Raw genomic sequence first — 116,142 nt, forward strand, 5'->3', positions numbered from 1 at the left:
ACATAATCATTCAATGAAGCCCATCTATTGTGTCCAAAGGGTAACCTCACATCCCAAGGTAGCGAGCTCCGAGTCTACAGATAAAAACCAAGACCTGGTCACCTTGCGGTCAATCAGTTGATCAACAGACCGAGATCTGCGGAGAAAGACATGGCACATGTGCCTTAGATACGTAGAGTAGTTGAAACGAACTGCGAGTATAAAAAACAAGGCCAAGATCATTATAGACATATCTTTTTGACTTACTCGCCTTAGACCAAGAATACTCTCCTTCGAGTTGTGTTATCTTGTGCTTTGTTCTTTGTATTCATCATATTCATCTATCTTATTAAAACTCAAGCACAAATTAGTTTTGTTTGGAAACATGTATAGCAATTTTTCAAAAAAGTTTGTTTGGAAACATGGATTGTAGTTAAAAAAAAGTTTGTTTGGAAACATGGATTGCAGTTTTAAAAATGAGGTTTGCTTGCAAATATAGATTGTAGTTTTAAAAAATAGGTTTGTTTGGAAACATGGATAGCAGTATATTAAGAAGAAAACAAGTAATGGACTTATATTCTTAAGAAAATTTGGAAGTCCATTATATTATAAGAAACCATCTATATGGTACCTAATCGGGTTCGGTTCATGTATGTTTGGGTTTCGGGTTTCCGGGGTCAAAGATTTCATCATCATTCTAATATTTCTAAATTTCAGTTCGGGTTCGCTTCGGATTTTTGCGGGTTTGGTTCGAGTTCGGATAACCCATTTAAATTACTTTTAAAATTTTAAAATTCATTATATATTTATATACTTTAAATTTCTCAAAAACTATAAACAAAATAATGTATTAAATATAAATTTGGATAACATATGTCGGAATACCTAAACTTGACATATAAATTATTTTAGTTCAAATATTTATTAGATAATCAATAATGATTTTAAGTATTTTTGGTGTTTTAAGTATAGTTTTACTATTTTATATATTTACTATTTATTATTTGTATATATTTTAAAGTATTTAAACCAACTTAAAAGTATCATATATATTCTAGATGTATTTATATATATTAAATCTGAAAATAATTAATATATATAAGTATATCAATTTATTTTGGATACATTCGGGTACTCGGAGTACTTCGGTTCGGATCAGATTCGGTTTCGGTTTCGGTTCTCTAAAACCAAAATTTTGAATAATTCAGATATTTAATCAATTTTGGTTTGAGTTTGATACTACTTTTTCGGATCGAGATCGGTTCGGTTCTTCAGATTCGGGTATTTTGCCTAGCCGTTATATTATTGACATGAAAACAAATCCCCTATATATTATTTGAGAAGCATTGCAACATTTTTTGTAGCCACGTGTCATCACTAGAATGATTCTTAGAATCCTTAGAGAAATAGGTTGGTTCATCTAAATATATAATAAGTTTTTTATTAAACCAGAATAAATACATAATTAATGTGCTTCATTATTTTCTTAAATAAGATTACGGAATTGCCTAATGTGACTAAAGTATATATAACAGTTAATGATTTTGAATAATAAAGATTTGATAAAAATAAATGTGTATTATATGTATATTTGTTTCATTTTAAGCTATTAAAATAAATTAAACAATCATAGTAACCATATAATAAAAATTAAAAAAATTATTTATATATTATATTTTGAATTTTTAAAAACAAGTATAAATTACTAAAACTGTTAAAAGTTTCACATTCAAATTTTGTGATCTATGATTTAAAACTTTTGTTATGACATGATACAAATAACTAAAAAATAATATAAGTTGAAAGTCTCATTTAATAAGTATCAAAAATAAAAGATATATAAATATACGTATCATTTTAAATTAAATTATATGCCATATAAAAATACATAAATATCTTAATTTTGAAATTTACTTTGAACATTTTTTTGATAAAAAAATTGAAAAATATTGACAACTTAATTTTTTAAAATATTATAAATTATTTAAACCATTAATTCCACCGTGAAAATTTTGTTATCACTAATTAGACTTTTTGCTATAACATATACAAATGATAAAAAACAAATATGAGCAAAAAAACATCATCTAATAAATATTAATATTAAAATATGCCACATATATGTTATTATCATTTAAATTTAATTATATATCATATCAAATAGAAAAACATATTTTTTTCGATTTATAAAATTTATTTATATGTTCGCACTAATTTAATTATATAAGTAGTATATAATGACTTTTTAATTATTCAATATATATTTATTATTTCATAATATGTTATAAACATATAATATATAAAATAATTTATATATATAATGTTCATCCCGCGCGGATCTTAACCTAGTAGAAACATATTTTTGAAAAATATACTGCGCGGATGAAAATCTAGTTACCATTATGATCAAGTCTAGTTCGAGCAAACTATCTTAGAGATCTATTCATATAAACCTTTCCCTAAACCTTACTCTATTCACATTAAACTTATGTTTACGGGTTTTAGCTCCCACAAATTGGCTCCGACTGTAAGGATAGGATAAAAAAATCCGTCTCTAACTCAAGAGTCCAATCAAATATCAGCCAGACTGAAATGGATCCCAGAACCAGCGAATCCAACCGCAACGAACGCACCAATCCAAACCAACGATGTCATCCCGACTCGGTAGAGAAACATAGCCACCGGGGAACCCAACAGGCCAACACCACTCTAACCTATGATGGATCCCAGTCATCCACTCCAGATGACTCTTTGGCCTTGAGCAAGACGACTCTCCCGCGGTTTCTCCTTGAGCGCATCAGCGAGTTGCTTGTACTCTTTGGTGATGTGCCTCTTTTGCTTGTGATAGTTGCAGTATTTATTCTCGTCATAAGCTTAAGGACCTGATCCGTCTATCTACTAGTCCCAAACCTTCCAAGTTTTGTCGTTGTGATTGCAGGTGAAGCAATAGGTTTGGTCTTGACAACATATCAAACAATCAACTTCTTGTTATCTTGCTTAATCATATAGACATGGTTATCATCCTTCATAGTGATGACGTAGTTAGTATGATGGAGAGCATCTTCCAATGCGATGTTATTAGTGTACAGATCTTCTCTGAAGTGCGAATTTATCGGTGCGTTGCACAGATTCTCCACTGCTGTAGCGTCTGGATCGTGCACTTTGGAGACCAGTCCTTTGAATCTTTACCTGAAGCTCATGAGCCTTTTTTTTGCGCTATGTGTCATCTTCCATAGGTCAGTAGCTGAGGCTCATGTCGAAAAACATGGAGTAATGTTTAAGAAAGTCTATAGACGTTATGAAAACTGTCAATGGAGGAGTCCTTCTTGCGCCTTGAGAACCATGTCAAAGCCGTTCACTTTCAACGAACAATTGACAGTATCTCACTTTTTTTTTTTTCAGCTGTAAAATGTGCTCGTCTCATGGCTATGTTGAATACAGTCATATGACTGTTACGATCAAATTCACCTGAGAAAGACATGACTTTAAGCTTATATGAATGTTGAACTTGTATGTCGGTAATCTTTTCTGTAAATGATCAACCGCATAAATGATGAAATTATGTTTCCATTAATTAAATAAACATAACGCCATTGTATTACAATAGTTAAATGAAACACTGTGAAAATAATTGTTTGTCTTGAAATAAAGAAAATTCTAGGATATAAAAATAATCATTAGCAAATAATTTGAAAAAATAATCTTACCACGAGAATTGCGGAAAACCCCCTATTACCTATATAAATAACAAGTTTATAACTAGTGTCCAAGTTTTGAATTTTGTCGTGGACAATAATAAGAGCAAAATGTTAGTCAAAGAGAAAAAATCAAACGGTTGTGTTCCTAAACAAAACCTGAGTGATTCAACAAGAGTAAAAAACCCTACCTTTGGCTTATCATATATCATAAGATATGAAAACAGTGTCAACTGTCAAGTAACGGATCTGATATACATCATTATCACTCGTTTATTTTGTAGAAAGAAAATTCACTAGACCATACTGTTTTTTTTGGTCAAAACACTAGACCGTACTTTTATTGTCCTTTTTTTACAAGAAAATGTAAAAGAATTTAGGTTTAACACGTGAGGCTTACGTTACACAGATGTCAAAGGTTTACATAAACACACATACATAAAAGAATCAGACATATAGTTTATAGATCATTGGTTGGAAGCGAACCCATTAGAATAGTGGTTTCTGTGTCTTTTTTTGTCTTTCCAAATAAACCCGAGAGGAATCTCAGAGGCAAGACAGACGTGGAATCTGATTTCTTCTCCGAAACTTGCAGCTCTGCAGAGCTCTTGTTTGGGTTTAGTTGTGTTCCGCAATGGCAGTTTGACAGTCTCGAGAAACATCTCTTGTGGTAAACCAAACCGCACGTCCGGCATTTGTTAACCTCATCTTCCTGCTAATAATCATTTCATTCAGTATATGGAACAAACACATCAAGTAAGTGTGGAGTTACGATATGGTAATCAAACACAGCCAAAACTGAGAACAGGAGAATGTGTATTATATATCCATAGAAAGCTATCATTGTTCACCTGGAATGGAAATATTAAAGAGGATGTGTCGTCACAAGCTTGTCTGGCGTTACAGGGAACCCCCACATCGCAACAAACAAGGCACTGTTCTGTTATATGCTCCAGAATTTTCTTCCTAACGGTCTCCACGATTGCAGGAAGTGCTGCCAATTCAATCAAGGTTACTGTCTTTAAGTCTCTTGAAGAAAGTTACAATGCAAGGAAATAGATAAACTGTTAAAAATCAAGCAAGCCGCAGCGTGGAGTTGACTTGTAAATCAATTGCTAGAGAAATATGGAATCTGAATCTAACTTTATTATTTCTCAAGAACAATTCATCACCAGTAAAGACGATGTGTCAGGATGAGGGCAATTATGTATGAGTCAGCATGAGCGCAAGCACAGATGGAACTTCAAATCTTGTTGCAAGAAAAGAAATTTACCTGCAAATGGCCCTTTAGAAAGATCAATTAGATCTCTTAAAGCAAAAAAATCAGTGCTCTCAAGAAGGTGTCTCCGAGTGCTGAGTCCTTTGTTGAGTGTCTTGCGGAATGGGCAGTGTACATATGGAAGCATAATGGTAATTCTTTTCCGGATGCTCATAATATGGTTCAGTGCAGGGACCTTGGAGGACAGAAAAGGATTGACCGCACTTACACATAGCATAGGCTGCAAAACAAGATCGGTGGCCAAAAGTATTAGTTTATAAAAGCTTCGAACAGGGAGCCAGCTGATAAGTAGATGCAAAATCCAAACACACAGGTGACTTAAAGAACGTAAAAAGGAGACAAATGTAGTTAAAATTTCTTGCACGCTGTACAATGAACGAACTAGAGCTTATCGTTTCACAATTAAACATCTATATTTGTTGTTGTTATCGACACTCAAAATGAATCAATTTCTACATCATGGCTCAAGCGCTGACTTTTCCATGTATAAATGAATAAAGAAAGTACAATAAACCCAAATTACCTGCTCGTGTATGGAGTCCAGATATGATTTTGCCAGTTGAGAAACTGGATAAGGATTAAAATCCCAATGATGTAACACTCTCGCTGGCAGGACAGCCATGTCATTTGTATGGCAGGAAGAACAAAACAATTGACCAGTATACTCGCAAAGCCGAGGCTTGCCCCATCCAAGAGCTTTAACAAAGTCCCGCACAAGAGTGGCTCCATCATCGAAGTATCTGTGGCATCCAGCGCAAATGTAATGCTGAGCTTCTAGCAACTGCTTCACTGATTTGTGAGGTCGAATATCAACAATGAGCGAGATGGTGTTTCCATAGGAAGAACTGGTCGCAGCAAAAGTGTCGCTAGCAGAGCCTGTTGGAGACATTATAGAATCCGACCCAGCAGAACTTGCATCTTGAGGGGACAAAAACCGAAGTAAAGCATTTGGAAGTGTGGGAAAGAAACGGGACTGAAGAAGTGAATTTAAACAATCTTGAATAAGGACTGTCCTTTCAGCAACTGCGTTGGGCGATGTTCCAAATATTTTCCTGGATTCTCTTTCCACAGAGGCCCAAGGTGTAGGAAGCGTCCAGCCTTGATCAGCAAATAAAGATGTCAACCGACGGTAGAGACTATAAAAATCACGGTATCTTCTTTCAATTTCCCACTTGTCCTTCCCACTCCAAACCCTTATGACATACACTGTGTATTCCTTCACCCCAACCAACCTCTCACTCAGCGAGACATCACCTTTCTTTTGCTTCACCCCGACAACTTCTACCCTATCAATCCTAAATCTCTGGGAGACTATTGGAGATGAATCCTCTAGACCAGAGGTTGTAGCAGTTTGTCCCCCATCCCTGTTAGGAAGCGAGAGCTGTAGCTGGAACATCTTGTCACTCTTAGAATACCTTGCCCCAGATGATTCCCCGGAGTCGAGCAGTATATCTTCCATATCATGAACAAAATCATCATAGAAGTCGTTAAGTTCTGTGTTCTCCTTCTGCAACATGAGTAAGACGAAACCAGAAAACTTCATTCAAATAATAATAAAAAATCGATTCAAAAGGAGATTCAGTAGAATCCATGAAGTTTACAGACTGCACAGGCTTTCCTTAATGAATAACTAACTTAAAATGGGGAGAGTAACACAGCAGTAGTAAAACGACATCCCGTTAAATTCTCAGATTCACACTATTTAACTTTAAATGTGAGAAAAAAAAAAAAAAAAAAAAAAACTCTGATAGCAGTGCTGGTAATTATGCATTTTTTCATTCAAAAAAAAAAAAAAAAACTTTAAATGTGAGAGGAGTATTATACACTGAAATGCACAATTTCCCTAGAAACAGAGCAGGACATTACCAAAGACATTCTACCAATACCTTAGGTTGTGCATTGGTGACCTGTAAGGCATTTATTACAGGATGAGAAACTGTAGATGATGGCTTATCAGAGTTCGAAGATGCCAACAAAGGTTCTGAGGTGCACTCTCCAAATGGAACTGACTGGTTTGCATTCCCAAATGATTCGTGAAGTAGTCCAAAAGAAACATTGTCATCAAGATGGCCAATCCCACACGAAAAATCTTCGTTTCCTAACTGAACTGGTGTGATATCCAGGACATCATCAGAATCACAAGATTGAAGGTAGTTCATGGCTACAGGTCTATCTTCAGTTCGATTGTTGCTAAGGTCTTGAATAGATTCTTCTTTGACCAGCGATTGAGGAGGAACCACCAAGGTTTTTATATCAACGCTCAGGTCTGAAGAACCTCTGACAGTTATGCTGTCTCTTGCTACACCACCTTGCTCCCTTTGGTTCAGGACGGTTAGGTTTGTATGTTCTATCCCTTTTCCTGGAAGATTAGTGGACATCCCTTCAGTTTCAGCACACCTTTCATCAAATGGAGAGTCATTAAGTTGTGTGGCTTCAAGCTCAGACTCATCCCAATCATTAGTACCAAAGGCAGTGGAAGAATTGATGAGAAAAGGGTTATCAATAGACTCCTCTTTATGCTGTAGAAAACATAAATTTTGACGAGAATGATCTGGAAGTGAATCATCATCATCATCATCATCATCATCATTAAACTGATCCATGGAGTCTCTTTCTTGGATAATGTTGGTGTTGTGGGGGGCAAATCCTCCATCAGAGAGCTTTAGAGTTGGTCCCAAGGTAAAATTGTGAAAATCAGAATCCAAGGAATCGTGAAAGGGGCCAGAGGAGCCGCAGACACTAGGCGTTCCCAAAGCCGAGTTCGCACTGCAATACCGATCGAACTCAGATTCGCCACAGGAGGAGTAATGTAACGATGAACACGGAGAGGCATCCATGCCGCCGCCGCTTTCTTCCACTCTCGAGGAGGATTCCTCTCCGTTGTTCATCTCTCTGAAACCACCGATCAAATTCAAAAACCCAACCAGATCGATCCAGGAGTAGAGTACAAACGAATTCACCAATTGAAGCAGATCCAAGCACCAAGTTTGTAGTTGAAAGCAACTTTTGTGGGAACTGAGATTTAGGGTTGGATTCGAGCTCTGAGGATTAGTTTCCTTTTGTTTCTGCCTCGATTTTCAGAACCCAAACGAGACCAGGCATGCTTGATTGGCAACGAACCTGACAGTTTCCACAAATTTTTTTTTTTAATTAATTTAAAGCTAATTTAGCAAATAACCAAAATATATTATTATTATTATTATTATTATTATTATTTTTGACGTCAAACGGCTATTTTATTAATCAAACTTGAGGTGACCTGTATTTTTTTTTTTTTTGCAGCAAACGATTATTCTATAACTCAAATTTGAGGTGGTCTGGGAAGCCAAACTGAAATAGAACAACCAATAAAACATAAAGGTCTATGAAAAGAACGTGCATTTCTAACTAACGAATATGCAATCTCATTCTGTGTCCTTGGAAAGTAGTTGATCTTGAAGTCCGAAAAACACAACCGAAGAGTTTGAATGATTTCCAGCTCAGTTGAGAAGTTAGGCCAAGCCGAAAAACACAACCGAATAGTTTGAATGATTTCCAGCTCAGTTGAGAAGTTAGGCCAAGCTTGTGGTTGTTCTATCATTGCAATCAGATCATTGCAGTCTGTCCCAAACCTCTGACAGGTCGAGTATTGTAACATACTCTTCATTGCCCATTGTAGCGCTTCCAGTTTCGAGTGTAAAGCTGTCTCCCTCCTTCTCAAGTTCCTTGACCCCATGAGTTGGATCTTCCCCATGGTATCCTTCCAAACCCATCCTATTCCACTAAACTGAGCTGTGAAGGTCCATGAACCATCCACTATACAAATATTACTCAAGCTTAAGGCATGCGTTTCTTCAGCAGTTTGTACATGTGGTGGAGCCGGTACAGTGTCTCTTGCATTGTACCAAGCTTGACACTCACTCTCTGCATACCTGACTAGTTCCATGGATCCCTGTCTAACTTATCGTTCCTAGCTTTCCAGATGTACCAAATTATCCAAGGATAAAGATCTCTATCCTCTTCTGGCTCCTTCATAATATTCTTTCTCCAAAAAAATAGTCCATATTAGCATAAATACTTGGTACAGGGAAGATTTGAGAGCTCGACGGTGTTGATGATAGTTCTCATGCTTGTAAGGTCGGTGGACACTCAAAGATAGCATGAGTAACAGTCTCTTCTGGCGCTCCACATCTCAGGCAATAATTATCACAACGCATATTACAGCGTACCAGATTCCTTGTTACTGCTACCTGTCCTGATAATAGTTGCTATATAAAATAACAGATCTTTTGTGGTGCATTCACCTTCCAAGCAAAGGCTTGAAGTTTTGTAATCATGGTTTGTAGAACTTCTATATCTTCCTCATCTCTCATCAAGTTTGTAGCAACCCAATATCCTGACTTAATTGTATATTATCCGTTCTTTGTGTAACTCCAGCAAAATGTATCTCGTCGATGGGTAGGGCTTATGGCCAAACTCAGAATCACCGGGATATCCTCTTGAGCTACATATTGGGGATGATTGGTTGGGCTTTATCTCCTTACTTTAGGTTTTTATTTTTAAATCACTAAATTTTACCAATCATGTTGTAGCTTTACTTTTAAAAATTAAAGTCTACATCAAGCTTTTATTTAGTTTTACCAATCACGCTTTAGCTTTATTTTTTATGCTACAGCAAAAACATTAAAGCAAAACTTTTTCTTATGTATTTTAGGCAAAAATGCTACATCATCTTTTTATAGGCTGTAGAATCTGTAAAATGAAAAAAATATCTATAATATCAAATAAATTATATAATCATAATAAAAACTTTTATAAATATTTTAATTTTGAATTTGAGTATTTTTTAATTATTAAGATATTTAAATAATATAAATATTATTTACATATCACATTTTAAATTTCAATAAATTTTTATAATTTATAAAAAAATTAATATAAATTATTTTAATTCATATAAAATAATAATTTTATATATACAACACATATTTCATATATATTTTTTTAAATATCTACAGCATGTAACTTACAGCTACAACAAATTTAACTACATCAAAAGTCTCAGCAGAAAAAGTCTACAGTAACAACTTTACAGCTACAACCAATTTATCTACAACTAAACATCTACAGCTAAAATTTTAAAGCCACAGTCGAACCAATCATCACCATTGTTCCAGTAATCGAACATCCCACTCCTTTGAAACATGATTGATAAGACTGCTTACGGTCATCTTTGGGTTTACTGCTGGGGCCCGGGCACGAGCCGGTCTAGCTGGCATCAAAGGGATCCAACGATCCTCCCACACATTAATTTCATACCCTGAATGCACTTTGCTTCTGATGGCCAGAAGTAATAGCTTCCTCGCGGCAATAATACTCGTCCATACATACGATGGGGTATCTGCTGTGCCAATTCGCAACGGCGAACTCAGACGGTAATATCTTCTCCGAAGCACTCTCACTACTAGTGAATCCGAAAATTGAACAAGACACCAAAGCTGTTTAGCTAGAAGAGCTAGATTAAATTTATGGATCATACGGAAACCAATTCCTCCCTCCTCTCGAGGTGCACACATTTTCTCCCATTTTGCCTAATGGATTCCTCTTTTCAGAGGATTCGAGCTCCACCAGAATTGTGCAATGACACTCGCTAGGTTCTCACATATCTCCAAAGGAAGCAGAAATCTGGACATGACATAGGTCGGAAGAGCTAACAATATCGATTTAATTAAAACCTCCTTTCCTTCCTTAGATAACCATCTACCTGTCCAGCCATTCACTCTATGTAGGAGCTTCTCTTTTAAGAAAGCAAATAATTTACACTTTGATCCACTGATGTCCTCTAGGATTTCTAAGTAGGAGCCCATCCCGCCTTCATTTTGTATACCAAGAGTATCCTTGATATGTTGTCTATCATTCGCTGGGATCCTTTTACCAAAGAGTATCGAGGAGTTGTCAAAATTAATACCTTGACCTGATGCTTTTTCATATTTCCTGACTACTTTCATAACTTCTTCACATTCACGGGACTCCGCCTTACAAAAGAAAAGGCTATCATCAGCAAAGAGAAGGTGAGATACCGAGGGGCTTGCGCAAGCGACTCGTATTCCCGTTATCTTCTCTTGATTCTCTGCTTGATTAAGAAGGCTAACGAGCGCTTCCGTGCATAGAATAAATATGAAAGGAGACAAAGGATCTCCTTATCGTAAACCTCTCCCACGGACAATGTTTCCCTTTGGTTCTCCATTCATGAGGACTTTATACTTGACCGAGGTGATGCATCGCATAATCCAGTCAATCCATATTTCTGAAAAATCAATCTTTCGCATGACTGCCTCAATGAATGACCACTCCATCCTATCATATGCTTTACTCATATCAGTTTTTATGGCCATTCGTTTAACCCGTCCTCCCGGTTTAGTTCTCAAAGCGTGAAACATCTCCTGAGCTATCATGATATTATCCGTAATTTGTCTTCTAGCAACGAAGGCTGACTGAGTCTCTGATATCCGCTGTGGGAGAACCTTTTTCAATCTTTAGCATAAGACCTTAGATATTATCATATAACTGACATTGCATATACTGATAGGTCTAAACTTTGTCATCTCATTCGGCTTCGTTGTCTTAGGAATTAAATAAATGTTTGTGTCATTCAGGCCATGTGCCATTGTTCCCTCGAAAAGAAACTGATTAACCATACGAGTTAAATCATCTTTGACAATATCCCAAAACTTCTGATAGAAAAGAGCTGTCATTCCATCCGGTCCTGGTGCTTTCTCTAGGTGCATAGCAAACAAGGCTAATTTGACCTTCCATTCAGTTACTGGAGCAGTGAGGTCATCATTTATTGCTCCAGTAATCGTAGGTGAGATCTCTGATAGCACATCAGCTATATCCTCTGGGTTGGAAGACTCAAATATTGGTCGGAAGTAACTAGTAGCAATGGCTACTAATCCTTCCTCATCCTCCACGACATTCCCATTTTCATCTAAGAGTTATGTTATCCTATTCCTAGCTCTTCTCTGCTTAACCAACACATGAAAATATTTTGAGTTCCTATTTTGAGGTGACCTGTGTAACCAGACCGGAATAGAACAACCAATAAAATTTAAAGAAGAATAGAGCAGTCTGATACCACTCAAATTACCCTAAGGAGTGTTACTCTCATCAAAAGAGGTTCAGATGTAGTACTTAGGGATCAAATCCACAAGGAGCTAGGGAACAATTAAATCTAGTGTTTATTAATTCTAAAGGTTGTAATGTTTTAAATAAAATAGCAATATTAACTAGCGAGTAAATGATAAATGTAACTTAGGTTGGAAATGATATTAGATGCAGAGCCACTATTCAGGTGTTGGAGATTATAATTCCTATAGATGCCTAACTGTTGCATGCATGATATATTAGAGCTCATTCGCTTAACTCAGTGATCAGCTGTCGCATGTACCACTAGTTAACAGACTAGATCTTGTGTCTCACCGGTTAGATGCAGACACAAGAGAGTGTCGATCGATAGTCTATTAAGACGTCGACCGAGACACTTTTGCCAACATCGATCGATTGTCAGTTGAGGACATCGATCGAGGGGTTCTAGCCAGGCCTATGCGCGAGTATGAAAATGCTCTACCAAGATTCTAAATTGGCGGTTAGCCCTCTCTAGCAATCCTAATATGATAGATAGATGTCAGGATGGGATAACAAGGGTGCTTGAATATGCAATCCTATGATCATGTTCTAGTTAGCTAGGCTAAAACAAGCAATGAGTACAAATCTATCATGAATATCACAACAAGGCAGATCTATAGTTTGGGGCTAATCCCACAAACCTATCTGAACCCTGGATCTAACAGTGGAACTACTCAGACATAGCAAAGCAATTCATATCAATGGATAAATAGAAACTCATAGAATAGATGATAGGGAAAATGAAACAAGGAGTTCCAATCACAAGTGATCTTCTCTCCCAAATGAAACTTGTAACAAAACTAGGTCTAGAAAAGAGAAAATCTCTTTCTGCCGTCGAACACTTAGGCAGTATATATTCTACTAGGTTAAAAACTCGTCAGGGCATTTTGGTAATTTGGCTTGGCCTTGGTTTTTAAGTCTGCTGAATCCAAAATGTCGCGTCTGGTGTCTCGACATCGATCGACGGTACATGTGTACATCGATCGATATTAATCTTCATTTGTCGAGGCATTTCTTGATATCGATCGTCAGCACTGATGCGTATCGATCGATTATTCTTCCTCTCGTCGACCTCTAAGTGGTCAGCTCGGGTGAAGTGTCCTTTATGCTCCAAAATGCTCCAAAGTCATAGCTTTACTCCGAAATGCACCTGAACCTGAAAACATACCTAGAAGAGTAGAAAACATAGATATATATATATATATAGTAAAATAGTAATATACCACGGATAAAAATGAGTCAAATCCAGGGTATATCAACACCCCCAGACTTATCCTTTTGCTTGTCCTCAAGCAAAACATACAGGCAGTCTCTCTGAAAGAGGTTTGAAAATATTTGGGAACTTAAGATTTTAAAAACATAGAAATCTTTCCTCAACAATTTTGCAACCACATTTAAACAGTCCTAATCACAAAAACACACTATGCAATATCCTAGCTTAGCAACCATTTCTAACATAACACAACTCATCAATTCACGTCTGACATCCCCTCTACTGATTTTATTTCTTAGCATAAATATAAAGTGAATGCTTTACCTTGGGAGTATCGATCACAGGATGCAAGGATTTTAGCCAGGTATCTGGAGCTGCAGGTAAAAGTTAGTTCCTAGTTTCTCTCTCTCTAAATTTCTCTCTTGAGTCAAAGTCTGCTTCCATTGCAGAATCAGTGACCAAGATTGGACATGCTTCCATGAATCAAAACTTAATGGTGGTTGCCACCAAGTTCTGTTCACTTCTTTTTGACCTATATCCAAGAGTTCTTTGCGAAAGCGAGCCTTGAAGATTGCCGCCTCCAAGTCCCGTTTCGAACTCTTTTATTTGAGTCTTTATGAATCAAGCCTTAATGGTTTTAGCCACCAAGTCCTGTTCAGACTCATCCTAATTAAACAATAGATCTTTCTTATATTATTTATTATTATTTATGTATTTATATATATATTTTTTTTAATAACTAATCTAGGGTCGAAATCTAGAGAGAGAAAATGTGATAAATAATCTAAACCAGGCGTTACCTTCCAGACCTATCTGAAGAATCCGATCCCATGTATACCAAGCCCCAAGACAAGCGGTTATGTCAGGTTTAGTGTTGGAAATCAGCTTTGGTTACTTCATAAGGTTCAAGGCAAGTGTGTAGTTGATAGGTTGATCTGCTTTAGCATCCTTAGTGCTATCTGCAATCAGTAAATCTAAAATGGTGCTAAAGATTGGTTAGATATTCATGTTTAAACCAGTATAAGATTATAGTTCCTATTTTCGATAACTAAGCATAATTTATTTGAAATTCCTTTTTACGTAAGAATAAAATAAATTATATCAGTAAATCTCCCCCAAGACTTAAATAACACTGTCCCAGTGTAACTCAGCCGGAGGTATGATGAAAAGTGTATGATGTACGAAATGTAACAAGTAGGTAGCCAGGTATATGGAGCTGCAGGTAAAAGTTAGTTCCTAGTTTCTCTCTCTCTAAATTTCTCTCTTGAGTCAAAGTCTGCTTCCATTGCAGAATCAGTGACCAAGATTGGACATGCTTCCATGAATCAAAACTTAATGGTGGTTGCCACCAAGTTCTGTTCACTTCTTTTTTAACTATATCCAAGAGTTCTTTGCGAAAGCGAGCCTTGAAGATTGCCGCCTCCAAGTCCCGTTTCGAACTCTTTTATTTGAGTCTTTATGAATCAAGCCTTAATGGTTTTAGCCACCAAGTCCTGTTCAGACTCATCCTAATTAAACAATAGATCTTTCTTATATTATTTATTATTATTTATGTATTTATATATATAAACTTTTTAATAACTAATCTAGGGTCGAAATCTAGAGAGAGAAAATGTGATAAATAATCTAAACCAGGCGTTACCTTCCAGACCTATCTGAAGAATCCGATCCCATGTATACCAAGCCCCAAGACAAGCGGTTATGTCAGGTTTAGTGTTGGAAATCAGCTTTGGTTACTTCATAAGGTTCAAGGCAAGTGTGTAGTTGATAGGTTGATCTGCTTTAGCATCCTTAGTGCTATCTGCAATCAGTAAATCTAAAATGGTGCTAAAGATTGGTTAGATATTCATGTTTAAACCAGTATAAGATTATAGTTCATATTTTCGATAACTAAGCATAATTTATTTGAAATTCCTTTTTACGTAAGAATAAAATAAATTATATCAGTAAATCTCCCCAAGACTTAAATTACACTGTCCCAGTGTAACTCAGCCGGAGGTATGATGAAAAGTGTATGATGTACGAAATGTAACAAGTAGGTAGGATACATCTGACCGTGTTAGATATCGATCGATGGGTAAGTGTTACATCGATCGTCGTGTGGTTGCCTATGTCGAAGTCTCGTTGTCGGTCGATATACAGGTCTTCTTACTTGGGTCTCCTAAATCTGAAAGAAATAAAACGAAAGAAATTAAATGCTAGCTAATAAAACCAAAATAAAATACCTAATAGTGGGTTGCCTCCCACTCAGCGCTTGGTTATAGTCTTTTAGCTTGACTGTGGTAGTGATTGGCTATTGGGTGGAGAAGCAGCTGCTTGTTGGAAAGCAAGCATCCACATCATCTCTGCGCATTCTGGACCAAGATGCAATGAAACTTCTTGTGGCCTCATCATTTCTTGTCCATTTGTCATCCATCTTCCCAAGTACATTGGAGATGTTCTGTAGCCTTTCTTGAATGTTGTCAATGCTGACCTGGTGCCAGCCTATGTTGTCATAGGCGTATGCTGTAATATCTGTCAGTTCCTTTTGCATTGACTCCACTGTCCTGTGTATCAGCTGCTCGCCGATTGTTGTAGACTCGGCGTCGATAGATGCGATTATGTGCTCGTTGGCGATCTCGGTGAGTTGCCGTCGATCGATTTTTCCTTTGTCCTGTCGATCGATGCTGATATCTGATGTTGAGCTGCGAGTTGCCTCTGAATGGCTTTGACTTCTTTCTGTAGCCATTTTGCGTGGTTGTCTAATCCACTGATTTTGTTGTCGAATGGAAAGTAGATGTCATCGCAGCGTTTGTCAAGTCGTTCCTCCATGTTGTCTAGAGCAGTGTAGATCTTGGATGTGATCTTGTCAACTTCTGCTGCTGTGTAAGGAAGTAACTCCACAGGTTTCCTGCCATCGATCCAGGGTCCTCTTAGCCTGTCGATCGATGTTGATTTTTCCTGCAAAAAACTTTGATTAGTAATGTTCTCAATATCCTTTTGGGCATCAAGTAATTGACTAGACAATTTGTTTAAATCTATCATGACTGGTGATATAAAACGATCATGCATATCCTCGTAAGTCCTCAGCCTCTCATTCATTGCTGAAACTTTGGCGTCGAGCGATGTGAAAGTGCACATGTCGATTGATGTGGCTGGATGTTGGTCCTTCTTGCGAATGGTGTCCAGGTCTTGCTGTAGTAGCTCGATTTTGGTGCTTAGCCAGTCCACGTTGTTGTTGAGAGGGCAGTAAACTTCGTTTATCCTTGTGTCGATGTACGAGACTTCCCATTCATCCATGTGTTGAGCATCGCGGTTCTGCAAGGGTCTGAGCTGTAGGAAGACTAACGTCGATCGATTTTGTACATGGTGCGTCGATCGATGCTGAGGTCGTAGCTTCTTTCTCAAATTGCTGACGTAAACTATCAATTTCTGTCCTCATTTCTGCCATACATCTGAAAAACTTATTGTAGCCTCTATCCAAAGGCTGATGTGTTTCATCTACCAGTGTTTTGAGCTCCTCTCCCAGTTTCTCCTGAGCTCCACAAATACCAAACACCATTTCATCGATTTCTTCTTTGGTGTAGAGTTCTGGTTCCAGTCTTGTGGGTGTGAAGGAAGTGGCATGTTCTGGAAGACAGATGTGGCTCTCTTCAAAAAGAGATGCTCTTTCTAGTATTTTCCTGATGTTGTCCTTTGTGACAGGTATCATCTCACCAGCTGCGCTTCGTGCGTGTCCACGCTCATCTCTGTAGACTCCATATTCGTCCCTTTGTTCCCAAGTGAACTTTCTGGCTTCACACATGTCGAAAGCGCGGCTCCCACATTCACAGCGTCTGTCGATCGACGTCGGATTATCCATATCGATCGACGTTGGTGTTACCCTGTCGATCGATGTCTCCATGATACCGTCGATCGATGCTTGCCCTTTTGGTTGGCGTGATAGATCTGGGTTGGTCTCTGTTGTGGTGACTCATGCGTGGTTGTTGGGATCTGTTAGAATGACGTCTGGAGTGCCACGTTGCTGTGAGAACAGGTTGTCAGGTCCATTGGTTACTTGAAGGATGTCTGCTATGTCCTTACTGGACACTTGTAAAATCCTTCCATCCATTGCACTGCGTTGCCATCTGGATCCCTGAAAATACCAAATTCATCAGGTGTTAGAAAACGGTAATCAATGTTTGCATAATTATTCTTTTTAGAAATAGAGAGATTAGGGTTTAGAGTAGTATCGATCGACGTAGATACAGTTACATCGATCGATGGCAGAGTAATTTCGTATTCTGATTCATACTCTGCTCCACAATGGCATGCGCCAATGAAGGCGAGTTCTTTCCCATAATCCACATAATTAATTACCTTTCTCTTAGGTTGGATGGGATCGTAGTGGATGTTTGGGTCTATGAGCGTTAGACACAATTTGTTTTTGTTCATGTCACATGCAGCTCCTACTGTAGCTAGGAAGGATCTTCCAAGCAGAAGTGAAGAGTTCCGGTTAAGCTCGATGTCTAAGACATGAAAATCTACAGGGACAAGGGCATTACCAATCAGTACCTCCAGAGCTCTTATGATGCCTCCGGATTGTTTCTCTGAAAGATCCACGAAGGTGAATGATTCTGTTGAGGGTTTGATGGTCAAACCAAGCTGGTCCGCCATGATCCGAGGGAGGATACTAACCGATGATCCTGTGTCACACATTGAATGGGGAAATTCAACACCCTTGACTATGCATGGTATAGCAAACTTCCCAGGATCACTCTTCTTCGTCAATGTGATCCTGTGTTTCATCTTTCCTATGACTTGATGAAACATTCTCCTAATGTCCTCCGCAGTTACCTTTGTTTCTCTGAAGAACATCCACAACCGGTGTGTGAAGTAAGCTTCATCAAAAGGTTTTTCGATTGGGATTCTGAGGACTCGTTTTGTGAAACCATCCATCTCCTTAATGTTAGCTTCCCCCTTAAGGTTTTTAGGAATCTTCTCCTTCCTTTTCCTTAACCTTCTCCCTTCAGATTCTTGTTCTTCTTGAACAGGTTCTGTTGAACTATTTAAAGGGTTGGGTGTTGGTTCGGGTGGGTTTGCTAATGGTTTAGGTGATGGTCTGAGTGCATTGATGTAATCATTATCGATTAAGGGTAACCGCACTCGGTATGTCAGAGGTGCCTGTCGATCAATGGGAGGTGTGTTGTGACGATCGAAGTCGGACTCACTCTGTCGATCGATGGTTGAGTTAACCGAACGATCGATTTTTTCATAGAAAGGGGAGGGTGGGTGAGGATGCTTAGCTGCGAATTCTTCATGAGTTAAAATTCGAACCGCATTGCATTCAGTCGAATCGGCAGACAACGTCGATCGATGTCTGGAGCAATCCGTCCATCGATCTTCATCATGGTCTGTCGATCGATGCGAGTTCATCGACATCGGTCGACACTATTGGGGATCCGCCGAGACTCATGGAGCTTTCGATTTCGAAATATCCTTCCTCAAGGTTTTCATTTCTCACCACTTGCCAGAATTCATCATCTATGATGGCATTTACGTGGTGTTTCCCTTTGTCGGCTCCTGCTTCTCTAGCAAAAGCTTCTTGCCTCTTAATAGTCTCGCCCGTCTGAATTACTTGGGTTTCAAGTTTTCTCACCTGAGTCCCTAAGGTTTCGATTTTGGTGTTCAGATTGTTGTAGGCAAAGTCTATCTTACCGTTAAAATCCATGGTGATTTGTTGTTGTCCCAACAGTACTCGATCAAGCATTTCTTCGATCTTGCTTTCCTGAGTTTGGGGTGGTGGATTTTGATAGTAAGAGTTCGAGTAGCTCTTGCTGTTGTTGAAGGGTTTTTGAAATTGTGAACTTTGGTTACTTCTTTGGCCATTTCCAAAAAAGTTTCTGTTTCCGCCCTGGTTTCCAAATTTTTGGAATCCGGTACCTCCGATGTAGTTCATATCTTCTTCTCCTTCGGTATCTGCTACTTCTCCTTCCGCTGAACATACTTGCTTCCTAAGAAGCTCGTGCACCACATCTAACTTAGCTTTTACTTCGTCCATCTGTTCCTTCCCGATAGAGGCTACAGACTTGTTCCGTTCAGAGTCAGTGTTTTTGGTGATGCTGCTGTTAGCAAGGTTTTCGATAAGTCTCACAGCTTCCAACGGATTTCGAGTAGTGAAGTTTTCTTCATTCGCCGTATCAAGAACCATTTGATATTGTAAGGCGAGACCTCGGAAGAAAGTGCTTAGCAGCTGCACTATAAGTACTTTACTATATATATATATATCTATGTTTTCTACTCTTCTAGGTATGTTTTCAGGTTCAGGTGCATTTCGGAGTAAAGCTATGACTTTGGAGCATTTTGGTGCTTAAAGGACATTTCACCCGAGCTGACCACTTAGAGGTCGACGAGAGGAAGAATAATCGATCGATGCGCATCAGTGCTGACGATCGATATCAGGAAATGCCTCGACAGATGAAGATTAATATCGATCGATGTACACAAGTACCATCGATCGATGTCGAGACATCAGACGCGACATTTTGGATTCAGCAGACTTAAAAACCAAGGCCAAGCCAAATTACCAAAATGCTCTGACGAGTTTTTAACCTAGTAGAATATATACTGCAAGTGTTTTGACAGCAGGGAGAGCTTTTCTTTCTAGACCTAGTTTTGTTACAAGTTTCATTTGGAGAGAAGATCACTTGTGATTGGAACTCCTTGTTTCATTTTCTTATCATCTATTCTATGAGTTTCTATTTATCTATTGATATGAATTGCTTTGCTATGTCTGAGTAGTTCAACTGTTAGATCCAGGATTCAGATAGGTTTGTGGGATTAGCCCCAAACTATAGATCTGCCTTGTTGTGATATTCATGATAGATTTGTATTCATTGCTTGTTTTAGCCTAGCTAACTAGAACTTGATCATAGGATTGCATATTCAAGCACCTTTGTTATCCCATCCTGACATCTATCTATCATATTAGGATTGCTAGAGAGGGCTAACCGCCAATTTAGAATCTTAGTAGAGCATTTTCATACTCGCGCATAGGCCTGGCTAGAACCCGTCATTCGATGTCCTCAACTGACAATCGATCGATGTTGGCAAAGGTGTTTCGGTCGACGTCTTAATAGACTATCGATCGACACTCTCTTGTGTCTACATCTAACCGGTGAGACACAAGATCTAGTCTGTTAAACAATGGTACATGCGACAGCTGATCACTGAGTTAAGCGAATGAGCTCTAATATATCATGCATGCAACAGTTAGGCATCTATAGGAATTATAATCTCCAACACCTGAATAGTGGCCCTACATCTAATATCATTTCCAACCTAAGTTACATTTATCATTTACTCGCTTGTTACTATTGCTATTTCATTAAAACATTACAACCTTCAGAATTAATAAACACTAGATTTAATTGTTCCCTAGCTCCTTGTGGATTTGATCCCTAAGTACTACATCTGAACCTCTTTTGATGAGAGTAACACTCCTTAGGGTAATTTGAGTGGTATCAATACCCTTGGCCACGCGAGCGCGAAGACGAGCCTATCCCGCTCTTTGAACGCTTCAATGACACACGTAAGGCGGCAAAGAGCGCGGCATGTAGAAACCGCGCGATAGTGGACACGTGGGACGACTATGACTGCATATTCTACAATGAGTGGCTGAAGGTCTCCATCGATCCGACACGGTTCATCGATCCAGACATCATCTGAGGTTTGGGCATCAAATCGGGCCTCGAGGACTTGTTCGTAGAGCAGGGTATGGGAAACTTGGCCACTAACCCTCATGTTCTCTATCCAGAGCTGGTGCTCCAGTTCATGGCCATGGTGTCTACTATGCCAACAAGAGGGCAAAGACAGCTAACGAGGGTGTCTTGACCTTCTTCATTCGCGGCATCCGCTACATGTGGGAACCGAAATTCGCACTGTCGATTTCCATTAAAATAAGGAAACTAGAAAAACCCTAATTTCCCAGAGGTCCCGGATATCTGCTAATACCACACGTCAAGCAATCAGAACACGAGAATAACAACGATAAAGTATAAGAAATCGAAAAGAGAGCAAAGTAGATCTTATTCCGAATTCGCGTTTGAGCGTTACAACAAGGTAAGTGCCTGGGCTACGAGAGCTGTCGGCGAGATTTCTAGTTCTAAAACCCTAAGACGGCAATAACCTTATTGAGTCGCAGCTCGAATAACAAAAACGGAAATATGCCTAAATTGCTCTAAGTGCTAAGTTTGCTCTGAAAAAGTTCTCCCTTATGCCTCTCGCCTAGGACTCCTTATATACTAGCTCCAAAGTCGGTTTACGCTTTTACTTTTCTGTCCTTAAGCCGTCATAGCAAAAAATAGAGATATTCTATTTTTTTCGATCTTCGTGTTTATCCTCAAAATTTCGTATTTATCCGTGGAAACTTAACATTTATCCTTCCTTGCGCGCCAAGCGTAAACCGTGCTACGGTTTATGGGCTTTTGGTTAAGAAATCATAGGATGGGCCTCGAGTCGTGTTTTAGGTCCCTTTGGGCCGTCTTCCGACTCGAAGCGTTTACTGCGACTTCTTTCGATAAAGAATGAACTTTCCGCAGTTTTAATCCGCAAAGTTTGATCGATGATTTAGAATGGCGGAAAACATGAACCGAGTTCACTACGGTCTTTGGGAGATAGCATCGAAGGATAGACGAGAATGCATGGACTGGTGTCGTATCGACGTTTCGGAAGAGCTCGGTCGCTACGTAGCGACCAAGCTTTGGCTCGAGCTCGATCGCTACGTAGCGATCGAGCGGGATGGACGCTCGGTCGCTACGTAGCGACCGAGCGTGGCGCGTTTAGTCGCTGCGTAACGACCTTTTTCGAGCTCTCGTCGGACGTCTCGTTTTTCCTCCGCTTTTCCTCCGCAAAGCTTTTCGTAAGAAAGAATCTATTTCGAAAAAGTATTTATCGGAGAAAATTCTCAGTTTCTTTCTTGGTCGTTTTGAATGTTAACTTCGTCGTAACCGTTTTTGACCCCAACACTACAGAGTCCCTCTCTCGACTCACTGCACTATCTACGGGTTCGAAAACGAACGTCAGCACGCATCGTACCTGAATTCCCAGGGATTTCGACATTCTGGGAGCACATAGCTACCAGTTACTTCGAGTCCGCCAAGACTCTTTAGACAGACATCCGTCACCCGACTCTGCGCTACCTTATGAAGGTCCTTGCTAACACTCTGTTGTGCAAAATGGAACCTATTAAGGTTCGGATGCACGAGCTCACATTAGCCTTTTACACGGTGAGGAGTTTGGTTCACATGGAGGATATAGAGGTGCCCGCGGATGACGTGTGGCCCAACATTGGAGCAGTCTTTGCTGAGCATCTGGTCAAGCTTAAGATGAAGCTGTTTCAGTCACATGGAAGGAAGAAGGAGACGATCGGGAGCCTGCTTACCCCGACTTTCGTACATTGCGGAGTTCAAATAGACGATGCTGAGATGGATGACCGGATCGTCTACATGGACGCAGCTGCATCTCACGAGTACTCAATGGCTCAAGGGAGACCGTGACTGGTGCTTCAGAGACGAGAACGGCACGCATTTGGTGAGGTTGCCACTTCGTACACTCACGGAGTTTGACCACGGCCTTGCTAGCATTCAGTTCCGCCCTGACCCACGCCTCCTCCGTGTCCCAGCTACCATGCCGCGACGTTACACGGTTCAGCGACCTAGAGGACCTCAGCCGCATCAGTCCGAGGCCGCACTCCCGTCATTCCCACCTATGCCAGACTTGTCTACACGCCCTGGTGAGATTTTCAGCGCGTCCTAGTCGATGCTGTCACTGCCATCTGGGCCAGAGTATCGAGATGTTGCTTTTCAAGCAGGAGTAGTGTGCGAGCCAGCTCACCGTTGGTAGCAGGACCATCACGCCAGCACAGAGGCACCTCCAGCGACGACACCACTGATGAGGACTATCCCTATCTAGTTATGTATTTTTTTACTTTCGTACTATTAGGATTTACTTTCGAACTTATTATTCTATGTTATGACTGGAGTTTATCTATTTTTCTACCTTGCATGTGTTTGGATTGTCTGACAGAGCTAATCTAGCTGACTGATACTTATGGGTTAGATACACTAACACGATGCAGCTAGCACATAATTTCTTTTTGTCTTCGCGCTATCGATCGACGCAAGATCCTTACGTCGATCGACTGTGATGCGTTTATGTCGATCGATCGAGTGTCTTATATATCGATCTACACTAGAGATTGATGGGTACGAACATTCTTTTCTCTTTTCTAATATTTTAACTTAGTAGTTATTATTAATTTTCTAACCAACCAATCTTAGACTGAATATCACTGGGGACGGTGAAGTTTAAGTCTGGGGAAGGTACTTACTGATATTAGTTTATTCATGAATTTTTAAATCATATTTTCAAACAAAAAGTTTTCATTTAGTCAAGAAGGGAATATTGATCTTATTAGATTTTTGATTGTTATCTAACCACGCTTTTAGCACCAAAGTGGATCAACATGTCAACTGTCCACATTTGCTGAGATTGTTTAAAGGAACTAAAGCTGACCTCCAACACTAAACTTGACACAACTGCTTGTTAACAGTTGGGAGAAATAGCTAGATTCAGGTATATTCTCAAGTATGATAAGTAAAACTTAATTTGGGTTTTGAGGGGTTTATTGATGTTAATCATTCTTGAATTCAAACTTTAGATATAATCAGTCTGATTATCTAATATGGATCTCGGATTTCAACTCTCGTATGTTAATCACGAGAAAGTTTCGATCGATAATTCTTAATGAATATCGATGGATACATCTTTCAAAATATCGATCAACAGGGCTATCGTCTGTATCTAGTCAGTTAGATCATACTAGTTATTTTCAGGTATTGAGTTAAGTAATGGCTTGATCCCAATTAATCTTAAGATCTAAATTTAAAGGGTGATCAATCCTAAACTTAGCTTTAAGCATAACTAGATGAAAGAAATACATTTCTAAACACCCTAACAATTGTTGTTATCAGTAATACATTTATCAATCTATTGAGAAACCTAAATCTAACAATAAAGATTACTCAGTCATATTCATGGAACACATAGTTATGATGGTCTGAATAATACTTAATTAAAATGAGTGAGTAGAGTATGCAACAAAATGAATAAAAGCAAAGGAGTTCAAGATCTTCTATGTGTTGCAGTGTTGATTGATCTTTCCAATTCTAAGCTCTCCCCTTTCAATGGTGGCTTCTTGCTTCCTCAAAACTAGGTCTAAAAAAGTCTCTAGGCAAGTCTGCCTCTAAAATAATACAAAACCCTAATAAATAGCCTAACAGGCGGCCATAGACTTAAAATATAATTATTGAAACTTTTGTGAAACTTTAATCCTTCTAATTTGTCATTAACTCTCGGTCGATATTCTGACAAATAATCGACCATCCAATAAAGCTCAAAAAGTCTCCAAATAGCTCCAAATACATCATTTTCTTCCAGATAGTACATGAACCTGCAATTACTCTAGATAAACTTTGTATAGTAATAATATATTTTAAAACACTCATAAACCATGGTTAAAAATGGGTAAAATCTATGGTCTATCAACTCCCCCAAACTTACTCTTTTGTTGTCCTCAAGCAAAATACAATAGAGCAGTCTCTCTGAGAGAGGTTTAAAAACATCAGGAACTCACATGATTTAAAACAGAATCATCACCTCTACAATATTGCAATACATATCTAAAAAGTCTAATCACAAAAGCACCTTATACCATATCCTAACTTAGCAACCAAATTCATCTAGCCAGCAACTTAAACAAATCTTGTTTGACATTCCCCTCTACTAACCTCATTTCTTTGCATAATTAAAAGTGTAGGCTTTACCTTGGGAGTATCGATCACTGGATGCAAGGATTTTCAAACAAGTATCTGAATCTGCAAGTAAAAGTTAGTTCCTATCTTTTCTCTCTACTAATTTATCTCTTTACTCAAAGTCTGCTTATTGCAGGTTCATTGACCAAGATTGGACATGCTTCCATGAATCAAGCCTTAATGGTGGTTGCCACCAAGTCCTGTTCACTTATTTTTGACTTATATCCAAGAATTCATATGAATCGAACCTTGATGATTACCGCCACCAAGTCCCGTTCGAATTCGTTTTGTTGAAATCCTTATGAAGCAAGCCTTAATGGTTGTAGCCACCAAGTCCTGTTTGGATTCCACCTAACTAAAACCTATTTAATATATAATATATAAAATAATAAAAATATAAATATATATATATATATATATATTTTTTCTAGTTATAAATCTAGGGTCGAAATAGAAAGAGAAAAGGTCACAAATCTACACAAGGCTTTACCTTCCAGACTTGTTTGAAGAATCAGATCTCATGTATACCAAGCCCCAAACAATTAAGCAATACACTTGCTCACCACTCCATTAACTGCTTTAAAACTTATAAACCATTTAATCTAGATTTATTCCAAGACCAAAATATATTGTGTAATACTAGAGTCTTTGTGGATTCAATCCCTAAGTACTACATCCCTACCTCTTATTTGAGAGAGTAATTTACTCTTTAGGGTAATTTGAGTGATATCAAAAATACACACAATGAACATCAACCCAAAATATGTAAGAGTGCTACAAGAAATCAGTGGCCACAAAAAACAAATTAAACCATACACAGATGAGAAACACGAAAAGTATGAAACTTTAATAGCAAAATCGATGACATAAATCAAAAAGAATAAAACTTTGATAACATAGAATCCTAAATTATTCACATAAACTAAAATCGAAACCACAAGTCTAGGGCTGGGCAAATAAACTAAATCCAAAAATCCGAACCAAACCCGATCCGATAAAAATGAATCCGAACAGATCCAAACCCGACATAAATACCGAATGGATCTTGTTTTTTGATATTTTGGGTTATGGGTATTATCCGAACCGAACCCGGACCTAAATGGATATCCGACAGAACCCGAAACATTTAAAATCACAAAAAAAAATTCTACCAAATATGATCTTAATTTTTAATATGTATCCAAAATACTTTAAGATATTATTAAAATTCTAAAATAATTATCTATTACATGAAGGTTGATGGTGGAATGTGGCGGTTGAAGCCTGAAGTTTTTAGATTTTGGTTTTGTTTTCATTGAATAATGTTTCTCATTTCATGAGAACTCACTTTTTGTTTTATGATTTCATTTATCTGGTTTTCTTTCTATCACTAACTATGTTTATCTTTCGCTTGATTTTGAATGATCACGTTTGATGTTTTTTCTTATTTTTGAATCAATTTTACTTATGTTTTGGCTATTGAAATATGCACAAATCATGTATTTTAAATCCGAAGAACCGATTTCATGTATGTTTTAGTTACAAAATATGTACAAATGGGGTATTTTAAAACCGAAGAACCGATTGGGACCCGAACCCGAAAGTACAATGGGTTATACCGGTTTTTTGAAGATTTACTAACCCTGACCCGAACCCGATAGAATCCGAACCGGTCCCAAACCGAACTTTTATATAACCCGAATGGGACTGATTTTGATAAATCCAAAAAACTAAAACCCGAATGGATAAAAGCGAAACCCGATTGGGACCCCGAATGCCCATGCCTACACAGGTCCTTATACAAACCTGAAATTCTCGACTTCTTTGCTTGAAACTAGAGCTGAGAGAGTGTATTGCAGAGTGGTGAGGCACGAGCTTGAGTTTCCGGTGAGGTACGAGCTTTAATTTTTGCGAGTTACTTAAGAACGAGACTTGAAGTGCGCACGACTGAGACTTCGATTAAGAAGAAGAAGAACACCGGCAGGGTCCTAGCGGAAAGAAGGAACACCGGCGGAGTCTTAGCGGGAAGAAGGAACACCGGCGACGGCGACCTCTGACAAACCAGTGACTTCGAATCGTCTTTTCTCTCTCTCTTTTTTTAAGGAGGAGGTGAAAAAGGATGTGTAATTAGGGTTCCATACACACGATTTGGGGATAAAACAGTTTTGCCGCTTTTGTTTTTTTTTTTTAACTTTTAAATTTTAAAATAATTAAATTAACATAAATCATTTTGGATTTAGATTAGGGGTTTAATTAGATTTACAGAAAAAAATTATGCTAAGTGGACAACTTATACTTCATTTTATGGCATAGGGACAATGTACATATATTATTTTGTTCTATATTTCCAATTTTCCCTTTTATCCTTGTAACCAATTATTCACCGTGGTTGGACTTTTGACAATTTCTTTTAGGATGAGCCAAAAAAGACAAAGCGTGGACAATAAACCTAAAATGGATTTTTCTCAGCATTATAAATTTCTTCTTTTTTCGGTTTCTCAAGGTTTTGTATTTTTGCTTATATTTTAATGAGAACTGTTCTACCTACCGTATGTTTAGATAAGCACATGAAATGGAAGAAGGAAAAAGAAATGGAGGACTTCGGAAATGCATGAAACCATATATATGTTTCTTCCGGTTTTGATATTTTTTTGGCTTTCATCTTTTAATGATCTGTAGTGGATTATATCTTTAGTTTTGACATGCACTTTGATAGTACAAACAGGAAAATGATAATATAGAGACTGAATAAGCTTTAATACAGTTGAGAATAAAGAAAATTAACATTGCTCAAATTCTCGAAAAAATTGGGAGCTTCATACAGACCCAAGTTGTTATGCTACTTTTCCTGCATTTGCTCATAGTTTAGGAAGCATTACAATATGCCTATCAAGTCTAAGTTCTTCATCAGTTATGCTTTTTCTGTCGGTTTCTAACTTGCTATAATCAGGAAAAAATATAGCTCAAGGAACTCAGTAACCAATTCAAACAACGCTTGATCATGTGAGATTGAGAATAACTAGAACCTATCCTGTTTATGTGTTTACTATACACTGAAAAGTTTATACACTCATACGAATATAATGTTTCACACATGATGCAGATTGACAAGAACATATTTGGCATGAGGAGATCAGGAGTTGTGTGTTTGGTCATTTTCTATAATCACAGATATGCAGCACATCAAGAGCTACATGTCACAACTATACACAGAAAAATAATTCACAAAATAAATGAGGCACTGAGGTATATGGGTAATCAGAAGAAATCTTTTTTTTTTTTGGGTCAAATCAGAAGAAATCTTTTATGTAATCTGATTTCCAGCTTAGAGATTTTTCTTAAATTTAAGCTTCTTATAAACCAAACTAATTCTAACCTTTAAAATTAAATTAGTTCATATATATTAAACCATTGACGCAATTTAATCCTAAAAATCCCTATTTGTTCGCTTCCAAATCAAAATTTGGGAAAGCATTATATGCAATGTATCAAAAAATAGGAAACAATATTGACCATTATATTTGACCATAAACTTAAGCGGATCAAATTGATTAAATTGACTAATTATTTTTATGTCAACATTTATGATGATTTCTTAATCAAAAAGTCTTGGTGCTTAATTTAAGGGATTGCATGTAACTTAAAATAGACTTCCTTTTTGAACGTATTGGACAATCAGTCAAGATTTCGTTTACAATATAAATCTTATAGTCCCAGATGACATGTTCTTTATACGACATATAACTCCCAACTTAGTGAGTCACGTATCAAATAAAACGAAAAAGGAGTATGTTATTATTAAATTATGAAAGTCTAGATATTAATATATATTGATATGTGTTTCATATACGTGCCATAATTAAGTTGACACTATATAAAAGTAGTAAAACAAAGACACGACACATTATCCACATTCACCAGAACACCTATTTTGTGGACAGTAGGAAGATCTACATAATATAATTTTCAATCTTTAGGTATTAAAAATAATATAATTATTTGTAAAACTATTTTTTTGTAGACAGTGAACCATATCAACTATATAATATAATTATTTTGTATATAGTTATAAAGATAATATAATTATTTTTTGACAAACAGTATGACCATATCAACTATATACTATAATTATTTTGTATATATTTATATAACTATATAATTTAGTTTATATATGTGCGGTTTATGTAGACATTGTAAACACGTTTTAGAAACATAACCATGATAAAGAATCGTTGATGCATCTAACGATTACAAATGTCTACTAAGGTTGGTAATACATGTAATTATGCTAAAATAGGGCTTTTAATTAAAACTTAAAAGTTAAAAGTGTGAGAAAAGCTCTTGTGATGACACATAGGAAATGAAATTTTGGTTAATAACACATGAGAATAAAGTTAGTTTATGGAAATTCTTCTCTTTTAATAAAAAGCGAATGTAGATAAAATTGGCTTATTGGAGGGATTTGAGAGTTTATCAAATTTTCATATTATATTTAGAATTTATAAAAATGATATAAAATTCAAGTTTATTGATTTAATCATTTATATAGATTTTCAAAATATCACCTCTTATGGTAGTATATAAATTTTAAATAGACTATTCAATTCTTTCTACTTGATCACCAAATAAATTACTGAAAGAAGAAAATACAAATAATACATGGAATTAATTGTTAAGTTATTATATATTTGATAAAATAATATATATATATATAATATTTTAAAGGATAAAATATTATTTAAATAATCTTAATGTTAAAATGTAACTTCAAATGACTTTAAAGTTTAGAACAGTAATTTTGCAAAACGACTCAATTCTCATATTTCATTGAATTTATTATCTATTCAAATTCTAACTCCCTGGTCCAAATCATTAATGCTAAGTTCTCATATTCAGATCTCCTTTTGTTATTAACTGCATATATGTTACCAAATTTAGGTAAACTAGTTACATAATGCATATGCAAAAAGTCGTTATGTAAGAAAATCGGTCAAAGCAATAAAAGTAATAAAGACCATATCTTTTTGAACATAATTAAGACCATATTTTTTCTTATGTGTATATATATTCAGTACATTTTTCTTAATCATATATGCACATAAGAAAAAGTTTAAGAAATATGAATATGAAGAAATGCATTTTATTGATGATGATGGTATCAATAATAATTTTGACCATGGAAAGAAAAGTAGAAGGCACTGCATGCATGACCAAATGTTTGTTCTTGTGCGGACTTTTCTTTCAACATCCAGTAGCATGCGAAGACAAATGTGAGCTCAAATGCCATCCACCTCTTTCATCTCAATCATCACAGTAATGGCCTCTTCCCTTATTCTGTTGAGTTTGATTACTTTTTGTTGTGTGTTGGTCAGTTCCTGTTTAAAATTGTTTTTTTTTTCTTTGACTAATTGTTCAGAATTATTTATTGTTAAACTATTATGACTGTTTTTAAGAGATTTAAAGAGAAACAGTTATTATTGTTTTTAAGAGATTTTTCTATCTTCCAGTTTTGAAAATTCAATATATATGCTACATGTATAACAGTCATGAATGTTTTTTTTTTTGTGTGTTTTACGCAATCATTACTCATCAACAAGTAAATATACATACCAACTTAAATAGTTGCATTTAATAACCATACAAATATGCATGCATTTTATTATGTTAGTGGCATGTGTGCATAGAAAAGCTGACATCTTTTATATGGGGAAATTGCAGGATGGAGACTATGGGAATGAGAAACATAAGAGGATAAATATATCAAGCAAATAATTATGATATTTGTTAGAACGTTTTTTATTTACGCTCGCTATGTTCCTAACTCTATACACATATGAATGTTTAAAAAAAAAAAAGAACTCTATACATTAATAAAAGGACAGGGCTGATGATATTGGATCTCAAAAAAAAAATTTGTTGCGTACCAAAATATTTAACATTTAACTAATAATCTTAAAAACGAAATTTTATGGTTTAGGTGGTTTTATTCAATGATGTATTTTAATAGAGTATACATCTAAACAAAATTTCATGTTTTTCGAATGATGATTATAAACTATATTTTAAAATCTAGTATTATTCAATAAATGATTTAAATCTGGTTTTTTAATCTAGTGTTTATTCAACTTTTAAGGATTTTTTTTTTTAATGTTTTGGATTGATTTCAAATTATCTTTTATGGAATATCATGAATAAATGATTGAATTTAAAATCCAATGTATACTGCAGAGATTTTAGAATCTATCAACTTAAATTTATTTAAAATTAATTTGATAGATTACAAATAATTAATAATTAATTTTAAATCACTAGTATTTGCATTGCATAACCGTTAAAAATTATAATTTAATATATATACACATAACAAAACCATGGTTATAATATTCTGTATATACTATGTAATATTACAAATCCTATCCATTGATTCATTTCATCTTCATCTTCATCTTTCTCTTTCTTCTTTTGTTTATTTTTGCTTCTCCGTCATATTTTATTTAATCTATGCTTTCAATATAAATATGATTAACTGAAAAATATATTAAAAAACATACACATTTTTTGCATATGATATATTTTAAAAAATTAAACGGACATGAATTTTTCACAAATCTATACTATACCTCCTCTTCCTACTCTTAACATTGCATTGTTGATATGAATTCCTATTCTTTCTTCTTCCTCTTCTCCTAATATTTTGTTGTTGAATTTGATTCAGATTATCTGTACTATTTATTTAATAAAAGAGTATAGTGTATTACATATGTATTAGCTTCTTTGTCATCCTCACATCCACATGATTTGAAGTATCTAAAATTGTCTCATTTATTGGATGTTACTGTTAAATAGCTATATTTTTTTATTTTTCGGTCTTTTATGAATATAGAGTAAAATTACCCATATTGTTATCGATTAAGGGCAGTAAAATAAACCCTAAGATGGTTACACCAAGCTTAGTAGAGACCAGATTACACTTTAACAAGAAGAAGTTAACATCTGTTGTGAACAGCCACAAATTAAGCAAGAAGATAATAGAGAACAAAACGTATTGAGGCAAATACTCGTTTAAGGTTTCTTATTATCGTGTGAATGAATAATCTTACAAACTCTTAGACCCATATTTATAGCAGCCTCAAAAAATCCGATTTTCTTTTTCCTTTAGGAATACATACTTATCTAGAAATAGTAAATTTCTTAATGAAGGGCATACCATACCACGGAGGCCTACGGTCCCCACACCCTCAGATGTCAACCTTGATAGCGAGTTTATCTTCCTTGCGCCTTCGTCCGACCCACGAGTGTTGAGCTTTTACTGGTGCACAGAGATTTAAGACACACAGATGCAATAAACACCACCTTGACGAAAAATCTCTACAAAACTCTTTATCATGTCTATCTTCTGAGCGGAACCTCCTTTGCTTCTCAGCATTGGCAAACACGGAGCAGATCCAAGCAATGCTTGAACTTCTCCATTGTAACAGGCTTGGTCAACATGTTAACAGGATTCTCTGACGTATGCACCTTTTCCAACAAGACTTCTCCAGAAGCTGCCAACTCCCTTATCTTGTGAAACCTTATACGAATGTGCTTTGTCCTCTCATGATACACTTGATTTTTAGCCAAACATAATGCACTTTGACTATCACAGTGTAGCTGAACACCTTCTTGATCAGCACCCAATTAGGATACAAGACCTTGTACCCATACTGCTTCCTTAGCTGCTTCCCCAAGTGCCATGTATTCAGCTTCAGTGGTCGACATCGCTACAATAGGTTGTTGTACCGATCTCAAGCATATAGGTGCTCCTTCAAAGAGTAAATACATACCTTGTAGTCGACCTGCTATTATCAAGGTCTCCACCATAATCTTAATCCACGAACTCAATAACTGAATCCCGCACTTCTCCTCCAAACATAAGCCCATAGTCACTTGTCCCTCACATGTACCTTAGGATCCACTTCACAGAATCTCAATGTTTTCTTCCAGGATTCGACATGTACTTACTGACTTGACTAACTGCTTGTGCTAGATCCGGCCTTGTACACACCATTGCATACATCAAACAGCCAACTGCGCTAGCATAAGGAACCTCTGCCATATCCTTTAGCTCTTCAGCAGACTTTGGACTTTGCTCTGCTGAAAGTATGAAGTGCTTCGCCAATGGTGTAGAATACTAGAGACTGATTTTGACTTCCATATGTCAAAACGTTCTAATACCTTCTCGATGTAACTCTTCTGAGAAAGCCATAATCTCTTAGAGCTTCTATCCCTGCGAATCTCCATTCCAAGAATCTTCATTGCAGCACCAAGATCCTTCATCTCAAATTCTTCTCCCAGTAACCCCTTCAAACGATTTATGTCCCCCATATCGTTTGAAACAATGAGCATATCATCAACATATAACAGCAGGAATATGGGAGAATGATCGTCAAGAGACTTGACATAAACACAACAATCATACTCACACCTTTGAAAACCAATCTTCAACATATATGAATCAAACCGTTTGTACTACTGCCTTGGAGCTTGCTTCAAACCGTAGAGAGACTTCTTCAATCTACACACCAGATGCTTTTCAACAAGCTTAACCAAACCTTCAGGTTGCTCCATATATATTTCTTTCTCCAACTCTCCATGAAAGAAGGCCGTTTTCACATCCATCTGCTCAATATGCAAATCCCAAACAGCTACCAAACCCAACATAGCTCATATGGAAGTGTGTCGTACTACAGGCGAGAATATCTCGTCATAGTCTATACCTTTCTTTTGCGAGCACTAAAGGAAATGTAGGTATTAATAGCATCAGATTATAGCGTTTATGACAGTTCTGCTATTGTATACCAACACTGACTTTTTTAATAGCGTTTATAAATTTAAAATGCTATGTTTGGTATCGCGGGAAATTAAAAAGTTTTGCGGCGTTAATTTACTAAGGGCCTGACTGGTTCAAACGCAGCGGCTACGGTTGCGGAAGTTTGTGGATGCGGGCGGTTGCGGTTTCTAGCGGTTTTAAGAGATTTGTACGACTGGTACTGCGGTTAAAAATTGGTGCTTTTGCGGGTGACTTATGACTGGTTAACTACCAAATGCGGTAACAGTCAAATAATAAATTAATAATATTTACATTTATTATAATTATAAAAATATCAAAAATCATAAAATTATAATAAATATAAAATTTATATTTAGAAAGTTATAATTTTAATTTTTGAAAATTTATTGAAATAGTTTTTATTATAAAATTTTATAATATTAATTAAAATACAATAGATATATTTTAATATTTTCATAATTTCAATTTTAAAATTTTTATTAAATATTTTTAGTTTTGTATATATATTGTTTTTAAAAAAAGAAAAAAAATTTACTCTCCCGCAACCGCAAACGCTAGCTGGAGCCAGCTTTTGAATTTATGAGATTTGGAGCGGTTTGAACTGGTTTAGAGCGATTTGAGTGATTGTTGCAAACCGCCGACAACCGCTACCAACCGCAAAAGCTGCGTTTGCGGGTGGTAGCGGGAAAACCAGTCGCCCCCTAAGTATATGCGCCTTCCAAAATTAAACGCTATGGTAAATGTTAAATATCTCAAATTTTAATCAAAAATACTTTAAGTTAAGGGGAATTGGGGCCTATAGCCATGAAAAAACGTTAATTAGAGGACTAGCACTTTACCCTAACGGATCGATACACGCCGTGATATATACATAATATTACTGTAAGACCCTCTCTAATTTACCGGCTCACCTGCTATGAAAAAAAATTAAAAATCATTTTCCTTTAATCTCCAAGTAAATCATGTCTCTTCCCTTTCCACACAATCTCCATTCCCACTTTCTTCATCTAAGGTTCTTCCCCCTCCATACGCTTCTCTCGCAAATCTTCTCCACCCGCTCGCCTCCGTCTCCGTCGTTCTCGCTTCAGATCGTCTCCGTCTTCTATTTTGCTTCTCGGTGAATAGTGCAAACCAGTACCCATTCCAATTCCAATCATCGATTCTTCTCAGATCTCTTCAGTTCCGTTACGTTCTCAGGTTTTAACCTTCGATTCTCATTCATCTCCTGTAATTTTATTTCATATTTGCGCTATACTGAGAACTAGGGTACTCTTTTAGTAAATCTACAGTCTCGTTGCCGTTGCATGTCGTGTCTGGAACGAAGTTCTCTAATTGATTTAGGGGTTGGGTGATTTGGGGTTGGGGTTTCCCCAGCTGTTCTTAGTCTTTGTTAAATTTGAATTTTGTTTTCCTAGCGAATACCATCTGCGATAGATAGGTTTGTCTGTGTTGACATAGTATGATATCTTTCGTTCCTATTCTATTTGATATGGTATAGGTTAGCATGCGTGTGAACATAGTACGAGATCATTCATTACTATTCTAGTCGACATGGTCTAGTATAACTGTATGTAAACATATTTTATTTGAGATTGAATTGAGTGGTTGCTACTGCAGTATTTTGTATTCCATTTAATTTATTTGCATTAAGTACTCTGTCTTAACCGTGTTTACCTCCTACCTTCATCCTTCAGATCTGGCATGGACGATTTAAACCTTGCGAGTAGATTGTTTGAGACAGGCTTTGAACCCACTGGAAACAAAAGTTTTAACAACTATTTCAACCTCTGTCATCGCCATGCCCATCCGCACACGTGCGCTTCTACATAACACATTTATTCTGTTAGAGCACCTATTATATGTTTCTATTATATTTTGATCATGTAAAATGAAAAATCATCTTATTTGCATTCATGCTATAAATTGAAACGTTTAATATCACTTTATTTTGCTTCTGAATTCATACAAATTTAATACTTGCGTGTTTTGATATATGGGTTGGGGTTTATATTTTCGTGTAGGGTTTCGTGATGATTGGATAGGGTTTAGTTTCTGGAATATTGGGTTCACCATTGGGAAAGCATTACTTGTTTCTATTATGTTTGGATATGGAATAGAACACTTCTGAACTTTCATATCATGTGTTTTAATTTTGGTGATATAGAATTGGCATATTACATAATATAATTTAATATAACGTAATTTAATTTAATATTACATACCATTATGTATTTTTTAGATTTTGATATATGAGTTTAGGGTTTATATTTGGGTTATGATTTAGTGATTAGATTTTAGGGTTTAGTTTTTATCTGATATAGAATAGAACTTAGATGATATGGAATATAACTCTCGATGCTTATGTATGTGATCAATAAAGTTATACGTGGATGACTTTTTCTTCTTTCAAAAAACCACAAATACATACCTCCAATATTATAAGAGGTGGATTTAATTTCCCGAAGGTTTGGTTTGCCTATGTTTTGGGGTTTATATTTACTTAACTTGGGTTTAGTGTTAAATGTCAAGTGTTCTATTACCATCCCCATTAACTTTGTATTTCATGTTGCTCATGAGGACTGTAAATACATGTCTCCAGTATTATGGAAGGTGGATTGGGGTTTATGTTTCCCTAATTTGGGTTTAGTGTTCACTGTCAAATATTCTATTACCATCCCATTAGCTTTGTATTTCATGTTGGTCAAACATGGATTGACTATGTACATAGTACCATTTTAAATAGTACGGGTTAGATAGAATAGAAGTATTCTCGTAATAGATTGTGCGACTGTGTACGTAACTCTATAAGACTTATAATTATTAACTTACTCAGTTATACTTTAGTATATGGAATAGTTCGCCGCTAAATAAAATAGTATACTTCAATTTTTTTTATTAGTAGTTGTTAAATGGAAATTAACTTTCTTTGTAGTCCTTAGAAATATAAGACGGTCTACTATCATTTTCTTTTGCTTAAACATTGATTGTGTCAAAGGTTTCTATTTCTAAGTTGGGTTTAGTGATTTAGTTCATTAGTTTATTTCTAAATTTTCAGTGTTTCTGCTCTTTCAATTGGAATTGGATTTACAGTGATACTATTCTACCCAAATTAGTATGGAACGCTTGCAATCGGTATAGAATATACGTTTCATTATCTTCTATTTCGCCGTTTCATTTCACGCGCTTCCAAAATTCGCTCATTATTACTATGGGTCACAAAATCACCACGTCGTTTTCTTTATGTGAAGGAACCGGGTACCTGTTACTAACAAGGATATAACCGGCTGAAATGATGGTAAAAAGACAGTCACTACATTCTGTCAAAATCATATCTATTCTCTTGATTTTCTTTTGAAATATGGCTATTAAGCCAATAAGCCCTTAAGTTAACCTTTAACCAGGCTTGATACAAGGACGAAAAAAATCAATTCTCTCCTCTGTCACATTACGAGAAATCGAACGACCAGCTTCTCTGTCTTTTGACGAATCTTCCTCCTCCTTTCAATGTCACGCTCGCTGTCCCACCACCACCACCACCACACCACGTTTCGATCCTCTCTCTCTCTTTGTTGTTGTGTTTTGAATCTTACCTCATCTCGATCTGTCGAATATCATTCTCAGCCAAAAAGACTTCTCCTTAATCCACACAGGAGTTTCCAGCTTATATAGATATGTTGGTGTTGTTCTTGGAGTTTGGCTATTTTCAGGGAATTGTAGAGGACACAGAGAGAAAGGTCTCTTGTGTATGGGCTCAAGGTCTCCTTGGATATCTTGAGATTGTAATTGGAGCTTTGCGAAGAAGTTCAATGAAGGTTTCAAGAGACGTTTCAACATATTCGATACAGTCCGGAGCATCTACGATGGGATTCATAGAGATTCCTGTGTTTTCTGGTGATGATTTGAGACCATGGATTAATTGGATGGAGAATCGATTTGCGGTGGAAGACTTCACGGATGATCAGAAGATGGCGTTGGCTTACGCTGTCATCAGAGGAGAAACTGAGTCTTGGTACAACAATCGAGTATCGCGGCGTCCTTTTCAAAATTGGAAAGACCTCAAGGATGCGATGTTGCTCGGTATGGAAACCATGACGATCCATAGCGAATTGTTTTTTTTGCTTGGAGTTGGAAAGAAAGTGGCAAGAAACAGAGGTGATGAGGCCATCACCATCGTTCGTGGTAACTGATTCAATTCCAGAGGCTGATGCGAGTAACATAGAAGCAACAGATTCATGTTTGGTGACTGATTGTGATCATGACAACGATGATAACGATCATGATGATTCTGGTTTCGTGCAAGAAGCTCTACACTATGAAGAAACGATTCTGGCAGAGGAGGAGGAGGTAGAATCGAAGCCAGAGGACAGAGGACAGAACAAGATGAGTTTAGCTCCTAAGTCTTAGATGTTTAAATTCAGTGCGTGAGTCTGATGTACCGAGATGGTTTGAACCTTTCGAGGAAGACGTTTCTGGTTCTGAAAAACACTGGTCAGATATTTCAACTTGGATCTACGAAGACGCAAAATGAACTTCAAGACCTGAGAAAATCGAACCAAGCTCACTTAGAGCATCTCCAAAAGACACTCTATGAAGTTTTTTGCTTTCCAAAAAGGAACTTTAAAACTTTAAATTTGAAGTTTTGAGTAGTGAAACTCTATATTTGAAGTTTCACTACTCAAAATTTCAAATTTGAAGTTTTATATTTTTATTTGCATTTTGGTCCCTACAATTACACATCACATTTATGATTCATAAATAAATATTTTCTTGTTTATTGTTTAATCCTTATAAAAATTATATCACATAAATATTTTAAGTTTTGTTTACAAAATTTAAGTTTACACAAAAAATAAATAAAACTTTAGAATAAGATTTAAAATATTTAAAACTAGATTTAGATAACAAAAGTATACAAAAGAAACTTAACAAAAAAGCTTTTAAAAAAATACATGAAGACATAACTATTACAAAAATTTAAATATTACAACGACACTAATAGTCAGGTAAGTTTAATCCGGAACCTTCAAAATTTTCAAATATTGTCCAATTTTTTTTTGGACTTTTTGCAAAATTGACTTACAACTTAAAGTCAAACACAAAACTAACATCCCTTTTTTTTGAAAATTGGTTTTGCCCTATTCACCCCACAAGTTCATATAATTTACAAAAATGCCATCAATTTTTTTTTTTCGAAAATGACATTTTTACTCTCTCACCCTCATCATCTTCAAGTAATTACAAGATTGCCATTGTCATCAATACCACAACCACCATGAACAACCAATTTGAAGCTCTTAATGCTCCCAAAATCGATTTACCCTTCTTCTTTTTCCATTCTTGTGAACTAAACACAACATATCTCTCACTTTCTCTCCACAATGAGCTAAAAAAACCCAAGATTTTGATTCTAAAATTTTTATGGTTCATAGAGTCATAGAAGCTAACGATTCTGGATGGGTTACTTTCGTTTGTGCTTCTGTGTGCTTGGAGAAGCCTTATGTATGCTAAGGAACTTATCTCACCAATTTAAGGTATGACATCGAGTTTTTTTCCAGATCTGTTCGTCAGACAACTTACTTGGGAAGTCGTCTGGCTGTAGACGACTTACCTGGAAGTCGTCTATCTGTAGACGACTTACCTGGAAGTCGTCTGGTCAACGCAGAGGTTATTTTTGCAATTGACTTTGAAATCTGTAACCTGAGACGACTGAAAGTTAAGTCGTCTACTATTGTTTGGTTGCAAAAAAATTTCCAAAGAACCTAGACGACTTACATTTCAGTCGTCATAGGTTAGTTTTGCATTTGACTGGATAATTTCAGAAGTTTGACTTCCCCAGACGACTTACATTTCAGTCGTCTGGCGAAAATTAAAATAATAATATTTTTTTTAAAGTAAACGACTTACAATTAAGTAATCATAGGTTAGTTTTGCAATTGAAAAAAAAAACTTCAAGATTTAATTATACACAGACGACTTATAATTCAGTCGTCCACCAGACGACTTAATTGTAAGTCGTCCAAGATTTTTTTCCGAGATTCTGGTCAAACCTGGTAAATCCTGGACGACTTACGTTTCAGTCGTCTCGTGGACGACTGAATTATAAGTCGTCTGTATATAATTAAATCTTGAAGTTTTTTTTTTCAATTGCAAAACTAACCTATGACGACTTAACTGTAAGTCGTCTACTTTTAAAAAAATATTATTATTTTAATTTTCACTAGACGACTGAAATGTAAGTCGTCCAAAAAGTCAAACTTTTGAAATAATCCAGTCAAATGCAAAACTAACCTCTGACGACTGAAATGTAAGTCGTCTAGCTTTTTTGGAGTTTATTTTTTAACCAAACAATAGTAGACGACTTAACTTTCAGTCGTCCAAAATAACAGATTTCAAAGTCAATTGCAAAAATAACCTCTGCGTTGACCAGACGACGTATAGTTTAGTCGTCTAGACAACTTAGATTGAAGTAATCCGCTTAGATCTATTAATAAACTTTCGTTTTCTTTGTTCTAAGTTTGCTAATGTGTTTTATTTTGACTTTTTTAGATGATGCGTCAGTTACATGCAGTGTATGGAGAATGGTTGTTGAAAGATGGATGTTGGAATTTTGTGGTTGATCATTTCAAAGGAGCGAGAATGTTATTTTTGAATGAAAGTTCGACACATGCTGATCTTGTTGCAATGGCTCAAGAAGATTATAACCTGGACATGAACACAGAGTCTGTGGAGCTAACCTACTCATTACAACAGATGGCTCCAGACCTTCCTCCTATTCATGTTACAAGTGATAGACAAGTTCGGAACTTGCTCGAGATAACTAAAACGCATGAAATACGTCTTTGTGTATCAAGCTTTAGCAAGATGAGAACGGTTTCAGAGGAAAGGGATGAAGATCATGTGGGGGATAAAGCTGAGGAGGGGGATGAAGCTGATGTGAGCGATGAAGATGAAGAGGGGGATGAAGCTGAGGAGGGGGATGAAGCTGAGGAGGGGCATGAAGCTGAAGAGGGGGATGAAGCTGAGGATCATGATGGGGAGGAGGATGCTGACATCCCTGTTGTTGCTGATGCTGAGGATTATAGTGAGTATGGAAAGGTTAAAGATGAGGATGAGGAAGAAGAAGATGAAATCTGTTTTGATGATTACAAAGGGGCATATGGTTGTGAAGGAGAAGGATCATCTGCAGACAGAATCTATGTCAACCAGAGTATTGCTAGTAAGGATGCACTGCTTTCAGAGTTGCGGTTGACAGCGGTGAGGCGTAGGTTCTCCTTCAGAATATTCAAGTCAACGAAAACTCTGTTTGTGGCAACATGTCGTGTTAGTGGTTTTCAATGGAAGGTCCGAGCAAGTGTGAAACATGGGACTAAAACGTTTTGGGTAACCAAGTATTTCGCAACTCATACATGTTCCATCCCAGACAGAATCACTCAGCGGAAACGTTGTACTCCGAAGTACATTGGTCGACTTTTCATAGATCGAGTTGGAATCATTGATGGGTTGAATCCGCAGCATATCAAAGATGCAATGAAGAACATGTTTGGCATGACACTTGATTACACCACTTCATACAGAGCATTGTTATATGCGCAAAAAATGGTGAGAGGATCAGCGGAAGATGGGTATGAGCGACTGCCTTCATATTTGGAGCAAATCAAGGCAGCAAATCCGGGTTCTATCACAGCTATAGAACTCGATTCTCTGAATAGATTTAAGTATCTATTTCTTGCTTTTTGAGCTTCGATCAGAGGATTTAAGTATCAGAGAAGGGTCATTGTGGTAGATGGGACTCACCTAAGTGGGAAGTATGGGGGTACTATGTTCGTTGCAGCCGCACAAGACGGCAATTTTCAGATATATCCATTGGCTTTTGGGATCGTAGATGGTGAGAATGATGAATCTTGGGAATGGTTTTTCACAAAATTGGCGAGCTGTGTATCTGATGAGTATCCTCTGGTGATAGTCTCCGACAGGCACACCTCCATTATAAATGCGTGTGAAAAGGTGTTTCCTTGGGCAACCCGAGGAATATGTTATTATCACCTTCAAGAGAATATTGTCAAAAAGTATAAAGGGAAGCATCTCTTGTACTTGGTGAAAGGTGCTGCTTATGCTCATACACTTTACGATTTTGATCGGTACATGGATGAGATACGGAGTGCAAATCCGGATCTTGCTGAGTATCTGGAGGAAGCCGATGTGACCCTATGGTCTAGGGTTCATTGTCAGGGAGACAGGTACAACTTAAAAACGAGCAATATCGCTGAATCAATTAACTCCGCACTGAAGCGAGCAAGAGGATTTCCTATTCAGTTCCTGCTGGAGTTCATAAGGGAGAAGCTAGGAAGGTGGTACTGGAAAAGGAGAGGAGATGCTTTGAGTCTTACAACTCAACATAGTCGGGGTGTTGAACACTTGCTTGCTGTCCGAGAGGAGAACGCGTATACTCTGAGAGTCCAACAAATTGATGGATGAAAGTTCTTTGTGAAAGGTGGCAATAGGGACTGTAATGTTGATCTGGAACTTCAAAAGTGTGATTGTGGTGTCTATCAAGTCGAGAAAATACCTTGCTCTCATGCTATAGCAGCTGGAACAGCAGCTGGTGTGCATATCTCCACACTTGTGTGGCCGGTCTACTCAAAGGATACTTTGTTTGCAGGATACTCAGAGAATATATATCCTTGTGTTGGACAACTTGTTGAGGCACGCACATGCTTTCCTCCAGAAGTAAAGCGTGGTCCGGGGAGACAGAAGAAATCAAGATGGCAATCTTGGTTGGAGCTATCCAGGATGAGAGGACGCAAACCCCGGAAGCAACACAGGGTTTATAGGTGCTCAGTCTGCAAAGAAACTGGCCATAAGCGTCCACAATGTAAGAACTGATGTGGAAGACCTTTAAGTAAGTCGTCCAGAAGACCTTTAAGTAAGTCGTCCAACGTCTTAACTAGAATTTTCTTCTGGTTAGTCGTCCAGAAGACCTTTAAGTAAGTCGTCCAGAAGAACTTCTGCTTAGTCGTCCAGAAGACCTTTAAGTAAGTCGTCCAGAAGACCTTCTGGTTAGTCGTCCAACGTCTTAACTAGAATTTTCTTCTGGTTAGTCGTCCAGAAGACCTTTAAGTAAGTCGTCCACAATGATTTTCTATGTTTTATGAACTTCTCTGTAGTCGTCCACAATGATTTTCTATGTTTTATGAACTTCTCTGTAGACTCTATGTTATGAATTTATATGTTTTATGAACTTTTCTTTGTAGACCTTCGATGTTAAATCGTCCAAACTAATTCCAACAGTGCAATTTAAAAAAGACAAGTTAAACATTACATATTCCGAAAGGTTACTGCACTACCAAACTAATTTCCTACGGAATTCTAGTTTGGTATGAGGATAGGTTACAAAAAACATCATCCTATCCTGACCCTGTTAACATCCCCTAATCTACCTAACAACAGTACACAAAAGCATCAAGTTCAAATACAATCGCAACAGCACACAATAACACATCCAATATCTAATCATACGTTGCCAGGTTCTCATCATTGTCTTGGTTTTCCCATTCATGGCACATAGGAAGCTCTCGAAATATATCCAGCACCATCTTCTCCCTGATGGTCTTCCCGTGTTTTTTGTCAAACGCGGTGGGAAATTCTATCCCAAGAGCATGACATTCGATGTACTTCAGAGTGAAGGTGCCACAATCACCAGCTCGGCACTGAGGTACTCCAACGGTTTGTCTCGCATATGTGTATGGCTCCAATGTGTATTGAACCTTTTGTTCGTCAGAGAGCGCGCACTCAACAAGCAGATAAGGGACCATTGTGACAAAAGGCTCCATTACCTCATCGAGTTCTTCAGAGCTAATATGAGAGACAATGCTGTCCCAGACGACGATGTGCCTCTTAGGGATCGATATCCATATAGCAATCCAATGCTGGTTCTTGAAGTTCACAGGTGCATAGATATCATCCACATCCACCCCCCAAACCTTCTTAGATTGGCAAAAAGAAGGTATCAAGCCTGCATGATAATTCCACGCCCCACCAGGGAGTCTTCTTCCTAAACCGTTGGCATCAGGAGCGTCGCTCTTAAAATCAGGGTAGGAGGCCCTCCACTGCCGAGAAAATACATGATCAAGAAAGCACATTCTGTCGCTCCTGAAATGTTCTGGATGGTTTTGGTACCGTTGCCTCAGTAGATTAATAAAAGCATCCATTTGCTGCATATAAAACAATACAAGTCAAAAAAACTTACAGACGACTTACGTAAAATAACTACCAGACGACTTAGAGACGACTTCCAGACGACTTACGTAAGATAACTACCAGACGACTTACAGACGACTTACAGACGACTTAGAGACGACTTAGAGAAGACTTAGAGACGACTTACAGACGACTTACGTAAGATAACTACCAGACGACTTACAGACGACTTAGAGACGACTTAGAGAAGACTTAGAGACGACTTACAGACGACTTACGTAAGATAACTACCAGACGACTTATAGACGACTCACAGACGACTCACAGACGACTCACAGACGACTTATACAAATGACTAAAGTACCAGATAACTACCAGACGACTTATATAAGAGTAAGAAAATAGCAGAAGACTTACATGGTCGGTCAGCCATTCTAAGGGGGTTCGGAGGACCTGATAAAATCGACTTGGACATCTACGTGGTTTTTTTTTTCAGAGGCAGTTTATAAGAACTGCAAACACAAAATGTAAATAATCAAATGGAAGCTTTTTTTAATCAAATATAAATAAGCATATTTTTAACAGCAACTTACGGATCTTTTTGCACCCATGCAGTGAGCTCCTTCGACTTCATCTTGTCATAGGGTGCAAAAGGATCATAGCCTCCGGCAACCTGTTTGTTTGGAATGATCTGTTTGGCAGTGCTGTTTCCCTTAAAAGGAGTTTGCTGTGTGGGAGCAAGCTTCCTTTCTCGCACACTTTTTTTACGGAGATTCACCAAAGCAGTCTCCTTCTTTGTCTGCCTTCTAGCTTCTTCAACGAGTAAATCTGAAGCGGTGGAAACTTGTTTTTCCAATATAAGAAGGCTAGGATCATCACTCGGTAAGTTGTCTGCAGGACTCACAAGACAGAGCTCTCTCGAGGAACTCGGTTCTGTAGTAAGACTCGGTTCTTTGGCTTCCTTCTGTCCTGCTTTCGCCCCATTCACACTTTCACTCTGCAATTTCGAGTTCACAGTGTGTTTAAAAACTATTAACAAAAGCCCTTACAGCAAAGATCAAATTCACACTAGAAACAAAGCACACATGTTCAGAATCAAGGCATACAGTGGTTCATCAAAGCACACTAGAAACAAAGCACACATGTTCATCAAAGCACACAAGAAACAAAGCACATCAGTCCTGACTCTTCCTAACACTTTGCCTAGTGACTCTCTTCTCTGCAATTTTGGGAGAGGTTTTGGTACTAACGCCGGGTTCTTCAACAGGTTTTGGTGGATTTGAAGTGGTTGTAAGTTGACGATCATCAGATGAACCCCCTCTGTTGGTGATTCCCACCTTCTTCTCCACAGCTACCATCCTATCCGCCAGTAACTTGAGCTCCTTAAGGCACGTCCCAAAGCCAAGATTAATGGCATCAGTGTTGGGGTCAAAAACGGTTACGACGGAATTACCACCTGAAAATCCTCGGAGATTGTATTTCTGAAAGAGATAGTAAAAGGAGAGATGTAATTTTCGTAAAAATTACCGATACGAAGTTTTTACGAAGAAGTATCCTTTGGGATTCAAACCGAACAAGCCAAGCTCGGTCACCGCGTACACACGCCGTCCGGTCGCTATGCCGCAACCAAACCCGAGCCAAGCTCGGTCGCTATGTAGCGACCAAGCGCTCGTCCTGCTCGGTCGCTACGTAGCGACCGAGCGATCGTTCTGCTCGGTCGCTACGTAGCGACCGAGCTCGAGCCAAAGCTCGGTCGCTACGTAGCGACCGAGCGATCGTCCCGCTCGGTCGTAAAGTAGCGACCGAGCTCGAGCCAAAGCTCGGTCGCTACGTAGCGACCGAGCGGTCGCTACGTAGCGACCGGGCTCGAGCCAAACCTCGGTCGCTACGTAGCGACCGAGCGATCGTCCCGCTCGGTCGCTACGTAGCGACCGAGCTCGAGCCAAAGCTCGGTCGCTACGTAGCGACCGAGCACTCGTCTCGCTCGGTCGCTAGGTAGCGACCGGGCTCGAGCCAAAGCTCGGACGCTACGTAGCGACCGAGCGATCGTCCCGCTCGGTCGCTACGTAGCGACCAAGCTCGGCCAAGCTCGGTCGCTACGTAGCGACCGAGCGATCGACCCGCTCGGTCGCTACGTAGCGACCGAGCTCGAGCCAAAGCTCGGTCGCTAAGTAGCGACCGAGCACTCGTCTCGCTCGGTCGCTACGTAGCGACCGGGCTCGAGCCAAAGCTCGGTCGCTACGTAGCGACCGAGCGATCGTCCCGCCCGGTCGCTACGTAGCGACCGGGCTCGAGCCAAAGTTCGGTCGCTGTGTAGAGATTGAACCTTTCCGAACATCGATACGACACCAGTCTTTGCATTCTCGTCAAACCTTCGAATGCTATCTCTCGAAGACCGTAGCAAGCTCGGTCCATGTTTCCCGCTATTCTAATTCATCGATCAAACTTCGCGGATTAGAAACCGCGGAAAACTCGTAGTAAACGTGTCGAGTCGGAAGACGGCCCAAAGGGACCTAAACCACGACTCGAGGCCCATCCTACGATTTTTCCTAACCAAAAGCCCGTGAACCACAGCATGGTTCACGCTTGGCCCACGAGGAAGGATAAATGTCAAGTTTCCGCAGATAAATACGGAAGTTTTGAAGATAATTGTGAAGATCGGGAAAAATGGAATATCTCCATTTTTATGCTATGACGGCTTAAGGGCAGAAGAGTAAAAGCGTAAACCGACCTTGGAGCAAGTATATAAGGAGTCCTAGGCGAGGAGCAGAGGAAAAACTTTTTCAGAGCAAACTTAGCACTTAGAGCAATTTAGGCAATTTTCAGTTTTTGTTATTTCGAGCTGCGACTCAATTAGGTTTAGCCGTCTTAGGGTTGCTAGAACTAGGAATCTCGCCGACAGCTCTCGAGCCCAGGCTTATACCTTGTTGTAACGCTCATACGCAGATTCGGAATAAGATCTACTTTGCTCTCTTTTCGATTTCTTATTTTTATCGTTGTTATTCTCGTGTTCTGATTGCTTGACGTGTGGTAATTAACAGATATCCGGGTCCTCTGGGAAATTAGGGTTTTCCTAGTTTCCTTATTTAAACGGAAATCGACAGTGTGAATTTCGGTTCCCACAGTTTGGCGCTAGAAGGAGGGGGCCTTACGGATCAATCTAACCCGCAAAAGCCACACACAGTCAGACATGTCAACCAACGACGCGGATAACGTGCAAACTCCTCTTAACGGAGGCAGCGGCACCGATCTCCACACTCCAGTAGCGGACGTATCCGCGGCCAACGCGCAAGCCAACGCCGCGACGCTCGAGGAGTTCAAAAAGATGTTCGCCACCTATGAGAAAAGGTCGGAAGAACAGGATAAGCTCGTGAATACCTTGACTGAACAGGTTGAAACCTTAACGGCAAGGACCCAAGCTATCCGTCCCCGCGGAACCACCAAAATCCGCGGGAAGAGGCTCGACTTCGCCACCCCACTCGATAGAACAGGAGTCGCGCGAGAACGACCTTCCGGTCAAAACCCTAGCGAGAAATCTCCCATCGAAAAGGGGAACTCTGAAAGTCTTCCGCCCCCTGCAAAGGACTCGGAGGATAACGAAGCCGAACACATTGACCTGGATCCTAGCGATGTCTCCAACGACACCGACGAGGATGTCGACAGACATCCAAGAAGGACCAGGAGCCGATCTGCTCGGGAAGGCTCCCCGTTCGAAAAACCAATGACGGAAGAAGAAGAAGTCGCCTATTGGAACGAACAAGAGGAGCTGGCCGAAAGGCAAACCGAGCTCACTCGCAGTAAACGCCGACAGGCTCGGAAATCTACTGACGAGACATCGGATATCCGCGATCTTCGCGACTACATCACTAAGACTGCGGCAGAAGTGAGAGCCGTAAAGTCTCAAATCCATCATGCTACTAGAGCTGCCCCCGAGATCGATCGACTGCTAGAAGGAGCTCGAAAGACCCCCTTTACCAGTCGCATTTCGGACATGAGGGTGTCCGATCCGGGAAAGATCAAAGTACCGAAGTACGATGGTACGGCCGATCCAAAAGCGCACCTTCAGGCTTTCCACATCGCGATGGGAAGAGCAAGACTGAAGGACGGCGAAAAAGATGCCGGCTATTGCCGCCTGTTCGTCGAAAATCTTGAAGGAGCAGCGCTCGAATGGTTCGCACGCCTTCGTCGCAACACCATCGGGAGTTTTCGACAGCTCGCATCGGAATTCCTCAAACAGTACTCTGTATTCATAGACAGAGAAACCTCCGATGTTGACCTCTGGAGTCTCTCCCAGAGGGAAGACGAACCCCTCCGCGAGTTTATCAGTCGGTTCAAGCTGATAATGTCCAGGGTCAGCGGGATAAGCGACAAAGTGGCCATCGACGCGCTGAGAAAGACGCTCTGGTACAAGTCGAAATTCAGAAAATGGATAACTCTCGACAAACCGCGAACGATCCAGGACGCCCTCCACAAAGCAACGGACTACATCATAGTCGAGGAAGAAACTAAAGTCTTATCGCAAAAACATAAGCCGGCAAGACCATCCTCGAAAGACGCAGATCCGAAGGGGAAAAAGAAGAACTCTCGTAACGACAAGTACGTCCATCACGAGGGGGAAGATCTCCAAGGGGCGCATAACTATGCGATCAATTCGGATCAAGGCCGGACCACGGGCAACACATGGACTCGCAATCAAGGGTATGACGAAAACACCTTCTGCGAGTTCCACCAATCCCGAGGACACTCCACGACCAACTGCAAAGTCTTGGGAGCAAGACTGGCCGCGAAGCTACTCGCTGGAGAGCTTTCGGAAGTAACTAGCGTCAAGGATCTCATCCTCGATTCTGATCGGCCTCCAAAGACGGATAGAAATCCGCCCGCTGAAAAATCCCCTCAACGAAACCAACCTGGGGATAAACGCGGTAGGAGGCCGGATGACAAAGGGAACGATAACAATCGTCGCAGAGTCAATATGATCATCGGAGGATCACAATACTGCGGCGATACCGTGTCGGCCATCAAGGCTTACCAACGGAAGGCAGAGTCAAGTGCAAATTGGCCTACATGGTCTCCTCCTCGAGACGGCCAAAGTTGCTCGATCACCTTCACAGAGGAAGAAGCCGGCGGTATCGACCAACCTCACTGCGACCCGCTCGTCATAGATCTCGTCATACGAGATTTAGAAGTCGGAAGGGTACTCGTCGACACGGGAAGCACGGTCAACGTAATCTTCCGCGATACTCTCAAGCGGATGAGTATCGAACTCGGAGAAGTAATTCCGACGCCAAAACCGCTCACGGGTTTTTCAGGCGAAGTGTCGATGACTCTCGGATCAATCCAATTGCCAGTCATGGCCAAGGAGATCACGAAAATCGTCGAATTCGCGGTAGTCGATCATCCCGCTATCTACAACGTGATCATGGGAACCCCATGGCTCAACGCCATGCAGGCAGTTCCGTCAACCTACCACCTGGGTCTCAAGTTCCCAACGCCGAGCGGAGTCGCGGCCATCTGGGGATGCCAAAAACAGTCGCGACTATGCTTCCTCGCGGAGCATAAGTTAAGGCAAATCACGGCGTCTGCAAATGGCAAACGCGCGAAGATAGATCGATCTTCAGCCAAAAGCGCCCCAGGAGAAGACGAAGTAAAATCGTCTATCGACGCAAACGCATCGGACGTCGAAGCTCGACACAAATCCGAAGCCCACGCGACAACTCAACCGGAACATCCGGAAAATAGCGCCGACCCAGCCACGATCGACACGGTCAAGGCGAACATCGCGACATCTACCGCCGAGTAAGAACACTCGCGGCATGAAACAGAACTACGAGATGGCTTGATCCTCGAAAGAGGTACGTAGGCAGCTCGTCAAAAGACGAGTTCAGCTATCCCCCTCTCTAAAAAGGGGGGGGAGTGGGTGCGTATACTCCCACAATCGCCATTATTGTAATCAAGTTTTTAGAAACTTCAAAAACTTTTACAATATACGTTGTCCTTTTTATCGAAAACGTTTACGCTTCAGTAAAACACAAAAGAAACTTTCAGGACACGCCTGAAAACGTTAAGACTCTTGTCTACGGCCCCTTCCGGCCCAAAAATCGTAAAGATTATCATCTTTCAAACACACAAATACACACGTATAATCCTTGAAATAACTGCGAGACGTCGCAAAAGTTAAAATTCAAGGATAATACTAACAAATTGTCCAAACGCGACCATAAAAACCTTACACCCCGTTCGTCGATTGGCCCCGACGAACACGCCAGCCGTCTTAAACAAACGCAATTCGATCACTCTTTTGATCTTTAAAAAAAACGTCCAGCACAAGGACAAAAGCGCGCTACAACAAAAATCCGAAATTTTGGTTTAGTACTTCCAGTTGGTTCTGAGAAGATGCTCGATTCGTACCATACAAGTCATATAAGCCGAGAACATATCGCGGACTTTAAATCGATGCGAATCAGGAAGAAATCGCAACAGGAAAAACGATAGCCGGCTAGTCACCGCACAAACCTTAACCGAAAGTAAACCTAGGTCTTGCCCTAAACCCAACGCTCTGGTCTCAAACATCTCAAGGCATGATATCTAAAAGATACGAGATCCTAAACCATGTCTCTCCGTTCATATCTCAATGTTCTCGAAAATCGTAAAGATAAGTAAATTTTTACGAAAATCACGAACGAACCAACAGATTGAACGTCTAATCAGAACTAAATACGAGACGACAACTCGTATTTACTTCAACCCTACTCAGGAAAACTCGAAACAAAACATTTATCATATAAATAAACCGCGTAAAGCGGCAAGGGATTCGAAGCCACCAACGGCCAGTCCCGGTAAATACAAATACGGCCATCTAGGCCTAAACAAAATCCAAATTCAAAGGGCCACGCTTGGCCGAAAACAGATAAAAGGATAACTAATCCACCCCTCATAATCCAAAGTCAAAGTCCCCGGACAACGAAGCACCGAACGCATCTGCGGGACGATCCACTTCCTCGCCACCATCGGGAAACCCGGTCGGGACCTCCTCGGTATCAGGGGAAACCGGGATGGAATCCCAGAACCCTTGAATCCTCTCGTCGATCGGAGGGATAAGTGCCTCAGCATGGGCACGTTCACTCATCCCACTCTTCATCAAGCTCATTTCCTGTTCAAACACATAGTCATCGGCTCGCGTCCTCCAAAGACTTCCGACCGAACCGCGGCACTCGCGAAAGTCACCCACCGAGGTAAAGGCATTCTTGAGGTTCCCATACTCAACCTGGAATTGAGATGCGCGAGTCTTCATCACCTCGACGATTTCTCTTTTGCCTTTCCTCTCCGCTTTACGAACAGCCCGCACATGATCACGAGTAAGTTGCGCCTCTCGCTCCAGCATCTCGCCTTGCACGCGAGCGTGATCCCGCTCCGCTTTCTCCGCTTTGAAGCGGTAGACCATGGCTTCTCTATGGCCCGCCTCAATGGCCGAGCCCAGCAGGCTCAGGCCCTGCAAAATCGATTGATATGTTATAAATATATACATAGGACAATCACCAAAAAATTCTCAAAAAACCAACCCCATTGATGATGCGAGATCCTCCCGCAACGACTCTCGGCCTCGCCGATTCTTTCATAGGAGGAGGAGCATCGAAACCCGGTGGCAGTCCAGCAAAGAAATCATCGAAATCCGGAATAGGGGCCTCACTCGAACCACTCCCATCACCGTAAGCAAGGTTTGGATCCCATCCTGGAAGCATAGAGTCATCCATCGAAAATTCTATGTCGCCAAGATCGACGTCTTTTCCCTTCCAAGAGCTCGACTCCGGCACAGCTTTTGGAGCTTCGACGGGATTCTGGTCGTCAGGTTCGGAGTCGCTTCCCGTGTTCGCAGGCGAAGCAGGACCGGGTTGCATGAATCTCAATGCCCTCCGAACCCTCTTCGGCGTAAGGAGTCCAGAAGAAAGGACCGTTCCTGAGAAGATCTCTCACCGCAATGATGTCCTCGGGGAACGGAGCAAGAGGGTTGATAAAGGGACGATCATTCGGCAACCTCCGGAACAGTGGAATGCAACTCTCTTCGACGGACGCAGCGTCTATACGAACAAAGAAAAAGAACTTCTTCCATGAGTTGAAGTTCGAAATGAACTTCTTAACCACTGACATAAATTTCCGAGGGACCAACCTATGCTTATCCGTATCCGTGACAAGTTGAAGCCTCAAAAGCGCTTCATAATGATCCACGGAAAGGGAAAGGCCATGCTCGTAGCTTAGGATCAGGATCCCAATAAGATGCTGAATGGCAAGGGGAGTCTACTGACTTATCGCAACTTCGAAACGATCCAACACTCGGACGAGAATTTCGGGTATGGGGAACCATAGGCGACAACGCACTACGAACGCCTCATAGCAAGTAAAGAAACCCTCCGGGGGGCTGTTAGCACATTCCCCGTGGCGGGGAACCCGGAACTCCACAGCATCCGGGATATGGTAGAACGATCGCATCATCGCAAGAAACTCGTCGGTAGTCCTGCTCGCATCCTCTTCCTCGACTCCACGATGGACCCGGACCGGGAACGGCTTCTCCTTGGGAGGGGACAACGAGCCGTAATGAGCAACCCACCACGCCTCGTTCTCGGCAGGATGCACCGAGTGAGGCACGAACTCCATCTTCGGAACGATGAGCTCTTCATAAGGACTCGCGGACGAAGACCCTTTTTTCGCAATCTTTTTCTTGCTCGACATCTTTACACTTCTCCTGAGAGAATAAAGGAAAAGGGTGGAGAGAAAGATCTTAAGAAAGATCTTAGAGAAAGACAAGAAAGTGAAAAAATTATGGAATAAGTTACCTCCCTTCTTATAGGCATGAGGATTTACAATTCAAGCTCGGACTTTCGGATATTAATTCCATCCATCACGCCTAACTTGCCAAACATGCCTAACCGCACGCTAGGATCCAACGATACATGATCCTAACGGGCTGGAGGGCTAACTGTTGGGGTCAAAAACGGTTACGACGGAATTACAACCTGAAAATCCTCGGAGATCGTATTTCCGAAAGAGATAGTAAAAGGAGAGATGTAATTTTCGTAAAAATTACCGATACGAAGTTTTTACGAAGAAGTATCCTTTGGGATTCAAACCGAACAAGCCAAGCTCGGTCACCGCGTACACACGCCGTCCGGTCGCTATGCCGCAACCAAACCCGAGCCAAGCTCGGTCGCTATGTAGCGACCAAGCGCTCGTCCTGCTCGGTCGCTACGTAGCGACCGAGCTCGAGCCAAAGCTCGGTCGCTACGTAGCGACCGGGCTCGAGCCAAAGCTCGGTCGCTACGTAGCGACCGAGCGATCGTCCCGCTCGGTCGCTACGTAGCGACCGAGCGATCGTCCCGCTCGGTCGCTACGTAGCGACCGAGCTCGAGCCAAAGCTCGGTCGCTACGTAGCGACCGAGCGATCGTCCCGCTCGGTCGCTACGTAGCGACCGGGCTCGAGCCAAAGTTCGGTCGCTGTGTAGCGATTGAACCTTTCCGAACATCGATACGACACCAGTCTTTGCATTCTCGTCAAACCTTCGAATGCTATCTCCCGAAGACCGTAGAAGCTCGGTCCATGTTTCCCGCTATTCTAATTCATCGATCAAACTTCGCGGATTAGAAACCGCGGAAAACTCGTAGTAAACATGTCGAGTCGGAAGACGGCCCAAAGGGACCTAAAACACGACTCGAGGCCCATCCTACGATTTTTCCTAACCAAAAGCCCGTGAACCACAGCATGGTTCACGCTTGGCCCACGAGGAAGGATAAATGTCAAGTTTCCGCGGATAAATATGGAAGTTTTGAAGATAATTGTGAAGATCGGGAAAAATGGAATATCTCCATTTTTATGCTATGACGGCTTAAGGGCAGAAGAGTAAAAGCGTAAACCGACCTTGGAGCTAGTATATAAGGAGTCCTAGGCGAGGAGCAGAGGAAAAACTTTTTCAGAGCAAACTTAGCACTTAGAGCAATTTAGGCGATTTTCCGTTTTTGTTATTTCGAGCTGCGACTCAATTAGGTTTAGCCGTCTTAGGGTTGCTAGAACTAGGAATCTCGCCGACAGCTATCGAGCCCAGGCTTATACCTTGTTGTAACGCTCATACACAGATTCGGAATAAAGATCTACTTTGCTCTCTTTTCGATTTCTTATTTTTATCGTTGTTATTCTCGTGTTCTGATTGCTTGACGTGTGGTAATTAACAGATATCCGTGTCCTCTGGGAAATTAGGGTTTTCCTAGTTTCCTTATTTAAACGGAAATCGACAGTGTGAATTTCGGTTCCCACAATCAGATATGTCCTTCAAGGACTTTTCAATCTGCTGATGCGTCATCCCTTCACTACCCGCCGCAGGTGTCTCAGCAGAAACAGAAGACCTTTTACGAGCTTTCTTCCGAGGTCTGCTACTTTCTTCCTTCACAACACTCTCTGACTTCACGGGACTCACTTCATTCTTCACTGGACTCACTTCCATCTTCACAACCTTGCGAGTACCGGTGACTGGCCAGCATTCCATGGTCCACTCCCATCCAGGATCATTAAACATGACTTTAATTATGTTATCCGCGGCAGGGTCATCTACGTCTCCGTCTCATTTTGGAAACATTTCATCAAAATCCTTCTGAACGAAGTTCTTCACGATAGTCTGCAATAAATAAAAGATATAAACTTAGTTAAGTCGTCTGAGAAGTATTTTATTCTCAGACTACTTAAAGTTAAGTCGTCTGAGAAGTATTTTGTTCACAGACGACTTAAAGTTAAGTCGTCTGGAAGTCTTCCAACAAAAAGACCACTCAGACGACTTAAAAGTAAGTCGTCTGAGTGGTCTTGTGTTGGAAGACTTCCCACACGACTTAACTTTAAGTCGTCTGAGAAGTCTTAGGAGTGAAGTTAAGTACCTGTTTATTGATAGCAGCCTTAAAAAATTTGCGTTGTCTTTTGCCACCCTTGTAAGCCAGCAACAGTAGAGACGGTCTGTTTGGTATGGGAGACCCATAATTAGCACCCAATTCTGGCAGAGCATAGTACGCCCACACTTGGAGCACTTGTATGAACCCATCAACAGTGTAACCAGTTTGCGTCAAGTCTTTTGCCTTCAGAGAATCCATCAGCACCTTAAACGCCACTCTCCCCCATGGATAATTCTCAAATTTTTCTAAATCCATCACTAGCCTTGCAAGACTAGCTGATGTAGCGGATGAGAAATTTTTCCCTTCGATGTACCCTGCGTAGATGGCAAGGTATCCCAGCCGCATGCGATCATCCCGAGATAACGGCAGAACACGACTACGGTAGGGTTTTCGTCTTATTGCCTTCGAAATCGCCGTTGGAGAGAAACGGCGCTAGGGTTTCGTAAAGTTGTGAAATAGTGAAAAAATAGCTTTTATATGTCCGGTAAATGATCCGGTTAGGTTAAAACGTACATTGGTAAAATTAAAGGTTCGGTACGATGTGGACGACTGAAATATACGTCGTCCGTGTAAATTATTCAACAGACTACTGAAATATAAGTCGTCCACACCCTAAACATAACCCCTAAACTTATTTATCTAATTAAACACTTCATAAAATCAAATCAAACTTGAAAAGTGTTTACTATACACATAAATAAACACATATAGGTGAAAACTAATTTTTGAAAAAAACATTTTAGTTTTCCAAGATCTAACCCTAACAATACATACAATACTACAACATATGTTTGCCAAACTCCTAAACCAAAGAATATCATGATTCACTACTTCCACTCATCTATCTTCAAAACAAATCAATTTTATCATATCTTAATTTATATCACTTAAAATTGTTTATAATCACCTGATTTTTATTTTTCACGCATCAAAATATTTTTTTACAAGATTTATAAATTATTTTTAAAATAAACTGGTACCAGACGACTTAAAATTCAGTCGTCCAGACGACTTCCAACAATTCAGACGACTCAGACGATTTACTGGGGCTATATTCGTAGAAATGGCTTCTGTTTTTTTGTTTGGTCACAAGGGGCTGAACTGTAATTTCACTAGGCTTTTAGGTTAGTTTTGCATTTGATTCAAGTTTGGGTATAGGTTTGGGTTTAAAATCAAGTTGTAGGTTAGTTTTGGCAAAAACCCCTTTTTTTTTGTGTAACTGAAGATGGTGGTTGTTGTTATTGTTGATGATGTATTTTCGTACAATTCTTTCTTATTCATATTGAATATATTCACGCGTATTAATATCATCGATAAAAGTTAGTCTTTTAGCAATATTTTATGTTTCTCTTTTACTTTCTTGTTCTAATCTAATGTATTTACAAGTATTAATATCACTCATTTCAACAATTTTTATCTTTAATCTACAAATTAAAAATAGGAGAGCCATTTTTACTTCGAAATGCACTAGTATATCATATATCATTACGAAAATCACTTTATGGAATAATATGGTATTTTGCTTGAAGTTTAATATTAATTAAGTTATTTTTAAAAAAAAATTATATTTTAATATAATATTTTATTAATTAATGTTCTTGTAATATATTTATATATGTCCTAGTTATTTACAAAAGTTTTGTGAATTCAAATTAGTTATGAAAAATATAAGGACCATATTATAAAATACAAATAGTTTTGAAATTGAGTTTGAAGTTTTGCTTTTGGAGAATAACATCTTTAAACTTCAAATATAGAGTTTTGAAAACTTCAAAATAGAGTTCATTTTTGGAGATGCTCTTATCAAAGTTCGTATGTAGAAAGTGGATGAGATTTCAATACACATTTTCATGTATTGACTTTGTGTGTTTTAAATTTTTAATGGAAAACTATAGAAAACTATATCACGTCCAAATTATATTTATTAATGATTTACTTGTGTTTTATTAGAGCGAGTTATATTTATTATTGATTTTAAAAACAATAATTAATGAATAAAATTTGAGTAAGCTCTAAATTTTTAATATCTCATCATAAAATCTAAAGATAACACAAAAAATAAAATGATAAAAAGAAAATCCAACACTAATAATATATTAGAAAAAAAAGAACATTTTTCACCTTAAGTTCTAAACCCTAACTACATATATCAAACCCTATATCTTAAATTCTATTATATATATAAATCTTCAACTTTAAACATTTTAATCCAAACACTCAGATTATATATCATACAGAAATATTCAACTTTAAACATTATAATACAAACCCTACATATACCCCTAGCCCTACTTATAACTCCAAACCCTATATCATATTCCAAACTCTATACAAAAAGTATTAAATCATAACATTTTGAATTTATAACACTTATTTATACTAAATTATAAAATTATAAAAACTATAAAATCTAAATAAAACCAGTATATTCATAATATAATTTCAATCCCTAAACTCCAAACTACATACCTCATATTAACCTATCACATAAAACATTAAATCTTAATTTTTAATCAATCACACAATTTGAAAATTTAAATACAAAATACAGATTAAAAATTTTAAATTATGATATGAAATTATTTAAAGCTTAAATAGATTAACAATTATTATAAATAAATAAAAGATAATATGTACTGTTTTTCTAAGCCATTGATTGATTTTTAAATCAAAGGTCCAAAATCAATCTCCTATCTATCTTCACCTTTGTTTTATATTGGTTTGGCGCGGATCACCATCTGCACCATTAGATCATACTGAATCAACGCTTGAGATTTGTTTTTTTTTTCAATTATTTTCTGAGAACAGATCTTGTGTTTGAGAGAGAGAAAGAGAGAGAGGCGATTGGGTAAAGCTGTGCTCGACGCCTTAGCAAACCTCGGCCTCCTTCTCTTCCTCTTCCTCTTCCTCGTCGGCCTCGAGATCAGACCCGTCTTTGACCGTGTGCTAGGAGTTCTTATGCACAGGGCCCCAACTATTTTTTAAATTTTTCTTTGTGTATTTAGGGCCCTAAATTTAGAAAACAATTGTGAAAATGTCCATTTTTTTTATATTTGATCAATATGAACCCTAAAATTGGTTTAAGATAATGAGTTTGTACAGGGTCCATGTTTACTTTAAGACGGACCTGCTCGAGATTGATCTGAAATCTCTCCGCCGCACCAGCCAAAAAGTGATTTCCATCGCAGCCGCCAGAATGCTCCTCTCTTTCGCGATGGGCGTCGTCACCTCTTCGCTTTCCCGGAAGTTTCTTCACCGGAATCTGTACCTTCACCAGCGCATACCACAGTGGTCGGGATGACTCGAAGCCAATCAGACTAGGCCTTCCAGAGGCTTCTCAAGGAGATGTCCGGTTCCAAGAAGGCCGTTCCTGTTGCTGCCAAGCTGCAAGCAGTTCAGATTCGTCTGAGGAAGATTCTGATGAGGTTAGTTTCTGTTCTTTAGAGATCAATAAAAAGCTTTTGATGACAAGGAAACATTGTTGGTGTTATGATCATGGGGAAATTTGTGTTGTTGGTGTTTGTTGAACTTGATACATTTGGAAGGAAGTGTATTTGTAAACTTTTCATGTTTAATGTAAAATTTGCAATTTCATTTTTGTTTTTCTAAATTAAATTGTATTTATAAAATTAAATGGAATAAAAACGCTACAATTAAAAAAGCCAAATCAGTAAAATGGATGACAAAATGCTATTACTAAAAATCAGATTGATTAGTTTTAATAACATTTATATCACGTTATTATAACTATTAATAATTGCATAGATAATAACGCTATCGTTATTTACTTAACTATATAGCATACAACAGATCCGCTATCAAAAGGGTTGGACCTACGATAACGGGCGCTGTCAATGTTATCGTTATTTACTTAAGTATATAGCATACAATAGATCCGCTATCAAAAGGGTCGGACCTACGATAACGGGTGCTGTCAGAGCGTTTTAGGGAACGCTATTAAAACGAACTAATAGCGTTTAATGCCAGCTATTAATACCCACATTTCCTGTAGTGTCGAGTATCCTCCTTTTGCCACCACTCTAGACTTGAACTTCTTAGGTTCTTTCACAGACATCCCTTCCTTCTTCTTATAGATCCACTTGCAACCAATTGCTCTCTTCCCTTCAGGTAACTCCACAAGATCCCAAGTCTGGTTTTTATCCAGACTTTCCGCCTCTTCCGTCATAGATCCAATCCATTCCTCCCTCTCATCCCTATTAATAGCTTCTCGATAGCTGGTAGGATCATCCATCTCGATATAAAAGCATAATTGACCATGTCTTCAAACCCGAATCTCACTGGAGCCTTTGTTGCACGTTTAGGTCTCCTAGAAGCCAAACTCTCCTCAGTTCCATGTTGAGCTTCTTTCTGCACTACTTCCACAGACCGCTCATCACTAACTTCATCTGGTTTATCCCCACCAGACTCCTCCTGAGTAGCTTCAGAATCTGTGATAGTCTCAATGGTCACATGCACTCGGTCTGATATCGCCCGCTGCACCATATACTGCTCGTCAAAGACCACATCTCGACTAAACATCCTCTTCCTTGCCTCAGGATCCCATAACTTGAACCCTTTAATACCTTTCTCAAAGCCTAGAAAGATGCACTTCTTGGATCTCAAATCCAGCTTTGATCTTTCGTCTCCCAAAACTAGTATGTAAGCTGGACATCCAAATATCCTCAAGTTTGATAAATCAATATCTACCCCAGTCCATACCTCTTCTGAGACCTTCCCTCCTAAGGAACTCCTTGGCGATCTATTGATGAGATAGACTGCCATGTTTACTGCTTCCGCCCAGAACTGTTTTGATAACCCTACATTCAACCTCAAACACCTTGTTTTCTCTGCAATCGAACGGTTCATTCTTTCACTAACACCGTTTTGCTGAGGTGTTTTACGCACTGTAAAGTGCCTCTGAATACCATGCTCCTCAAAGAACTTCTGGAACTTCCCATCAGTATACTCTGTGCCACTATCCGATCTCAAGTACTTCATCTTTCTCTCCGGTTGATTTTCAACTTCAGCTTTCCAAATCTTGAAGTTTTCGAACACCTCAGATTTCTGCTTCATGAAGTACACCCAAACCATCCTAGAGAAGTCATTGATGAATAAAACGAAGTATCTTGATCCTCCCAATGACTGCACCCGAGTTGGCCCCCACACATCAGAATGGCATAGTCAATAAGACCTTTTGTCGTGTGTTGACCCGTCTTAAAAGATACCTTAGACTGTTTTCCCATCATACAGAACTTGCAAAACTCCATCTTGCAGTCCTTTAACCCGTCCAGAAGACCCCTTCTCAGGAGTTCTTTCAAACCGTGTTCGCCAATGTGACCCATACGCATATGCCACAAAGTTGTACAATCTGACTCAGAAACTGCAGCTGCGGCACCACGTACTGCCACGTTCCCTATCAACCGATATACGCTTCCAGCTGTCATATGTGCCTTCATCACCATCATAGAACCTTTGAAAACCTTCAACACTTCACCATCATCAGATTTGAACTTGAAGCCGTTTCTATGTAGCATCCCAAGAGATATTAGATTCTTCTTCATGACTGGTATATCTGAAACTTGACTTGTCCAATGCCCACAACACCACATACTTTGTCATCCGCAAGTCGAACAGAGCCCATGTTTCCAAACTTGTATGTTTCAAACCACTCCTTGTTAGGAGTCATGTGGAATGAAGTGCATGTATCCAATATCCAGGAATCCGAGTGATCACCTGACGTAACAGCAAGCATATCCGAATCAGCTGATCCTTCTGAGTCATCATTCTAATGAACTATGTTTGCAGAGTTCGTTGTCGCCTTCGAATTCTGCCCTTTTTCGGGACAGTCTCTCCTATAGTGACTAGGCTTGCCACACCTATAGCAGACTATCTTCTTCTCGAACTTTTACTTTGATCTTTTCCTGCTAGTACCATCCTGCTGCTTCCCCTGCTGCCTTCCTCTATCATGACCGACATATAATCCGTCACTTTGAGAGTTGTCACCCACCCCAGTATTCTGCCTTCTCTCATGATGAGAGAGTAATACGGCAGAAACATTCTCAAGCTTTGTAGTCGTTTTGTCGACTGTTAGAGCTGTTGGCAACGTCTAATATTGAGGAGGCAGAGAACACAACAAGATCATGGCATGATCTTCGTCCTCAATCTTCACATCCACACGTACCAGATCCTCGATGATTTGATTGAAGTTGTTGACGTGTGCGACTAGATCTCCGTTCTCAGACATCTTCAAACCAAACAACCTCTGCTTGAGGTATAGTTGGCTAGATAATGATTTCGACATATACATCTTTTCCAACTTATCCCACATCTATTTACAAGTTCTGAGGTCCATCACCTGATGTGTTATGTCATCCGATAAGCAAAGTCGAATAGTTGAGACGAACGCTTCCGGTTTCGACTCGAACAAAGCCTTCTTCATCCTTGCTGCATAAGCAAATCCTTAACTCGCCATTGCCATAGACCAAAGTTTCCCTTCCCATAGAATCTCGGAACGTCGAACTTGAGAGAACTACCTCCGGTCATTCTTTAGGGTTTTCGTAACCTAAAGTTCTGATACCAGTTGTTGTGAACAGCCTTAAATTAAGCAAGAAGACAATAGAGAACAAAACGTATTGAGGCAAATACCCATTTAGGGTTTCTTATTATTTTGTGAATGAATAATCTTACAAACCCTTAGACCCATATTTATAGCAGCCTCAAAAAATCCGATTTCCTTTTTCTTTTAGGAATACATACTTATCTAGAAAAAGTAAATTTCCTAATGGAAGGCATACCGTACCACGGGGGCCTACGGCCCCCGCATCCCCAGATTTCAACCTTGATAGCGAGTTTATCTTCCTTGCGCCTTTGTCCGACCTACGAGTGCTGGGCTTTTACTGGTGCACAGATATTTAAGACACACAGATGCAACAATATCAATAATTTTCATGTGTTTTTTGGATCCTTCACATCTTCATGTGATGCTTTTGGGAAAGACGAAATCTCCTCCACATATTTCACTATTGCATCTATCAATATTTCTTTCCAAATACTTCATCGCTTTCAAAGAAAGCTTGAAACTTCTTAATCAAATCCACCAAATAGCTACATCAAATCTTCTCCTTAGGTCATGAATAGATTTGAATCTGATTCATTGCATAATTGAACCACATTAAACTGAAACATAATTTGTAACATCCCCGATCCTAGATAGGATCATCGGGAGGTGTCATGGTTAAAGGAAACGTACTAGCCAGTCGTGTGACTAAAAGGCAAGTGTTCCATGGCCAAAATAAAAGGTTAAGTGCATGAGGAGGCTGAGACTTAACCAAACACAAATGAAAATGAAGATAAGGGAGTTGGACGAGTTATACGGTAACTGCGCGATGCAGACAGGAAGCTCGACCAGCTAGGCAAAGTTCGGTTAAGCTCAGTCTAAATCGGTCCATGTTAAGCCAGCTCAACTAGCTAGACTACTAGCTCACTCAGCTGGGTTAGCTGGGAGTCAGCTCACTCAGCTGGCCGAGTCTTCACGTCTTGGTCCGGACCATGGTCAGGCAGGTTGGTCAGTCTAGGTTGGCTATGTGCTGGTGGAGCCTTGGGTCAGACCTTGGGGACTTGCGTAACCGGTTAGGCCTGAATATCGCCCAACAGGGAGTGGTTACAGGCGGTTATAGGCGATGGGGGGGGGGGGGGAGTGGTTCAGGTTGCATCCATTCGCCCACCAAGTCGTACATATTCGCCTAGCATGTTGTGCCCAATCGCCCAAGGCAGTTGGCAAACCCTTCTTCTATATATTGGGGGTCCTGGAGTCGATTTTAGGCATCAGTTTCAGAGTAAAAACAGAGAGAAATACCGAGAGAGAGAGAGAGAGAGAGAGAGAGAGTGAGTGAGAGAGAGAGAGAGATCGGCCAAAGAGAGGATGATTGTGGTGGTATTTACTTCTCCGGCGAGGGTGATCGTGTGGGAGAGAGAAACATGTTAAGAATTAAAGGCACAAGCAAGGAGAAACAAGTGGGGACGCGTGAGCGTGGTTCCATGGTACGGGATGTGACCAGCGATTCATCGGACTAGACAATCGGCCAGTTTGGTCGGGCAGTCTGATCAGTTATGGGTACATCCGCCCTCCTCTATTCTTATTTCAATTAATTTTCCTTCTTCTCTTTCTGTCAATATGTAAAAAGGCACAAGTGGGTTTGTTGGTGTTAAAGCAAGGCCTAAGCCGGTTCAGCCACACACGATCCTTGGCCATCGGTTGGATGCATGGGTGGTTGGTCTGACCGCGGTATAGCGTTGCAAGGTCCGATCGGTTGCAAGGCAAACAGAATGGGTTATGACCTGACTAGGTTACATGGATCCAGGCCTTGGGACGGATCAGGTAAGAGGGTCCATGTTCCTATGGGCCGGACTTATAGGATGGCCGATCGATCCTAGATCCCAACCGTGTGGTCGGGTTAGATCATGGGCGATCCGAATATGTGGTTCAAGTAGTTTTGGTTTGGGGTTGGGCTTAGACATGGTCTGGGCTTGGCCTATTGTTTTCTGAATGATTTAGTAGAGGTTTATGATTAGTTAGAGGAACCAAACCATGCATTGTTAGAATCAACCGTTAGGATATCAGATTATGGTTGAGTGAATGGTTTATGGTTTCAGGATCTGAGGCTGATCCCGCAAAACTAAGGGTCCGTGAAGACTCAATCAACATGAAGTTGTGTGGTGTGTGGGTAGATATAATTAGGAATATGATAGCCTATAGTGCAACTTAACATATGTATTGAATATCATTTTATGATTAATAAAGAAACCGATTTACCTTTTCTTTATACATGTATTCAGCGATTGAACTAAACCTCAATTGATGGAAAATGACATAGAAAATATTGGTCTTAAAAATGAACAAATAGTTGAATTGCATTAGTGTAAGGCCGCAGATCATAAGAGGCTCAGAAGCCCAGATTCGGGTGTTACAAAAGGACTTGTCGGATGACTATTATAACACGACGAGAAGATCCATTTTTTTGTACTCCACTAAAATAAGTCTGAAACATTTTGAATCTCTGAACTTGGAGAAACTACACTCAAAGGATAATCCATAAGGAGAGCGACGAATTTACACAACTAATTAAAAAGAATCAAGCAAACAATAAATAAAAAAGTTCAAACAATGCGGAACTTAAACCCAAAACTAGTCGGAGCTTTAACCTAAAAATAAGACCGGGATCGAGAAACAAAGCCAATCTAAAGACCAAAGCTTAGAGCACTAGCAGTGGTTACTTTTTGACATGAGTCTCTAGCTACATTAGTATTAAAAAGAATAGTATGAGAGGGGGAAGGAAAATAATGAGAATCATCCCTTTTTTAAGTACTTTCTCGTTGTCTCTAATAAATCATCTGCCATGTGTCTTTCATTTATTGCATGATTTATCTTTTTACTTTAAATTTTAATTACTCAACTAAATTTTCACTAGAAATTAATATAAATATGTTAAGAGACTATGTGAGAGACTTATCGTTGATGATGCCCTTACATTGAAACGTTCCTATGAAAATCAATATAAATTTTCTTTTTTCTCTCATCATTATGAAAGATGGGAATGGGTGAACACGAAAAAGAGAAAGAACATGGGATAACTATTATATATTTAAGTAAATGGGTGCAAATTTTTATATGAACTGTTGCAATTGTTTATATGAACAATTGCAACTATATAAATGAAAGCTTGCAACTATTGATGATTACAACCTTTGGTAATAACCATATTGATGATTGCAATCTTTGGTGATTAACCATTGTAACTCTTCGTTAATGTTTGCAACTTTTGGTTTAACCATTGCAACTATTAGTTGCAACTCTTCACTCTCTATATAAGGAGATGTAGACACTGACAAATGGATATAGAAAAATCATAAACTAATAGTGTGTGTGTGTGTGTGTGTGTGTGTGAGAGAGAGAGAGAGAGAGAGAGAGAGAGAGAGAGAGAGAGAGAGAGAGAGAGAGAGAGAGAGAGAGAGAGAGAGAGAGAGAGAGAGAGAGAGAGAGAGAGAGAGAGAGAGAGAGATTCATTGTTCAAAAATTATCAACGACGTTGAAGAAACACATATAAACACTAAAGCTCTATTTGTTTCTCTTGTATCTTAGCCTAGAACAAGAGTGAGATTTTGATTGTCTTATCCTACAAAGGAATTTTGTGTAACCCAAGGCTTGGAATAGGGTCGAAACACTCTTTAAAGAAAGCGTGGCGATTAAATTATTATCCCATTTATTATCCAAATATATAATTCACAACTTTTTTATTTACAACCCAACTTAACAAACAATCTTAAAGTGTATTTTCTTGTGAATTATGACTGGTGTGTTTGTGCGAGAGATGACATCGAAGTTTGGAAAGTTAGATAAGTTTGAGGGAGTTGACTTTCGAAGATTGCAAAAGAAGATGCATTTTCTCCTCACAAATCTGAATTTAGTGTATGTTCTAAGCTTGCACATGCCTAATGTGTTGAAGGATGCTGAGAACGAGTATTTGGATGAGACAAGGAGGCAACTTAAATGGAAAACAACTATTACGTATGCCGTGGCCATATTCCCAAAGGTATATCAGATCCTCTCTTTGATGTTTATCATAATGTCAAATACGCAAAAGAGTTGTGGGATGCATTATAATCGAAGTACATGGCTGAGGATGCTTCTAGTAAGAAGTTCCTTGTTAGTAATTTTAATCATTGTAAGATGTCTGATTCCAGGCCAGTTATGGAGAAACAATGAATTCCTTTGTATACTACGTCAATTTGCGCAACACACCATAAAGATGGACAAATCCATCTCAGTATTGAGTATCATCGATAAGTTATCACCTTTATGGTGAGACTTTAAACACATGATAAACACACACAAAAGGAAGAGGTGTCTTTTGTACAACTTGACAACCATTTGCGCATAGAAGAATCTCTAAGGGCACAAGAGTAAGGAAAACCCAAAAATAATGAGGCTGGTACTTAAGCCGTGATTGCCGAGCAGGAAAGGATAAGAGCAAAACAATACAAAACCATTTGGGAAAAGGGTCTAAGGACCAAGGTTAAGGTCAAATCTCTAATTTTCAATCATATTCTGATGCGAATCATGTATCAAAGATGTATGAGGCCTTTTATGTGTAGGATGATAAAGCGGCATGGTGGATTGACTCGGGTGCAACAACACATTTTTGCAGGGATCGTGAATGGTTCACTATATATGAGCAAGTTCAAGATGGATCCGTACTTCATATGGGAAACGAGTCAACTGCCCCTATCTTAGATTGTGGCAAAGTGCTGTTAGAATTTAGTTCTGTAAAATCTTGATCTCAAGGATGTACTTCATGTACCCAAAATTAGAAAAAAAAACTTAGTATCTGGTTGTGTTTTAAATAATGTGGTTTTAAAAAAACTATATGAATCCGAAGTACATATTATTGAAATATGGTGTATTTGTTGGATTTAGATATTTCTACAATGGAATGTTTATACTTAATATTAATAAATTTGTCAATTCTTATATGGCAATTTCTAGTAAAAATGATCTTTCGCTATGGCAAGTGTGGGAACCGAAATTCGCACTGTCGATTTCCGTTTAAATAAGGAAACTAGGAAAACCCTAATTTCCCAGAGGACCCGGATATCTGCTAATTACCACACGTCAAGCAATCAGAATACGAGAATAACAACGATAAAGTATAAGAAATCGAAAAAGAGAGCAAAGAAGATCTTATTCCGAATTTGCGTATGAGCGTTTACAACAAGGTATAAGCCTGGACTCGAGAGCTGTCGGCGAGATTCCTAGTTCTAGCAACCCTAAGACGGCTAAACCTAATTGAGTCGCAGCTCGAAATAACAAAAAACGGAAAATTGCCTAAATTGCTCTAAGTGCTAAGTTTGCTCTGAAAAAGTTTTCTCTTCATGCTCCTCGCCTAGGACTCCTTATATACTAGCTCCAAGGTCGGTTTACGCGTTTACTCTTCTGCCCTTAAGCCGTCATAGCATAAAAATTGAGATATTCCATTTTTCCCGATCTTCACAATTATCTTCAAAACTTCCGTGTTTATCCGCGGAAACTTGACATTTATCCTTCCTTGTGGACCAAGCGTAAACCGTGCTGTGGTTTACGGGCTTTTGGTTAAGAAATCGTAGGATGGGCCTCGAGTCGTGTTTTAGGTCCCTTTGGGCCGTCTTCCGACTCGACACGTTTACTACGAATTCTTTCGATAAAGAACGAACTTTCCGCGGTTTTTAATTCGCAAAGTTTGATCGATGATTTAGAATAGCGAAAACATACACTGAGCTTGCTACGGTCTTCGGGAGATAGCATTTGATGGTTTGACGAGAATGCATGGATTGATGTCTGTCGATGTTCGGAAGGGTTCAATCACTACACAGCAACCGAACTTTGGCTCGAGCCCGGTTGCTACGTAGCGACCGAGCGGGACGAGCGCTCGGTCGCTACGTAGCGACCGAGCTTGACCGAGCTCGGTCGCTACGTAGCGACCGCGCGGGACGAGCGCTCGGTCACTACGTAGCGACCGAGCTTCGGCTCGGTCGCTACGTAGCGACCGAGCGGGACGAGCGCTCGGTCGCTATGTAGCGACCGAGCTTTGGCTCGAGCTCGGTCGTTACGCAGCGACCGAATGGGTCGGACGTTCGGTCGCTATGTAGCGGCCGATATCGGCCCGGACTTGGTTGCTACGTAGCGACCGGACGGCGTGTATGCGCGGTAATTACGCAACGACCAAGCTTGATTTGTTTGGTTTGAATCTTCAAGGATACTTCTTCGCAAAAACTTCGTTTTTGGTTACATTTTACGAAAGTTACATCTTTCTTTTTACTATCTTTTTCGGAAATACGATCTCCGAGGATTTTTCGGGTGGTAATTCCGTCGTAACCGTTTTTGACCCCAACAGCAAGCTAGATTAGATCATGTACATTATAATCATAAGTTAATATGTCTAAAGAAGGGTTGATTCATACTTTTGATAAATATTTAGAAAATTGTAGTACTTGCATGTTAACAAAGATAATTAGGCAACCATTTAAAGCATTGAAAAAAATATGTAATGCCAGGACTTATACATTGTTACATTGGAACAAAATGTTAACAAATATAATTAGGCAACAATATCTTTGTTAGGAAAAAACTTACCCCTTATGAACTTTGGTATAAGAGAAAGCCAAACTTAAATTATTTTCGAATTTGAGGATGTAGGGCTGTTTTAAGACTACCCCCAACCCAAGATTAAAATTTTGAGAGACAGAGGTATTGATTGCATTTTTATTGGATCTGCAGAGCATTCTAAGGCTTATAGGTTTTATGTATAGAACACAATGATTCAATAGCAGTTCACACTGTAATTGAATCAAGAGATGCAATATTTGATGAAACTCATTTTTTATATATACATGTGTCAAAGGCTTTGGTTCCAAGTTCAAGTGTAACTACTAAAAGAGATTAAACTTTTGTGTCTCCTAACATGTCACATATGCTTTGTAGGAGCAAGCGAGGAAGGATTGAAAACTCATTTGGTCTTGATTTTCAAATATATTTAGTTGAACGATAAAGAGATGAGATGGGTATCCAACACTCATATTGTTATCATATTGATAATGATCCAAGAATTTATAGTGAGGCTACAAAATCTCAAGATGTTGTTTTTTGGAATGAAACAATAAATGATGAGATGTACTCCATCATGGATAATAATACTTGGATTTTGTCGAATATCCCACCTGGTTGCAAGCTTTTGGGCTACAAATGAATCTTCAAAAGGATGATGAAAGTCGATGGAACAATCGACAAGTTTAAAGCTTGATTGATTATTTAAGGCTTTAAACAAAGGCAATGTATTGATTATTTTGATAAATATGCTCTAGTTGCTAGGATCTCTTCTATAAGATTATTAATTGTTTTAGCAGAATTGATAACTTTGTGATTCACCAAATGGATGTTAAGACAGCGTTCTTAAATGGTATTTTGGAAGATGAGTTGTATATGAAGCAACCTGTAGGTTTTATTATGCCTGGTAATCGGCATAAGATGTGTAAGATGATCAAGTCATTGTATGGGCTAAAGCAATCACCTGCGCAGTGGCATCAAAAGCTTGATGAGGTTGTCTTATCAAGTGCTTTCAAATAAAACCAATCAGATAAATGTTTATATTGAAATATTGATGAATTTGGTAACAGATTAGTATTTGTCTGTATGTTAATGACATGTTGATATTTAGTACTGACCTTAGACAAATAGAGCTTTGAAAAGCTTTTATTGTCATCAAATTTGCTATGAAAGACATGGGGAAATCAAATGTGATTCTTAGAATCAAACGTGAAAACAAAGAACTATTTTTGACACAATCTCATTACATTGAGAAAGTTCTTAAGAAGTTCAATTGGGAGAACTGTTCTCCAATGAGTACTTTCATGGCTGCGAGTGTGAAGCTTATGCCTAATACATGAGAAGCAGTATCACAACTCAAGTGTTCACAAGTGATTGGCTCTTTTATGTATCATTTAGTTGTTTTAAATTCTTTGTAAATATTCCTTACATTGTATAGCCTCAACTTTTATATGGTAATATCAAATTATTTAATGATATATTCATTTGTTATTTTATATTATTGAATACAAATTTTCATTTATTTTAAAATAAATATTTTTTATAGATATTTTGATTTTCTATAAATATTAAATTAAGAGGTTGATTAGACATATTTTGAGGGTTGTTATAATTTTTAAGTTTACATAAACTGATTAAAGTTTTCATTTTTTGAAATCTTTTTAGAAATTTTGTTATTTTACTAAGAATTAATTAATATTGGGATATTTCATATTTTAATTGGTGTTTTAAAATAGGTAAACATTCTCAATAATATATAACTTCTATACTGAAAATCTCATGTCTTTTAAATTCAAGTATTCTTATTTTTTTTCTTGTAATTCTTGTATTCTTTACAAAATAATTTTCAATTTTTCAGTTAATTTTTTAATTATTTTAATATATTTATATTTAGTTATTTTCCTATTTGTTAGTTTAACTTATTTGATACTGATTTTTAGGCTTTTTTAATATTTATTTTAAAAAGATAAACAGACAGAAATTAAGATAATGATTTGCTATATTTTGATTAGTGATTTTAACTTTCATGTAGAGATGATCAATGTCTTATAAATTTTATAGAGTAATATTAAGTTAGTTTTTAGTTATATTTTTCCATTTGTTAGTTTAAATTAGTTGATATATATTTTAATTTATTTGAAAGAAATATTTTTATCTGGAATTTTTGATATTCTATGAGTAAAACATTAAGATGTTGATTGAAATATTTAATTGATTTTAAAATTTATCTGAACATTCTAAACTTTGATGTAGAGATGTTCAATGGCTTATAAATTTTATAGAGTAATATTAAGTTATTTTTTAGTGATTTTTTTCCTTTGTTAGTTTACATTATTTGATATAGAATTTAATTTTGTTGAAAGAATTATTTTTATCTGGAATTTTTTTATATTCTATCAGTATTACATTAAGATGTTGATGAAATATTTAATTGATGTTTTAAAATTTATCTGAACATTCTAAATAACGTATAACTTTATTTTTTCTGAAATTATTGTATTCTTTACAAGTAATTTGAACTTTAATTTCAGCTGATTTTATTATAATTTTTTTCAAGATTGGGTATATTTTTAAGTTATTTTTTCAGTTTTGGAATATTTTCTGGAAATATCAATATTTTAAAAGTAAAAACTAATATGATGATTTTTCAATTGGTAATTTGTTAAATTCTATGTGGATATTCTCCATCACTTACGTGTTTGTAAGAGCAAACATTTAATAATCAGATACCATTTTTAACTGTTGGCAACATATAACCAATTGTTTTTTGTTTTGGTGATTAAACAATTCAAGTGGACAGACAACACGTACCATAGATAAACTAGGCTTATATATACGGTACCCAAGTCCAAAAGAAAAACACAAGTTCACAAGAAAAAATCTTGAAGACTTTGAATAATCAAGAGATGCAAAAGATGATGATGATACTTCTTTTACTGTCAATAATTTGTGTTACCATTCTCTTCTTGAAAAAACAGTCAACAGGGAAGAAAATCAGTACACCAAGGTCACCGTCGACAGTTCCGGTTATCGGGAACCTTCATCAGCTCGGCCGCTACCCTCACCGATCACTATGCTCTCTCAGCCATCGTTATGGTCCTCGCATGCTCCTTCACTTTGGCCGTGTCCCTGTTCTTGTAGTCTCTTCAGCGGACGCGGCTCAAGATGTTTTGAAGACCCACGACCGCGTTTTTGCGAGCCGTCCACGATCGAAAATCTTCCGAAAGCTGCACTACGACGGGCGTGATGTAGGCTTAGCTCCTTATGGAGAGTATTGGAGACAAATGAAGAGTGTGTGTGTCCTTCATCTCCTAAGCAACAAGATGGTACGGTCCTTTCGAGACGTACGAAAAGAAGAGATCAGAATATTGATGGAAAATGTCAGGAAATCAAATTCTTCGCGGATTAATCTAAGCAAGCTATTGGCGAGTTTAACTAACGATGTAATATGTAGAGTTGCTTTTGGAAAGAAATACGGTGGTGACACAGATTTTATGGAGTTAATAGAGAGGTTCGAGAAGCTGTTGGGATCATTTAGTATCGGAACTTATGTACCATGGCTTGCATGGCTTGATTGGATCAGCGGTTTGGATGCTGAAGTAGAAAAGACGAAAAATGATTTTGATGAATTCTTAGAGAGAGTTGTACAAGATCATGTAGATGGTGGCAGAGATAAGAATGATTTTGTCCATGTATTGCTAGCAATTCAGAGAGAGAAGAGCATCGGGTTTGAAATCGACCGAATAAGCATAAAGGCTATTATCATGGTAATAAAATCGTATTCAGATGCAATTAAGTTTTAGTACACAACCTTACTCCATATTTCTTGTTTTGGCTTTCACTTTTCAGAATATTTTTGTGGGTGGTACGGACACATCTTTTACAGTTATGGAATGGGCAATGACAGAGCTTTTACGTCACCCAGAGTGTCTGAACATCCTTCAAGAAGAAGTCCATGGGATTTGTAAGGGAAAATCGAATGTATCAGAAGAAGAAATTCAAGACATGAAATACTTAAAAGCTGTGATCAAAGAGACAATGAGGTTACATCCTCCACTTCCGTTGTTGGTTCCTCATGAATCAACACATGATGTCCAATTAAGAGATTACTATATACCAACCGGTACGCAGGTTATGATCAATGTTTGGGCCATTGGGAGAGAGGCTGCAACCTGGGGACCAGACGCAGAGTTGTTTAGACCGGAGAGGCATTTAGATACGTCTGTTGATTTCCGGGGTCAGGATTTTCATTTGATTCCGTTTGGTGCAGGAAGAAGAATTTGCCCAGCGATATCGTTCGCTACGGTGCTGATTGAGTTGGTTTTAGCTAACTTAGTGCATCAATTTGATTGGAGATCCACAGATGATGATCAGACTGATGTTCCTGAAGCAATTGGCATTGGGATTCGCCGCATGCTGCCTCTTTATGCCATTGCGTCTTCTACTACTTAACTTGGGGCGTTATATAATGATTTATTTTATGTAAGGGGGTTACCTTTTTCTGCGCCAGGGTATCTGGTTTTATTTGTTTTTTTCTTCCTAAAGTTGTTTTCACCTATTGTCAAGTGATTTTGTTTTAAATCACTTATTTTGTTTTCTCTATCATATTCAAAAGAACTCGTGTTTGATAAAATAAGAATCTGCGTTTCACAAAAAAATACATAAAACGGTCCTGAAAGAGCACACGTTTTTTTGGTGCATTGAGAAAATGGGTCTTTATTTTTTATATTAAAATGTCATTTCATTACTAAAACATGAAGTGATCAGTAAAGCTATAACGAAAACAACTAACAAAACAAAGTTTTCTATAAAAAAACTCTAACATTTCTATGAGAACTGGTTTTTAAAACTATGTGGATTAGAAGAAAAACATATTAATGAACCTTTAAATTAATAAAAAAATATTAACGGACGAGGGATTCATCGAACACTCCGCTTCTTACACAAAAGTTTTAAAGTTCAAAAAAGTGTCACGTGAACCTTGTTTCAAAGAGAAACTGGAGCTTAAAAATGACGTGGGTCTAAAGAAAAGTGGAAAAAGAAACGAGCTTAGAATTCAAAAACGGGTCACGTGTGCCTTGTTTCAAAGAGAAACCGAAGACTTGGAAATGACGTGGGTTTATAGCAAAAGATGGTAACAGAAAACTCATGCGCCTAGAATTGCACGGTGAGATAGAAACAGGTGGGTATTTATGCGGAAACCACATTCATCTTAAGACATGATATATTATGGTTCGAGTCTTTTACGAGTCTTTGTAGATTCAGGTACGGTTGGACAAAAATGAAGAGTCTAGAGCACTCTCGAACTTAGAGAAAATTGGAGATGAAACCCGAAGTTGGAATCAATTTTTGGAGTTGGTGTCGATCGACACCCACAATCGTGTTCGTCGACACCTATCGTTGACTGAAATTCCTCACATGTTTTTATCAAGTTTCAAGAATTAAACAATTCCCAAAGTTTCTGCTTATTTGCAGTTTAAGTCTTTAACGTGTTTTAGACCTATGTCTATTATTTTTAAATTATTATTAGGCTAATCCTATGGTGATCTTATGTGTTTATCCCTTTTCTCACAAAAATATTTTTCTAAACATGAAAAAATTGGTTACAAGGAAATTGCTGGAGATCCGGTCTTTGCTGTTTATGAAGATGAAGGCCTGATTCCAATGGAATACTGAGTCGACGACGATCAAGTTCAAGAGAACGTTGATGAAGTTTGTCTTCACATGATGGAAAATGTGCAACTTGAGCCAACAAAGGACATTCACATTAATAACAAAGTTGATGAGAGGAGTTATAATCTCTTGGAATCGCTTGATGCAGAATCTTATGAAAAGATTAATGAGATTGAAGTTTGGAATAATTACGTCAGATGGTTTGAAAATTTTTATCAATGGATAAAGAAGAAGAAGAAAAACGAGATAAAAACAATGGTTAAGATTTGAGGAAAAATCTTCTTCGATCCGGAAAAAAATGATGTAAATAAATGTTTGGAATATTTTCAAATATTGTTTTAGATAATTATCTTTATTATTTTAGGATTTTATGGTTTTCTTATATATAGTATTTTAGTTTTAAGTTTGTGATTTTCATGTGTAACATTGCAGCATCATGAGCAACAAGGAAACACAACTTTTGAATATTTCAACTTAGGAGTTGCTTGACTTACAACGCACTAACCGAAATCAAAGAAATCTATAAAGATGGTTGATGCAGTCATAGCAGTTGTTGATGCTGAAGGAGTTTTAAGAGACCAAGAGGGCCATACAAGGAAGAAAGAAGGACACAACATTGGTGCACAAGGAGCTTTGATCCCTGGTACAGTGGTTATTGCTAGCGATGACTAGAATGCTGGAGTTGTTCATGGAAGAACACAAAGACTACATTAGGTCTGATTAGTTCTATGCTAAGAGGTCTGCCTTTAGACTTCATTCCAGAGGAATGATTTTGAGCTGAAACATGTGTACTACACTCTTGTGGGTCAACATCCTTTCCATGTCAACTCCATTTTCCGAAAATGTTTTCAAATACTTGTCTTTATATTCATATATTTTTATGTTGTTTTATACATTAATCACCCTTTTAAAGGAGACTCAAGTGCTATTCGGCGGACACAAATGAAACGGCGCCTTCAACCAATTCTCTTTCTTACCCTCTCCTTCTGGTTAATCGTTTCTTTCTCGCCAATACGAAAGTTCTCCGTCGCCACATATGACATCTGCATCTCAGGTTTGAGCCCCATGAAATTGCTTCTGGTTGCAGTTGGACTCTCTACTCAACTGTAGGTGTCCAAGCCTTTCCAGTGGATCTCCTTACTCATAAGAAAATTATTTCCTCCCCGTTTCTGAAGAGATTTGAACCCAGATTCCTACCGCTTTCTCCTGATTCGTCAACCGGCACCAGATTTCAGATCTTTTTGTTGTAAGATCCGAATTCTTTTGAAACCCTTTGCTCTCCTTGTCGTTCAAGTTTCTGGTCATTCTCTCTGCGTGGATGTGCTCGCTACCATCGTCAAAGCATTTCCGGCGGTCTAGACCCACCGAAAAACGTATGAAGACTGAGCTGCATTGCTCATATAACTGGGCCCAGGCCATTAGACTTATAATATTTCGCAGCCAGTTTTTCTCCACCAAATCTCATATCCATGGAGATGGATTCATACCAATCCATTTTGGCCTTGATACGGTTGGCTAGTCCATTTAAGAATTCTGGTGGATTCACCAGGGTCTTTAATTTTTTTTGCTTATTGTCATATTCATTTTTTATGAAGAAATTATCGGCAGGTTCACCTGACTTGATTACACATTCATCATTATTCTCTATCAAGGAGTGTTTACCATTACCATACTTTCTTTCTTTGAAATAAGAAGATTTGTCGGATCAATACTCGAGATTTAGTTTTAGTTTACACACCAGCTTATTTTCTTGTGAAGCAGTCTGTAAGGGGCTGTAAAAAGCAACCGAGATTACTTCAGTTTTTCTCGTAGGTGTGGACTGTTTTTCAACATCACTACTTTATGTGTCTAACTCTTGTAGCAGTCTGACTTTGTTTCTCGACGCATTCAAACTTTGTCTCAAAATCACTACTAAACTATTTTACTTATTTGCTTCTACTATTGTATTGTATTTTGCTTATCAAGTATGATGTATAATCCTCTCTGCGTTTTAGTCCCAAAAGTTAAGCTTTGTTGACAAAGTTGTTGTGATGCCCCGACCGCCCACGGCAAATGTACCTTCCATGCTAGCTCTCTCGGCCTATGGGGCCCATTTGTGCATTAATCTTTCTGAGGCTTGAAAGTATTGTTTACTGACCCTATAGTCACCAAATGATTTTTCTCCGTGTTTTGGCGCACTCACACGATACCGCAAGTGACTTTTTGGTAGGTCACTCATCCTTCTACTACTAAAGCTCAAGCACACTTAACCCTGAAGTTTTAAATGGATGTGTGACCGAAAAGCTAAGTGCACTTTGGTGACATAGGTAGTCAAATCAATTCTCTTTCCATATACCACAAACCGAAATGTTACAATTCACACTCTCTCAAAGAACACAACATCCTAGTTCGCTCCAAGATCGTTACCTATTTTAGTGTGAACCTTTCCACCGGTCCCCACACTGGTCTGAGTTTGTCCCTGATACCACTTGTAACGCCATGACTTCTCATGGCTAATGGACCTATCACGCCCACACACTCGGCTCATAGATCCCATTCCATGCGACGGGGGGTGCATTAATTTTCAGAGGCTTGATAGGCTTGTTTACTGACCCTGCAATCACCACATGACTTTTCCATTTGTTTTGGCCTCATTCACATGATAATGCGAATGACTGCCATGTAGGTCACCCATCATTCTACTACTCCAATTCAAGCACGCTTAACCATGGAGTTCTAAACGGATGTGTGACAAAAAGATAATAAATGCACTTTGGTGACATAGGTAATCAAATCAATTCTTTTAAACATTTTCATAAACCACAAATCGACCGGGATGTTACAGTTATGTTCGAAAGAAAAAACACAGTTTGCTACATAATGAGCAGAAGCTGAAGATAGAAAAGAGATGAGTGAGGGACCAGAGAACCTCACCAACTCGTACTACTAGTTGATATGGTAGAGAGTGATCGGAGCTAGAAGTTTTCTAGACTTTAAACAATAAACGAAGTTATAACGAGACTAGAGTGATGTATGAGAGGATCTCATAAAATGTAGATTAATTTTTCGTGTCCACCTAGGCTTCGTAGACTCCGGTTTCCACGATGACATACTGTAGTTTAGAGCATTTTTGAAGTTCTTTAGTTGGTTTGATTGGTCTCCCACTTCCGCTCATTTGTGAAAATGAATCTTCAAATAAGTCATTTTGATCAAAAAGAGCAAATTGGTATCCTATATTCTCATACTATCTTCCTTAAGCAGTCCAATCTATACATTTAATAGAATATAACTGATTTGGTATGTTCTTTAGAGTGAACAGATAGGGATTGCTGAAATTTTGGTAAACTAGTAGTTGGGGAAGGATTCCAAGATGTAACAAACATGAGGCAGTCATCCACATGCCATATACCCTTTTAGATTTTACCCATTTGAGTGTTTCATTTAAATTGTGAAATATACAAGAACACTCTTCTATTTTCTGGATATAATGCAACACTTTCTTTCCCTTGTGCCAAAAAAAAGCAAGAGAGATGAAAAATCTGTTTAGTGATATTTTCCTTTTTGTCATGATCCTTGATCCATCCCTACGGTTACTACTACTCACTTCATTCAAAGAAAAGATCCAGAAATTTTTTATCCCAACAAGTCCAAAAACTATTATGAACTCTCTCCCTATATTATAAGTAAATTACAAATTTACACACACACACACACTTCTCTCTTCTTTTAGGAATAGAACAAAAGCATCAGAAACAACAAATTCAAGAAACAGAGTGACACCTTCTCTTCTGAAACATGAAGCGTTTCTCCGAGTTTGTCTTCTCCTCGGTATGTTTACCATTACCGGCAATACTTTGGCTTCTTCTAAATCTCAACATGATTGCGTTCAACTTGTTCAGACCTCTAGAGAGCTTCCTAAAGAGTCCATAACGAGTTCTTCTGCTCGGCTTCACGAATTCTCTCTTCATCGAAACATGATCCTTCTCGAGATCAGTCAGCCTCATCCTCATCCTCGCGACCTCAAGCCTAAGCTCTCTGTTCTCTCTTCTCACGGATGCGTAGTTGTCCCGGGGCGAAATCGCCCCACTTGCCATCCCGCTTCCTGAACGGTTGGGAAACTGTCCCGGGAACAAGAAGAACTGGCTCTGACTCGAACCACATGCACCACTACCACTGGTCATCGTGTTCTTGAGCCGCGTCTGTTCGTAGAACAGGACTTGAACAGCTATCTGGATAGGAAGTCTCTCGTTCTGTGCCGCATGGCTGCTTGCGTCTTGAGACAGTTTCTGACAGCTAATTGTCTTGCAGAGACGGTAACGCTCTGAATCTTTCATGTTCGGATGAACCTAACTCAACCAGCAAAAAAAAAAAAACAGTCAAACCAAAACTCACGTTAAAGAGATAATCTTAGCTTTACAGTTACCTTAAGAAATAAATCAATGGCTCGGTAAAGACAATCGCAGACGACGCGGGCATGGTCCGGGAGAAGCTCAGCGAGAGCTATGAACTTCAAAGGAGGGAGGTTGGAGTCGAGAGCCACCTCAGCTAGATAACTATCCATTAGCTTGGAGACCTTGAAGATAGAGCTCTGTTTCGGAGACTCAGGCCCCTCGAAATCGTACATAGCCATCTCGCTCTCGTCCACCACATCTCCATCGTCGTCATCTTCGTAGTCGCACTCGTCAAGATTCAGAAACATGGAGAAGATTCTTTGCACCGAGTCAGTGTCGTACATGGCGCCGCCGACGTTCGCAGGAATCAAGATGTCTTCGAGAATCGCTTGGTCCAGCTGGTGGCTTATCCTTCTCTCCAGATCCGATCGACATGAGACAGAGGTTCCGGATCCTATGGCTGTCTTCAACAAGGTGGATAGGAACGAGACAGGTATCGAGTTCTTGTTGGCTTGTGTCGGGAGGAGACCAACGATCACTTCGAGGACGATTCTTTGTTTCTTCTGCGGATCCGAATCAAGAATCACACTTCCTTTGACGAGACTCGGTTCTCTGATGATCTGCAGTGACTTACGAGCGTAGCTCATCAGTATATCGCTGATGATCTCATGATTCAGACCTTTGGACTTCATGGCGGAGACAACTCTCTGGAAGAAATCGAGCTTGAGGATGAGCAGAGACCTTCCCCACCAATCAGAAGGTTTCTCCGTCGTCTCCGGCGCCAACCTCTCAAACTTCTGATCAAGCTTGAGCAAACCAGAGACGAGCTGTTCTTTACAAGCGTTCACAGCGATGGCGTTCACGAGCCTTCCGACAAGGCTAATCTCTTCAGCTACAGGTAGTAGCTTCTCGATGGAGTGAAGAACAGTGATGGAGTTGGAGATGTCGTTAAGGATCGAGTCTTTCAGGTAAGCCTCTGTTCTCACCTCCAGGTTCTTCTCTGATAACTCCTCCGTCATTTCCAGGTAATGAGCCACGCATCGCAAGGACGCGATGTTTGCCGACGTGAACTGTAGAACGACGCCGTAGCAGAATTTCGCTGCGAGCTCAAAGGCCTCTGACCCGCCGGGAACTCCGGGTAGGTTGAGGTGGTAAGTGTTCTTCGTTTCTTTTGATTCAAGAAGAAGCTTCCTGATTCTTCCACTCCGAGAGACGAGAGGAAACTGAAAACAAAAACAGAGACAATGGTTTGCCTTTCGTCTTCCCATTCACTAGTTTAGTTCGAATTTCTTTACCTTATGAAGTGAAAAGCTTGCAGAGCCGACTTCTATGGTCAAGTCACTCGTAACGTCCGAGACCGGCCTGGAAACACATACACAAGTTTTTGAGGACCCATAAGCCAAAAACGTTAAAATCATTCTTGTCTGAAAGAAAGAACGAAAGTAAAAGAGATTAGTACCATTGAGGAGTGTGTCTGATGCTTGAACTTGGGCGAAATGCTTTTTTGCCAGAGACACTTTGCTTTGACTCAGGAACAGTAACAACACCCATTTTATCTCTTCTTTTACAAAACAGATCCAAACTTTCTTTTTGGTTTTGGTTTTGGTGTTTCTTATCAGACAAAATTTAGCAAACCAATGTTATCGCAAAGACCTGCACATATGCTTTTGTGTTTCTACCAAGATTGTTCTTTCTGTCGGCTGCAAATGCTCTCTGTGTCTCTGTCTCCCTTTACAATATGAAAGATTGTGCGGAGGAGTGAGTAAAGAATTCAAATAATGAATACTATTGTTTCATGGACATTTAAATTAATTAATATAAAAGTTATATTAATGCTACTTTATCTTCCGGAAATTAGGACACTAATCCCGCTTACTATAGGTAGACTGAGACTATGGGTATTGAGTGTTTGATCTCATGTCACAGTGGTTTTCATCCAATTATTACTAGTCGGTAATTATTTTTTTGGGCCACATGTGGTGATAATAGTTTTTAGCTGATGATTGATTTGTATGATTTTGTTAAAAAAATAGTAATTCTTAAATTGACCCTATGTGGTGAATCTATAGGTTCAACCCCTCTATATTAACCAATAAAAATCTGCTACATCTTATATTTTGTTTATGAAAAACAAAAAAAAAAGTAGAAAATAATTTCAATTGCAGAATTTTTTTTTGACATTGCAATATTTTAAATCCTAAAACATAGAATTTTAATTCTGAACACTAAACCCTAAATTCTAAGATTAACACTAAATCCTATAGTTCAAACTCTAAACACTAAATCCTAAACTTTAAACCCTAAATCGTAGGGTTAACCCTAAACCCTAGTATCTAAAGTTTAGGGTCTAAATCCTACAATTTAGGGATAATCCTAAGTTTAGTATTATTCCTAGAGTTTAGAGTTTAGGGTTTAGTGTTTAGAGTATGAGCTATAGGGTTTACTATTAGCACTAGTATTTAAAGTTTAGTGTTTAATTTGAGTTATAAAGTTTAAGGTTTATCAAATTTTATAATGTCAATTTTTTTTGTTAGCAATTAATATTGTTTTTTATTTTTTATTTTTACGATAAATAAAATATGACACTTGACAGTTTTTTATTGGTTAACATTTATGGGGTGAACCTATAAGTCTACTTTACGGGGCTCAACCCAAGAATTACTCAAAAAAGATAGAACATAGACTATCTAAAACACTTCAGTTTATGATAACTATTTATTAATCACGAAATGCTAATAATATAAGACTTCTTAGTAAGTATATATATATATATATATTCTTAAACACATTTATATTATTAAGATTGAAGTATTTTTTGGTATTGTTTAGAAACATGGATAACTGTATAAAAAATAAAATGTTGTTTGGACACATAGATAGTAATATATTAAGAAAAAATAATGGACTTCGTTATTAAAAAAAATGGAAGTCTACTATATTATGAGAAACTCTCTATCTGAGTGTTTTAAAATATACTAAAATGGTTTAATCTAATTAACTAAAAACATATTTTGTCTAAAATAATCATAAAACAAAATTTAAACTTTATATACATATTTCAAATCAAAATAATAATTTAAAATTGATTTATATCAAAAATTGATTCAAAAGTATACATATTTCAAATTTTGATTTTTGCTAAAATATTTTACAATAACCATTGTAAAACAAATTCAATATATATAAGAAAAATACAAAAGAAAGTTCAATTTAAAACACCAACTTAAATTATGATTTTTATATTTCACATTAAATTGTAAAAATATAATATATGTAATTATTTATATAGCTGACAAAAAAGATTATTTATATGATGATACGTATAAAATATTATTAATTATATGAGTTTTTATATAGTGGTACGCATAGAATACGATTAATTATATGATGACACATGATATATATAATAGACACATGAAAAAAAAATAACAAAAATTTTTTTAAAAATATATCTGCATGAGCACCCGGATCGCCCGGATCAAATTCCAGTGACTTATTTATACTTGAGTCGTTAACGTAAAAATAGGACAATTTCGTAAAAAAAATGCTATGAATTGTCATAAACAGAAGTTTATACTACCGCTAATTCGATATATACCAAGAGAAACTAATCTAGTGGCGGACAAACTTGCATGAGGTGCTCAGAGTTCCCCTTCAGCTGTGTTTTATATTGATTCTATCTTACCGGTTTAGTTTTCCGAGCCGGTATGTTTATTATCATAGTTTAGTTATTGTTGTCAAAAAAAATACTATTGCTGATTATATATGTATATAATTAATTATATAACCGCAATCTATGACTGAATATTTTTCACTTTTTGTACTGATTAAAAAGTAATATTTAGTTGATTATGGAGTAAAAAAAAGTCAATTAAGTGTGCTGTTTATTACTTATGCTTTTCGGTGAAAAGTTCGAAAGGTTTCTTATCTTGTCTTTTATTTACACGGTATGCTTTTAATTTAAAAAAAAAAAACAAAAGAAAACAATCAATTGCATGTAGTGTGAATGGTTGCAGTTGCATTGCTTTTGGGGGTTATAATCATACCTCTATGTTTTTTTTTCAACCCCGCAAAGATTTTTGTTTTAAAGTAGCTTAGACAAGAAAACAAATACTAGATAAAGTATAGTAGTAGATTAAATTAAAGTTACCATAAAAGAAGCTTCGCCTATCCTACTCAAAATTATATAATGTCATACATGATTCGCTAAAAGATTATCTCAATCAGCCAAAGTTTTTTTTTTTCTCAATCAGCCAAAGTTAAATGTTTGCTATGTGTTCTCTTTAGGCATGGGCATTCGGGGTCCCAATCGGATTTTGGTTTTATCCATTCGGGTTTCGGTTTTTCGGGTTTATCAAAATCAACCCCATTCGGGTTATATAAAATTTTGGTTCGGGACCGGTTTGGGTTCTATCGGATTTGGGTCGGGGTTAGTAAATCTTCAAGGAACCGGTATAACCCATTGTACTTTTGGGTTCGGGTCCCAATTGGTTCTTCGGTTTAAAAATAACTCATTTGTACATATTTTGTAACTAAAACATAAATGAAATCGGTTCTTCGGATTTAAAATACATGATTTGTACATATTTTAATAGCCAAAACATAAGTAAAATCGATTCAAAATAAGAAAAAAACATCAAACAAAGATAAATATAGTTAGTGATAGAAAGAAGACCAGATAAATGAAATCATAAAACAAAAATTAAGTTCTCATGAAATGAGAAACATTATTCAATGAAAACAAAACCAAAATCTAAAAACTTCAGGCTTCAACCGCCACATTCCAACATCAACATTCATGTAATAGATAATTATTTTAGAATTTCAATAATATCCAAATATTTTTGGATACATATTAAGAATTAAGATAATATTGGTAGAAGTTCTTTTTGTGATTTTAAATGTTTCGGGTTCTATCGGATATCCATTTAGGTCCGGGTTCGGTTCAGATAATACTCATAACCTAAAATACCAAAAAACAGGATCCATTCGGTATTTATGTCGGGTTCGGATCAGTTCGGATTCATTTTTATCGGATCGGATTCGGTTCGGATTTTCGGATTCGGTTTATTTGCTCAGCCCTAGTTCTCTTATTGTTAAATTTGCACAAGTTGTCTTGATCAACGTAATAACTGTAACTTTGCGTTCATTTGCGTTCATCTTCTTTGTGAAAGGAAGATTGTCTACCTTGTTGTATAGGACTAGTTATATCCTTTTAACGTCCCAAACTTCGAACTATAGTACAACCTAGCATGAAGAGAATGTTTCCACATAGTTTGATTAAAGAAGTGATGTTCCACTTAAATAATCAGATATCATTTTGTATACCTACACTCCACTAGAACAACATTCAGCCACTCTGCTTAATTGTTTACCATTTGCAAATACAATAAATGAAATTATAGCCCAAACTAGAGTATACATAGGACCATGCATATGAAACTCGGTACTATTTATACTGAATCATATTGACAAAAAAAGAAAAAAGGAAAAAAGAAAGAAAGAGAGACTTTTTATACCACTTTTGCGATGATATGATCAATTCTAGGATTAGTGCGCTGAAAGAACGGCTAGTGCGTTTCCACTCATTGCTTGTTCCCTCTTAACGCCATTGCATCATCTATATTGTATCCGAATATCAATATTTTTCTAAATCAAGATTTTTACTACCCATATCTTGATTTCCTGAAGAATCGGCACCAGAAGCTTACCCATATCAAAACAAAAATAGACCAAATTTCCTTAACCCCAACATTTAATGACATGTGGTTGCTTCTAATTAGACCAACATGAAGTCAACAAGTTGAGAAATGTACCAATATTTTTTCCTTGTCCACTAATTTCGGGTTTACCAAAATATTTTGATCCCCGATATATTGCTAATCGTAAGATTCATGTTTCTTTAACTTTGTATAATGATTATATATATTGGAACTCTTGTTAAGAAATGCATATCCATACGATCGGGTAATACCTAGCACTAAATCAGTTATTCAGAAATTAAAAGAAAACTAATGACAGATTTGGTTTAGTTTTATTTATATAATATATTTATTAAATAAAAAAATGTTTGAAGATTGTATAATTTGTGGCTGCACCAGTGTGTAATAATTTTTTTTTTTGTCATCCAAACATTCATTCCAAACTTAAAGGGGTTCGTACAAGTTAGCCTCTATAGCTAACCTAATCGGATCCTTTACTTCATAGAAGCTGAAGCATTGCTCGCGTGCTCGGGCCTCTTTGGCAAGAGTATCCGCACGGACATTTGCTGAGCGAGAGATAAACATAAGAGATAAGTCTTTAAAGAGAGCATTCATAACTTTAATTTCGTCCAGAACCGGTTCTAGAGCAGGCCAGTGTTTCTTCCGTTGTATTATGTGCACGAGCTGTTGACAATCAGATTCAAAGTTTATGTGCAGGCATCCTCGGTTGTTGACTTCTTTCATCGCCCAACATAAGCTCTCGGCCTCTGCGTGTAGTGGTGACTCTGTTTGTGGTCCTTTGCACCGTCCTCTTAACACCTCCACTTCCTGTTCAAACAAGACAAAACCCATTCCTATTCCATCGCTTGCCTCCACCCATGACGCATCTACTTGACATCTCGATTGATGCGTTAAGTTGGGTGCTGGGGTAGGATCTCTCCTCTGATTGTTTTCTTCATCTATCGTGAAGGTCGTCTCAACGACCTGCGCCGTCTTCCAAGCTTCCGCCTCCTGCCTTGCCAGTTGCAAAAACATCCAAAGCTATAGTGTCTAAGTTACTAAAGCACTTGTTGTTTCGAGCCTTCCATTGATACCACATGATCCATGGAAATATCGAAGAGATGTCTCCGATAAGTAGGCTCTTTACAGTACCTTAGGAAAGTATCGACATTAACACCAGTGTGTAATAATTATTGACATCCCACATAGTCTTAACTGCATTGTATAATGAAGAAATAGCAGATTTTAAGCTTCTTTAATGCATACATAATGATATTTTAATTCATTTTTACTACACAAGGTAAAATGGTAAAATTCATCCATGATTTATTTTTATTTTTTTTGTGCGTAGCCATTATTGTTGTACACTAAAAATTCCATAAATTAATAATGTTGTAACTATCGTATTATATTAATTTATTAAGTTATTAATTTACAAAAGGCTTCCTTTTAGATTTATCTATTTTGAAATATAATTTTTATAAAATAAAAAATATTACCATATGTACATTAATTAAAATTTTGAAATCAGACTTTTATATATATTTATTATATTTTTGGTGTATATGAAATATGTTTCATATAATTTAAATGTGGTTTTAGATATGACTTTACTAAATGTCAACAAAATATATTGAAATATTAAGAAAATATAAAGATGATTCTATTATGAATATAAAAAATAATTCAATAGTTTGTTTGTACTTATATAAATATATATATATATATATATATATATATATATATTATTAATTTATGATTTTAGTGAGGCCATATATTTACTTTAGATTTTTTTAAAAATATTATCTTATTATCTTATCGATTTGTGTATATTTTGAACCATCCCAATTTGAGACCTAATTTTTTTTATTAATTTACTGTGTTTCTGAATTTACTGAATATTAATTTGTATAGTTTCTACCGTAACTCAAACTTCGACCAATTTAATCACAAACTAAAAAAGATTTAACATTAGAATGATAAAATAATATGTAATACACACGATTTCGAGTCATGATCATCAAAATTTGTGTTTTTATTTATTTTATTTTCCACCATCATGACTTTTCACCATTGGACGCATAACCGCAAGGTAAATAGCTTCCACACTCGTGTTTACATGGACTAGGTAATGGTCCACGCTGTGTGCAGAGTGAAATAGTTGATTATATTATTTATTTTACATTATACTAAGTATTTATCGTATAACTTACTATGGATGGACTTTAAATATCCGATCGGATTCAATTTATCTATTGGGATTTAGAATTGAGGTAAAAATTTAATATGATTCAGATATTACAAATTTTGGTTTGAATTTAGTCTTGGTTTGATTAGAATGATTGTGAGTTCGGTTCGGGTTCGAGTTCATGTATCCATTTTAATTATGTAATTTTTTAAACAAAAATCTAAATATACTGAAGTTCGCAAAATCCAAAATAATATTAATATAAAATATAAAAATTTGAATTATGTAAGACTAAATATTTAAATTTACATAAGAATTAGTGAAATTTAAATATTTGGATGGAGAACAAATAGATATTTTCAGTATTTTGAATTTGTTTTTGTTATTTTAGATATTTACTTTTGACTACTTTGATAATTTTTAGAATATATAATAGATATAAAATTAAAATAATTAATATATTTAAGTATATATTTGTTTGTGATTTAGATATTTTCAATATATTTTAATTTGGATCATAAAATAATATGATCTCTTCACTCAGAACATGAATTATGTTTTCAATCGATTTTGCGAATTTTCTCTCCTTTTAAAGCTTTTTCTGATTTCTGATTTTTTTTTCTTGAAATTTGATTCTATTTCTAATTCTTGGTCTGATATGAAAACTCTATAATGAAAAGCATTATTTGGCTAAACTAAAGATCTGACTTTGTGTGTGGTGTTTTTCACCTTAGTTTCCTTAATTCCTAACTAATCACAATTATTTTTTGCCTTTGTGTATAGAAACCTCAACCATGGCCTAGTTCAACAAGGTAAGAAACTTTCAATTTCTAAAAACATTCTCATTCCAACATTTTAGTTGATGCGATTCTTAATGATTTTGAAATTTGTTTCTTTCAACAATGATATTATTCGGTAGTTGCATGAAGACAGCTTCAATTAACAAATACAAAGATTACATGAACTAAAAATGAACTGATTAAAAAAATTATTGTGTGAACACGTTCAATTGTATGTGCTGGAGTTAAGAAAATTAGTGTGTGACCACATTAATTTTAAAAAGATTGTGAGATTGCAACATCAGCATTCTGGCTGCCACATGTCATTTAGTGTGTGAACACATTTATTACAAATGCTTATGTCTTAATATATAAGAGATTATAACATAGTAACTCAAGCGAAGAATATTTTTTTATTCTTTTTTCATAAAATGTTATTTTGACGTTTTTATTACACAAAATGTTATTTTAGAATTTCAATGTAGTTTATACAAATTTTAGCGAAAACTTTAAAAAACACGAAAACAGGTCGAGGACCGAAATATATGTGTCAGAGCCAAGACAATCCCGAATTTGTGAGTATTAAGAACATCCGTAGTGGAGAGGGAAAATACTACTCAAATACAACTTGTTTACATGACCATTCAAATAAAAACGACTTGTTATAAAACTCTTCGACTTTTTTTTAATATACAAATATACCCGGAAGCCGGAGGCAGGAACCCAGAACATGGACGTTCAGGTTCATATCAAATATTCAAAATTTGGGTACCATGTTCATAAATTTCATTCAGACGTTTCTAAATTTTAGGAAGGCCTTAAGTTTAATTTCTTCGGAATTTGGATTCACTAGCCTCTCTCATATCTGATCAATGAAAAGTAAAGGAACATGATTTTTCCTAGTCACATCATTCAACTTCATGTTATCAATGCACATCTTATACCCTGTCATTGTCCTTGTAGGAATCAACTCGTTCTTCTCATTCTTCACCACTGTGACTCCTCCTTTCTTAGGAATCACATGACCCAATTACTGTTTGAAATCGGATAGATGATCCCAGCTTCCAAGACCTTCATGATCTCCCTCTTGACAACTTCTTTCAAGTTTGAGTCCAGCCTCCTCTATTTCTCGATCGAGGACTTTGACTCATCCGCCAAGGGGATCCTGTGCATGCACAAATGCGGAGACATACCTGAAATGTCATCAAGAGAATAGAAAAGAGCTTTGCGATACTTGTGCAGCTTATTTAGTTGTAAAGTGAGTTCTGTTTTATTCAAGTTAGCATTAACAACAACATGGTAAGAGTTCTCACAGAGAAACACATACTTCAACCCTACTGATAGTTGTTTTGAGCTCAACCTTAGGTGCTTTTTCCAAACTGTTGGTGGTGCCTAGTGACACCAGATGGGTACTAATAGATTCCTTTTCGTCGTTTCGAGTGATTCATTAGCGACCAAATGCATCCCTTTCTTGCTTGCATCCATTATCTTGATGTACTAAACAATCCTGTCATCCGGATACATCCTTCTGGTTCAAATTCAGTCAAAGCACTCTCCAAAGGATCCGTAGAACACATCTCTTGGAAAATCTCCTCAACAAGCTCGGTGTAGTGATGCACAAAGAATTTCTGACCGTCGATCATGGGTCTCTTGACCAGCTTGTCCATGCCAAATTTCATCACCAAATCACCCACATTCAAACTGATGCATCCTCTCTTCACATCAATAATGACACCATCTGTGGCCAAAAATGGTCTTCCTCGAATAAGAGGGTTATTATGTTCCTGCCCATGCTTCAGTACCACAAAGTCTGTGGGTATCAAGCAATTACTTATTCTTATGGGTAAATTTTCTAGAACACATTCTGGAATTAGAAAACTATCACACAAAAAATCAGAAATTATCAAAATTAACCAAAAATACTAAAAATATTTAAATTACTCGAAAATACCATAAAATTATCCAAACTACCTAAAGTATTCGAAATAAAGTATCTCGAAGTAATTGGAAGTATCTGAATTTACCAAAACATGTTATGAAAATTACTATACTCTCCAAAAATACTCAAAGATATCTAAATTATCCAAAATTAAATAAAATGAGTTAATAAGTTTAGTTAACTTTAGATTTGGTTGATATTATTTAGAATTCGCTTCAGATTATGTAATTTCCAATATTCAATATTCAAAGTAATGAACCCTTAGATTTCATTCAGTTTTCTTTTAAACGGTTTGCATCAGATTCAAGTTTCCTTATTCGGATCCTAATTTAGATTTTGAGTTTGATTACAAACATCCATGCCTAAATCGAATTTTATTATTTATACACATGTTGAAAGTCAGCAAGCTCATCGCTGGAGAGTGCATCAAACGTTTTATAAGCCTATATTTCTTCTTCAGTCAAGGGATCAAGCTTTAGATAAGCGTTGATCACAATGGAGAAAATTCAAATGCGAATTGACAACCCAGCATTTCCACTTTTTCCTTGGAGGCATTAGAAATCTCGTTTGGAATTCCTGCATAGAACTCCTTAATGAGCTCCAGAATGTAGCCCACAAGACATGTCACTGTTTTAACATTTTTATTTTAGTGTATTTGAAAACTATTTAGTTATATTATTTTATTTATATTAAATATTAAAGTTCTATAAGATATTATTTAATTTTGTTTTTAATTATTTTAATCTGTTTTGTTATTAACTTTTAATAAAATTTCTGTAGTTAGTTTGATTAATTGTGTGACATATACTTATTTGATCATTTTTAATATAAAACTTAGTTGATGTCAATTTACTGATTCTAACATTTTATTTGTTTGATATAAAATTAATTAAATTAATAAATAATTTTACTAATATTTTCATAAACAGAAATTGCATTCATTTAAACTCAGTAAAACTTTCATATTAGATTCTTATTCTTAGATTTTGTTTCTTAAAAGTATATAATTAATAATTATATACGCGATATTATGTTTAGTTTAAGTTAACATCAAATAAGTTTAAATAAATAAAATGTTAATAAATTAACGTCAAATAAAATAAGTATATATCACACAATTTTGAATCTTGATCAATGACATCTTCCTTGCTTTACTTAACCCTTTAATTGTGTGTTTTCTTGGACAGTCTCTGATGATTGCTGGTTGGCTTTGCATATCATTTGCAAAAGTGAGTGTCTGTTGTTTTCCAGTATCTTTATTTGACCTCATTCTGAAAATGTTAGATTGGCCTTCTTGCATCATACTGGTTTTGTAGGATACTTCTTTTCTTTACAGGGAAGACTTTTAGAAGGCTTTGGTGTTGGGATTATTTAGTGGATATTATTCCTTAGATCTGGCTTACTTAGATCTCAATGGAACATCTATCAGTGGCTATATCATTTGTATTGCTCTAACAGATGTGTTATGTTTGGTTATTACACAGGAGAGAGGTTTAAAGAAGCATATGAAGAGGCTCAATGCTCCTAAACATAGGATGCTTGACAAACTTGGTGGTGCATTTGTATATCTTCTGCTACGAGAACTTCCATCTTCTCTATTATACCAAGGAATGTTTGGTTAATATTATTTAAATTTACAAAATAGAGAAAATAATTGTTTTAATTTACCACAAAATGATTGTAAATAAACAAAAGTGATTTATTTCATGTTCGAAATTGTGCTAGGTGCAAGTCGGGCAGTCCACCCGGGCCTAGCGACTTAACATAAAATCGGAGATAAATCAGAGAGTAATCGGAGATTTTTTTAAGGTTTTATTGATAAAAGCGGCAAAATATATTTTATATGCATAGAGAACAAAAAGATTTGGCTAGTGTGGTTGTGGAAATTTCATTTTCTATGTCCCTGGTCGTGGGTTCGACCGTAGGTAAGTGTTTTTGTTTATTTTTTTGGTTTTTTAATTAAAGAGGGACATAAAGGTAACTTTAACTCATCTTCCTGATAGCTTTGAAATTCTAAACCCTAAAAAATACATCAGCTGTTTGTGTTAAGTCATTTTTCTTCGATTTAACCCTTTTTTCATTTACTCCCTTACTCATTACTTGTAGATTCAGCATATATTAATCGATTTAAAGCCTAAAAGGTACAAAAATCAAGTTTTCAAAGTCAACCGATTCTTAACCGATTTCACCATATTCGCATCTGTCTCTTACGGAACAACGAGTTTCCGGCGCGTAAGTAAGCGGCCGCGTAGCCCGCATTTTTGAACATGGGATTTATTTAATTTATGTATTTGTGTTAATTTAATTATATATGAAAAAGTTAATAGTTTTCAATTATTCAATACATATTTATTAATTTGTTTTATAATATATAAAAAGTTAAACAAATGATAATAAATAAAAATAATTTGTATATAAAATGTTCATTCTATGTAATGTGCGGGTGTTAAACTAGTTTATAGTAAGATAAATAGTCTTGTGGACCTTGTGACTATTAAAAATATATCTCAAAAGGTAACTGTAACATGATAAAAGAAATATATTTTTTATATTATTTTATCAAGGATATTTTTTATATATTATATTTTATGAAAAATAAAGTATATATATTAGGCAGTAAATAATTTCTGTGGACCTTGTGACTAGTAAAAGTTGTAACAAATAAGGTATTTGAAACATAATAAAGTAATATATATATATATTTTTTTGTTTGGTCAAAGTCATTTTTGTTCATCTTATATATAAAAAGCAAAAAAATCATGTCAATTTTCTTAGGTGTCATACCATATTGAGAGATTCCCTTAGCTTTTATATATAGATTTTGAGAGAATTATATTGAATCAAAAATAGAAGAAAATTTGACTGGTCCGTCGTAACGTAACGTGCATAAACTTGGATTCTATATTAAGTCCACAAGAAGAGCACAAAGATCACGAGAAACACTTGAAGAATCCAAGTTACAAAATATGGTCATGATACTTCTCTTGTGCTTGATATTTTTCATTACCATTCTCTTCTTCATAAAACAGAGGGCATGGAAGAAAAGCAACACAATCCCATCGCCACCGGGACTTCCGTTGATCGGAAACATGCACCAGCTTGGCCAATATCCCCACCAATCACTACGCTCCCTCAGCCAGCATTACGGACCTCTCATGCTCCTTCACTTTGGCACTGTCCCCGTTCTTGTAGCCTCTTCTGCGGACGCTGCTAGAGACATTTTGAAGACGCACGACCGCGTCTTTGCGAGTCGTCCACATTCCAAAATCTACGACAAGCTTCTTTACGGGAGCCGTAATTTGGCCTCAGCCCCGTACGGAGAGTATTGGAGACAAATGAAGAGTCTGAGTGTCCTCCATCTTCTCAGCAACAAAATGGTACGAACCTTTCGAGACGTGAGACAAGAAGAGATCTGTCTGATGATGGAAACGATCCGGAAACAGGGTTCTTCCCCTATGAATCTAAGCAAAATCATGATGACTTGTACTAGCGATGTTATATGTAGAGTTGCTTTGGGAAGGAAATACGGTGCTGAAACAGATTTAAAAGAGTTGACGGACAGGCTCGTGAGGCAATTGGGTACCTTTACTTTCGGGAGTTTTGTACCGTGTCTTTCATGGATTGATTGGATTTGCGGTTTGGAGCGTCAACTGGAGAAGACGGCAAACGATTTTGATGAGATATTGGAGAAAGTCGTTCAGGATCATGAAGATGGAGACGGTGGTAAGGCTGATTTCGCAGATGTTTTACTCGCCCTTCAGAGAGACAAGAGTGTGGGGTTTGAGGTCAGCCGAATGAGCATAAAGGCAATCATCTTGGTAATGGAGAGAAAAAAACAAAAAACAAATTGGAATTCACATCCAATAATGTTTTAGTATATAACCATTGTTCTTGTTTTGGTTTTCAATTTTCAGGATGCTTTTGTGGGTGGTACAGACACATCCTCCACGCTTTTGGAATGGGAAATGTCAGAGCTTTTAAGTCACCCAGAGTGTCTGAAAAGACTTCAAGAAGAAGTCCGTACCGTTAGTAAAGGAAAATCAAGCGTATCAGAAGACGACATCCAAGACATGTACTACTTAAAAGCTGTGATCAAAGAGACACTCAGGCTACATCCTCCATTTCCATTGACGGTTCCTCATGTATCAACAGAAGATGTCAACCTAAGAGGTTACCACATACCAGCCGGCACACAGGTTATGATCAATCTTTATGCGGTCGGGAGAGAGGTTGCAACATGGGGACCAGATGCGGATGACTTTAAACCGGAGAGGCATTTAAATTCGCCTGTTGATTTCTTAGGTCAGGATTTTGAGCTGATTCCATTTGGAGCAGGGAGAAGAATGTGCCCAGGGATATCGTTTGCTGCGGTGTTGAATGAGGTGGCTTTGGCTAACTTAATGCTTGGATTTGATTGGCAGTCCACAGAAGATCAGACAGAGAATCATGTTCCTGAATCAATCGGTGTTGTGATTCGCCGCATGTTTCCTCTTATCGTCACTGCGTCTCCTGCTTTTTGATTAAGGCATTATATATGATAAATGCCTACTATTATGTTATGTTTACAAATAGAAATTGTTCTCTCATATGAACGTTGCACTTCTAAAGAGATGTTTAAGATTTAAGGTTTTGAGTTTTTATAACTAATTAAGAACGCCAAGTGAGCTTGCTTAATTTGTTGTTCTGTACAACTGGATGTCATGATTCCCTTTCAATTGTCGTCACGGCTGGTTATGCATTTATTTGAAACAATGCAATAACTCACTGAACAAGCAATGTTAAAAAGGAACATCAAACGAATCCGATATGTGGAATATGCGAAGTTGAGTTTTGGAGTCTGGACACTAGGATTTGAAGTTTGGATTTAAGGTATTAAAACAAGAATCGAAGTTATAATTTTGTATAAGTGTTGGATATAAGTTTTAGGTACATTATTATAGTATTTATATCTTATATATTAAAACAGAAGTCACAACTTTAATTCATGTGTGATTTTTTTAAAAAATGGACATATTCATAGAAAACCATGTTATATTTAATCTTTAATATTATCATTTAAATTTTGGTCTACCGGAATTTTTTATTGAGCTATCAATAATTGGATTTATAGATAATATAAATTAAATAGATATAATTTAATATTATAATACTATACCTCCATATGTCAAATATTTAAATATTTGTCGATGTTAACTTTTAAAACTATAAAGATTTTTTTTAAATAACAAAAATCATATTATCTAACAATGATTAATCTTTACTACCTTAAACCAATGAAAACCAAATTTTAAACTATATAGCTTATTTTAAAAATTAAACAAAAACTAAATTTTTAATTATTTACTCGATAATATAAGTTTATGAAGCGAAAAGTTTAAATTTTTAAAAACTTTCTAAATGTTGTGAAATGTTACAATATCTTTGAATATGACAATAAAAAATATTTTACTAATCTTTATATATATAGTTACGATTTTAATAATGAAATAATAATCCGAAAATATATATATATAAGAAGATACAAATACATGTGAAAGTTTAAAACAATCTATTCAATGAAAAAAATATAACGTAAACTTATTATTTTTTAAAAATTGATAGACACATATATTATAATATATACCAATTTAGAATTGAAAACAAAATATTTATATAAAAATAAATGAAAACAAAAACCTGCGCGGTTGCATGGGTCGAGATCTAATATTACTTAGGGCCTGACTGGTTTAACCGCAGCGGTTGCGGTTGCGGGAGTTTGCGGATGCGGGTGGTTGCGGTTTCTAGCGGTTTTAAGAGATTTGTACGACTGGTTCTGCGATTAGAAATTTGTGCGTTTGCGAGATACTTATGACTGGTTAACTACCAAATGCAGCAGCTGTTAAATAATAAATTAATAATATTTACATTTTATACAATTATAAAAATATCAAAAATAATAATATTATAATAAATATAAAATTTATATTTAGAAAGTTATAGTTTAAATATAGAAAATATTTTTATTTTAAAGTTTTATAATATTAATTAAAATTTAATTGATATATTTTAGCATTTTTATAATTTCACTTTAATTTTTTTATTGAATTTTTTTATTTTTGTATTTATATTGTTTTGGAAAAAAAAAAATTTTTTTTTATCCTCCCGCAAACGCCCGCAACCGCTAACGCTAGCTGAAACCAGCTTTTGAATTTATGAGGTTCAGAGCGATTTGGAGCGATTTGGAGCGGTTTAGAGCGGTTTGAGCGATTGTTGCAAAACGCCAGCAACTGCTACTAACTGCAAAAGCTGCGTTTGCGGGTGGTAGCGGGAAAACCAGTCATACCCTTAAAAGTTTACGGTTTGATATCTATGATTTAAAAAATGGAGTTTTGAATATCGTGTTTGGAGTTTAGGTTTAAGATCTTAAATTAATGTATGAAATTTTAAATTTGAGTTTTAGTTGAAAAGCATGGATGTGTGTTTTACCTTACTCTAAATTCGATTCAAAAATCCGGCTCAATAGTCTGAAGGTCCACTAGGATGACGCCCAAACCATAAAAGAACCGTGGCCCATTACAATCCCAAAAAAAAAAGTCAATCCTAGCTTGAAAGAGTCAATCAAAAATGTATAAGAAATTAAGGCAGTAAAGGAGATCATGCAGGATCCTCGTCCGAGTTCATGCTGTCGTTACAAATTCTCATACAACTAGATATAAAAGAAGAAAGAAGAGGAAAGAGAAGGTGATATTGACCTCTTGCACCAATTCTATAAACCTTTTGTACTTTGATTTACTTACAATCATATATTTTATTTTCATCTTCATTGTATCAATATTCATACTCAATAAGAAACACATTTTCATCTTCGACTCATAATAAAAGAGTTTTTATTCATTTTTATTCAACACGTTAGTTCAAATCCTAACCCTATATTTTGAGTGGATTTTGGGAACACAAAACAACCCTCTTAAGATCCAAAGTGAAAACACACATCAAAATGACTAGAGTAAACATATCCGACTTCGCATTTGTATCAAACCCCACAGGTCACATGTTAGAGAGTGCATGTCATATGGCACGAATCACGTTTTCGTGATGACCTTCTGGGGACCAACGTGTCACCGTCGAGGATGCTCGCGACCGAGCTTTAAGGTGCATGGAAATAGAGGTAGAAAAGAAGACACTCGCCGAGTTATACTTTCTAACCTAGAGCTCCAAAGATAAAAAATCAAGAAGACAATAACAGACCACGAAGACACCATGGCAGAACCAAAGGAGAAAGAGAAAGACATGTTGAAACTCGTTTTAGACAAAGTGGTGTGGACCAATTTTCTGATGGGGTTTCGACAGAGACGTCTGTCGGAAGGACCGAAATTTTTGCACGATGTAATCGTCACCGTGAACACTATGAATTAGTGTATTTGTTGGTCAAAATCAGAATTGTGTTGAATAAGAAATAGAAGTCCAAAATAAATGATGTGCAAAGCTTATAAATTTTTAAATTTGGCTAAATATAAAACATTTAGCAAATTGATCATTTTGGATATTTGGGTTGAATATGAACTTAAATTTGTTGATTATTATGTCAATTAACCTATTTTTAATATTACTAGTTTTTTTAACCGCGCTACGCGCGGATAAGATATTATATGTATTTCTCAATTCTAAAAAAATAATGTATAATATTGTATTACATTATTTAAAGAATATAAAATAATACTACATAACATAAATATATTTTTTTAATTTTCTTTGTGGAAATCATTATGTTGTTTGATTGTTGTACTTGATTCACATATTTGCATAGTTATTTGTGATAGATGAATAACTATATTTTTATTATCAGTAAATAATATATATTTATTATATAATATAAGAAAAATAAAATTATTTACTTTTAAAACAAACTTATCTCATGTTGGGGACTCGGTTATAGACATATCATATTCGAAAGAGACATTTTTACAGTTATCAATCTTCTTAACAGTCAAGAAATAAATCTGAATATCAAAACAATATCTCATACGATCTCTTTATGGAATAACTGCTCTGAAGAAATTGAATTTATGCATCAAAAATGACTGAAAATGGATGAGCAGATGTGTTATCTAAGTCAGATTTACAAAATACTATTCATAGTTCATATATCATTTATGTCCATCCTATTTTTTTGTCCATCCTTTCTTAAACATCTTGAAATAACTAATGCTAATTAATAATAAACTTTTTGCTGGAAAAAAAAATCAAATTTGTCTAATTATCGCTTAATTTGTCTAACTGATATATATGTATTTCTCAATTCTAAAAAAATAATGTATAATATTGTATGACATTATTTAAAGAATGTAAAATAAGACTACCTAACATAAATATATTTTTTAAATTTTTTTTGTGGAAATCACTATGTTGTTTGATTGTTGTACTTGATTCACATATTTGTATAGATATTTGTGATAGATGAATAAATATATTTTTATTATCAGTAAATAATATATATTTATTATATAATATAAGAAAAATGAAATTATTTACTTTTTAAACAAAGTTGTCTCATGTTGGGGATTCGGTTATAGACATATAATATTCGGAGGAGACATTTTTACAGCTATCAATCTTCTTAACAGTCAAGAAACAAATCTGAAAATCAAAACAATATCTCATACGATCTCTTTGTGGAATAACTGCTCTGAAGAAATTGAATTTAGGCATAAAAAATGACTGAAAATGATGTGCAGATGTGTTATCTAAGTCAGCTTTACAAAGTACTACTATTCATAGTTCATATATCATTTAAGTCCATCTTTCTTAAACATCTTGAAATAACTGATGCTAATTAATAATAAACTTTTGGCTGGCAAAAAAAAATCAAATTTGTCTAATTATCGCTTAAATATTTTATTAATATTGTCTAAGAAGCTTTCAGTTGATATCATAATTTAATTTTTATTAGTTTTTTTGTTAATTTATAGAGTTTTTTGTATTTAAGATTTTTTTTCCATATTAAGCTTATATTTCTTTCACATAATATATATATGTCATAAAAATTACCATCAAATCGGTTTTACTTATTTATTATTTTGTTTTTAATGAAAATACACTTTTTAAATAATTTAAAATAAAATTATATATTAATTTGTTGTATTCTAATAATTTAATTTATTTAATTAATTTGCTTTGGTGGATAACTTAAAAAGTTTTCATATGAATCGGGGAAAGCAAGCTTATGTTGTTATATTATATTTATTTGTGTACATGGAATCCATATATAATGCTAGTGTAATAAAGAAATAACATTATTTTTTTGTAACTTCAAAAAAATACATTATTACAATTTGAAATTAATCAAAATTGAATAAAATGGTAACTAAATAAATCTAATTGCTTTTTATCTTGTTTAGTTGGATTCTCATGAAAAGAAATCGATAGGTTAAAAAAATGTTTCAAAATTTGTTGTGTTATTGTTTTGTCTATAAATTACAAAATGTATTGAATTGATATATTTAATTATTGCACCCTTAAAAAATATTTTATTAAGACATTAGAGAACTATGTTTTGAGTTGTTTTGTCAAAATTGTACAAAAATCTATGTTGTTTTCATATTTGTCACGAAAATTTATATGTTAAACTTACTTTTACAAAATTCTTAACTTTGTCACGAAAACAAAAATCTATGCTTTTTCATATTTCTCAATGTTCTCACTTTCAAAGAATATATTAGCTTAGTCACTTACTTATTTTTTTTTACAAAACAAAGTATTGAAAGTTGAATCCATATTATTGTAAATTTACATAAGAGTTTGTGATTACATATTTAGTGATTCTTGTATATGTGTCCAAGAAGGTTCAATGGCTTAGTGGTATATGCTCTATATTTATGTCGTACTAACCCGGGTTCGATCCTTTCCTTTGCATTATTTTATTCATTTTTTACGAAAAAATAAATGAGATGACGTGGCAAGTTCGAACTCTCTGATTGGACGATTTTTTGTGCTTACGTGGACACCCTAAGAGGAGCTTATATCCCCTTTTAGTATAGTATAGATTTTGCATAATAATATTATACATATTTATTTAAATATGTAAACCCAAGAAAAGTATATTAATGGTTGTTGATTTGGTCAAAGCCACAATATTACTTTGCAAACTTAACGTGCATGAATCGTGGAAATCAATTCCATTATGACATTCAATTGGTACGTTAAGTGGACTCATTCAATTACATAACCCAGCAAAAGCTTACAATCTCTCTTTTTTTTCTCTCTCTTTGATTTTTCTTTTGGTGTCTGAGAATAAACATTAAACTAGTTTCGTCAGGCTTCTGATAAAACGACGCAAATCAGAAGATTTTTTGCAGTTGTATCTTTGGACTCATTACGTTATCGAACCGTCACACTATGGGACTTATTTTGAGTTGAGGAAAGAGATAATATATCGCCTCTGCAGTTGAATCATCATTTTCTTAATCTTTGGTATAATCTTATCAAATTTATTCTTTGCAATATTCAGCTCTTCGTAGTTTATATAATACAGTCACTACAAAAAAAAACATTGAATTGTATCACTTAAATTGTATCACAAAAATAAGTGATACCATTTTAAATCACTTATTCAGAACTGAAACAAATATTTATACTTTTAAATCATTTATAGTAATTGATGTTATTATTAATTAATTTAACATCAGTTCGATATAAGTGATGTCTTTTCTTTTAATTTGTATCATTTTAACAAAAATGATACAATTATATAAAATTATATCAATTACACAATTGATGCATATATTATTTTGTTTAGTATCACTTATTTAAATGATCTATAATTTACATCAGTAAAATAATTGATGCTAATAAAAATTATATATATATATATATTAGCATCGGTCTAATAAAAATGATATTGTTTTTAATCTTATTTTGCATCTGTTGAAATATATTATCTAGTACAAAATTAGTTTGGATCTATAAAATAATTAATAAATATAATATAATTGTATAATTATATACTAAACAGGATCTATTATAGTTCCCCAAAAAAAGGAACCACAATCCCACATAAAACGTGAACTAATCAGTTAAAAAGTAGGGATTACGAGAAGTAGTATAATATTCTTGTGATTTTAATTTTTTGTTAGCTTTAATTTTACTGGATCATAATTTTCTATAACTGTTTCACTTCAATATTTTCATCTTCGTCTCTTTTTCATCTTTTCTCTGTTTCAGTTTCTTAAACTTTTGTTCAGAGCTTAAAATTTGTTGTTTTGGTTATTTGATCAGAAACAGATTTCAACAATATCAAGCATTATATGAGTCACGATGACAAATGCGTTTCTTTTCATGAAAGGGTTTAAAGATTGCTGAAGTTTGCTAATCAAACGACTCTGATTAAACTTTTGAGAGGTATTATTTCTTTTTTCTTTCTCTATTCTCAAACTTTTTGAAAACTACAAGTTCTTATATTTTTTGTTTATGTCTTAATAATCATTCTCTATTAGGATCAGAATAATTCAGAGATATATGAAGACACGACAAGAGTGATTTGAAATGTGGAGGAAAATCGATAGAGATTGAAGATGAAAAAAGAAGATGCAAAGAATGAGAAGAAAGAAGAAGAATCTGGATATAATTGCTAGTATTTTTTTTGTATCTCCGCATTCTTCATGTTTTTTTCTTTCTCATAACTAGTAATTTGTTTAACTTTCTATAGTCTTTTTTTCTTCTCTGTACCTTTTTTATTTTTCTTGTTTTCTTGGCTACGTTATATTTCAATGGAAAATTAATAAATTGTTACAAAATAATATTTTATTTTATATGTATTTTCTACTCTACAAATGATTCTAATATTTAAAACAATAACTATAAATAGTAAAACTATTAAAATATTTTTTAATAAATCGATATTAATTTATTAAATTATTAATTAATATTTTATTAACTAAATCAGTTATTTTAATTGATGTCAATACTAATATCATTTGGAAAAATTGATGTAATTGTTAATATCGTTTTTTACAATTGATATATATATTGACATCACATAAAGTAACTGATGAAAATATAATAATTTCTTACATCATTTGTTAATAAAATGATGTAAATTATTTGTATCACCACTTTCAGAGTCATTTATTTAAGTGATGTAAAATTATTTTACATCATTTATAACTAATGCAAAAATATAAATTAAATGATGCTAAATGACTCTTTTTTTGTAGTGAGTTTTATCAGTATTAACTCAAAATATCCATTTATTGCTTTGCACTTAACATTATTGTAAAAGAGTTTTTTTTAAGAACAGGTGTTGGTCGATCAAGAACAGGTTCCCATTCAAAACTCCCAAAAATAACTTGTACCAAATATGATCTCAATTCCTAATATGTATTCAAAATATATTGAACATCTAAAATAATTATCTATTATATGAAGATTGATGGTTGAAGGTGGCGGTTGAAGGTTAAAGTTTTTAAATTTTGATTTTGTTTTCGTTGAATAATGTTTTTTATTTCATGAGAACTTGGTTTTTGTTTTATGCTTTCATTTATTTGGTTTTCTTTCGATCAATAACTATGTTTACCTTTCATTTGATTTTGAATGATCATATTTGATGTTCCTTTCTTTTTTTATGAACTGATTTTATTTATGTTTTAGTTACAAAATAGGTACAAATCAAGTATTTTAAAACCGAAGAACCTATTCTACTTATTTTTTTTTTGTTACGAAGTAGATATAAATCAGGTACATTTAAACCTAAGAATTGATTGGGATCCGAACCCGAAAGTACATCGGGTTGTACCGGTTCTTCGAAGATTTACTAACCTCGACCCGAACCCGATAGAACCCGAACCGGTCCCGAACCGAATTTTCATATAATCCGAATGAGGCTGATTTTGATAAACCCGAAAAACCGAAATCCGATTGGACTAAACCAAAACCCGATTGTGCCCCGAATGTCCATGCCTACTCAGCTCTTCTCGTTATTAACTTTAGTCGCTTTAAGTTGATATTGTTGATTCGGGTTTATCGGTTGTTCTTAAAAGGAAAAAAATAATAATAAATCTTTTGATCTGAAATACTCGTTCCATTAGAGCTTCTGGGTTTATGCGACTTTGTCTTTTACTTCTCTGTTTCGTAAAAGAATAGAAAGCTTTTTTTTTTCCATCTATTATTATTATATTAAGGGGATAAGGGTGTTTCAAAAAAAAAAAATATATATATATATATGAAGGGGATAAGGTCCAATTGGACCAAGCCCAAAACCATTACAACGGAGCCCAAAAAACATGCCCATAAAACTATCCTAAAACCCATCCAAGGGATATACGCCCAAAGACCCGGCCCGAACAACAATGCCTAAAAACGGCACCGCCCCAAACGCCAACACGATGGCACACGTGTTGAGATCTCAACTGCGAAATACACGTGTCACCAAATCCCTTCTCCTTCCTCCAACGCCAGAGAGAACACGCAACTATCACTGGAAACCGCACCCGATCACCACCACCATCCACGGCTGAGCTCCTTTCGCAGAGAGCTTCCATCCACCGACGTCGAGATCTCATCCTGAGCCACCAAGCCGCCAATCACGAGATTAAAGAAATCCCACACCTCCTCTTGTTTGTCGTCAACACCATCGCTTCATCGCCATCAAAGAGATTCAATAGATCTATTCGAGATCTCTTCTGAAGGAATCAAACCGAGAACACATAAAACATGGGCAAAGCTACAGTCACACCCTTCAGGAAAGGGGTGACGATCAAAAGCCGATGGCGTAAGGCTCAGAACCTCCACGCCCGGAGTCATAAGCCGGTGAGACCGGAGCCAGAGAAGCCTCCTTCTCCCGGAAACAGAGCCAGCAAAACCTGCAAAGAGAGCAACGGCTAGCCGGACCCAAAGAACGGGAATCAAAACCACCGATAGAGCACCGAAGAAAGTTTCATTTCATCTCACAGAGGAGAGAGAGAAGTCCCGGTCTCCGTCTTTCCTCTTTTGATTGAATAGAAAGCTTTTCAGTTTGTGTTATTTGTTAAAAAAAGGTTAAGCTTGTGTCGTGGTTCTTTTTTAGTTAACCGGTTTCAGCTCTTGGTTTAATTTAATTATCCACCAGCATTGATGTTTCGTTTGTCTTGTTTATCTATACTATTATTTATGAAGTGATTTTGCTTATTTTTCATATTCTCCATGATTTTAGGTAATTTTACTTACTTGTCATATTTTTATTAGGTTTTAGCTAAATCATTGATTTATTATTTGTTATTAGCTGAGTCATTAATAAATTAATTTAAAATTATCCTTAATGAATCTTGTATATAATTAAAAATGAATGTTAATAATATTAAATTTTTATGTTATATTAAAAACGAATTTAAACAATATCTTTACTGAATTTGATATATAATTAAAAATGAATTTTATTTTAATAGTATAAAGTTTATATGTTATATGTTACATTAAATAATTGATTATAAAATAATATAATAGAATTATAAAAAATAAGATTATTCTTATATATATTGTGTTGCTATCTGAAAACAATATTTTATTATAAAAGTTAAAAAAGTTAAGATAAAAAAACAATTGATAATTAAATATTAGTCAAGCAAGAAAATTATATAAAGATATTTTCTAAACTATTTCTAAGATATGAGTGTTTTAAAAAAAATTAACACAAAAGTAAGTATATATTTTGATAAAAAAATATTTGACATATATAAATACTTTGATGTTTGATTTAACTATTTAAAACCATAAATAATAACTTAGTACGTTGGTTTTAGATTAATAAAACATAAACTAATAAGTATTCATAAGAAGTTTATGCCCGCATATACGGGCAAAACACCTAGTTAATAATTATTGACTTTGATTCGTGCGCATTATATTAAAGATGCAGATTTTAAATTTTCTGATTTTTGATTAGACTTAATCGTTTGACATTTATTAAAATTGTTGAAACTATTTGTGTTTGGTATTGAAATATACTAATCTTTTGTTGGGTTTTGTGAGCAGATTCAAAATTCAAGTATGTCTTACAACACAAGTTTATCTATCTTGGATAGATCAAATGGTGTGATCGGCAATGGATTAAATGAGTTGACGCCTCAAATTAAGTTTGAGAGTGGTTTGCCATTTTTAATTTCATTTGCTATGAGAACTGAAATATCTGCTGGAATTAATCTGAGCATTCATATTGAAAATTACATGTGTGCTATGGTCACAGAAGTCAGTACGATTAAAAATAATTCAAAAGACTGGTGGTATGACACAGGTGCCACCACTCATATATGCATTGATAAGAACATGTTTAGTACCTATCAAAAATGCAATGATGAGGAGCGGTTGTTAATGAGTAACACCGGCTCGTTCGTTATTGAAGGTTGTGGCGAAGTGAAACTTGCGCTAACTTTTGGACAAGAGATAATTCTAAAAAATGTGAAATATGTCTCAGATATGCGAAAGAATCTTATTTCCGGTTCGCTACTAAGCAAAGCTGGATTTGTAGTAACTTTCGAGTCTGATAAACTTGTGATAAAGAAAAATGATATTTTCTTGGGCAAATGATTTGTTGAGGATAGACTGGTCAAAATGTGTATTAAGACAGTCTTATTCACAAATAAACCAAATGCTTATTTGGTTGAACCGTTCAAAGTTTGGTATGAAAGATTGGAGCATGTAAATTATAAATCTGTTCAAAGATTGATTAATTTAAACCTAATTCCGAAATGCAAATTGAGCAAAGAGAAATGTGAAGTATGGGTACAAGCAAAACTCACAAAAACCCCATTCTCTCATGTTGAGAGAACAACTGAGCCTCTTGGTTTAATTCATACAGATTTGTGTGATTTAAAATTTGTTCAAACTAGAAATGGAAAAACATATTTTGTGATTTTCATAGATGATTGTACAAAATATTGTTATGTCTATTTGCTAAGAAGCAAAGATGAAGCCTTGAGAAAATTCAAAGAGTATAAACTCAAGGTTGAAAACCAACTCGATAGAACTATAAAGATAGTTCGAATTGATAGAAGAGGCGAGTATGATGGACCATTTGATGTGTTCTGTAAAGAGCATGGCATTATTCATCAAAACCACCGCTCCATATTCACCTGAATCTAACGGTGTTGCAGAGCGTAAAAACCGAACTCTTAAAGAGATGATGAATTCGATGTTGCAGGAATCTGGGTTAGCCCAGAACATGTGGGGGGAAGCTTTGCTTACCACAAATTATATCCTCAATAAAATACCAAACTAAGTCACTAGTAAAACACCATATGAACTTTAGATAGTATAGATTAAATAGATATAATTTAATGTTGTAATACTATACCTCTTTATGCTAAATATTTAAATATTTGTCCATGTTAGCTTTTAAAATTATAAAGATTTTTTTTAAATAAAAAAAATCATATTATCTAAAATGATTAATCTTTACTACCTTAAACCAGTGTTTTAAACTATATCCTTTATTTTAAAAATTAAACAAAAACTAAATATTTAATTATTTACTCGATAATATAAATCTATGAAGCGAAAAGTTAAATTTTTTTAAAAAATTTCTAACTTTGTGAAATGTTACAATATCTTTGAATATGACAATAAAATAATATTTTACCAATCTTTATATATATACTTACGATTTTAATAATGAAACAATAATCCAAATATATATATATATATAATAAGATACAAATATATGTGAAAGTTTGAAACAATCTATTCAATGAAAAAAATATACAGTAAACTTATTATGTTTTAAAAATTGAAAGACACATATATATATTATAATATATACTAATTTAGAGTTGAAAACAAAATATTTATATAAAAATAAATGAAAATAAAAATCTGCGCGGTTGCGCAGGTCAAGATCTAGTGTTAATTAATTGGTCTAAAAGATCCTTTGGTAACTTGTTTTTTTTTATTAATGGCATAAGCATTATTAAACATTCTTCTTCCTAAAGACATCTTGTAAGTTTACTGCAGCTTTTTCCATGGTTATCATTTGAGTTTTTTCAACAATATTAATAACCTAGCCTTTTCTTTATTGTTTTATCAGCAAAATATAAAAAATGATATTTTAGATGAAACCATTTGTTAGCCTTGTAAAGCGAAATGGCCATGGTTGTTGCTCACCGCCGACAGGTTGTGTTTTCAAACTATAATATAAAATGATTACTAAAAGAAAATAAAGAAAAACTGTAAAAGGAAGTAAGTGAGAGATCATGGGTCCCATCCATATCGTATGCTTCGAGGAAGTTATTACGAAGTTACGGTTGAACAATATTCTAGATACAATTATATTTTAGATACAGTTATATTTTAAATTAGACACAACCTTTTATAACCAATCATGGTTGTTTTAATAGAATAGACTAAATTTTGATCTGCGCTACAAAACGCGGGTATATTTTTTGTTTTGCAATGCTGGTTTATTTTTTGTTTTTATTTCTGTAAAAAAATATTTCTTATATTTTAAAGAATTTTAATTTATATATTTGTGTTTGATATTTTTTTAAAATTATTATTAAAACTTTTTGATAATTATATTGAATTTCTGATGTTGCATAACTATACATTTGTGCCAAAACTATTTCACACATTAATTGTGTACTTTTATCATTAAACACTGATATAACTTTTTGAAAAACTAACCGTATTTTTACAATTTTGTTTAATAATCAATATTATTAATCTCCTGTATTAAAATTCAATTAGCCCATCAACCTTTATCAGATTTGATGTAATCTATTATCTTTTTACAGTTTATCGTATTATTTATGCATCAAACATATATGTGTTACTTAGCAATCAATTTCTAACATCTAAAACGACAAAAAGTATTTTTTTGTGACAAATCCAATTTTTTGACCGACTATGAAGAAATCGCAACGGCGGGTCACCGTTGAGCATTCCGCCACCGTTTAAACATGGATTTATATGTATGGAGTTTGACCGGGTAGGCTTTTAATAATATGCACATCTTTTTTTATTCAGACGAACAAAAAATTAAGAAGGCATAAGTAACACACCGAGAATAAATTTATTGATGAATGTAATTATATTTTTTGGTTTAGTTAACCGCCGATTAAGTAGTGTTGGTCTAAATGCAAAATGACCATATTACCATTAATGAAGGGTAAAGCCTTGTTTGAAAACGTGATGGCATAAAAAGTAATATGCCAAGTAATTGTAGGGGTAAATATTACTAATGATCCTAAATTAGTAATATTGATATTAACTGAAAATAATTGTCTGCTGCAGAGATAGAGAAGAGTTTCTAGAATTAGATTAAAGTGCTTCACAGTTTCATGACATGGTTCTGTAAGCAAGAAGCCTACAAATAGGTACTTGATCATGAGGAGGTTCAACCAATTAGTAAAAATCAAAACTGTTGTTCATCTTAGGAACTTATTCACAAATTAACAGAGTATCCCACCTGCCAAGTACGACATACGAGATTATATATCATTTGGTATAAAGATTTGTGTTAGTTGAATACTGTTATGCTTTGGTGAAGCAATTTAGAATGTATTAGTTTTGGATAACGTATATTGTATGTTTTCTTTGTTTCACATCACAATACTCTGCAATAAAGTATCTGCCTAGCTTGAGAACGAAGTAATATGTTAAAATATCTGCTGATGGAAATGAAACCTAAAACCATTCGATTGTTAAGATTTGGCTACCACTTGTGAAATTTGTGGGGAAAATGGTAGATATTTACTCTTTGGTTTAGAATGCTAACTGTAATTTTTGATATTGTTTGCAAAGGAAAGAGTTGTGCATGGGCAGGAGATGGTCTAACGGTGGTCACGAGCCGGAGAAGCCACGGTAGTTGCATCGGTGGTTTTACATGTCTTCTTTTAATATTGATATTGAATTGTTGAAAATGGTAATGTTTTCATACTTTCATGAGATGAACAGAGCATACGCTCCATTGGATGTTGTCATAAGTTGTAACATATGATAGGTGTTATTAACAATATATTTTCTTTTTTTTTGGGGTGAAATTACAATATTATGTTATATATTTATATTTGTTATCATATAAATAAAGATGTACTTACACGCTAGCAAACTCTCGTCAAAAAATTTCAATTATAATTTCTAGAGTTATATCAATACCTTCAAAAATGTTAGGAGATATATTGAATTGTGTACGCAATGATTTTTAGTAGGTGATGTCAAGCAAATCGGGTTGAGTAAGTTTTGCCATTTTGGTGTTATATAATTAAAAAAATGAAAATTTTTAATACCTCAAAACTATAAAAATATATCTTATAATGATAAATTACATTATTTTATTATTATTTTATACTTGAAAATTAAATCTGTTTATTAAATATTTTAAATAAATTTAAACAGCCTTTTCATCAGAAATCCTAACAAATAATAAATTTGTTAAATTTATATTTCAATTATTATCAAATAATAATTTACTTTTAAATAAATATAAATTCAATAACAAACGTCTTCTTCATCAACATCTACTGCATGTATCCTGTTCAAAAACGCGCTCTAGGCGGACGTTTAATCGCCGCAAATCCGTTACACGACCATCAACCGTGGCGAGTTGACCATGTTCGCTCTATTACTCGGGCTGTGTAAAAAGTTTACGATTTTGAAGTTTTTAATTTCAAAATAACATGCTATGTAGAGATCTGATGAATTTTGATTAAATCTTAGAAGATTAAGGAGATAAAACCTTGAAATCGTCAAAATAAATAAAACGTAAAACGGCTGCAGCTTCAGAAAACAAAGGTTGAAGATGAAGGCTGTGTATTTTACTCATTAACCCTAAAATTGAAAAAAAAAAGGACAAAAAGTAATAATCTGGCATCGAACCGCTCAACTCTACATCATTAAAGCCAAAATAAACCAATAGGCCGACCTGAACAATTAGTTAACTTCCCATATTTAAATATATAGCCATTGAAATTATATAAAATCCATGTAATTACTCCCCGCTTAATCCCCGTATAATCCCCGAATAACAGATTCGGCGCTAGGCGGTACCTCACTGCACGCGTTACCCCTAGCGCGATTCCGAACAGGACATGTATGCTAAATCCTTATAATAGACAATTTACATAATTCAACAATGTATATTTATATATATCTAATTAACAAAAGAAATGATTATATTGTTGTATAATAAAATTATTGTGAGGATCATAATATATAAGATTCATTAAAATTTTTTGAAAAATTTAATTTTTATATTTAGGTTTTTATAATCATATTTTTGTTTAATCTATTCTATTAAAACAAGAACATGACCTATTGATATAGTTTTAGTCCAACTAATTTAATACAATTATTAAAATCTCTTACTAATTATTTAAGAAAAATATTTTACACAATATGATTACAAAAAAAAACACAAATATGATTAAAAAAATTAAATTTCTAAAAAAATGTAAAACAAAAAATATACCAACCCTTTCAAGTGGACTATATAAAGCAAAATCTAGTGGACTATATAAAGCAAAACACAAAGTCCGATTATAAACAAAAGCCCAAACAAATTACAAACCAAAATAAATGAACCGCATCATCTATACTATACTAAAAGGGAGATATAAGCTCCTCTTAGAGTGTCCAGGTAGGCACAAAAAATCGTCCAATCAGAGAGTCCGAAGTTGCCACATCATCTCATTTATTTTTTTCGTAAAAAATGAAAAAACAATGCAAAGGAAAGGATCGAACCCGGGTTAGTATGACATAAATATATGAAAGATACCACTAAGCCATTGAAACTTTCTTGGACACATATACAAGAATCACAAAATATGTAATCATATTTGTCAATGTTCTCACACTTTCAAAGAATATATTAGCTTAGTCACTTACTTATTTTTTTTTACAAAACAAAGTAAAAAAGCATAGATTTTTGTTTTCGTGACAAAGTTAAGAATTTTGTAAAAGTAAATTTAACATATAAATTTTCGTGACAAATATGAAAAAGCATAGATTTTTGTACAATTTTGACAAAAAGCTCAAAACATAGTTCTCTAATGTCTTAATAAAATATTATTTAAGGGTACAATATAGACAAAACAATAACACAACAAATTTTGAAACATTTGTTTAGCCTATCGATTTCTTTTCATAAGAATCCAACTAAACAAGATAAAAACAATTAAATTTATGTAATTACCATTTTACTCAATTTTGATTAATTTCAAATTGTAATAATGTATCTTTTTGAAGTTACAAAATAATAATGTTCTTTCTTTATTACACTAGCATTATATATAGATTTCATATACACAAATAAATATAATATAACAACATAAGCTTGCTTTCCCCGATTCATATGAAAACTTTTTAAGTTATCCACCAAAGCAAATTAATTAAATAAATCAAATTGTTAGAATACAACAAATTAATATATAACTTTATTTTAAATTAAATTATTTAAAAAGTGTATTTTCATTAAAAAAAATAATAAATAAGTAAAACTGATTTGATGGTAATTTTTATGACATATATATATTATGTGAAAGAAATATAAGCTTAATATGGAAAAAAATCTTAAATACAAAAAACTCTAAAATTAACAAAAAAAACTAATAAAAATTAAACTATGATATCAATTGAAAGCTTCTTAGACAATATTAATAAAATATTTAAGCGATAATTAGACAAATTTGATTTTTTTTGCCAGCCAAAAGTTTATTATTAATTAGCATCAGTTATTTCAAGATGTTTAAGAAAGGATGAACTTAAATGATATATGAACTATGAATAGTAGTACTTTGTAAAGCTGACTTAGATAACACATCTGCACATCATTTCCAGTCCTTTTTGATGCCTAAATTCAATTTCTTCAGAGTAGTTATTCCCCAAAGAGATCGTATGAGATATTGTTTTGATATTCAGATTTTTTTCTTGACTGTTAAGAAGATTGATAACTGTAAAAATGTCTCATTCGAATATTATATGTCTATAATCGAATCCCCAACATGAGACAACTTTGTTTAAAAAGTAAATAATTTCATTTTTCTTATATTATATAATAAATATATATTATTTACTAATAATAAAAATATAGTTATTCTTCTATCACAAATATCTATGCAAATATGTGAATCAAGTACAACAATCAAACAACATAATGATTTCCACAAAGAAAATTTTAAAAATATATTTATGTTATGTAGTCTTATTTTATATTCTCTAAATAATGTAATTCAATACTATACATTATTTTTTTAGAATTGAGAAATACATATAATATCTTATCCGCACGTATCGCGGTTAAAAAATCTAGTTTTGTTAAAGTGGACAGTTGTTGCTTCCAGAATGTTCGAATTAATGATGTTGCATCACCATGTGTGAGAAAACTCTAATTTATATATAGACTAGGGTTGGCCCATCCTACGGACTGAATATATTTTACTTGTGATCTGGGTTATTATTTTTTATATGATTTTGTGATTTGTATTTTAGGTTTACCTTTGCAAGAGATGTGTATGAGATATACTATTTTATTAATTTAAGTTGTTGGTTAGTTTGTTTGTAAGTAATTTTTATTTTGAATTTTTACTTATATGGCATCACCATGATTGAGTTGTTATGTCAATTATCAGTTGAATGATTTGAATCTAACAACTAATGTATATGAATCTTTTTGATGTTCTCGCCAGCCGTAAGGCATTTATAATTTCAAAAAATAATATTTCAACTTTGGTGAAAAACTGGTAATCAAAAGATTAGCCATCCAGTTGGATTGGAAATGGTGTTCCTGGTGTTCATCGGTCTCATTTCTTAAGTTTATTACCGGGTGATACTTGGTTTTAGTAAAATAAACTCTATTGTTTCTTAGGAACAAATATGAGCATCTCTAGAACATTTCTTGCTTGGTCTTAATTCTTAAGCATAAGATTTCAGATGATAGGGGAAGAAATTCATAATTGTTTCTATGTTCCATTCGAGATCAACTACCAAGATGTTTTTGTTGTCAAGATTTGGAGGACCCATTGGTAGAAATTAGCACTATTTGTATTTTCATTACAGAAATACTAAAACTTTGACATGGTTTGCAGAAATTTTAAACATATTTATATTGTAAACTATGTATTTATTTTACACATTTCTGTATATTTTTTATTAGTCAAATATTTTTGCAAAGAAATTTTCATTTTTAGTCATTGAGGTTTTAAAATTTTATTAATATAGGTTATGATAATATTTACAACCAAATAAATTGGAATATAATCTCTTATAAGATTTCAACAACATGATATACAATCTACGTTTTGACACATCAATACTTACCATCAATTAGCATCGTTAATTTTCTGTTATTTACTTTTTTTTATATATATAAAATTTGATTTTCATAATAAAATATGAGAAGGTATGAATTATCAGCGGTAAGATGCATTATGAGATAAAAATATTTATTTAGAAATATATGGTTATATAGTATGAATGAATTATTATTTTTATGATTGCTTATTTTTATTTTATAAACTATATGATTAGCTGAAGCTTTACTATATACTATATCCGAAAAGAGTAGAACGATGATCATATCATACTTTGATAATTTCTTCAGATATAGAACGATGATCATATCATACTTTGATAATTTCTTCAGATATCGCTCGCATAGGTTAGACGCCAATTATCAGGATCCAAATATTTAGTGTGTCAAACAGCTTAGGAGCATATCCTTTCTCATGATGGCCCTCGAAATAGCATTTGTGGAGAGAATCTTTCAAATCAAGAAACTCACTAAGCCATTTTCCAGCATGTGTCATTTCAACTTATCATTGAAATCTACGTAATAGAACCCAAACCTCATTTTATAACCTCTCTCCCACTCCAAGGTGTCCATTAACGACCATATGTAGTACCCCTTTAACCTCACATCGTGCAGCCAGCGAACCATCCATCACATGTGTGATATAAAAGTATTTTTCTATGCCTTCAGTTAATTATTATAAAAATATTTTTAGTAACCATATTAGTTTGTAATATATACATTATGGCTTTACTCATGATTAAGATGTGACTCTTGATAAATTATTTTCTCCCGTAGTCGCTTGTGGCTTCGGCCAAGGTCTTGGTTCTGTTGTCGATTTCGTCCATCCCTACCAATTTAATTTTAGTTAGCATATTGGTCTTTCCAAAAGATTACATATAAAATTAATATAAAACATAAAATAAATAGTAAAATGGTATAATCTTAAAAATCTGTTATTAAATAAATACTTTACTTCATTATGTTTACCGATCAAAATATGCTTCATTTTATTAACAATTATTCTTTTGTGATTTTATATTTTGTAAAATAAGTAGATGTTATTAAAGTTAACCAAGAATTATAAAGGATGTGTAATATGACCAAATTAACTTGTGTTATAAGGAAGTGTTTATATGAGTATTGCTGGAATATGAATAAATTTTATTTGTCATATTTCAGAGGACATTTTACCCCTATAATATGTCATTTTATTTCTTATGATTTAGTTAACTAAGAAGAAATGCATGAATGTTTAGACTTTCACTGGCCGGGATATGTATTTGTGGTAGTTTAATTTTTGTTTATTATAGGTAGGCGATTTATCTACATATAGTTTTATCGTGTTTGTTTTCAAAGGTGTTAGTATTATTTAAATTTTGATTTAACATGTCATTTTCTTTATTCGTTCAGTAAGGAAATTGGATGTGTTTCTGATATTTGATAAGACTTAAAATTGTGCTTGGACCATACATTTCCTATGCAACTGTTCTAAAGTTTTTCTACACTTGACACAGAAATTTTATTTTATTTTATTTTTATTGCTGATTTATTATACTATTTCTGAACCTTGGTTGTGGTCTTCCAATAGTTTGTTGTTAATTTCCTTTTTCTTGAATTTTGCCACCATAAAAGACAGAAAATTCCAGAAGATCCAATACTTTTCTTTTAAATTTTTTTCCGCTTGGTTAGATTCAACGCGAAAAAGCAATATTCATAAATATTTTTTTTGTCATCATCATAAATATTTTTGATTTTTGGTTTTATGAGTTTTTCCTATGTATTCTTGAAAATTATTTAATTTGGGTTATATAGTGGATTTTTATTATATTATGTATTTCCAATATTTGTAATTGTTTTATCCTCCTTATGTTGGTTATTTTTATTTTTCTAAGTATTTGTTCTTCAAATTGTGTTTTATCCATCATTTTTTCTTATTAATTTCTAAGAACATCAGTCTGGTGATTAAAAATAGAAAAGGTTATGTAAGATTCACTCCTTTTTATTTTTTTGTTTTCTCTGGTTTGATAAACGTAAAAACAAATATCATAAATAAACTTTCCCTTTTAATTATTTTTGATTTTTCTATGTATGCTTAAAATTTATGTATTTTAAAGTATATTATGTATTTTTATTAAATTATTAATTGTTGACTAATTTTACAAAGTTCAAGTTATATTTTGTATGTTCACTATTTTTTTTCATTTTAAAAACTTTTTGTTTATTAGATTTCTGTTTTTCTTATATATTAATCATTAGTTGTGATTTTTCATTTTCTTGTTAATTTATGTATGCTTGAGTTTGGGGAACAAAAAATAATTTTGTATGTAAGAAGCACTTTTTATTTTGTTAAGGTGCATTTGATGAAACATGAAAAATAGCGTAAATGAATTTTTCATCTTTTATTCTTATTATTTTATTTTTTCATAAAATCTATATATTTTGAATTATATTATGTATTTATTATATGTTCAAAGAAAGTTTGGTAAAAAGAATTTGGTTAGATTGAAAATAAACTGTTGGTTAGAAATAATTTATCAATTGTTAAATGTGTTGTTAATAGATTTGATCTAAATAATAAAAAGATGAAAATGTAGATTAGTTTTCAATTTTTAATATTATAAAGTAACAAATTTCTAGATAGCTTCTTAATGGAGTGGTAACATTAAAAGGGAGAGTTGAAGTATATTTTATATTCATAGATTGTTGTAGCATTCTTGTTGTCAAATGTAAGTGATCTCCTTGATTTCCACGCTATCTAGATTAAACCACCGCAAGCGTTTTAGATACTGCAACGACTGAAAAAGCTCTGCAGCTTTGACCTGAAACCACCGCAAGCGTTTTAGATACTGCAACGACTGAAAAAGATCTAGTTGCTTCCACTCGAAGGTTGTGGTTCTTTCCTCCACGACTACTTAATCTTGGGAATTGGGAATGCACTCTCATAGCTTTTGAGATTGAGAATGTCTAGGCATCCATCTGTTCAGATCCATAGAGGCTCATTTGTTTGTGTAAGGCCCTGTTCGTTTGTAGGATGCATCCAGATGGTCCATCTAGATGTCTTATCCAGATGAACCATCTGAATGCAACTATGTTCGTTTGCTTTTCATTTTTTAAATTTCATTTGCATCAAGATAGACTTGTTAATAAAATGACTAAAATATAAATTTTTTCGTTTCAGCGGAAAAATAGCATTTTTACGGTTTTGGCCGAAAATATTTTTGCGGTTTTTGAGGAAATATGTGTTTTTCGTGAAAATGTGCATTTTTATGGTTTTGGCAGAAAAATACGTTTTATGGGTTTAGCGGAAAAATATGTTTTTGCGGTTTGGACGGAAAAAGTGTGTTCTGAAGTTTTGGTGAGAAAAATATTTTTGACGGAAAAAGTTTTTTTCACGATTTTGGCGGGAAAAGTTTTTTTCGCGATTTTTGCGGGAAATTTTTTTTCGCGATTTTGGCGGGAAAAGCATTTTTACGGTTTTGGCGGAAAAATGCGTTTTCCGGTTTTGGCGGAAAAATACGTTTTTCCGGTTTTTCCGGAAAAATGCATTTTCCAGTTTTAGCGGGAAATGCGTTTTTCCGGTTTTGGCGGGAAAATGCGTTTTCCGGTTTTACCGGGAAAATGTGTTTTCCGGTTTTGGCGGGAAAATTTCATTTTCTAGTTTTGGTGGTAAAATTATGTTTTTCAGTTTTGGCGGAAAAATGCATTTTTCCAGTTTTGTCGGGAAAATTCAGTTTTCCGGTTTTGGTGGGAAAATTGTGTTTTCCGGTTTTGGCGAGAAAATGAGTTTTTTCAGTTTTGGCGGGAAAATTGTGTGTTTTCCGGTTTTGGCGAGAAAATGCTTTTTGCGGTTTTGGCCGGAAAATGCTTTTTGGAGTTTTGGCGGGAATATGCGTTTTTTGGGTTTTGGCGGGAAATTCAGGTTTGGTCGAAAAGTGTGGTTTTACTGGTTTAACCGAAAAATGTGTTTTTATGAAATTTGTTTTATGTTTTTTGCAGAAAAATGCATCTTGCGGTTTTGGCAGAAAAGTGTGTTTTT

The 116,142-nt window shown here is 35.9% G+C and overlaps 5 protein-coding genes, 1 long non-coding RNA gene and 1 pseudogene across 7 annotated transcripts; 4 read left to right on the plus strand and 3 right to left on the minus strand.

The window, feature by feature from the left end:
• Positions 1–3,908: 3,908 nt before the first annotated feature.
• LOC106419918 lies at positions 3,909–8,090 on the minus strand. 2 transcript variants are annotated; one of them, XM_048777029.1, is made up of 5 exons: positions 6,840–8,090; positions 5,477–6,460; positions 4,948–5,173; positions 4,526–4,668; positions 3,909–4,389 (listed from the first exon to the last, which is right to left on the minus strand). In XM_048777029.1, the coding sequence occupies exons 1-5, from the start codon at positions 7,839–7,841 to the stop codon at positions 4,135–4,137; spliced, it is 2,610 nt and encodes an 869-aa protein (XP_048632986.1). In that variant the 5' UTR covers positions 7,842–8,090; the 3' UTR covers positions 3,909–4,134. The 2 variants fall into 2 exon arrangements, with proteins under 2 accessions (XP_048632986.1, XP_048632989.1); XM_048777032.1 differs by having other exon boundaries at positions 3,909–4,386; positions 6,840–8,089.
• An 18,912-nt stretch (positions 8,091–27,002) lies between these two features.
• On the plus strand, positions 27,003–30,982 carry LOC125607193. The gene is made up of 2 exons (XR_007338449.1): positions 27,003–30,453; positions 30,859–30,982. It is a non-coding gene; the product is annotated as an uncharacterized LOC125607193 (long non-coding RNA).
• A 12,494-nt stretch (positions 30,983–43,476) lies between these two features.
• Positions 43,477–54,726, minus strand: LOC106420081. The gene is made up of 5 exons (XM_048777397.1): positions 54,491–54,726; positions 45,621–45,648; positions 45,364–45,549; positions 44,775–45,164; positions 43,477–44,181 (listed from the first exon to the last, which is right to left on the minus strand). Exons 1-5 carry the CDS (start codon positions 54,724–54,726, stop codon positions 43,477–43,479), a joined length of 1,545 nt encoding a protein of 514 aa, XP_048633354.1.
• Positions 54,727–63,352: 8,626 nt separating this feature from the next.
• On the plus strand, positions 63,353–66,777 carry LOC125607911 (annotated as a pseudogene).
• Positions 66,778–69,491: 2,714 nt separating this feature from the next.
• Positions 69,492–74,364, plus strand: LOC106414442 (cytochrome P450 71A26-like). The gene is made up of 2 exons (XM_013855105.3): positions 69,492–71,992; positions 72,075–74,364. The coding sequence occupies exons 1-2, from the start codon at positions 71,132–71,134 to the stop codon at positions 72,675–72,677; spliced, it is 1,464 nt and encodes a 487-aa protein (XP_013710559.1). The 5' UTR covers positions 69,492–71,131; the 3' UTR covers positions 72,678–74,364.
• A 3,121-nt stretch (positions 74,365–77,485) lies between these two features.
• On the minus strand, positions 77,486–80,084 carry LOC106412362 (BTB/POZ domain-containing protein SETH6-like). The gene is made up of 4 exons (XM_013853287.3): positions 79,728–80,084; positions 79,564–79,630; positions 78,301–79,491; positions 77,486–78,223 (listed from the first exon to the last, which is right to left on the minus strand). The coding sequence occupies exons 1-4, from the start codon at positions 79,817–79,819 to the stop codon at positions 77,639–77,641; spliced, it is 1,935 nt and encodes a 644-aa protein (XP_013708741.2). The 5' UTR covers positions 79,820–80,084; the 3' UTR covers positions 77,486–77,638.
• An 11,249-nt stretch (positions 80,085–91,333) lies between these two features.
• On the plus strand, positions 91,334–93,614 carry LOC106414244 (cytochrome P450 71A23-like). The gene is made up of 2 exons (XM_013854925.3): positions 91,334–92,694; positions 92,791–93,614. Exons 1-2 carry the CDS (start codon positions 91,843–91,845, stop codon positions 93,394–93,396), a joined length of 1,458 nt encoding a protein of 485 aa, XP_013710379.2. The 5' UTR covers positions 91,334–91,842; the 3' UTR covers positions 93,397–93,614.
• Positions 93,615–116,142: the final 22,528 nt, after the last annotated feature.

Source organism: Brassica napus, chromosome A1, assembly GCF_020379485.1.
Source record: "Brassica napus cultivar Da-Ae chromosome A1, Da-Ae, whole genome shotgun sequence".
In the NCBI taxonomy this organism is placed as follows: Eukaryota; Viridiplantae; Streptophyta; class Magnoliopsida; order Brassicales; family Brassicaceae; genus Brassica; species Brassica napus.

Bases quoted from the DNA above. Each gene is read 5' to 3' on its own strand.
- LOC106419918 (XM_048777029.1), bottom strand. From the start codon at position 7,841: ATGAACAACGGAGAGGAATCCTCCTCGAGAGTGGAAGAAAGCGGCGGC. The intron at 6,461-6,839 runs GTATTGGTAGAA...CTCATGTTGCAG, and splicing joins TCACCAATGCACAACCTAAG to AAGGAGAACACAGAACTTAA. The intron at 5,174-5,476 runs GTAATTTGGGTT...CTTGTTTTGCAG, and splicing joins TGGACTCCATACACGAGCAG to CCTATGCTATGTGTAAGTGC.
- LOC106420081 (XM_048777397.1), bottom strand. From the start codon at position 54,726: ATGTTTAATGATCCTGGATGGGAGTGGACCATGGAATGCTGGCCAGTC. The intron at 45,649-54,490 runs GTCCTTGAAGGA...TATCTCTTTCAG, and splicing joins ACGCATCAGCAGATTGAAAA to AAATACAATCTCCGAGGATT. The intron at 45,165-45,363 runs GTTAGGAAGAGT...TCGAAATTGCAG, and splicing joins AGAGAGTCACTAGGCAAAGT to AGTGAAAGTGTGAATGGGGC.
- LOC106414442 (XM_013855105.3), top strand. From the start codon at position 71,132: ATGCAAAAGATGATGATGATACTTCTTTTACTGTCAATAATTTGTGTT. The intron at 71,993-72,074 runs GTAATAAAATCG...TTCACTTTTCAG, and splicing joins GCATAAAGGCTATTATCATG to AATATTTTTGTGGGTGGTAC.
- LOC106412362 (XM_013853287.3), bottom strand. From the start codon at position 79,819: ATGGGTGTTGTTACTGTTCCTGAGTCAAAGCAAAGTGTCTCTGGCAAA. The intron at 79,631-79,727 runs GTACTAATCTCT...ATGTGTTTCCAG, and splicing joins ATCAGACACACTCCTCAATG to GCCGGTCTCGGACGTTACGA. The intron at 78,224-78,300 runs GTAACTGTAAAG...TGGTTGAGTTAG, and splicing joins CCATTGATTTATTTCTTAAG to GTTCATCCGAACATGAAAGA.
- LOC106414244 (XM_013854925.3), top strand. From the start codon at position 91,843: ATGGTCATGATACTTCTCTTGTGCTTGATATTTTTCATTACCATTCTC. The intron at 92,695-92,790 runs GTAATGGAGAGA...TTCAATTTTCAG, and splicing joins GCATAAAGGCAATCATCTTG to GATGCTTTTGTGGGTGGTAC.